At 42.3% G+C, this 144,179-nt stretch overlaps 2 protein-coding genes across 9 annotated transcripts in view; one reads left to right on the forward strand and one right to left on the reverse strand.

Moving 5' to 3' along the window:
- The first annotated feature begins 917 nt into the window (after positions 1-917).
- On the forward strand, positions 918-100,851 carry tsnare1 (T-SNARE Domain Containing 1). 6 transcript variants are annotated; one of them, XM_029839162.1, is made up of 12 exons: positions 918-1,054; positions 11,749-11,865; positions 23,725-23,802; positions 24,105-24,174; positions 28,445-28,535; positions 28,636-28,710; positions 28,839-28,895; positions 30,794-30,940; positions 40,209-40,281; positions 43,473-43,555; positions 52,103-52,213; positions 100,718-100,851. In XM_029839162.1, the coding sequence occupies exons 2-11, from the start codon at positions 11,784-11,786 to the stop codon at positions 52,196-52,198; spliced, it is 852 nt and encodes a 283-aa protein (XP_029695022.1). In that variant the 5' UTR covers positions 918-1,054; positions 11,749-11,783; the 3' UTR covers positions 52,199-52,213; positions 100,718-100,851. The 6 variants fall into 6 exon arrangements, with proteins under 6 accessions (XP_029695022.1, XP_011603479.1, XP_029695021.1 ...); XM_011605177.2 differs by lacking the exon at positions 100,718-100,851 and adding an exon at positions 75,899-77,056; XM_029839161.1 differs by lacking the exon at positions 100,718-100,851 and adding an exon at positions 62,529-68,332.
- A 37,269-nt stretch (positions 100,852-138,120) lies between these two features.
- The window catches only part of LOC115250484 (protein phosphatase methylesterase 1-like), a 6,544-nt gene continuing 485 nt past the window's right edge, over positions 138,121-144,179 (reverse strand). The window contains exons 2-14 of one of the 3 annotated variants that reach the window (XR_003889040.1): positions 143,823-144,012; positions 143,696-143,753; positions 141,854-141,905; positions 141,614-141,768; positions 141,452-141,542; positions 141,034-141,099; positions 140,769-140,892; positions 140,536-140,653; positions 140,418-140,462; positions 138,988-139,052; positions 138,521-138,602; positions 138,404-138,431; positions 138,121-138,291 (exon numbers count right to left, since the gene is read on the reverse strand). Coding sequence is in view for 2 of the 3 variants with exons in the window: in XM_029839159.1 (XP_029695019.1) it covers positions 138,413-138,431; positions 138,521-138,588; positions 138,988-139,052; positions 140,418-140,462; positions 140,536-140,653; positions 140,769-140,892; positions 141,034-141,099; positions 141,452-141,542; positions 141,614-141,768; positions 141,854-141,905; positions 143,696-143,753; positions 143,823-144,012 (1,051 nt within the window). In the remaining variant the exon portion in view is untranslated. The remainder of the gene's footprint in view (positions 138,292-138,403; positions 138,432-138,520; positions 138,603-138,987; positions 139,053-140,417; positions 140,463-140,535; positions 140,654-140,768; positions 140,893-141,033; positions 141,100-141,451; positions 141,543-141,613; positions 141,769-141,853; positions 141,906-143,695; positions 143,754-143,822; positions 144,013-144,179) is intronic. The other 2 variants (XM_029839160.1, XM_029839159.1) reach the window with 2 other exon arrangements.

The following is a 144,179-nucleotide window of genomic DNA, read 5'->3' on the forward strand; positions in this document are numbered from 1 at the left end:
CACTATGGCTGCTGCTCCCGGTGAGACTCAGACAGAGACACCTGTGTCCTGCTGTCCTGCTGTGAGTCTTATCCAGAACAACAAAACTGTTGTCCCTTTGAAGACCCTTTGAAAAGAGTGACAGGTAACATTCTTTGAAGGGTGTGACGACTGAGTAGGACCAACTACCAGACTGTCTCTGGAGCAGACAGCTGGTCACTTCCTCCCTCAGTTTTTCTCTCACCATATGCACCAGCGTGAACAGACAGCAGGATGGCGTGAAGGTCACAGTGGTGTCAGGAAGGCAGATGTCTCATTGGACACTGTGTCTCTGGAGGGGACCTGGTTGTGGGTAAATGATCACGGTGTATTTTCAGGGGAGGAGCTCAAGGGAATAAGACCAGCAGACCACATGAGCTCAGACCAATTCGAAAGATGCTAAATATCAATATCTTATCACAACAAATATTGAAGATTGATTCAATCATCTAGAATAAATGATAGAAAAGGAGAGAAAAAACAGAGTGGTGAGAAAAAAAACATTTCACGGTGTCTAGAGCAAATCTATGACTCCAGAAGGAAGTCATGAAGCATGTTAGCCTCATGCTAGTCTTGCATCATAGGTTCAGGTCTTCATCAGCGAAACAAATGTAGAGCACTAGAAAAAGCCACAGGGTTTATTATGGGCTAATATATTTCCACAAACTAGAGAAATACTTTCTTAGCTAAGATATAGTTCGATTTAAAGAAAAATGCTTTGCAAAAACAGCAGGGAGTTTCTAGAAACCTCTCGCTTCCCTGTCTGGAATGGCTGCGATTGTGTGTCAATCATTGTTTCGTTATGGCTAATCTTCCCTCGGTGCCGGGGTATCCAACCATCAAAAGGAAGCAGGTTTTTCATTTTATTCTCCCTCACTCATCACCTCAACTACAAATCCCAGAAATCCCTTCAGCGCTGTAATCCGGTCACATGACAGGCAGCAGGAGCAGGTGGTCACTGGTCATATGATGTTGTGATCCGAGGCTGAGGAGCAACAGCATCTGAGCTAAATCCCACCGTTTCCTTCCCTAAAAGGTAAAGCGGAACGGTTCTCCTTCATTTCTCTCTTTTTCTCTTCAGTGGTGAAAGCAGCAGCATCCTCAGGCTGTAGCAGTGGGGGAGGGAATGGAAGGGGAGGCAGGGAAGGTGATTGGGGGATGGGAGGCCAGCAGAGGGATTCTTCCTCCTTCCTCCGGACGTAGCATTGATACAACGTGACGTCCTGTGGTTGTTTGCTAGTATGAATGTTTAACTGTTCATTGATTTAAAGCTGGTTTTCTGATCAAACAAGAAGGTTTGTGTATCTCTAGCTATTTAATGATAATATCTGCAGTTTATAGAAGATGATTATTAGTAAGGTCCCTGTTGGAGTTTCAGTGTCAGCTAGCATCAACCTGATTTCTTTCACATAAGCAGGTGCATATTTCAGTTTCTAAAGTTGAGCCACTGCTTATATTGGACTTTATTTTGTTATTCTGATGATGGCTTCCTTTCTAGGGCAGACACGAACACATTCATACAAAAAAAGTACTTTACACCATTTTTAGCAGTAACTAAGGTTAGTTGAGATGTTGGTTAACAAGGCTAACCTGAGAACCACTGCACCCTCCCCTAGAATCTACTAGCAGTGAAGCACACTGCAGCATTCCACTCTTTGATTTTGTGCTTTTTCCACCGTTATTAAAATCTATTAAAGGTGTGATTGTAAAACACATGTGAACAAATGTGAACATATAGACCATGTCTAACATATATATTCTGTCTGACAAATCAAACATAGCTGTGAAACCATTCGTGTGATGTTTGCAGATGCGAACTGAACACCCAAATGCAGATACAGGCAAGAGGATCCAGTTGATCTATTTTACTGAAGGTTAACAGTGTGAGCAATTCTCAGTGCGGATAAGTCCACAGCAACTGGGCAAGACAGGCAAGAAAGGGTGTCAGTGCTGCACACTACAGACAAAAGACGAAGACAAATACAAAAGTGAGCAAAAAGAACCAAAATGCGAGTTAGAAAGAGCTCTGTAAGCCGGGCTGGTACTGCTGAGGGTTACCCAAGCACCTGGAGAAGATGAAAGAATGAGCCGATCTTCTCAGCGGGAGGCAGGTGTGGATGATGGAATGTAGATGAGTTACATGTGTGTAGAGAACCGTGGGGGGACCCAGGTAACGGCCCCGCCCAGCCTGGAAATGGACTGAAAACAGGGGGAAAGACTGACTAGGAGGGAAGAAGAGAGGGAAACATGAGCAGAACTCGTGACAATTTACATTTTTACATTACATTTTACACTTGTCTCGGTGTGTTTATTTCAAATGATGGTTCAAATTGAGCTATTGTATTTTGAATAAAACGGTGCTTTATTTTCTAGTGGATTATTTCATTGGCATCTTAGCTGTTCTCATCCTGTCGAAGGTGAGCAAATAGACAGATGCTTTTGCCTGTCATCCTCCTGGATTCATGGATGGTGCAGCTTCTGCACGACCTCTCTCACGTTCTTGGTTAACAAGGAGGCTTTGTTCTTTCATAACAAGTGTTATGAACATAGTTCAGAGTGGAGCCGGAAGCAGACGAACAATAATGGGCAAAGCTTAAACAAGACAATAATAGAACAATGAAATCATGGTGAGGAGCCAGAGAGGAACGTGAGAAATGGAAAAAAATATTATCAAGTAAAAGTCAGGAAGGAAGTCAACCGAACACCGTTTACCACCAAGCAGATGAAACGATAAGATGCTAGTGAACAGGAGGTGCAGCTGAAAAGGACCGTTCATTGGTAACCAGCTGCAGGTGCAACAGTCAGCAGCAAAGGTGGCGCAAGTGAATCCACCAGAGCTCCTAGAGAGAGATAAGCAAGACAGCTAAACAAAACTCAACAGAAAGCACACAGGGCCGTGGCCAAAAGGCTCCGCTGGTGAAGAATCTCAAGGCGTTTTTGGAATAATGAGAGCCATGAGGACACAGTGAAGCCAGCCACAGGTTGATGCTGCTGCTTGGCCGGCTGTTCTGGTGGTCATTCATGGTCACCTGTTGTCTGTCTGACTCTTCTTGCTCTTTGCTTTTGTTGTACTTTTGTGTTTTAATCTCTCTGCTTAACTTGACAAGTTGATACTGCCACAGAACCTTCAGGATCTTCATGGGCTTTAGTCTGATCTTGACGCCTCCTGGATAGAAAACCTCATTGATCATATCCGATTGGTTAGGTAATTGATTGTTACTGGTTATTAACCTTGCAGAACTTTGGGCCTTGTAGCCAGCCTGTGAGAACAGCCGGTGATCAGTCATGAATGGCAGCCGCTAATGAAATTAGTTCCTCATTCTGCCTCACAACGCTATTTGTTCCACAAAGTATTGGCTGTGGAGATGACTCTCTTCCCTGAGAATGGAGAGATGGAACTGTGCGTTAATATCTGTGCATCCACCAAAATGTAAAGGTGCTAAATCTCCAGACATCAACAGAGTCACTGATAAAAGCAGAGCTTTGCTACAAGAAGCACTGATCCCAGACTGGATCTCCTCTTTGAAGACACTGATGCACTAAAAGACAGAGGCTGAAACTTAAAAGTAATAATATGAGAAGAATGTGCATCTCATTTGCAGACTGTGATTTTTTACATTGCTATCTGAATATTCAAATTGCTTGCTTTTAAACTTTTTCACACATTCCTGCCTTGAACAAGCGGCTGACCCCCAGGAAAGAGGGGATGTGATAACCCTAGACCTGTCCCTAACCCTAACCCTAACGCTAACCCTACACCCTACCCATAAACATTAACCCTTAAACCTTAACCCTAACCTAATCTTAACCCTTGTGACAGCCAAATGGTCTCCTTTAGCTCAATGCTGGTGAGGGATTCCTACCATCACTCATGTTATTGGACTCAAGGGAGAGAATTGAATCATTTAAACGTTTCAATGTGAGCACTGACATCAAGACATCTCCTGGGTATGAAAACATTAATTAGTATGGGATGATGACCCTCCCAGCACGTCAAGAGATTTGCATGATTTGGGACGTTCATCTTGTCTCTCATGGGGGGGACAACATTTAAGACATTCCTGACTGGCCCTCCACACCAGAAGTGCCCTGGAAATGGACTTAACCTGTTTGCTTTTGATTGTGAAGGAAACCGGAGTCACACATACACAGAGAGAGCGGTCTTGTTGTGACTGGGGGTCAAGCCTGGGAAGCACTAGAGCAAAGGGCCATGCCGCCGTGCCACCCTTTGATGATACAAGGACTAACCTTCTTCAAATAATGTTCAGAATAAGCATCTGACACCACTTCTCTGTGCGCTGGAATGTTTGTCCTTTGCTCAGAACGTTTGGTGGCTTGTCCGAACAGTTCAACCACGCAGTGGGAAAACAGAAAATGGGGTGATGGGATGAAAGACAGCAGCTCCCCTCTGTTTTGCCTTTCAGGCTGGATTAGAGGGCATCGCATGCTAACGTGTGCACGTGTAGGTGTAAGCACAAATGTTGTGGTAGTGGAACCATGGTGATGGCTGTGAAAGCCTGTCTCCACAAAGTGAATAGCCACAGGGCGAAACATATGTGGCCTGAACATGGCACCAGAGCGCTCATGGATCCAGAAGGCCATCTGTTGGTACCCTGCACCTGCTACCAATCCTGTTCAGAGAGCATGCATCACAATAATAATGATTTCAAGATGCAGTCTAAGACAAGGACCATCATAGCACAGCATGGCATAGTGTGCTCCTGCTCTCCTGCTGTACTAAGTGCACATGCTGAAAGAGAATTAAGCTGCCACTGGATGCAGATGTTGCGGTAGATTATCTTGGTTGTTGCTGGTACCACGGATTTATTTCCTTGCTGACTCAGATAAGTAAGGAAAAGCTAACTTTATTCAGCACAGCAAACAGGATGAGAAGGTCCGATTCAGATCTGACAGGTAATCAGAACATCTCAAATGTTTACGTGACACTCTAATAAACTCATTATTGCCTCGAAAATGTTTCCATCTGACTGCAGAATTCATTATCTGGGTTTGAAACTCACTGAAACACCTTAGTCAGATTTTTTTAGACTCTCTTTTCCGAGGTTGACTTTCCTTGATCTTGGTCCACAGCAGTGTTCTTCAGTTATTGTCCTGCTGCTCTTATTCTTCTTTCGATCAGTACCACACCCTGTTGACCCCAAAACAACCTCCTTAATTGGGCTGAGTTGCGTGCTTATGCTTCAGCCTGAACTTACTTCATTTTAAATCTTTGAAGAGCTGAGATTGTTCCCTGGTCTGTCTGGAGGCCCACTGACGATGTTGTGCAAGTACAGATAAAAGATCATTTTCTTTCAAAGGCCACATTTAAAGAAGGCCAGATGAAGTCAACGTTGTGCTCTTTTGTACTATAGGAAAAGGCCAGAGTTGGAAGCCGGACCAGACGTCCTCCTTGACCCAAACATGTCCTCTTTTTGAGACCTGAAAATGTGTGCCGGGTGGAATTTCAAAATTGTCCCGGATTTTAGTCTGACAGGGTCTCAGTTATCCCCACCCCTCCCACTGAAGGGTTCACCCTACAGTTAGTTGACTAAAATTATTTGTTAGATGAAATGTTAAAAAAGAATGGCTTTTGTTGCAGCCCTATTGTGGAACAGTTGCCCTCCTCTACCAGCACGATGTGGAAGCCCATCAAATAATGACCCTTTCAAAGAGATGAAAGCAGCGTTGGCTTTTCACCTTCTGGCTCAAGGTCACCTTAAAGCAGGTGGGACGTGTCAACTCCAAATCTATAAAGTGCTGCAGAAAACGACCAACAATATCAGCCGGCATTGTGCACGGCGTGCATGGATGTAGAGGTGAACAAGCTGAGAAGACAAACAGACTGGCTATTACAAAGTAAACGTTTTAATAGTTCTTCTTTGACTGTGAGTGCATTTGAAGATGAAGTTCAGACTGTTTTTATTAGGGGTGTGTTAAATCTACCTGTTTTTCTTGTGTTTTGATTAACATTTGGGAAATATTCAGTTTTATAGACTAGTTTTTGACATTTCAAAGTAATTTAAATTGAAACATTATGTGTGAGGAGGAGTTACAAGACACCATGTGGCGGTTTGAGCAGGAGCTCAGGAGACACCAAACAGTTTTCAGACAAAGCTGGATCGACTGGATCAAGGCAAATGTGTGTGTGATGTCAGAACACACATCTTGGTAGCATTCTACACACAGGTGACAATCAAAAGAGAAGAGCATTGTGGCTACTCTCCCAATATCTCGAGGTTTTAGTTTCATATTGTTCAGATGAAACTGGGCAGCATTGTTGAACACACACATTTAACACACCTTGTGCATTGATGGAAGGTCCAAAGCAGAAAGTTTTCACTGATGTATTTGTGCGTGTGTGTGCGTGTGTGTGTGTGTGAGGTCGATAAGGAAAATACATGTTGAGTTGTTACCTGCAAACTGCCAATAACAGCCTAGAATTGATCCAGAAAAGTCACAATGGTGGAAGAAAAGTGCTGTAATTAAACTTGCTGTCGCGTGTTATTGAGCAGTAGCGGGAGGAGTCAGTGTGTGTGTGTGTGAGTCAGTGTGTGTGTGTGTGTGTGTGTATGTGTATGTGTGTGTGTGTGTGTGTGAGTGAGTGACTGAGTGAGAGAAGGTTTGGGAGAGAGCGAGAAAGCCGGATGGCTCAGCCTTTCAGCTCCCAGTTGAAGAGTATGTTCTGACCAGGAACCTTTGTCTCTGCACCTCCAGTCTCCCAACCAGTGTGAAGCTAATGGGTCTGAAGATCGATAGCATGATTCTGGGGGGATGGTGCAGCTTTGTGAAGCTATGTGTGCCGTCATGTCCTCGCAGGCTGCAGTTTACCTTTCGGAGGCCACGGAAACACCTGCAACCTTGTAATCTTTCCTTCGTACCACCCAAGCCAACAAACTACGGATACGCAGACGTTAATGTGCAATCGTAGATGCTCAGATCTCGTTTGTGTGTGGAAGATAAAGATAAAGATGCTGTCAAGCTGTTCTGCCTGACTGCTGCTGCCATCACCCATTTAGTTTGACTGGCAGATCTGGACGTTTGTAAAAACAAAAATCAACCCTGTGTGGTAATGCAAGCCTTCATCCATGCTTTTAATATGTTTTATTGATTATTTGTTGATTATTATTGATTCATGATTGATGTACGATTGATTAAATGATTGATTGCTCATGTATTGATCCATGTGCTTACTGATCTCAGCCGCTATGATGCCTGATAGGAGCTTCCATGTGGTGCTGAGGCAGGTTATGGGCCGGTAGTTGGACGGTATTGTGCCCTTCTGGGGGTCCTTCATTATGAGGACTGTCTGGCCCTGGGTTAGTCACTCTGGGTGGTTCCCCGATGTTAGCAGCAGGTTCATCTGTGGTACAGTCAGCTTCTTAAGCCAGTAGGTGTGAATCCCTGGTGCTGTCCAGCTCTTCATTTTGGACACTCTTGTTTGGATGTCTGCTAAGGTGATGACTACTGGGTCTTGTTCTGGGAGTTGGCTATGCCCTGCCTGTAGGTCTTGAAGCCATTGGGCAGTAGTGTTGTGCGTTGCCTCTTTCTCCCAGATACTCTTCCAGTATTGTTCCATCTCAGCCCTGGGGGGGTCTGTTGTCATCTTGTTGCCCTGCCATTGAGAGTAGACCTTAGCAGGATTGGCGGAGAACACCCTGTTTATTCTTCTTGCATCTACTTCTCTTGTGTACCTCTTTAGTCGGGTAGCCAGGGCTGTGAGCCTTTGCTTAGCAGTCTCCAGGGCCTCAGTTACGGACAATTTGTTATGTTTCTTGGGAAGTGCTGTCCTTAGATTCACACCTCTGCCCTGTTAGAAGGCTGACTTCTCTCTCTGCCGCCACAATTTTTGCCTCTAGCCTTCTCCTCCATGGGGCCATTTGCTCCTTCTGGCTGTTCATCTTGTAGCCAAGCATCTGTAGGATGACTGTTGCTGCTGCATACATCAGCTGACTGGTCTCAGTGATGGTAGTGGTAGGGATGGTTGACAGTGCCGTGTTCAAGTCCTCCAGTAGAGATTCGTCTGGTACTTTGTTTGTTAGCCTTAGCGGGGAGGAAGTTCAGTTCTCCCAGGACTTCATAATTCTCTCTCTCAGATCAGCTGCCCTTGTGTTGAGCCCGTGGTTGTTAGGGGAACAGTTCTACATAGGTTATCTCAAAGAACCTGGCATTATAATGGATCCAGAGTTCCCTTTATTCTAATGTTAGACTGAATGGTTTTCATCTGTTCCAGCATGCTAAGAGCTGGCTGCTGATAAGTAACTTAACTTCATTTTACAATTCTTTAAGTCCCCTAATAGCCTCCCCATTTCCTACTTCCCTGACCTTCCTCACCCCTACTGTCCTTCCAGTACATTCTGGTCAGCTGATATACTGTCCCTCACACAGCCAAAGACCAAGCTTAAGCTGTGAGGGTGCAGGACCTTCTCTGTAGTGGCTCCCAACTCTGGAAAGATCTGCCACCCCTGACTGATTTTAAATGAAAACACATCTTTCTTCTCTTTGGCCCCTGTTGCCTAATAGATTGGGTTTCTTGTTTTTTTTCCTTTGGATATTTCTTCTCTGTGTTATGTTGGGTTTTTTTTTTAATCTTGTTTGATTTTTGCGCCTCTAAAAAATGTAGACTGGATTTAAAGTCAACTGGGCTTGTATGAGTTGCTCTTTCTCTTCTCACCCAGGAGAATATTCCAGTTCCAGAATGGGAATCCTTGACTTTTATGTATTGTGCTGGTTTCCTGAATGCTGTCACGAGAGGTTCTTGGTAGTCAGGGACTGTTGCTTTTAGCTCCCTGGTCCAACTACAGAAACTAGCATCCTATTATAATGATACTGTCACCTGCATGGTGACGTTGTCTTTCACAACTAATGCCACTTTTCCACTAGCACCTACTAAGCACAACTACACATGGTATAGTTTGGAGGCTTTTCCAATCGGGTTATCAGGGCCGAGTAGGTACTATAAAGTTCTTGTAAGCATCTAAATGCTCTGATTGACCACGGAATTGATGTCTCTGATGACTATAGTTAGAGAGTAGCATTGCTGTCAGATGATGAGCTTGCTAGTTAGCCACCTGTGCTAGCTCCTTCCTCCGCTTTCTGATTGCTTATTACTGAGGGAAAAATTTTTTTTTGGACTGCCTCGTCCTGAACACCCCGACCACGTTGAAGATAGTTTACACTCCTGTGTGCAGCAGCATTTGGGTTTTAGTTACACTGAATGATGCTGACGGTCGGCAAGCAGAGGTCCAGTCCAGTTATGGAACCAAGTGGGGAGATTTATCTCAATAATGATTCCTTTTTAGGTGACAAGGCAATTTCACTGCTCCCAAATGTTTTTTTCCCTCCTGTCTTTGTGCACCAGGATGAAGGTTGTTTCCAAAGAGCTGATGTGTTGCTGGAACAGACTGGGACCGTGTGTGTGTGTGTGTGTCTGCAAGTGTGTTTGTGTGTATTTGTAGTTGTGGGTCTGTGTATGTTTTACATGTGTGCAGGTATGAATGTGTGCAGGTATTTGTGCGTGCAGGTGTGTGTTTATCCGAGTGTATGCTGCTGTGTGTTCCGGTGTGTGTTTGTACATGTGTGTGCAGGTGTGTGTTTGTGCGTGGGTTTGCAGATGTGTGTGCAGGTGCAGGTGTGTGTGCAGGTGTGCATGCTGGTGTGCGCGTGTGTGTGCAGTTGCAGGTATGTGTGCAGGTATGTGTGCAGGTGTGTGTGTGGTTGTGTGTTTGTGTATGTGCGTGCAGGTATGTTTGCAGGTGTGTGAGTGTGTGCAGGTGTGTGTGGGTTTGTGCATGTGCGTGCAGGTGTGTGAGTGTGTGCAGGTGTATGTGCAAGTGTGTGTGTGGTTGTGTGTTTGTGTATGTGCGTGCAGGTATGTTTGCAGGTGTGTGAGTGTGTGCAGGTGTGTGTGTGGGTTTGTGCATGTGCATGCAGGTATGTTTGCAGGTGTGTGTGTGCAGGTGTGTGCAGGTGTGTGTGAGTGACTCTTGATTCCAAAGAGAAGCGAAGAGGCAAAGCAACACAGCCCATCTCTGCGTCCTCCTCCGAGCTGCTACTCCTTCATTTCCATCCTTCTCTTTGATGCTGACACACAGCTGCACGTCTGCGTTTGCACATCAAACAGCTCCAATTACAAGCGGACGTATTGTTCAGCCGAGAGGCTGCAGTTCACAACATCCAAATCCAAATGATGCATCTGCTCAAGCAGCGTGGAGACGCACGTTCCTGCTGGAGACCTGCAACGTGTACTTTTCCATTTCAGCCTCACACGGGCAACATGAGTCCAGGCTGGACGTCTGCGGCCAGAAGGCAGCTGAGACGTCTGGTTTCATGTGACATCATGGATCAAACTGCAGCTTATTTATATCATATCAATACCATCTAATGTATCACTTATGAACTCAGTGACTTCATTCTGGAGAACAGATGAGTTATTTTTTCACTGTAGACATTGTTTCAAACAGGAGCTGATTAAAAACAGAAAGCAGGAGATTAAAATCATCATCAAATATTTTTAGACCTCAACAGCGTTGTCGATGAAATGCTTGAAAGAATCCATTGAATCCTGGTTCTGATTTACTTGTTACGTTGGCGAGTTATAACGGATTCATTATGGATTTGTGTTTGTGTGTGTGTGTGTGTGTGTGTGTGTGTGTGTGTGTGGTTCAGAGCAGTTTCCTTTAGTTTGTCAGGATCAGTTGTGAAGTGTTCTAACTGTCCACTTATCCACGTGTCCACATGTCGACAGCTCAGATGAGGACTAGTTTTTCTGACTGGACACTGTGAGACCAGCAGAGACTTCTGTCCATTTGACAGACTTTGGGGACTTCTATCGTATATCGTTACATCAAACAACTGTGAAGAGGCGCATGTGAACACTTGATCTGATACTTTGTCAACTACAGTGAAATGTTGAACATATTTATATTCGAATTATATTTAATTATATGTCAAATCTTTCATTTTTTTGCTGATTTTAAAGCTGCTTGTCAGCCCCCAGGTGTTAGCCTGAGGGATACTCGCCGGTGACATTCCCAGATGTTGTTCGCTCCAGATGTTATGAGCATTACAACTGACCAAACTTTCAACCTTTGTCACATGTGACATATTTGTAACGTGTTTTGTAGCTCCAGTCCTCCTCTAGTCTGTAAGAAGGGAAGCAGCTAAGGAACATGCTAGCATTATGAGCCAGACTTCTTATTGAGTGCATCCAACAACCTGGGGACCCCAGCAGTCTCCCCCCACGTGGGCAGAAGTGACTGCAGCTACCAGGACTCCGTCACCTCCCCTGGATCAGACTGAGCTTTTGTTCTCTGTGAAATACTGAATTAAACAGGTGCAGCTCAGCCTGCATACACCCACAGCTATGCTTACATTTTCTTATTAGCACTCTGACTAGAAGAGTGTGGGCATGCACAGACACGTGCACATACTGTCCATCACTATTTCATTGATATCATAAATTAATCTGTGTTTAAAGGTTTCGACTGGATTTTTATCTTCCAGCTCTCACTCAGGTGGGAATCTCCGGGTGGGAATCTCTTCATCCTTTCAAGTACCAGTTGAATCCGCTTTTGTCTCTGACGTGGATAAAGAATCTTTTAACAGTTGATAAATAACACTTCAGCTGTCGAACATCACTGCAACATCTGTCAAAAATCACTGCTGCTTCTGAATTCATGTGCAACAGAATTAAATCATTTTAATGTTGGGTTTTATTTCTTTTTTCTTTAGTCTTGTCTGTATCTGACCCACCTCCACCTGGCAGAATGTCGTACGGGTCCATTGATGGATCTTTTGGTGGTCGAAACCCCTTTGGAGGTCCCACAAGACAGGGTTACCAGCCAGTGGGTAAGGAATCAGTTCTTTTATCCTTTGATGTAAATACAGTGTGGTGCTACTCATGACTGTCACGGCCTGCACAGCAGCAGGGAAACCAATCACGAGCAATCACAGCGATGCGGCATCAGGGGTCATTAGGGGTCCAGCAGCTTGTTTGTGTTTTCCTGGTGTGCTCAACCAAATGAACCACCCAAGTCAACAGGCGGACTCATCTCAGCCTCGTGGCCCTTGTTCATGTCTATCAGCTTCATTATTGCCTCTTGGGATGGGGGTGGGGACTGTGGAGGTGTGTGTGTTGATGTGATAAACAAATCTGAAAATTAAAAGCTAACAGGCACACATTTCTAACACCAACTAAGCAAGTTAAAAAATTGCAATCTGAACAGTAAAGAGAATATGGAGAGATATGGAGAATCCTGAAGCTCAGACGTGTCGTAGTATCGTATGTGCAGTAGTTCTAGTATGGAAACAAGACAAGCATATTTCCTCCTGAGTGGGTGATCCATGGAGTTAGGAGTGCATTTCCCATAATTCTCTGGGAGGTTTTCTTCACTCAAGCCAGATCCCTTCTGCCTGCTGCAATGCAACTGGTGGAATGCCCGGGGCCCTGTAACAGCTGGTGTGACTTGTTACGGGGGGTGGGGGGAACAACCCCTCCAATGCTTTTTACATTCCCACCTCTGCTGAATGAATTTTATCCTTGGTGGGAGGGGCACAACTGCGTCAGTGATTAAAAACCAATGAAACAAAGGGCAGGCAGCGGCGTACGTATGGTCCACATAACGAGCTGCCACGAGCTGCCGTTTAGCAAAATCAAATTGTTAGGTTCAAACGACCTAAAACATGAGAGAAACAAATGAGGCAAAGACAACAGCTTGATATATATAGGGCGATGTGCTCAGTTACAGATCTCCAACACGTCCTGACGCACAACTTCCGCCATCCTTCTTTTATTGAAATTAGAAGGTTCCTAGTTACGCAGAATTCAAATGTACCTAAAGGGAGGGGGAAACACAAGATAGCAGGTCCCATACAAAGCAAAAGACTGTAAATCATAATGGTGAGATTATACGTAGGCCTTCACTGATTTGATTAGCTTAGCTCGCACTCAGCACATTCTTCCATATCAGACAGATTAAAAGAACACCTCCTGGGTCATTGTCAGGCCCTAACCCTAACCCAGCTTCTGGGTCATTGTCAGGCCCTAACCCACCTCCTGGGTCAGGCCCTAACCCTAACCCACCTCCTGGGTCATTGTCAGGCCCTAACCCTAACCCAGCTCCTGGGTCAGGCCCTAACCCTAACCCAGCTCCTGGGTCATTGTCAGGCCCTAACCCTAACCCAGCTCCTGGGTCATTGTCAGGCCCTAACCCTAACCCACCTCCTGGGTCAGGCCCTAACCCTAACCCAGCTCCTGGGTCATTGTCAGGCCCTAACCCTAACCCAGCTCCTGGGTCATTGTCAGGCCCTAACCCTAACCCACCTCCTGGGTCAGGCCCTAACCCTAACCCACCTCCTGGGTCAGGCCCTGCAGCTCTGTCTCCAGTCAATGTCACTTCTTCACAGCAGCTGCATTTCTGTCGCCCTTGACCAGAGAAGTTCGAGGTGACACATCAAGCATCATGAACATTAAGCATTAGCAAATAATAAGAAACATTAAGTAATGAGAAGCAATATAACAAGAATAAAGAATATAACAAGGTATAAGCAAATAAGAGATAACTTTAATATAATGGATCTAACATTTCCCTCCTGTTTATCACATATTTGCTTCAAATTCCCATAGTCATTTAACAATCTCTTCCAGTAGATTTTTGGTTGCAAAGTCATGTTTATGAACACAAACACATTTACACTCAGGGGAAAATTAGCTCAATTCACTCATATTCTTCAGAGTCTATAGTCAAATCCGGCTCTTGTCTGCTGATTAAGGGATACAATTCAGCCATACGGTTATTCATGGGAGCGATAGCTGTGGTGATAAGGCGGTTAATAAGAGAACGCAGGCAGGGAATACAACAACATCCACACAAGGTAAGGATTGCAGCAAAAACAACTACAGAAATCAGGATAGATGTAACCAATGTCTTATACTTCCCAAACACATTCATCCATTCGTCCCACATCGCAGTCTTTGCTCCTGAGTGCTCTTTCATCTTGCTGTTCAGGGTGGGAAGGCCTTCTATGGCCAGTGTGAGACTCCCATCTGACGCAGTGTTGTTAGGAATGAAGGTGCAACATTGATCTCCGAACACAGCACACACATCACCTTTCTCAGCTAACAACATATCCACTGCGATCCTTTTTACAAATACATTTACATACCTTAATTAAAATACACAGCTAACCCTAACCCTAATCATAACTCTAAACACTAACCCTATACCCAAACACCAACCCTGAACCCCTCACTCTAAACCCTAAATCTTACCCTTAACCCTAACCCTTAACACTAACCCAACCATAAACCCTAATCTTAATATTTCAAAATAATTTTGAAATTTAATAGGGCCCAGTTCAGCTGGGTTTTATCTTAAAAACTGAGGTGTGTTGGCTGCTTATTGTTTCAATAATAAAAACATAACCCCATCTGGGTTTTTTTGACAGATGACACCTTCTATGGTGCTCCTGTAAGGTGAGTGTAAGCTGAGTATTTTCAGCAACAAGATCTAAAATGGTGACATAATTCCTTATTGCTCAACCAGATGCTGCCCAATGGCGTCAATGATTATGTTGTCAATGTAGAAAAACAGGATATAGAGTCCAAAACCAGTCGTAGGATCTTAGTCACCAGTAGGATCACTGGGTCTCCACTGGGCATAATGGAATTAATGGTGGAGCTGAGCTCTATAAACAACAGCCTGACGTGTGTTTGGGTACTGGAAGCAGAGCTGTATGAACTGGTTGAGATTGCCAAGGGTTCCATGTGTGACAGAAACCCAATTTTGGTTTGCTCTCATTTCATCTGAACTTTGACCTGATTGGACATAGCAACCAAGAAAATGTTTGAAACATTTATTTTGTTTTTCAGAATTAATCTTTCTGCACGTCACATATCTGCGATTCCAGGAAGTATTTTTTGTAAAATCACATACCAAGACATTTAATTGTCACCCATACGTGGATAATCAGCAGCAGGTGCCTTTGAACACAATTACTCATCCAGAAATTCAGAAGTGAAGCAATTAGCACTGCGTGTGCATCAGTAATGATTTCATGAGGAAAAGTTTTCTGTTCAGATCTGATCCTACATACAGAGTTCACATAATGTCTTCTTTCTTTTATTTGTGTGTGTGTGTGTGTGTGTGTGCGTGTGTGTGTGTGTGTGTGTGTAAGGACACTTTAAAGAATACTCAACCAAGATGCTGGTACCCATATGAACAATGCAAAGCTTAGCGTCTCCCCAGACTTTGTGGTATTTTACTGGTATTTTCTGGAATGTTCACTCCACACCGGTGTCACCGTCAGGGCCAGCAAGGCCTTCTCTACTAGACTAAACACCCCCCAAAAAATTACATTTGATTTTTATTTTGGAACTATCTAACTAAACATCTTCTCCATAGTCTGTTATCTTCATGTCAGATGATATTCACTTGTTTCTGCTTCCAGGGTTGATATTATGGAGAAGTTTTTTCCAATCATATTTCAGCTAGCTCGTGTTGTTAGCTTCGATGAAGTGAGCCAATCAAATCTGTATTTTGCCACCATGTGGCCAGCTAGAGGGTCTTACACTGAACGTGACAACTACACGAGAGGAGAGGAGAGGAGAGGAGAGGAGAGGAGAGGAGAGGAGAGGAGAGGAGAGGAGAGGAGAGGAGAGGCGAGGCGAGGCGAGGCGAGGCGAGGCGAGGCGAGGCGAGGCGAGGCAGCCATGACCCAGCAGGGTTCCAGCAGCCTGGTGATCAGGTGATCATGTTTCTGGACCCCAGCAGCCTCGGCCTCTAGCAGCAGAACTATGATGTTAACATAATAATTTGACGACCATCTAAATATGATAATTATGTCTAGGATAATAACTGGAACTACAGAATTACTATCAGCTTTCTCAAAGAGGAAGGTTTGAAGTCTGATTTGATAGTAGAGATAGAGTCAGGGAGCTGGTTCCAAAGCAAGCTAACTAAATGCTCGCCCCCCCTTACAATCTTTCACCCCGTAGGTTAACTGCTGTGCACTTTGGTCTGTAGACTCGAACAAAGTGAGTGATGAGCAACACTTCCATCTACCTTGTTCCACTCTCCACCTTTGCTTGGCTTTGAAAATAAGCCCACTAGCTGTAGCCTTTTATGGGATGGAAAGGAGGGCCACGGACCCTGGGGACAGGGAGGAGTTGATGCTTTATATGATCAAAAATGAAGGGGCAGCCAGGCTGCCTTGTAAAGAAAAGGCCGGAGAGCAACAAACACACAGAGCGTGTGTGATATCCTGCTATACTGCAGATGAACTTACACCTTTAGGGCTTCACATAGCAATATTTAATTCTTTCTATCTAAACATTATGTATTACACTTACTACCCCTTTAAAAGTTCTGTGAACCATAACTAAACCAGCATTTAGAAAGTGGAGCATCTACTGGGATGATATGGTGCTATTAGCTCCTCCAGCTACAAGATACAGGGGAACTACAGAAGGTTAAATATTTAGGATTCTGTATCTTGGGGTGGACCCAATGTTTTACTGTGAATTAACAGGTCCAAATGTTTTTTTCATTTGTCAAAGAAACTTGACTAAAACCTTTATTGCCAGTTACAAATTCCATGTTCTTAACAAACAATCAATAATAAAAAAGTGATTTGGAGACAAAAAAAGAAATAGAAATATATTTTTACACACAAATATTCACATATGAATAGGTTTGCAGTGAACTTTTTAGGGTTCTGGCTTAACAGATGCTCTAAATCTTTGTGCTGACACATTAGTTTAAATTTAAGCCCAAGTCAATTAAACACAGACAAGAAAATTCAATGCAGCTCTCTTGATCCACTCTTGAGATATGATGCCTTAGGGTTTATTTTTGCTCCTTGGTTGGCCACTCGCTGGAAAATGAATATTCCCTTATCAGTCTGCTGCGTAGTGCAGCTCCGCTGCTGAGTATGGTCACAGCAATCATGTTTGACTCTTGAAGAGGAAGAGGAGGAAGAAGAAAACATCTTACTGCAACATCCGGTGCAGCAGACAACAGAAAGAGTCTCCTATTTGATGAAGAGTAAGTCATCTTCATTTCCTGTGTGTCGCGCCTGGTGATCTGACAGGAGCTCAGCAAATGATCAAAGCTCAACTCAAGTCTAATAGAGCTGTCTTCGAGGCTAATCTCTCTCCTGCTCTCTGAGAAATAGTGTGTCCCTTCCGTCACCATCACATGTCTTATTGAGGTCTATAGCTGAGCACAGTATAACGTCAACCTGTACTCATTCAGTGATTCTAAAGGAGACAAGGAGTAAAAAGAGCCCATAAATAGTTTGAATTGTCACGGTTCTGGTTACGGTGTGTTAGAAGTCCTCTGGGAAACCTGCCAAGCTGAGGTTGTAGTAGTCTGATTGATCGAGACAATAATCATAGCTGCCCTGGACTCCTGCCTGACACTCGGACCACAAACCTGTCTGGTTCCTTCAGGCATCACCATTTGTTTTACCGGAATATGTTATTTTGTTCATGAAAAGATTCAGATTTGAAAGTCCAAGATTGTTGACTTTACTTTCAAAGCCACAGATTGTTTAAGATGCTCATCGATTGGCTTTGGTTGTGCAGTGACACATTTGTCCAGTAGAGTTTCTATAACCTGGCCAGGCATCTCTATATAGTATGTGTGGATTTATTTGTGTCACCATGGCAGTGAGTCAACCTAGAGTCGCTCAATTAGCTCCGGTAAAGCAGGGTGCTGTGTTGTGCGCAATAAAGCTTTGATGAGCACTTGTCCTTCAGCTCCATGCTCAGCTCATGGCCATTAAGTGGTCAAAGTGGGCTTTCTGTGAGATGGCCACGCAAGGATTAACGGACCAACTGAGGTTCCATTGATTTTAGGCTCAGCCCTGTGACCCTGCATCATCACGAGCCTTTCAGGGCTTTCGTCGTTTTTCTATCAGCAGTAGGTAGCATGCTTAATGAAAGGTTTTTGGAAGCAATGTTCTATTTGTCTTCTGCCTAGTAAGGAAGGAAGAACTCCGCACACTTGTATGTCTTTATGATGGCAAACTCATGTACTATGATCACAACAGCTAGCATGGTATAGTCACTCAGCAAAGAATGGGACGGGCAACATGGAGTGGAGCCGTCAGCACAGGGAGACTGGTGGTCCAGTCAGGGTACTGTAGCATAGGTCCAGGCAAGGGGTTCATTCAGTAAAGGTACAGTCACCTTCTGATACAGGGAATGTTTTTGTGGGTTTCCCATTTTGTTTAACTAAAGAACCATCTGCAACCATCTGGTGTGTCTGGTTTTTATTGGGGATTATGTCAAAAATGTGTTTGTTTTTTTTCACCTCTCCTCTCTAGTGAGGCAGCACCAACGTGCAAAGGAACCTATGCAGAGGAAGGAGAAGCAGGTCTTGCTATGTGCCAGGTCAAAGCGAATCCACGCAGCTCGAGTCTGTTTATCACCAACAAGGTGGACAGAGTGGAGTAAGAAAATGATACTGACTGAACATCCTAATTAGATAGCTGCTAGTTCCATGTTCATGTGTCAGACTGGGGGAGGAGCTGCTGGCTAATGGAGCTTCACACAGACCACTCACAGCAGAAACTTTTCCAAACTTTCCCAAGTTTTATCATGTTACATCGCAAACTTTGATCTATTTTATTAGACTTTAAGGTGAGCGTACCACCTAATTGTGAGGTAGAAGAAAAATGATATTAGATGTGTTAAAAATAAAATGCCCTCTGCTTTAAATAAACCTGATGCTGCCGTCAGAAGTCACCAAAACAAGTCAATCTGAATTTATAAGGACAAAAAAATTACACACAGGTGTTCTGTCAAGGCTCCAGAGGTTTGTTAGAGAACACACAGAACCAGGACTGAGCAACACATCAAGTAGGTCTGACATCAAGAAAAATCCTTTATTTGTTCCCCAATGGGCAATTTAAAATCAAGAAAATTAAGAAGAGTGAAAAAAAAAGGTTAAATCATTTTGGGTTTAATGAAATTCAAATAAGTCCAATATAAACAGAGTAATGTTCTCCAGGACAGTGAGGACAACCTGTACCTTGGTGACACCAAACACTGCACAGACATATGGACCACACACCCAATTCAGATGTCCATCTATAAGATGAGGGACACTCATCTGAAGACAGCAAAGTTCCTATTGTGGCCGGAGAAGAAAGATGTTTTGAAAGAGTAAAAGAAGCATCTTTGTTAAACTGGAAAACCTTCAGGGAACAGAGGAGGAGGTTTCCACACCAGCACTGTGCTGGGATCCCTCCTCCTCACAATGGTTGATTCCCAACATCACGCAATGACCAGGATGATCTGCCCTTTAACAATGCAGATTACCACCAATGACGACCATTAACAGTGAACCAGTACAGTACTGGGATCCCACCAGTTAGTTTAGAACTGAAGAAGCTTCTTGGATCAGAGGTGAAATGTCTTTGAAAACTAAAGTTCCGTTGAATTTTCTTGTTGCAAGATTTGACCTGGTTGAGGGAAAACATTCATCAACAAGGTCAAGGAATGTTTAAAAAGTGTGCAAATTCTGTAGAAACTACACGGCTGTAGTTTGCACTTGTATTTGTAGTTTGTGCAATTGCACATCATGCAATTACAAGGGTCAAAGGAGATGTTTGGAAGATTAATCACAGTTTGGTAGAATATTTTCTTGTGCACGAGTTTGATGTTTCCACTCCATCAGATGTGCCTGACAGATGGGAGCAGGAAAGAGCAGCAGTCTATCTCCTTCATAGGTGGAGATACTTCCTCCAGGTAACAGCCCAGGACAGAGAGGTCAGGAGGTGGGTCTGCTGAAACCCGCGCCTCTGCTGAAACCCGCGCCACTCACCTGCATCCCATCCCCGATGAGGCTGAGAATGCAGTCATCAGCGAAAAAAAGACAATTAGGAAATCTTGATTGTGCTCTTGCAATAGTTGTCTGAATCAGGTCACAAGCAGTTTTGGCATATGCAGGTGATGGGAACAATAGTGGCAATGGCCAGAGTGAACTCTTGGGACAGATAGTGAGGTCTCAGACCAACCACAAGTTCAGCCACAGCAACTCTGCAATAAATCAAGAACCATTATTTCCAAAATTAGCAGAGCATGAGTTTAGCAATATATAAGCAGGCTCTGTGTCAATATATTCATTCAATGATAATAGTCTGCTTTAGGGAATGAATAGCAGACCCCAAACCCCACTCCCACCCCCCACAAGGATCGAAGAAACAGGGCCCACAGGAGGATGATGGGGAGGTGATGAGACTGAGCTCCAACGCACAGAGCAGCACGAGGCAGAGCAGCAGGAGTAGCAAGCATCAAGTGCAGTAGTAGCAGAGCAATTGAGGTGATCAGAAAAAATGGAGGGCATTCCATACAGTACCTGCCCTAGTCAGGAGAGGGGGGTCATGTGACGGATTGGCTGACCCAAAATCGCACTTCGAGTCTTCTGCCTGAACTAGGCTTTTAGCTGCTGACAGTGCTCCATCTTGTCGCATACAGAGCAGACATTCCCCACAGTAACAGATGGAAGAGCCGGTTGGTGAGTTTCCTTAAAGCTCTCTCTGCCTCCTCCTCCTCAGACCTCTCATTCAGTCTCACTCCGACAGCTGTAGGAAAAACAGTTAAATCCTGAAGTGGTTGTTGGGAGAAGACCAGAGCTGCTGGTTCTCACTGCCCCCTGTGGAGAGGTCCTGCTAGGATCGGGAATACCAAATCAAACAAAATTAACGATAGACTACTAGATTGGACAAAAAGACTTCACAGTACTGATTCAGGGGGCCTGAGTATATATGCATAGCCACAAGTCTCAGACTTTTATCTGTAAAACAGCTAGAACACACATAGAATTTTCCTACCACATCACAATTATGAGCTACTTTTTGTTGATCTGTCACCTAAAATCCCAATTAAATACATTGACGTTTGTGCTTGTAACATGATGACGTGTGGGAAAGTTCAGCCCACGTGAACACTCCTCGCTATGGAAGGGAGGTAGACCACTGGTGGCACAAACTTCCTCAATAAGCCAGGATGAACGTTGTTGGTTTGGTAGACCTCCACAATGAAAGACATCACAAGGTCACGGCACCAATTTGAAAGATTCCCAAACTTCAGAAGGACTTGAAGGAAGCAGGCTTGACGGTCAATTAGTGAACAAAAGCAATGGCACAAAACGGCCACAAACGTTGTAGAAAAAAAATACAACTGGAGACATTCACAAGACATTTTTTATACATAACAGCAGCATCAGCAATTTGATGGACTCCCGTGTATCTGTGTGCTCACAGTGAACCTGTTTTTATGTTACGCAGGTTTAACACAGACCTCCGTGGCACTACGGCGTGGATGATGACACTGTGTCCTGCCCATTATGAATAAAAGGGACAGATTCATTCACTGTAAAATGCAGGAGTGTGTCCTTTTATGTGGGCAACGCTAATCGCATGCTAATCACATCAGAAAACATCAGAAAAACTATAAAATGAGTCATTTAAACACATGAAAGTTGTGAATTTTCCCATTTTTAACAGGGGATTATGATGGTAGGGAATTTAGCTTTACAGCATAAATATGATTCATCAGCTTTAAACCAAATGATCCCTGCTTGTCAAACACGACACTTTTAATTTGTTTCCTGATAACATGCATCTGCATTTTAATTAAATCCTGAGAAAATTAAAAATTCTTTATCAACACGAGCAGTAAGTGAGAGTTCAGAAAATGAAAATCACATAATTGAGTCCTTTCTTGTTGAATGTCGATGATTTGGGGAGCTCGGGGATTGTTATCTTTGAAAATGTCCCCTCACAGTGTTTGCAAATCTCCCACTGAGCTCGCGAATGAGGCGAGATTCTTCTCCCTCATTAAAACTAAAACATTACCAGTGAGGGGTTGAGGCTTGGATACACAGACTTGAATGTTTGGTTTGGTTTTTACATCAAATCCCTGGTTTTAATAATGCTATCTAGATTAGAGCCACGGCTGGACAGCATGTGAGCACGTTCACTTGTCTGCTGCTTTGGCTCCTCTCCATACAGATATTTCCAGAGGCTGAGAGAGGAGGCACACACGTGACTCAACTCTGGCTGAAACACATTGCTCAGCAAGGTGGTTATAATTGAGATGCTAATCAATAAGCTGATCAGTGTCTCCTGGTCAGGTAGTCAACCATGTTACCATTCTTGATTGTTTTTGTTTTTAGCAACGCCCTCTGATTGGTTGTAACTATTTATTGCGGTATTGGGGGGATGGGGGGGTGGGGTTAAAGACAGTAGGGGGCCCCGATGAGCAAAGTTGTCCAACTTAAAGCTAAATTTAATCCTCTTGATGTGCATCATGTTTATTTTTATCTTCTACTGTCAAATAAAATTAGTGCGTCAATCAACTTAGTGATTCTCTCACCAATCCCAACAGTGTGTGCTTTTCCACGTGTGTTGACCAGGAACATTGATCACGGATTGGTCCGGCACTATCAAGAACTTCTCCACCTGTAGTTTTAATGCAAGAAAGTTGAGGAAAGTCCATGTAAAACCTATTTCACCCAACTAGCACCTGCTTAGCTGTATTTATATTGTTTTGTTACAGCAACTGAAGAATTCTCAACTTCAGACATTCAGATGGGCAGAGCTCCCTCTGATACTTGAATTTCCTCATCCAGCATAGTCCGAGTTTTTCCATTGATCCTGTGTACATCCCAGAGTTAGAGAATGAACGTTCCAATTTTTAAAAAAACGCTGGCGGCGACGGACTTGATCCCATGTTTCTAAAAGCATCGGATCTCCTACCGTCCACCGCAGGCACCCATTTGTTTTGGACTAGAATTGACCAAGCCTTCATCCATCTTTGGCTCATCTGTGACTGGAACAGCCTCCAAAATGCTCTTCTGAAGTGCAAACAGATCATTGCGGATTGTTGCTCCTGCTAATTCCATCTGTGTACACATACACCTAAAATATCTGTTTACATTTTGCCTCTTGGTGTGGTCACATTATCATCTTAATTCTGCAACACTTTACCAGGATAAATACAGAATAGATAAAGAATAAAAAGCTGGATGAGATGATTCAGGTACAGATGCTGATCTCAGAGTGATGGAGTGGCTCCACATCATTAACGCCCACAGCCATTTATAATAATGACACCTGCTTCAGCCAAGGAAAAGGGCTTCACTGCTGTTCAGATTCCTCTCATTGTCTCAGAATTCTGCCAATCCTAAACTCATTCCTACACATTCTATCTCATCATCATGACCAGTGCTTGTATGAAATTTTCAAAGTTAGAACAGTGGTGGTATTTTACACCACTGCAGATTTTGAGATAAAGTCTTATGAGATTAATTCTGTTTTTTTTAATTACACTCATTTTAAATCGCTTCAACTCCGAGCCACTCATTTCAGTCCTATTCTTCACTAGATTTTTGTACTGAGTAAAAGGAGAGCAGCTTTTCTTGTTCAGCAGCACCAGTAATGTGATATTAATAACGTTCGTTTTAATGCACAAAACACAATGACCTTCATAGCCAGTGCACTCTAGAAATCTGGCAACAACCAATCACCTTTCAGAGGGGTCTTTTTTGGGATAGCAGCTGGGTAAGGTATAACAGCATTTAGCTGTCTACAGACAGTCACAGGGTTTGAGGATGGAAAGAGACTGAAATTATATTGATTCGGAAAGATGTTTCTGCTCATGCATGTGCTGTTGTTCATAATGGGGATGTTTTTCAGCTACCCAGGCCAGTCCATCAGAAGTGCAAGATATTTTTCAGGAGACGTCCTCCAACATCTTCCAGATCAACAGTAACGGTAAAGAATTATCAGTAATTCAGTTATCAGAAAGATGTTTTACACACATGCAGAAAAACAATTGCCAACTAAAATGATTTCACAGATTCTGCACAAGATTTTGATTATTATAAAGGAGCTTTTTATGGAGATTGTGAATATTTTTGTAGGAAATGGGTTAAAAGAAATTAGCTGTTAGCCTTGTTCTGTTAGTCTTTGCTCTGTGCAGCGATAATTTGATTAATCTAGTTCAGTTGGTGTTGAATTTTGTTTCAATTAAAGACAAAAATAAATACATGAAAACTCTACATCTGCCCCTCTAGTTGTCACATTAGAGAAGAATCTTCAGTCTTTGGGAACGTCCAGAGATACAGCAGAGCTCCGTCAGAGTCTGTGAGTATTGCAAATACTAATAATTAAAATATGATTCCTCATTATGAAGATGCTGTTTGTTTGTGATGAAACTGTTGAGTGTGACAGTCATTCGTAAGGAAAAGAATGCAACAGCTTCGTTCTTTACAATGTGGTTACAAAAATTTTTTGTCCAGATGTGGTTTTCCACATCATAAACCAAACTTTCAGTGTGTTTTTGTTAGCATAGCATTGACTTTCAAATCCAGATACCAGTCAGGGTTGCCAGGAGTTAGCCCAAAGAGTTTCGATGAGATTTGGGTGGAGTTTTTAGAGTTTGTATTGTAACACAAAATCATTTCAGTTGTATCTTTATATGTTTATACAAGCAAAATACCATCATTTTTTTATTGGTGCTTAATTTAGCACACGTGTTTTTGGTGAACTCCAAATGATATTGGAGTTATGTCTGGTAAGTTATTCTACATCTTCACAAGCAGTGATAAGAGCTGGTTGAGTAGTCCTGTAAGTTCATACCAGTGACCATATCCCATCCTACAAATCCCAAAACAAATTAAAAACAATCTTTTCTCCAACTGAAAGAGAATCCTGGCTCAGATTATAACAGCCTAGCTAGCTCAGCAGGCACCAGCGTAGATGCAGACATGGACATTGGAGATGGACATTGTCATGAAGACTGATGAGGTGTTAAACAGGAAAAGGATGAAAAGGTTGTGGGGGGCACAGTTAACTCAGAAAGACAGAAATGATGTTCTGCCAAAACAAGTCACTCTACTCACCATCAAAATCACTTATTTTGAAAGTCGCACTCGTCAGCCCGACCTACAACTGGTAAATGTGCTGGAGAAGAGAAAGAACAGACACTAGCTTTCCTGGAGAAGCGACCGCCTGAAGCACTAAGACCTACAACCCTCCCAACACCGCTTCACATTCCAAGTGCACCCAGAATGACTGCACAGCCTCATTGGTCCACCAGATGAGACTCATCGCTGAAAAGTTTTTACACTTCAAAGATAAACTATGTGACACGAGCAGCTCAAGTAGGCTGATGTGTCGGTGAAGAAATCATGTTCTTCTCAGATCTATCAGCAGTGCACACACAATGGATTTTTATGATAGACTTTAGGTTTTATGTTCACTATTATGTACTCCACACATATCCACAGAGATAAAAATACACACAGATAATCATGCACACAGAACCCCCCGCACTAGTTGTCCCGCATGAGACATAAAGCATGGAAGAAGTCACACTAGGGGGGTCAACCACACAGGAACAGGTCACAATCCACAAGAGCACAGAGCGCCCCCACAGAGATCACCCTGACTCGGGTAGACAGGTGATTTGACACCAAGGTGCAGAGCTTCCTACGCACCCAAGCTGGAGCTTTTTTAATGAGACCGCATCCCCATCAGTTTACAGGAGACAACTCAGAATCTTCTTGTCTTGAGCCTCTTTTAAAAGAAATCAAGTGTCACAAAAATGAGGCACAAGGACTTGACCCAAAATACAGACGGGAGGCAGAAACCCCAAAGAGAAAAGTTTATTTACAATATTTACAACTGTGCAAAGTGCCAGAGTGAAACAAAACCCAACAAGAAGCAATGCTCTCAACAGTGGGACGGGGAGACCTCGGAAGGAGAGAAAAAACACAAAGGTTAGTAAAACAAGAGCAGAAAAGTTGCAGCATCTCTAAACACTCAGTTACCAACATCAAGGACAAAACAATCTGACACAAAGCTGGTGTTGGCTGCTTAAAAGGATTCCCAATCAAGCTGATTAGTCACAAGTGAGGCAGCAGCCAACACCTGGGAAACAGGTCAACCACTCCCCCTAATGTAAACAAATAACAATTACAACAGAGACAGGAAACAGAATCCTGACATCAAGAGTTCCTGCAGCCCTGAGGTTCTCCTGTAGACTGTTCCACAGGATGTCACCTCCATGTTTGTGTGAGTTTTAGAACAGACTTGTGATGCCGTTAAAAGTCCAGGGTCAGAGGAACTCTGGGTCCATGAGGGTTGGTAAGCTAAAGTAGATCAGATTTATGACTGCTGTAATGTCCTCCCATCATCTATTGTTAGCGTAGCTGTGAAAGCTGATGCCACATCTACTAATAGTATCCCCAAGAGAAATTATGTAAAGGTTAAAAAGAATTGGGCCTAAAATTGACCCTTGAGGAACTCCAAAGTTTGTCTCATTTATCTTGAGGAATCACAATCACCACATTAGTATGGCTGCTGTTATGGTTTTAACAGGACCCGAAAGCAGGCAAGAATGCAGTGATGAAAAGTCCAAAAATAGGTTTTATTTAACCAACACAAAAACGGCAGTCCTCCTGGACTGCAGGGAAGCACAAGTTTGGTGCGCATAGAGAGCTCCAGCGCAGAGCCAACACAGGAGTCGGGTTCTGCTCATTTCAGAAGTCCAGCCGGACGGCATGAAGACCTCAAACGGGCAGGGGAACACACCAAAGACAAAAGACCAAAATCCCCAAAATATTCCAAATCCAACAAAGTCACCAAAAACACCAAACACACCAAAATACTCCAACACTGGTAGGCAGGAGTTTAGTCCTCAAATAGGCTGCTAGATCGCTGAATGACTGCAGGTGCGTCAGCCTGTGGCAGGAGCATGGCTCCACCATGCCCCCTGCAGGAAAAACCAAACAACCCGGAGTTCTGGACCCCAACAGCTGCTGCACCAATCTGCCTGTCAATCTCACCAACCCGATTCCTTCTTTAGCTTGACAGTACCCCTTTTTAACAGTGTCTACCCATGAGTTTGGCGATTGCAGCCACAACAGCACCAAAGACCTTTTGGCCACAGCTCTGACGAGCCAGATTAACAATAGAAATGGAAAACATGGCCCACTCACGCTGACATGCTGCATTCTGGCCTTGTCCCTGGCTGCGGCTGCAATGTGCTGGAGGGCGCTTTGTACTGAATATAGAGGACAGCCTTTTGACAGGAGACCGGGAAAGATCTCGACGCAATGGACTCCAATAGCACTGTGTGTAAATCTCTACCAAGACGTGGCCGAAAGTGTTTGAGATGTCCTTATCCCCCTGGTGTCTTGCAGTCTAAGGACGTATTGTCCTGAGCTGAGGGAGGCCCTCCAGGATTTCTTCACAATTCTCCAGGCTGCAGTGCTCTGCTTCAAAGAGATTGCCATAGAAACCCCTGGTGTTTGCTCTCATTTCCTCTGGTCTTGTTATTACAATGCCATCCAAAAGTTGAAGGCAAATCATGTGTTTGGTTGAACAAAAAGGTCCTCGGAGCATCCTTTTCCTCCAGGTGGATCTGAACAGTGCTCCCTTCACTCTCTCCCTCAGGACAGTGCTCATTATGCTCTTCTCCTGGAGCCCCTCCTGGAGCTCTTCTCCTGGAACTCTTCTCCTGGGGGTCACTCTCCATGTGTATGCCTACCTCAATATCCTTGATGTTACCATTACTCGACCATTACTTTCAGCTTAGTTGTGGAGCTGGAGGTGTACTGCTGACAGATGACCTGGATCGGTACCTTCTGCACATCCCAGCAGAGCTTCAGGTCACCAAATTCATGTCATGTTGTTCTTAAGTCTCCACCTCTGCCAGAAGCTTAAAGATCTCACAGAATGTGTTCTCCTGGAGAAGCTTGTTGGTAAAACACCAGTGAGACCAAACACTAACACCCAGTGAAACTATTATTCTACAGTGACTAAATGATGATCTGTGGAATTAGCTGGAGATATTCTACACTGAAGAACAAACTCAGCAGTTGCAATGCAGACACAGATCACAAGGTCATGAGGGAGGCTGGACTGGGTCAGTCATGCCGTTGAGAGCTCTTCCACACTTGAAGGTTTTGGAACATGGAGTTGATCCATTCACCAAGCCGTTAACCTCCTCCAGTGTCCTGATGTTGTGGAAGGGCAAATGTTTGCATCAGATGTTAAAAGTAATAATCTCACTTTTCCTTGTATTTAGGATAAGATGAACCTTGGTGCAGTGATTCAATTGCACTCAAAAGTGTAGGCAGATGTCCCTTTGGATCCCACTGATGGGCAGATGGATAAAGGAGGAGAAGAAAGGGAAATTGGGGAGGGAAAAGGACAGATAGAGGAGAACAACAGAAGAACTGTTCTCAGGCAGGATATAGGAGGTTTTCTGGTATTCTTCATGATTTTTAGTATTCAGTTTTGGCTGGAATTTCTTCCAACCTGATTGTGAACAGCTCAACAGTCAGTTTAGTTGCTGTCTTTCAGTCAGTGCTGTCCAAAAGTCCATCTGTCCAACATTCCTTTGCAGGCACTTGCTGCAACAGTCAACCAACAAAATCATCACATGCTCGAGTCAGCTCATCAAACAGCTCTCGGATATGGTCAGCAGCTCTTCGCGGGTATGTTCTGCTTCCAAGCTCCTTTGACTTACCATCATCTGACACATTGAACTCTGTTGTTTCCACATTCAAACACTTCTGACTGAATCTTGTTTTGCAGCAAGATCGTCTTCGTCTGAGCAGACTGAAGACTGAACTGTCAGAGTCTGTGCAGCATTATGGTGACCTGCAGAAGGTAGCACAATGCAAATACTCAATTCCTTCTTTGTTAAGAGATGGGGCATCTGCTTCAAGCTCTTCATGAACACTGAAAAGACAACATAAAAAGCCTCAGGTTGACTCTTTCTGATTACTCTCTTCCAGAAAATCGCCGAGCGCTCCAGGGCCTTGTTACCTTCAGCACAGACAGACAACAGGAAGGTGAGCTAATAAAGCCACTTCCTTTTTTTTTTTTTTTTACAGCATTTAATGAGACAGATACATTTCAATTTGCCTCTATAGTAAAGAAAAAAGTGGGAGGTATACAGGTGCATCTCAAAAAAGAGAATATCATCAAAAACTGATTTATTTCATTAATTCAATTTCAAAAGTGAAATTTCTATATTTGATAGATTCTTCACATACAGACTGGCATATTTCAAGTGTTATTTCTGTAAATCCAAGATTTTAAAAAATCCAAGATTCAATGTCTCAGACAATAATCTGAAAAGCTTCAACATGCTGGTGTTAGCTTATGGCCCAAACAGCAGCAAAGATTTCCTCAGCCTTTAAAGCTGGAGGGGCTCAAAACACATTCAATTTAATACACAGGAGACTCACCAGGACTGGACCTCAGCTGTAGTCAGAGCTTCAAGAGACAAAGAAAGAGTTTAGAGCACTTAATGCTTCCTTCTGCCCACCAGCCTTTTGGCGATGCTGGTTTTCATTCTTCAGCAGGACTGAACACCTGCCCCCAGGACCAGTACTTGCTGTAAGGACCATTCTACCATCATACCATAAATGGTCTCACCAACCCTCCCCCTCTGATCCAGCAATTGGTAATGCAAGAGGTCTCGGGTTAAAATCCAGATGTACCCCCATTTGTGACAAACCTGGACGTTTGCAACAAAAGGAGAGAGGCTCACACTTCTAAAGTCTCCACCAATTCATCCAAAGATTCCTGCTCCATTGGGGAATAGAGAGCAAAGTTCCAGGTCAGCAGTCATTAAGAGTTTAACCACACCGCCTCTCAGGTGCAGCAATGTACGTTCTGACGATTTACTGACATCTGGTAGTTTGAGGAAATTAAACAACTGCCAAACACAAAATGTTGAGAGCAGAGACAGAGGAAAGAGGCCAACATAGCTGTCAGTCATAATCATCAAAATACAACGAAAACACACACTTGAGATGCAGCAGTCTGTGCGTCAGGATTCCAGAAGATGATTTTCACTTTTTTCATTCTTTTACTGAAATCAATCAATCAATTTTTGCTATTTAGAAATCTGTTGAGATGCATATTTAATAAGGAGAAAAGAAAAAGAGGTATACATTAGTTTCGGCGATAGACTGGGACACATGGATGACATCAGGCCAGCTAGCAGCAGAGCTTTAGCGTGTTCCCCCGATTGCCCATCAGCCCTATCGAAGCACAGCGTTGAGTAATGGGTGAAGATGGAGCAGAAGAGGTTGTAGGAGTAACAGGTCTGTTATTTCTGATCTAAAGGAAGTGGGAGACGTTTGGAATTTCATTTATTTGCATTTAAGTAGATCAATACCAGAAGGACTGCTGCCATCCTCCCACATTCACGTATCAAACTTCTCTGTGCTAACTTTTCCACAGAGGGTCGGAAATTTGGTGCTGCGCTGATGTACGTGGAGGAGTGACAGCACTGTTGTGAGGGTTGGCGAGCGGGAGTGAGTCACGCTGTGGCCGGCAGATAGAACGCTGTGACTCAGCCTGGTTCGCTCCTTGTGCTCTGACCCACGCCGACTCCTGTAACGTCGATTTTCTGTGCAGCGAGCCACACAAAGCAGGAATATATTAGCGATGTAAAAACAGGGTTGAAGGAGGCTTTTGTCTCTTTGGATCTGTGCTAACGTATGCACATGTACAGACTTTTTATGGATTTACTGCCTGCAAATCAACAACTCCTACACGTTTCCGCTCAAAGTCTGCATAAAAAATGTGAAACTAACTCGGCTACCGTCAACACTCCACCTTCCAAACTCAGAGGAAATAATCCTCCCTCAGATTCGTCTAATCTGAAACAAAAATATCTGAGGTACAAGTTGTGTGTGGACAAATTCACATTTGCAAATGTGTTCTGTGTCCATAGACTCCGCCCACTCAACCAATGGATGACAGTCCACTGTTTGGAGGCGCTGGGGGCCCAGAGGAGAGCGATCAGGCTTTCTTCTCTGAGATCAGTGAGCATGACATTGAGGTTCTTCATCAACGAGAGGAAGCGCTGGTACAGATCGAAGTAAGTACGCCAACGCTTCCCCTTCGTCAACTCAGAGCACAAATATCTGTCCGTTTGTCTGTCTGTCTAGTTATATCACTTAAATGTTTCACTAAATGTTTCCCAAGTTCTTATGGCAAAGTTTATGTCAAATCAATCATTCCAATCAAAAACAATCACATTTTTCCCCTCATCCATCAGCCCTCAGAAGTTCAGAACAAGCCAAACCAAGGATTTAAGATTTTTTTTTGCAATTTAAAGAAAAAGTAAAAGTTGAAATATCACATGAATATTCAGAGTCTTTGCTGATTCAGCCATTGTGTTGAGAGCTTACTTGAACTATCACTTTACAGGGACTTGTGTATGAGTGCCATTGTTGTTATTGTAGTGAGCGGTGGATGAATGGCTGTCAGGCAAAACTAAAATAACACATCCTAGAGAGATTAAATACTGTGTTCTGTGATAGCAAAATCACACTGGATTTAGAGTCAAGCTCAAAATAAACCCTAACACACTACAGCCACCTTTGATGTAATGTCCTTAAAACAAGGCACAATGAGGCTAGTGTGTGTGGCCTCCATGTGCCTGTATTAACCCCCTACAATGCCTGAGCTTGCTGCTGATGAGGTGGTGGATGGTCTCCTGAGGGATCTCCTCCTAAAGCTGGAGCATTTGCCAACTCCAGTACAGTCTGGTGCAACATGGTGTTTGTGGATGGAGCAAGACATGATGTTCCAGATGTGCTCAACTGGATTCAGGTCTGGGAAGGGGCCAGTCCATAGCGTTAATGCTTTCATCTTGCTGGAACTGGTGACACACTCCAGCCAAATGAGGTCTAACATTGTCTTGCATTAGGAGAAACCCCACAGCCAACCGCACCAGCATATGGTCTCACAAGGGCTCTGAGGATCTCATCTCGGTACCTAATGGCAGTCAGGCTACCTCTGGCGAGCACAAGGAGGGTTGCCCCCCAAAGAAATGCCACCCTACACCATTGCTGACCCACTGCCAACTTGTTCATGCTGGAGGATGTTGCAGGCAGCAGAACATTCTCCACGGCATCTCCAGACTCCTTCACGTCTGTCACATGTGCCCGGTGTGAACCTGCGTTCATCTGTGCCAGCAGGGAATTTGCAATTCCTGGTGTGCTCTGGCAAATGCCAAATATCCTACATGGTGTTGGGCTGTAAGCACAACCCCCACCTGTGGACATTGGACCCTCATACCACCCTCATAGAGTTTGTTTCTGAGCATTTGAGCAGACACATGAACATTTGTGGCCTGCTGGAGGTCATTTTGGAGGGCTCTGGCAGTGGTTCTCCTGTTCCTCCCCGCACTATAGCGGAGGTAGCACTCCTGCGGCTGGGTTGTTGCTCTCCTATGGCCTCCTCCACATCTCCTGATATACTGGCCTGTCTTCTGGTACTGCCTCCATGCTCTGGACACTACGCTGACAGACACAGCAAACCTTCTTGTCACAGCTCGCATTGATGTGCCATCCTGGATGAGCTGCACTACCTGAATGCAGCTATAGGTAGTGCAGCTATATATATATATATATATATATATATATATATATATATATGCTGTATCAGTATCAGCAGTATTTATTGAAAAAGTATTTCACAGAAGCATCACGTTCACACGTGTGCCGAATATGACATTTTAATGCAAATATGCTTTTCTGAATTTTAACAAGCCCTCACATCCCAATCCATAATCCTGGGATTAGAATATGTTGACAGATATTCTCTCAGGGCAACATTGACTAATGCGACTGCAGCTTTTTTCATTCAAGAAACCAAACTCTGTCCTTCTGTGTTCGGTATAAAGTGCCGATGCACTAGTAGGAGCTTTGGACTTTGACTTCCTAAAGGATTTAAACGCAGGTCAGAAAGTACCTGAAAGTCACACACCAAAAATCAGTTACAGTTCATTTAGGTTCCTCCCAGGAGGCCATTTTGTGCCAAGTTTGGAGAACGTGAGCCTGCTGCCATCTTCTCCCACCTACCAAAGCTCATTAGTATTTGTCCCAGTGCTGCTCCCACTGCTGACAGACAGGGAGTCTAACCCAGTTTGAGCGCCACTCGTACAAACCCACATAGAATTATAATATTGCCGTTGGTTCCAAATGTTTAAATACTCTCATGAATATATCTGACCAGAGTGAAGATATGACCCAATCAACATGTGAAGCGTCAACGCACAGTGATTTGGCTGTAAGCTAAAATGAGCAAAGTACCTTTATTGTTGCCACATATACATAAATATGGTTCCTAGGGACAAGTGGGCTGGGGTCCCCCAGGGTGGCTGTCCAAGGGCAATGTACAAGGGCACAGTCATCCCTGCCTGCCCGTCTGCTTGACCGTCTGCCCGTCTATTTGTCTGTCTGTCCGTCCATCCGTCACAACAGAGTGTTTTAGGGGTCCATCCTAGCAGAGTTTTAGCAGGACAATATTGGCCTAAATAGAGATGTCAAGAAAAAAATATTCAAAATTAATAAATAGAATAAAGTGGTTAAGTCAGTGATGCTGCTGATCAAAAACATATTGACTTTCCTCACATGCTGCAGATGGTGATGGATGCTGATATTCTTCTGAAACTTGGTTATCAGCTAAATTAATTATATCGATGCAAATGTTCCATTCATTGTTATTACAAAGACTGAAGAGGATAATAAAGAAAACATTGAGTTCAGGTATTTCTCCTGTACAGTTATGCTGTACCAGTGTTCCAATAATGAGCTCTGACATGTTTCCAAAATGTAATTGAAGTTGGGCTAAACTATATTATGTAGAAATGTTTAATAAAAGATAATTGAGTTAGAGTCAGTTTTTCTCCATTAGTGCAGTTATTACATGTGCAGCGAGAGAAACATGGAACTGATGGCATTTTAATTAAGATTGAATTAAAACACAATAAAGTGAGTGATGAGCTGAAGGGAAATGACTTTTCTGATACCATCCTGTCATTTCTGATGTCACACTTTTATGTAAATCTGCAACATCTGAAGTGAAATAACTTTTTCAAAACAAACAAAATCTATCTACCCACCCATCTATCGATCAATGGATGGATGGACGGACGGACAGACAGACAGATACGAAAATGTCTTGCTTTGTCCATTATGTTGGCTGCTTGTTTAAAGCTGCAACGCTGCTAATATGGACATGTCCAGTGGCTAGTGAGGAGTTGATAACGGCAGATTTGAGGTGGTGTGTGTGTATGTTTTGGGGGTGGGGGGGGTTAGGCAATATTTGAGCAGAGCTGTAGGAATGGGCTCAAACTGACAGGTGGACATTTATTTACCCATTCTTTGCTGTAATTCCTAATCGTGTCATGGTGATATTGGAGCTATAATTCACCAGTAAAGCCAGTCTGGACCCAAACTTTGACCATCTTTGTGCAGAGACCCGTAATGTTCGTGGACACAGTAACTCACTGACAGAAATATAGGAAACGGTTGAATTGTCTCAGGCTTCTTCAGACAGCAGCACAATTCCAGCACAACTGTCCAAAAATGGACAGTGTCATTTGGAGAGGACGGATCGTACATCGACACACGTTAACCTTGTTTCCAATATTTTCTGCTGCGTCCTTGCTGCCCTTCAGGGTTGTTCAGCCCCTGGACTGCTGCCAAAGACGAAACATGATTTCACATTTATAAACCCTTTATTCAGTAAGGGCAGAAAGAGACGTCTCATGGTGGGGAAATGTCATCTTTTTTCCCTCCCCCCTTTTCTCACCAGTAAGCGTGCAACTAAATCTGCTTAGCGGTTTTTCTGCTGTTGCAGTGACACTGTGTCCTGTTGCCCGATGCCTTTGGGCTGGACTAGATGTGGAAAGACTTTCATATCAGCATTAAGCACACTTATCAAAGACAGTGTGCCAATGGTGGGGGAGAAAGAGTGAGCATGACAGAACAGCAGATAAACTTGGTTTTGCTTCAGTAACTTTGATCCTTCGTATCTCCACATCACTGGCTTTTTTTTTGGTTTGTTTTGTTCTAATCTCAGCCAGGATTACCATATTTGAATCCAAAGCAGGCATTTGGTAAATATTCACTGGTTGTATTTAACGATGCACCATTTCTACAATCTGATTCTAATCTTTGATCAGAAATTCCAACTTTATTTTGTAAAGAGATCCAAGGACAGCCTACATTAGACTGTGCATCAAGTCCTTAAATCTGGATAAATTCACTGACATGCATGGAGAAGTTAGGCCAGTCAGCAGAAGAAACTTGGTCAGGCGACTTCTTGACTCGCCCCCCCTGCTCCCTGATGGTATGTTCCTCTGCTGTTGTGACAGGTGCAATTTGGACCCACAAGCAGCACTCTGGAAAACTGGACCGTGGTAATGACCTTTATTAGCACACGGGCAAACAGGAACTCAGGCAGACAAGGAAACACAGGAAATAGTCTGTTCTTCAGGCTCAGGGCCCACTCAAAGTCTGTGGGTTTCAGGCTCGGGGATTGGGTCGAACAGAGCCGGAATGCGGAACCAAGGGGGGAGGACGTTAATCCTCGGAACTGTACAGTCCCGTTTACAGCGGGCAGGAGTGACAGAAAGGGGCTTACAGGAGATGAGGCTGACGATGTAGCGGAGCAGGCTGGGGACGAGCAGCAGCAAAGTCAGGGCCAGGCGGAGAAGTCAGGACCAGGTGAGCAGACAGGAAACAGAAACACTGAGGCAGAAGTCGTAGTCAGGGGCAGAAAGCAGGAAGGTTGTCCAGGGGAGGCAGGCAGAACGAAGACAGGCAGGGCCAGTAACGGGTAATCCGGCAGGGAAATAACGCTGGAAAGTCTCGCATCAAAGCAGAAGAACAACCTGGCAAAGACTGAGAGTGCAGGGGAGGCTTATAAGCAGGGCCGGTTGGGAATAAGCTGCAGCTGTGCTTGCAGGTGAGTGGAGTTGAGCTGACGGGGTGGGAGTGGCTGGCAGGTAGAGTGGAGCAGAGGCAGGGAGAGTGGAAAATTACTGGGGCAGAGGGACAGGAGGGAACTGGGGGAATGGGGCTGTGACAGCTGTAGATGGACCTACATCATCTACCTTTGTTTCTGTGGTTGTCTTTCCTGAAGCTGCAGGCTCAGCAGTTTACAGTTCTTTTTCTAGGACTGAAGACCTCCAGATTAGAGGTCATATAACTGGAGGAAACACCAGAAAAGAGCTGGTGCTGCTATTTCATCACCATCATCAACACACGAGACAGCAAATCAGGCTTGACTTTGTGCTCAGATTTACAGATAACTGTAAACCTTTACTAAATACCTTCTGACAATCTTTCATTTTTGCCAGCAGGAAACATGCAATGATGCCATAGGACCTTTTGGAGTGAACATGGCTTCCACTTCCACCTTGCTGTAGAGATGATGTCACCACTGGCTGAATGTAAATTCCAGGGTGTTTAGGAGTGCGAGGCGACACCGAACCACTTGGCACAAATAAGAAATGGTTATTTGGCGTCGACAAAAGCAACTTGAAATGACAAATGCTGACAGCAAATGATGACTAATGCGCCTGCAGAGAGCAGATGCATCAGTGAGCACCATCGAATCACAACTGATGTGACACAGTCAGTCAGTGTGTTCCTGAAACCAGTCCACCTATGCGCGGTCACAATAGCTTCTCCTGCATGACAGTACTAAAGTGCTAACCACTGCTGTTGTCACAGACCCCAAACCTCATTTAGCAGGTTTGAATGGTCCTCTCATGGAAGCATGTCAGAACTTCCCAAAGTCTTTACATACAGTTAAAATATGAAAGGGGAGTCATTAAATCTGCAGCACTGACAACACAATCGCATCCAGTCCGCTCCCAGTATCCAGTAAATATCTACATCTTCACCACTGAATCGGTGGCAGGCAGGAAATGAGTCAGCCACTAGGGTGAACTTCAAAGATCCGCTCTAAATGCCAGCTGGTTCTGTTTAAAAAGAAATGAATGATTTAATCAATGTAATGAAAATCCTCCCCATTTCCCTTTTTAAATGTAGTAACAGAAAACAACAATAACAAAAAAAACTCAAGACTGTTTCTCAAACAAAGACTTTTTGCATCTTAACAATGATTATTCACACTTGGTGACAGGAGGGTTAAAACCAGCCATAGACAGGAAGTTAGTTGGACGAGTGGTAGAGACTGCATATAAAGATTAAGGCCACTAACCGCCAAATGGAAAAGAAGACCACCCTCTGCTGGCCGGCTGCAGGTCTTCAACTGGAAGCTCAGCTCAGACTAAGAGAAAACTACACATCAATGTTTTAATCTGCATTTGAACCTGTTTATATTCAATTGATTTGCTGGAAGTCCAAGCAGATTTTATCTTTAACACTTGATGCCATAGAAGTGGGTGACTGACAGCTGAACTCAGGTCACATTCTATCTTCATTTTAGCATGACGGGAGGATGAAGCAATGTGTCATCCATCTTTATTTATGTCAACATTTGGACGAGTTTCTCTGCATCTGCTCAGAAATGCACGCAAACTAAAGTGGGAACCACCTGCGAACAGTGCTGATGAAGAAAACAGTCTGTAGTCAACGCGTTGCTGGAAGCCAAACAGGCCACAGTTGTGCTTCTCAGCCAAATGCCAAAATCAATTGGCAGCGAGATCGTCCATGAGCAGAATCTAAAGCCCATGAAATATGGAAAAGGCCACAGATTTGGCCCAAAGCCTGACCACCCACCCAGGCCTGAGGCAGGAGTAACACCCTGTGTGTGTGTGTGTGTGTGTGTGTGTGTGTGTGTGTGTGTGTGTGTGTGTGTGTGTGTGTGTGTGTGTGTGTTCGCGCCTGGTCAGCTACGCACTCCTGTTGAATTGTTTAAACACCGTGATGATGAATTGAGCCTCGATGCTTCAACGTCATATTTTTAATAGATTAACGAATTTCAGATAAATCTGTCATTCTATTACGAAATGATACAAATAACTCTTTAGGCACACTGAGGTCTGCCAGAGGCCAATTTGGCTCGAGTCAGATGGTTCTGGCCCAGTGGCAAGAGGACTGCCAGTGTCCACAACAATCGCTGCCACCTATGACGGACGGTCCGGTTGGTTCAGCAGTGGTTCTAAAGTGGAGCAAAGGGACGACCTGTGAGCAACAGATAGACACAAGGTTCACAAGCACTGATCTTATTAAAATGCTGAGAGCATGTTCAAAGCCAGTGAGAATTACCTTCACTGGACCAGAACAGGCCCATTCTACATTATGGCCAGCAAGTTCACCAACTGAACCATCCACATTTTCAGTTCAGTAAAGCATGAAACAGGAAATAACATCCAAAAAAGACTCCCTAAGTGGATACAGAACACATTTCTGAAGGTTTTGGAAAAGAATTATCACAATTACCAACAATGACACTTAATTACTAGATTTTATTATGGTCTGAGCCACTTTTTACTCTGAGCAATACTGATCTGGGGCCAAGGCTCACATGGGAATGGGGGTCATGGGGGAAGGTTGGGTGAATAAGGGTTAGTAGGAGAGGAGAGGAGAGGAGAGGAGAGGAGAGGAGAGGAGAGGAGGAGAGGAGAGGAGAGGAGAGGAGAGGAGAGGAGAGGAGAGGAGAGGAGAGGAGAGGAGAGGAGAGGAGAGGAGAGGATTACAATAGTCCAGCCTGGAAGGAACAAATGATGGAAACCAGTAATGAGATGAAGGCAATACTAAGACTGCCTCTATCCATATCATTGTGAATATTGAAATCACTTATCTTTTTGAGAACTATATTTGACAGAAACTCTCAAAATTCAGATGAAAATTCAGCGTATCACTGCATCTTGAGGGACATGGACATTTGAGTGGACTTGACTTATTTATTATTCACTAATTTTGAGTGATTCCCTTTCTTGGTTTTAAGTGTTACGATGATTTCTGGGCAGACATTTTCTATGTTATATTGTCCTTGTGCCTGACAGAGCAAAATGTGTAGGACTTCCGTTCTGTTTCCCGTTCCCCAACTCAGTTTATCATGGATTAGGACTAATAGAATGTGCTATACTTCTAGACAAGACAGAAGCTCCATTCAGGATGACGTGGATTCCATCATTTCTGATGAAGCCATGTCTCACACAAAAAAATCTGCCAGTTAGCAATGCACACACTGTTTGCTGGACACCACCTTATTAACCACCGGTGAAATGAAGACATGCTACTATTCATTTCATCACTAGTCATATTAGGGAGTGGTCTAGAGAAAAGTACGGAGTCCAACATCATCCGGGCATAATTTCACATGGACTCTACATAATTCTAGTGACTTCTGATTCTAAATAATCCACACTCACTGCCAGGAAGCTTTATGACATCTGTATTAGCCTGGCATTAAAATGGATCATGAAAAGCAAATTGGCACACTGTGGTCATGTTAAATGCTCAGCCTTTAGCATGTTCAAAAGAGGGTCTCTGTATCTCCCAATTCTTCCCATTTAAATTTTGGAGAGAGTATTTAATTTTGTTGACCTCCGGTTAGGACAAAATAGTTGCCAACCCTTCTGTATGTGTAGGTGAAATGTGGTCTCTCCACCTCAGGAGGAATGCCCAACGAGCCAGAAGAGAGGCAAATGCTAGGGTGTATCTGTTCAGCAGAAATCTTTCTTCTCCTGTCACTCCAAAAAGAGCCAATTTGACTTTGAGTTGGATAAGACTGTGATGTGCACACAGAAATGTCTGGTTAACCAGTTTTAAGACAGAGGTCCTTCATAGAGGTGGCATCAGAGTCTGTTTTGAGATCGTTTTTAAAAAGAACTGTGTTAACAGTAGTTGCATATGGTATTACATGTGGTGACTCCAATACTAAAGGCATTTCGATGGTGATCTGAGGGTGTCCAATTTTTCTCACTTCTGCGAAGTTTGTCCAGGGTATAAGAGACGGTGAGAGCCAGTTCAGCAGCAGCCTTTATTTTGCTCTTATAATGAGCAAAATTGAGTGAAAATTGAGTACAAAAGGGGTTCAAACAAGTTGAAGCAAGTTTTCTATTCATCCCTCCATCCATCCATCCTTCCATCCATCCATTCCTCCATCCTTCCATCCCTAAATCCATCCATCCCTCCATCCATCCATCCTTCCATCCATCCATTCCTCCATCCTTCCATCCCTAAAGCCATCCATCCCTCCATCCTTCCATCCCTAAATCCATCCATCCTTCCATCCCTCCATCTATCCATCCTTCCATCCATCCATCCAGCCAGCCATCAACCACTATATTTCTATCTATAATCATCTTACTGGATCAAGAACAATTGAGGTGAGCATGTTCAGTGTTTGATCCACGAATCTTATTTCCACAGAGAGACATGCTAGACGTCAGTCAGATCATGAAGGAACTGACCACCATTGTCCACGAACAAGGAGACACCATAGGTAAGACCTGTGGGCAGTTGGTGTTTTGCACATGACTAAAGATAACCTTAATGATCAGGTTTTAATCAATGGGCCTTATTAATGAGACAAGTATGAAGAGTTGTGCATGCTAAATCCAACTGTTTAACCTCTGCCTCACTGCACTGATGCAAGGATTCTTTGATGCTCTGAGGTTTTACAAGCTGTAGCCTTTTGGAGAAAATCCATTTAGAAAGGCAGACCTCTGCAAATGAGTGGCTGCACCCTGCAGTGACTTATGCAGACTCAGCCGAGCACACAGATTATAGAGTCACTGTTGCATTCTGACTTTACTCTCAATAAATGATTGCAAAAAAGCCCAACACAAAAATACACAAATATTGAGGTTATCAGAAGATAAGATGTAAACATAGTTCATAAAAAGGAGACAGTTGTCAACTGACCTTACCAGACTTATTCAATTATTGTTTATTTGAATGTTTGTTCATATTAATTTGATTCAATTTAAAGATGTGGCCATTATTGATCTGACCTTAATTGAACATTTTATGGAGATTACATATTGGAAACTGCATGTGTCAGTTCTCTCTGGATCTTCTGGCTTCCTCCCACAGCTATTTAAGGGTAAATAACTAATTAACCTCAGGTGTGACTGATGAGTTGATCCTCAATGTTCACCCTGTAGTGCCTTTGGCCAGCTAACATGTTCTAAGCTGTGAAAGACCGTGTGTGCGTGTGTGTGTGTGTGTGTGTGTGTGAGAGAACGAGAGAGAGAGAGAAAGATGGGGCAGGGGACAGAGACAGACCCTTAGCAGAGCAGTAACTTTTGTTAATTGCTGCTCTTCCTTCTAGAGCTCTTTTTGTCTGTAGACTTGAGTCAGAATAACAGGGATGACCTTTAGATGACCATGGATGACCTTTAGATGACCATGGATGACCTTTAGGAAGGAAACCTGCATCCTTCCGTTTAATGTTCTGCTCTTAACAAAGATGACCAAGGCTTGAATCAAGTGCTCTTTTTTTAAATGAAAATGTTCAATTAATTCGATTGATTATTTTTTTCCGTTTTATTATTGTGATTTTGGAATTACACTCAAATTAATACTGCTGAAACAAAGCTACACTGTCACTGAGGACTGTACTCAAAATTAGAGCTGAAAAATATCAATTACAATCTGATCACTCTCTTGATCGCTTCCATGCACCTTTTTTACGCTCGATCTGTACATTCTCCTCATGAGGTGATCAACACCTGAATGGAGGCATCAGTCAACTCCTAGACAGTCTGTGGGGCAACAAGGCACAACAATAGAGGGGCAGATTCTCATCTGCGGAACAGTCAATAACATCCAAGGCCAGATCAGCCGATGGTCATTATGGGCACAGGCTCAGGGGGCCCAAACCCACAGGGGGCCCACACCCACAGGGGGCCCACACCCACCAGCCCGCCAGAAGTTAGCTGCACACGCTGTAGGTAGCTGCCATCCAAAACACCAGCAATTGTCGGCTAACCTGGCCAGAGTTGGACCAAAGTCCGAGAACGATGACGTTTGTAGCTCACCACAAGCCGTAGCCAGATGCATTCATAACAATACTGGAATTTGAGCGGAGTTGGACCGGAGTCAGATGGAGATGCTGGAAGCATCGTGTGGATGTACCAGGTGTTGGACCTATCCAGCCTGGCTCCATGATGGGGGCTTGGTTGGTAAAGTCTGCTCACCCTCACTAATGATCTGCGGGGGGTCCAAAAATGTATGTCCAGGGGCATGATCACCATCGTCCACCCTGTATTGTAGGAGTGCAAGCTTAGTTGTCATTGCCTGCAGTAGGTCACCAGCAGAAAAAGGGTAAATTGCACGCCTTGGATGGGAGAGGAGTTACTGCCCCAAGTGGAGGACGTTAAGTATGTCTGCATCTTGTTCAAGAGTGAGGAAAAATGATCAGGATTTACAGCCTGCAGTCCTGCTGATGCTGGTGGAAATTGCTGGGGACAGGAGTGTCTGGGCATCCCTTCAGATGCTACTAACCCCAACTGATCATATATGTTAATGAAAGTGTGAATGGGTGTCTGACTATATACACTCACTTGCTAGTAAAAGCTGGGACCCTCTTTTGCCTTCAGACCTTCCTTAAATCTTAATGAAATACTTTCAATAAAGTTTTGGAAGCATTCGTTGACGATTTGTGTCCGTATTGACCTGTTAGCATCGGAGTTGCTGCAGATTTCTGGCTTTTGGCTCCTGCCTCAAAGCAGTGTCTTCTCCATCAGCCCTTAGTGCCCTCGGTCTCTGTTGATTGGTCGAACGCACACACTCACACTCACAAGTCACAACCACTGTTGCACTGTTAAATGCCAGGAGCTTTAGTAGCAAAACATCTCCTGCCAACTTTTGGATTTTCTTGAAGAATGTGAGTAATCAAGATTAATCCTAAAGCACAGCCTTTCTGACTCCATTTAAACCCTGCAAGACACAACCAGAACATTCAGATGTCCTCCATTTTGTCTTTGTATGCAGTGCTAAAGTAACAAGGAATGGTTACTCCTTAACCAATCCTACCAGTTCCTATTGTCACTGGCCAGTGAGAACACAAATGGAAAAACAGTTTTACGTTAGCACAACTGTTTTAGAGGTGGACTGTTCCTAGAACTACATTCACAGATATGCAAAAGGGGCTATTTTGCCTGATCCTGCAGAAAGTATCCACCAGATGACGTCCACTGTGGTCCTACAGGGATGAAGATGTTATCAAGAATACTCAGGAAGTCTATGACCTTAACAATACACAACTGATTTCTGATAGGGCCCAAAGTGTGTCAACACCCCCCATTACACCAGCACCAGCCTGAACCTTTGATACCAGCCAGGATGGATCTATGCTGTCATGTTGTTTACACCAGATTCTGACCAAACATCTGAATGTTGTCGCTGAAATGACCAGACCAGACAACAGTGTTGTGGTACCACGTCATATTGTGTAATAACACAAAAGCTTTCTCTTCTGTGATGGTCTGATGTATTTAGGATCAACTCTAAGATTGTGCCGGCTTACTTTCTGGACTGCAGTGATTAAAAGCTGTGAACAAGAAGAAACAATAATCACAGTTAACATAGCTGATGGATTTAACTGAGTCATATCAACATATTTTTCATTTTTTAAATGTTGAGATAAATAGGAAAGACTCCAAAGTGAATTTGCTCTTCTTTCTTCAGATAGCATTGAAGACTACATCCAGAACGCATCATCCAACGTGGACTCTGCTAATCAGGAGCTTACAAAAGCCAACGAGTATCAGGTAGAAAGTTCAGCTCAATTATTGAATTTTCTTCTGACTTTTGTGTACCTTCGTCAGCCAGGATGCCTAATAAATCCATCGCAACCGACCGCTTGATTGCTTAGGTATTGTGTATAGTGAACGTTCTTAAAACAATTACATGTTAGCCCATTGTCCATCCTCAAGGAGGCAGTGGATGCTTGCTTGACGTCAGCCTGAGATCTCATCTTTTGTAAGACACAGTTTGCTGTGTATGTGTGGTCAAGCACATGAGCGCTGTAAACCAATGACCTTGTCCAATTTATTACCACTGCATAACACACCAACGAGCACTGGGTGCAAACATGCTGAAGAGAAGACATGAAACGGTTGAGGCAACATCTGGTGCAGGTCTGATCCAACAACACTGACATGAGATGGCTAAGTAGGGGGAAGTTCCTCCAGATTCTGTCCAGAGAAACCATCTTTAAGGGATCGGACCCGACGTGCTATCCAAAGCTGTAATGAAAAGAAAAAATGGTTAATACAATCAGCTGACTTAATGCTTTGAAACTGTAAAATGCAACATCAAAGCTGCAGCACTGTGATTTTGGAAACTATCACGCACCAAAGCTACAGGTACAACGGAAGGCGTGAGCCAAACCTGACAGTGGATGCTACTCAGAGCACATTCAGACCCTTTTCGACAGGACTTTGCTCGGCTGGAGCCAGTTGCTACATTCACGTGCTGCCTAATTTTCAAAGATATTAAAGTTGCTTTCCTTCCACATAGAATGCTGTTTCACACAAACACATCGAGGGTGCCGATGTTCAGCTCACAGCCAGGGTGCATGGACAGTTCTGGACCTTACTCCCAGGAAAAAAGTACCTAAACATGAGCACATGTGCCTCCTTTCAGACTGCTTTGATTCCACTTTATAGAATCTGCGGCGCTGCTAGCTCAGTGTGTTGGGGAGCTGGGCTGAGAAGCAGAGGGTTCTTGGTTTGAGCTCCTGTGCAGACAAAACACTGAAGGTGTTCTGGTCATGGGGGAAGATGCCAGAACACCTTCAGAGCACTGCCGAAGCGCCCTTGAGCAAGGTACCGAACCCACAAATGGTCATATAGGGCACTGCGATTACCTGCTGAATCATCTGGGGTAGACCTGCCTTCACCCAGTGTGTACACGACCCGTGACCCCAAAAGGATTAAAGCGGTTAAGCTCGTCCTTTTTCTCAACACAAAGAATATTAGATTCAAATATTCTTCCACAATGACTGATGATGGTTTGGAAGTCTGCTTGAGGCTGATTACCAGCAGCTAGTGTCTGCACTATGAACCCTGGCTGATTGCATTCAGTGCAAGTTATCATACAGCTTTTGTCAACACTGACAGCATCTCACAAGCCCAAAAAAATGTGGGCAGCCCTGGCAGAAGCAGGCACAAACCCAAGTCATTTCGCTAACACCTAGCAGCTTGCAAGTTTACGAGATTACGTACGTGACTTTATTAACCTCATTGAAATCTGCTGTAATGACATTTGAAATTTGCAGTTTAGCCTCTAAGCATCTTATTCACTACACAGAGGACAGAGCATTATGGGAAACAATTGCAGGCAGAAATCAAATAGAAATGGATGGAATGAGTCTCTGTGGCTGTGGGTTTTTTCAGATTCCTCTCAGCGTCACATATTGGAGAGACATGCGAGGAGACGCCCAAGGGTCGGCTTTAGCTTTTTCCGTTTGCTGTTCTGTTTGGGCCTATCTCTGCAGGGCAGAGCTGCTGGTGCTTCTGTCTCGTCTAAGCTCTTGGCCGTGGTGAATAATGTATGGAGTGCACTTAATAAAGGATGTACATGTTTTACATAGCAGCAGCTGCATCTTGGGACACTGACAATATGTTTTATCATTATTTTTTTAAACTTTGCACATTTTTTCTTTGAATCAAACCAGACAGCCTGAGCTGCTTTTCCATATTTGCAAGGATTTACAACATTATATAAGAAGCTATTCAGTAAGAAAATGATTGCTGGGCAGTTTCCAGCGTCTGTCCTGAATGCACGGCCTTTCTGTCCACCTCCCCCCAGAACCCACCCCCACCCCATCCCTCGTCTACCGAAGGAACAAATGAGCGACTGGCAACAGCTTTCCTATTAATTGTCATTTCATTATCTCAAGGAGAGCTGAGCCGTGACAGAGCTTGCTCCGAGCAATTTAGCTCTCCACCAATCCGGAGAGCTGCTGTCCTCAAAGCTGAATGGATGGAAAAAGACAGACAGACAGGCAGACAGGCAGACAGACAGACAGACAGGCAGGCAGGCAGGCAGGCAGGCAGGCAGGCAGGCAGGCAGGCAGGCAGACAGACAGACAGGCATGAGAGACGTTAGAGACGTGAGAGGAAAGTGCAGAATCTAGTAGCTAAAAGTAATTTTAGTTTTGACTTCAGAAACTCAGATAATGAACATCCAGTCCTGAAAATCTAGCTTAGGCATATTCCATCATCTCCTGGTGGCCGGCTACACTACAGTCCTCACTGAAACATAGAAATCATGTCAAAAAAGACAGTCAGCTTGACATATTTAATCCAATCAAATTTGGTCTGAATCCATTTTCCGTGACAAAATCTAAATAAAGTTGGCTTAAGCCCACAGTTTCCCAGATCACGTCTATAATGAGTGTCAGTTCATCTGTCAATATCAGTTCTCCTCTGATGTTATCAGTTCTCCTCTGATGTTATCATGTGCATAAACCAATCTGAAATCTCAATTTTTAATAAAAAAAACACTCTGATTTTAATTGCTCCTCTACAAGTTACATCTTGACCAATGACTTGAGAGATTTGCCTTCATTTGCTGTTAGTTTATAAGAATAATCAAAGTCCATTTGACCCAACTGTCTATACAATTACCGAGAGAGTCATTTTGTACACATTAGTGCCACCTACAGGAGTGTTAATCACATCTCCATTTCTGTTTCCATCTGGAGGAAAGCTGACTGGTCTGCAGTCAGGATCCTCTCACACTCTAGAGTCAAAGATATATATATGAGGTTGCTGTCATCGCTAACAAAAAGGAGTTAGCTTCTACAGCTAGCAACCACATGCTAAATCAGCATCTTCAGTGAAACAACTTGCCTTTCTGACCAGACCTTTCACATCATCTGTATGAGGCTCGTAGATAAGGCATCCAGAATCTGCGCCAAATATCCTGGAAATGCTAATGAGGTCGTTTTTATTTACTCAGCCTGACGTGGATGTAGCGTGACATTAATGGCATCACAAATATCACATAAAAATTCAAAGCTACGAGGTGGGCGTGAGAGCACACTGAAGCGGTCTTGCTGCTTCTCTACATGCTCCACTGCACATCTCTACCGATGGTCAATTAAGTGCGGATGGCATTTTCATCGGGCGCCCCGCCTCATCTGCTCACTTTACACTGAAAATAAATTGAATCTATAATCCATTATCTGGAAGTAGATTACTCCCTTGGGCTGCAAGTTTTTCTAGTTGCAGCGATGTTTTATCACCTCATCCGTGTTCAGTGGACCTCAATGAACTCTGATTGTTGACTGCTGCACAAGATGGTAGATAATTGCCAATAAAACACAGATGTTCCTGCAATCAAATGAACAAAAGATGCAACAAGAAGGAAAGAAAAACCGATGAAAGGCACTGTCAACTTCTTATTGATTACATGTGATTTCATTGTTAAAGCTGAAGTCCACGTGTCTCTGAAACTGAAAGTTTCATCGTTTGTGTCTGAACAAGCTTCCCCCACCCTTCATCTACCTCTACGTCATCAGCTGATGCGATCCTGCAGCAGTAACTAGGTTAATGTTTCATGTTACACAACAAAATTCTTGTTTTTCTGTGTCACAACTCTCAAATGGAGTAAAAATCAGTGTTGTCTGGAGACAGAATGAAATTATCATCATTACTTCTGACTGGTTTAGTCACCTCCAAATGTCGCCTTTGCTTCCTTTATTCAGATCTACATGTCTTTTACAGGTTACCATGATGACAAGTCCAGCTAAAACCTGGAAGCAGGAATTCTAATACTTTTTCAGTAAAATGGAAAATTTTGTCAAAATAAAATAATCAAAATGGGACTTAAACCCTACCACGGAGGGTGCCCTTTTTGCCGGTGATTCTTTTTCTATTGCTGTGCCTCCACGGCAGGGTGCTCTTGACGTCGAAATCTTCAGAAGTGTACTCAGACAGACCTTATTGGAGGGTTGTTTATGGAGTCTGTTTGCTGAAGCAGTTGGCTATGATTTGAAAGACTGTGTTAAATCATCCTGGCATAAAATCCACCAAATCTTAAAGATACAAAATGGCTGTAGGCTGTCCCGACCTTACTGCTAGGTCGTCTTCCATATATACAGCAATGACAGCTTTTGTCATTTTCAGTTCTTGAAATGACCAAATTTAATAATTATTTACACAAAACCACAAAGAAGATTAGATTCTCAATCATCCAGATCATAGTTATCAACCAGAAAACAACCAGATAAAAAATGCACACATTGGTTTCTGTTAGAAGCATTTAAGGTCGCCTCTGCACTTCAGCCTATGAGGGCACGTTCTACAATATGAAACACATTAAAAACGTTTGGAAAAGTTTGGAACATTATTGGAAAAGATGTGACCTGGAGAGTAATGGAAAGTCATTTATAGGGTCTAAATGACTCCTGCTATGAGAAATGACCCTTTGAACCTTGACCTCGGGGCCATATTTGAAGGCTTAGAATTCCCAAACAAAATAAAACAATGAATAAACCATCTTGAACTTCAAGAAGGTAATTAGGAGAATGGAGTTAGATCTGAAAGATCACAAAAGAAATCACTGGGCTGCATGACAAATGGAAGGAAGCAAATGTGTGGAAAATGTGGCCAGAAGAGCTGGATGAAGAATAAGAAAAGTGTTCAGAAGAAGTTGAAGAACAACTCATCACCTGATGATGATGATGATGACAATGACGACGATGATGATGACAATGACAATGACGACGATGACAATGATGCTGAGGAAAGACTCTCATGTTCCTCAGACTGAGCACCATTAATCAGATTATGATTGACATCACGTCACCGTGGCTACCCTGACGCCACTGCACACACCCCAAAGATGGGCTATGTTGTCAGCGTCAGTAGCGCTGTCAGTATCAGCTGGTGGCTCCCGCATCACAGCCGATGCCACGTTGCTGCTGAACAGAAGTGCAGTGACAGCTGCTGGAAGATTGACAGCACAGCAGTTTGTAAACTTGATTGGTTGCAGATTAAGCAGCTGAAGCACCAGAAGATAATAAGCAGAATGCTGACGATGCAACCAGGTTCATCCATTGCTCCCTTTTTGCTTCCAACAGGATCCGATAAGTCTGCTAACCCTCTTCATTTGTGTAAAAATCCCATTTTTTCCTGTGGTGCTGCTGATGCAGGTTCTGCTCCCACCTCACCATCTTCTTTGATTCAATCCATCTTTTTTCAAAAATGATGTTTACAGGAAATTCACAAATATGGATACCAGAGACATGCTAGTTGGTGCTTCTGGAGTTTCCCCCTGAACATCTGAATCAGGGTGTGTGGAGGACTTTTATGTAAATGTGATTAATCTGATTACAGCTCGGCTCTAAACTTTATTTATTTTATGGACGTTAAAAATATCATGAGCAGATATGATAAAGGGGAAATTATGGTGGAGTTGCATTATTGCTGTTTTATGAGGATGTTCCTCACGTTGTTTTTTCTTTCAGGGGCACATTTGTCATCTGTGTAATAAAGACAAAGATGACATCCTCTATTTTAGGATCAGTCCAGTCAGCTTTGATTGTTTGAATTGTCACAAGAAAATTCTTTGGTTGTTGAAGTAAAACCCGAGAATTATGGAAAAGTTCTTATATGAACAATCTCATCTTTGGCTTTCTTAAGAAAAGAAAAAGATAGAGGACTTCTTAACTTCGGAAGTCGTCTATCTTTCAATGACAGATTCCTTTCTTTTAGCCGAATGTTTCAGTTCACATTCAACCCACAGTGACAGTGGTGAATATGATTAAAGTTTGAGCGTGTGAATGAGGCGCACATTTCTCAATTGCACATGAGATGTTGTATTTAGAGAAATCCCTCAGGTCGCTGATTTTATGCTAATTCTTTTAGTAGAAGTATAAAAGAAATTCTTAAGTGCTGTTTAGGTTTCTTCCATTTAATGTTGAAATAGCTGATAATGTGCCTACTTTGTGGTGCACTCTGGTTTTCACTGATGGGTAACCCTAACCTGACTATAAAATTGCTCGGTCACTTGCAAACATAGAGCTTCAGCTTACTCACATTCCAGGATTCTGTGACCTCAGCAGAACTGCACGTTGCCCTCTCCTGTCGAGTAGCTATGATGGCGAGAGTATTGAATTCGGGTCAAAGGACAGTAGCATCCATTTTGACGAGTCAGATAGATTTGGCGATTTTTTTCTTCGTCAGCCTCTGACCTCCACTGTGCAATGACTTCGGTTGCAGCCAAGTGTGAAACGTGGTGATGAAGCTTAGCAAAAGTGAGTCTTGGGCCAGTACTCTGTCAGAAAAAGATGAATTGTTCTGTGCAGGGTTGAGAGCATCCCCTCGTAGTGGGTTTCAAATGTCTGGAAGCTTTGTTCATAGGAGAGGAAAATGGTCGTGTACATTTGACCTTTGTCTGTTATCATGAAGAGCCAGATTGAGCACAAATTCATTCATTGTCCTTCTCTTCCGGTGCTCATGAGCTCTGCATTTTGATGAGATCACGGCCTGAAACTGTCAAATCTCTCCTAACCTGCTCTGAACATGTGTCTGCACACCTGTCTGCTGTGAACATCTGTCGTCACACCTGCCTTCCTTGAAAAACATCAAAATCAACCACCCTTGTTCCTCACCTGCGGACAAATGTGAAATGCACTTTTTTATATTTCTGATCCACTGCTGTCTCTGTTGCTTTTAAAAGTGGTACCATAGAGATTAAGTGTATACAACACTTACCAAGCAGACGACGCGTCCTCGGTCCTTTGTTTAACGGAGGTGAAAATGGTACCGTGCCCGCACTGATATGGATCCCACCATGAGTGACATTAGCTTCCTAATCTCATTGATGCTAAAAAGAGCCTTTTTGCAACAAATAATTTTCTGAAACACGACTGAACAAACCCATATGATCCTGAAGATTGGATCCCACCAAATAAAAGCTGAGAATCCAATAAGACTCGAAAGCGCACACAGACATGCACATGGTTTTAATTCGATTGAAAATATTGATCTAAACATGTGAACACATCTTAGTTTTATAACTAATCAACCAGCATGACACAATATTTCCAAACAGCCGCACTCATGACAGCTGACGCAAGAGTATTGAGCACATGTTCATTTTGACCAGTCCCTTGACTGAATATTAAAAAAAGGGCTCGTTCTGTGTGAAGATCAAAGGCTCGACCCGCTCTGTCTGGGGGAAAAAAAGTCCTTTGTTACACTAAACCCTTTTTTGTTCCCTCGTCTCTCCCTTATTTATTCCCTTGTTTTCCTCAAATACAGCAGCAGGAAGCTGGATGAATAAAAAAAGCAGTAGGCGCTGGAAGAGAAAGGGAGTATGGAGAGAGGGAGAGAAGGAGGACGACAGAAAGTTTAGGAGGAAACGTGTGAGAGAGCTGGAGAATCTGTGGTGGCCAGCTGCAAGAGGGGAGATAGTGTAGAAAGGCTTTTAATTCTCAATCCCCACAGAGCCTTTGAAAATTACCAATCTTCTTATCACAGACGCAGGGCTGCTTATGCAAATTGTTGTGGAGTGGAACGTTTAAACGGAAAATTACTCGACAGCATTTTTCCCTCCTCCCTCCTCTTCCTCTCTCCCTCTCTCCACACAGAAAGCCTGTTTTGAGTCTCAGATAAGAAGATGAATTGCTCTCTTCCTGCTTTGAAGCACGTCAGGATTTAAGGACTCCAGCCTGGACTCTGCTCTAATGCTGCTGCTCCTGCTGCCTTTGTAGCAGAAAACAGGCAGAAAAGAAAAAAAGCATTTCAAAACAACATAGATTGTGTGCTTCAACATGCCGTCACCACCGGAGGAGCCGAGCAAACACAAACACAGCCCAAAGCCTTCACTCTTAAGACGTTTCTCTCATTCTCACACACACCAAAATAACTCACATTGAGGATGATGGATGGATGGATGGATGGATGGATGGATGGATGGATGGATGGATGGATGGATGGATGGATGGATGGATGGATGATGGGTGGTGGATGGATGGATGGATGAATGGATGGATGATTGATGATGGATAGATGGATAATGGGTGGATGATGGATGGATGGATGGATGGATGGATGGATGGATGGATGGATGGATGGATGGATGGATGGATGGATGGATGGATGATGGATTGATGATGGATGGATGAATGGAAGGATGGATTGATGATGGATGGATGGATAATGGGTGGATGATGGATGGATGGATGGATGGATGGGTGGATGATGGATGGATGGATGGATGGATGGATGGATGGATGGATGATGGAACGTGTGGTGTGCTGATTCATGCCTGATGGACTGACTCTTCTGTCCCCTCAGAGGCAGCTGAGGAAGAGGAAGTGCTACCTCCTGGTGGTTGGTGTCATCACCCTCACAATCCTCATCATCATTGTTGCTGTCTCAGCCAGAAAATGAGATGTGCTCACTGTGGTAAGATGAATCTACAGGTGCACCACTCTCCCCACCTCAACAATGTTAAACAGACTTCTATTCAAAACACACAGAGTAAATGATGAATACAGAGGATTCATCCATACAGAAAAGTTAAAATGCTGAAAACAAATATTGATGTATATTAATATTGATATCTGAAGCTGGCTATATTTCCAAGTTGACTTTTGTTCTTATATACAGAAAGGGTTAAGGGACTGTATAAACTGGAACAGAAAAGATAAATCGACTGGGTATAGTGGGACAGAGAGGGTAAATGACTAGTCAAGTTGAAGTCGTAGTCCTACTACTAATAGTAAGGAAGAGAGGAGAGGAGAGGAGAGGAGAGGAGAGGAGAGGAGAGGAGAGGAGAGGAGAGGAGAGGAGAGGAGAGGAGAGGAGAGGAGAGGCAGCGATAACCCAGCAGGGTTATAGCCTCGGCCTATAGGCTTCAAAATGTTGGTGGAGGAGATCTAATAGGTACTGGAGGAACAAAGGAGTGGGGGTTCTGTAGGTGAGGAGGAGCTCACAGGGGATGCGAAATTCACATGGAACCAGTGAAGATGGGGGTGATATGTTTCAAGGGCTTGGTGAGGATGAGAACCTTTGCAGCTGTGTTCTGGAATAAAAGAGTCTGTCAAGGGTTTGGCTCAGTACCCTGTACAGGACTCCACTGCAGATGGCTGGTGATGAAGGCGTATGTGAGAGTCTTAGTGATGGAATTTGAAAGTGACAGAGTCGGGAGTTTTTGAGGTGGAATTATGCAGATTTGGTGACGATCTGATATGTGACTGGGAGGAAAAGGTGGAGTCCAGGATGATGCTGAGATTGTGACCTTCCGGAAGTTGAAAGATGAAGCAGCCTTTGGCCTGGAGGAGAACATCCTCAACCTTTGGAAGCAGTGCCTTAGGAGCCAAAACTATGAGCTCTGTTTTTCCTACTGTTGAGGTTGAGTAGGATGGATAAAATCCATGATTTTATTTCCTGTAGAGGGTTGACTAGAGGCCCAGGATGAAGCTGAGTGCATGGTGCAGTGCTGAGATAAAGATGAATATTGTCGACATAACAGCGGAGATTTAGTCCATGATGAAATGGGAAGCTGATTAGTTCAGTTAATTTAAAGGAAAACTCATGTGCCTAGTTTGCTTGGAGACACTATCACCCATCAAAGATTCTACCTAAATTGCCACCACAACTCTTTGCACACATTAAATACGTGAATCTTAAGTAAGATCTCTGCCTCAACTGGACTTGTTAGGGTTTCTTGAAGACATTTGACCTTCTCCCCAGAAGTTAAATACAAGAAGCATGGTAAAGGTGCCAGGGCTGCTCTCATAGCTGACCTCAAATCAAAACTAGACAATCAACAGCATTTTTTTTGTAATGCAGCCATGAAACAGAATCACAGAAGGCATCGTATGCTGTTTCATTGGAGCTTGCCAAAGCAACCTGTCAGATGGTAAAATTATGAAGAGCTGTAAATGGCCAGAGCTTTTGTGCTCTTTATCTCAATGTACAAAAACTTGTGGATTTTTTTTACATTCCCGGTCATGTTGAGGGGAAGATGAAAACAAGCACTTGCCTTGGTGGCAAGTACAAATGTGATGCTCTCAGCCTGCTGCTGATTTTTATTCAAAGCTGTTTATAGTGTTGCGTATGGTGACTTGGACATGATATAGGCTGTTATTACGGATGGGGCACCCACAATGCAGAGAAGAGGCATCAGCTTCGCGTCAATGTTGCGTGAACAGCCCTATACTACACTGTATAAAACATAAGGTGGGCCTCAGAGTAGGACTATTATTTTTTCCTTTTTGAGTGACATGCAGAAATAACAGGCAACTTTTAACAGTTACTTTATTTCTTCCTACAGGAGTAGAAAGACTCTGAACTTTCACCCAGTTGTGTACTTGGTGACTAAAGTAACAAATCTTAGCAGAAGAGGTTACAGATACCTCATACCAGGAAAATGTACTGCTTTTTTGGACACCAAAGTCTAATGGATATTTTGGAAGAATTTTTTGGAGCATTTTTGTTCGTACTTCGCTCAGAAATTCCAAAGTCTTTGGAAAACAGAGTTGATGATATTACTGCTTACTGCAGAAGCAAAGAGATGGTGTTTCTATGTGACATAACATTCCTTACTGACATTAGTTTACGCCTAAATAACCTCAACGCAAAGTTGCAGGAAAAAAGTTGAGAGACCTAGGGCAGTGGTCAGTGGCCTCTAGTTGGTGAAGGGGAGGGGGGGGGTAGGCAGTTGATGGTGGTGAACACTGTAAAGGTGGGAAAATATTGTGGGATGGAGAAGGTATATGGACTGGCTATACTGGGACAGCCAGGGTGTGTGTGTGTGTGTGTGTGTGTGTGTGTGTGTGTATGTATGTATGTATGTCTGTATATGTGTGTGTGTGGTGCCTCCTTCCTTCAGACTCGGGTCCTCTACCAGAGGCCTGGGAGTCTGAGGGTTCTGCTGAGGGATCTTAGCTGTTCCTAGGACTGCGCTCTTCTGGACAGAGATCTCTGATAAGGGTTCCTGGTATCCGTGGGAGCCATCTACTCAGGTTGGGTGTTACTGCCCCTAGTGTCCCGATCACCACTAGGACCACTGTTGCCTTCATGCCCCACATTCTCTCTATCTCCTTTAGCCCTTGGTACTTCTCCAGCTTCTCGTGTTCCTTCTTCCAGATGTTGCTATCACTCGGGATTGCTACATCTATCACCACCACTGTCTTTTGGTGTTTATCCACCATCACTATGTCAGGCTGGTTGGCCACCACCATCTTGTCAGTCTGGATCTGGAAGTCCCACAGGATCTTGGCCTGCTTGTTCTCCACCACTTTCGGGGGTGTCTCCAACCTGGACCCTGGGACCTCCAGCCCATAGTCAGTGCAGATGTTCCTGTACACTATGCCAGCCACCTGGTTATGCCGCTCCACGTATGCCTTGCCTACTAGCATCTTGCCCCCTGCTGGGATGTGCTGGACTGTCTCAGGGGCATCTCCACACAGTCTGCACCTGGGGTCTTGTCTGGTATGGTAGACCCTGGCCTCTATTGCTCTGGTGCTCAGGGCCTTTTCTTGTGCAGCTATAATTAGTGCCTCTGTGCTGTCTTTCAGTCCGGCCTTTGTCAGCCACCGGTATGTTTTCTCGATATCAGCCACTTCCTCAATTTGTCGGTGATACATTCCATGCATGGGCTTGTCCTTCCATGATAGCCCCTCAGGTTCCTCCTCCTTGGTGGGCTTTTGTTGCCTGAGGTATTCACTCAGCAGTGGGTCAGTGGGGGCCATCTTCTTGATGTATTCTTGGAGGCTTGTTGTTTCCTCCTGGACAGTAGTTCGGACACTTACTAGTCCTCGGCCCCCTTCCTTTCGCTTTGTGTACAGCCTCAGGACACTGGACTTAGGGTGAAACCCTCCGTGCATGGTGAGGAGCTTCCTTGTCTTGATGTCAGTGGCTTGTATCTCTTCCAGTGGCCAGGGTATTATGCCAGCAGCGTATCTGATTACTGGCAGGGCGTAGGTGCTTATGGCCTGGATCTTGTGCTTACCATTCAGCTGACTTTTCAGGACCTGTCTTAATCTCTGCAGGTATTTGGCTGTGGCTGACCTCCTAGCTGCCTCCTCATGGTTACCATTTGCCTGCGGGATCCCCAGGTATTTGTAGCTGTCCTGCACATCTGTGATGTTCCCTTCAGGTAGTTCAACCCCGTCAGTTGCGATCACCTTTCCCCTTCTAGATATCATCCACCCACATTTGTCTAGCCCGAATGACATTCCGATGTCTTTGCTGTAGATCCTAGTGAGGTGAATCAGGGAGTCGATGTCACGCTCGTTCTTGGCATACAGCTTGATGTCATCCATGTAGAGGAGGTGGCTGATGGTTGTTCCACTTCGGAACTGTTACTCATAGCCACTCTTGGTGATGATCTGGCTGAGGGGGTTTAGGCCTATGCAGAACAGCAGGGGGGACAGAGCATCTCCTTGATATATGCCACATCTGATGCTCACCTGCACAATTGGCTTTGAGTTGGCCTCCAGAGTCGTGTTCCACAGCTCCATGGAGTTCTGGATGAACTCTCTTAGTGTCCTGTTGATGTTATACAGCTTTAGGCACTCTAGTATCCATGTGCGCGGCATTGAGTCATAGGCTTTGTTGTAATTAATCCAGGCAGTGCACAGGTTGGTGTGCCGCATCCTACAGTCCTGGGCGATTGCCCTGTCGACCAGTAGCTGGTGCTTGGCACCTCTGGTGTTGTTCCCTATGCCTTTCTGTGCTCTGCTCATGTATTGATCAATGTGCCTGCTGATCTTAGCCGCTATGATGCCTGATAGGAGCTTCCATGTGGTGCTGAGGCAGGTTATGGGCCAGTAGTTGGACGGTATTGTGCCCTTCTGGGGGTCCTTCATTATGAGGACTGTCCGGCCTTGGGTTAGTCACTCTGGGTGGTCCCCTGATGTTAGCAGCTGGTTCATCTGTGCTGCCAGTGTATATATAGATATAGATATATATAGAGTATATATCTATATCTATATATAGATATATAAAAAAACATATATATATAAGTCAAAACTTCATCAACACACACACACACACACAGTATATATATAGATATATAAATATCTATCTATCTATATATATAGATAGATAGATATCTATATCTATCTATATATATACTGTGTGTGTGTTGATGAAGTTTTGACTTATATATATATGGTTTTTATAAAAACTAAAAACCCTCACCTGTTTATTTTAAACCTTGTTCCACCTTGTTGCTAAGGAACTAAATATTCCAGAAATTCCTCATGTGGAAAATGTTTGCACCTCAGTGTTGCAGCAGCCAAGTCTGTAATTTGGTATTCCAAAGTGGGATGATTAATGTGTCCTCCCTGAGAAAATAAACAAAACTTTAATTAGACAAATATACTCTCCGCATTTATCATTGTGGAAAAAAGACTGATAGTGTGCTAATTAAAACTGTTCCAGTACGAAAATTTGAGAATCGTCTATTTGTTCTACTACAAAGAGTTCAAATATGTTCACTCCAATTCAATGGCCCAAATGATTTTTTTTATTTAATTACTAAATCATGTCTGTCAGATTGTATCATAACATCATATCAAATATCAAAATCCTAAATAAGGTGTGGTTAGATGGTCATGCTGTACTCGGGACCGGCTCTAGTGTGTTGACTACCTTTGTACTAAATGGGTTGGCTGCTGGTTTTGCAGAAAACAAGGTTGTTCTCCGAATTGTATCACTGGGGTCATCATGGTAACAGTAGCTTCTATACAGCTAGTTTTTGTCTGTTTATAGGGAAGTTTTAGAGCTAACTGGGTCCTCTCTTCGTCATAAAACCAATTAATCAACATAGTTGAGGCATTTTTACAACTATATAACCACAACAAACATCCAACAACAAGGACTAATGTGTGTAACCATACAGCTAACGAATCCGCACAGTGTCACACAGAAGTCTTACTGCCCGTAAACAAACACAGTTCATGTGTGCATACATTACAATAAATCAGTGATAGCCTTGGCTGGTCTCCAATGTCTCTTCTTTTCAAACTCTTTTTTTTAACTCATGTACATGCGGTCAAAAGCCATCAGTGCATCGATTTTGACATCAGGACTTTTCTGAGTGCACAGAGTAGGAGAAATTAAAATAGGCCTTAACATACAAGACCCAAACTGATATTTATGAGTATGCCATGTCTATGTCAGCCTATATAAACAAATGCATGACAGACATCAGTGTCATAAACTCAGCCTTTAAGTCTGGTGATAAGGTGGAACAGAGGAGAGCCAGAGCGAATATGAACCCAGCCATCTGCTCCACTCTTCAACTGAGCCTGCACATGTGGAGGATAAGAACATGCACTTGTTGAATCAGAATCAGAATCAGAGTACTTTATTGATCCCTTTAGGGGGTGTCCATCAGGGAAATTAGCATCTCCAAAAAAATGTACAGCACTGTACAAAAATTACCCACCACCATTACACACCATTTAACCTATTAAAGATAATAAAAATAGAGTAAAATAAGAAATAAAATAGAATAAATTAAAAATAGAATATAAATATAAAACTATAAAAATGTAAATAAATGAACTGAATGAATGGATGGATGAATGAATGGATGTCACAGTAGTATGTTATGTTATTCCAGTGTTATTATTCCAGTCCTTCTGTTGGCCCTCCTCGCCCCCAGTGAGGAGTTGAACAGTCTGATGGCTCGGGGGATGAATGAGTTTCCCAGTCTGTTTGTCCTGAACTTGGGGAGGCGCAGCCTCTGGCTGATCAGGCTTCTCTGGCTGTGGATGACAGTGTGCAGAGGGTGGCGGACATTGTCCATGATGCTCCGCAGCTTGTCAATAGTTCTCCTCTCTGCCACTGTCGCCAGAGGTTTCAGCTTCATCCCCACCACCGAGCTGGCCCGCCTGATCAGCTTCTCCAGCCTGGAGAGGTCCACTTTTGTCACACCCCCCAGCACACCACAGCGTAGGACAGGATGCTGGCGACCACAGACTGGTAGAACATCCAGAGGAGTTACCTGCAGTTGATGCTGTTTCTTGACTTTAGTTCAGCATTTAATACAATCAACTCATAGTATCCAGTATGCAAATTGGGACTCTTGGGCTTTAGCATACCCCTGTGCAACTGGTTGTTAGACTTTGTCACTGAGAGATCATAGTCCCTCAGCATCATTACTCTCAGTATGGGCTCTCCCCAGGGCTGTGTACTGAGCCCTCTGCTGCTCAGTCTGACACAACAGTGGTGGGTCTGACCAGAGATGACTACAACTTGGCCTACTGAGAGTTGCAGTGAAGTCAACAACCTGATGCTGAACACTGACAAGCCCAAAGAAATTATCACAGCCATCAGGAAGATCAGGCCCAGCCAAGCTGCTTTCCTCATCAACAACACGGCTGTGGAGATGGTCAGCAGCACCATGTTTTGTAGGGGGCACATCACTGACAACCTCACCTGGTCAGTGAACACTGTGGCTGTGGCTAAGAGGGGATAGCAGCACCTACACTTCCTGAGGTGGCTGAAGAGACCCCACCTGCTCGCAGCCATCCTCACTACATTCTACGGGAGTACTAGAGAGAGCTTCCTCAACAGCTGCATCTCTTATGAAGTATGAAGTATGCACTGTTGCTGACTGGAGTTATGTGAGGAGAGTGGTGAGGACAGCTGAAAAATTTAAAGGGAGCCCCATTCATTTTGTGAAGGACAGGTGTGTCCCGACACCAAAAACATCATCCAAGATGCCTCACACCTCTGCCATAGATTTTTTACTTCTGCCCTCCAGAAGAAAATTCATGAGCATCTGGTGAAGTGGCACCATGTTCCAGAATGTCCTTTTTCCTCAGGCCATCAGACTCTCAAATCCATAAACTGTATTACTGTACTCCACTAATAACGCTTTTGAAACTGCATCTCATTACATTTTGCAGTGTTTTTATCGCATTGTGCATTTTACATTGTTTTTGAGAGGTCACTGTTGGCCATTCTACCTTTTTGCATCAACACAAGCCTGAAGGACATCATTGCTGGCCTATGTTCCATCACTAATACCCAGTTACCTGTAAAGATAAAGACCTGGTGCCTTCAATTTGGGTTGCTATTCCAGGTGTCAGTGCTCCTTGCAGTGTATGAGGGCACCATCTCCAACAGTAGAGATTCTTGTGTTTGACCTTCCATAGTGCCTTCTCAACAGAGGCTTCTACAGAGATGTTGTCCTCTATATGTTCCTCACCAGTGTGAGGAGTGCACTAAAACACGATGCCACATGACACTAAATTAACCTCAAGACAACTGGGCAACTGGGCACCTTATCGTGGTGGAGCGGCTTGCGTGTCCCAATGATCCTAGGAGCTCTGATGTCTGGAGCTTTATGCCCCTGGTAGGGCCACCCATGGCAAACAGGTCCTCGGTGAGTGATCAGACAAAGCGTAGCCCAGGACCCTCTGAGCCGAGCTGTTACCATGGAGGGCTGACCAACAAATTGGTGAAAATGTAAGTGTAAACCAGTCTTTTAAAGGAGGCAGGTGAAGATGATTGTCCGGATGATTGTCCACTGGGTCACTGGTCTCCTCTCCTCTCCTCTTCTACGTTTTCTCTCCTCTACCTGTCCTTCCCCTTCTCCTCTCTCTCTACCCAGCCGGCGATCAGCAGGAGGGTCCCCCTCCATAAGCCTGGTCCTGCTCAAGGTTTCTTCCTGTTAAAGGGGAGTTTTTCCTTGCCACTGTTGCTTGTTTGGGGTCAGGCCCTGGGATTCTGTAAAGTGCCTAGAAACAATTTTGATTGTAAAAAACGCTATATAAATAAAGATTGATTGATTGATTGATTGATTGATTGAGTCCATCCTATTGATTGGTACATGTCATGCTCCAGTTGAGCTGCACGATTCCCAAAGACTTTTGCTACATGTTGTGCCATTGTGTTTTTTTTAATGCTATACTTGTTTAAATTTGCTTGTATTCATTGTCCTGTAATACATGGCAGCATTGTCACATCTTTGCACTTAATGGTATATTGGGTTTGTAAAGTACTACCTAAAAAAAATTTGAGTCACTGAAATTGTTGTTGCATACTCACCTCTAACCCCACTGACAATATTCATCTATCATCTTCAGTATAACAAATAAGTATGATGTATGTGTTTCATAGGGGCTTCTCTCTGCAATCAGTTCCAACTTCCTCTACCATGCTTGTAGCTACAGTGACGTTGTTATATTATTATTGATGGTAATATTACTTTTATTACAACGATGACTACTACTAAAAGTAATTAAAGCTGCAAATAGCGTTGAAGGCGTTCTCTTTCTCCTTTGCTCCAAACTCCCTGTTCATGAGGTTCATTGATTTAAATTAATTGTGTTGGATCAGTATCCATCGGAGTAAGAAATGGCCAATCCCTGAAACACTAGGGGGTGCTGTTACTAAGGTGAAATATTAAAACTTTGCTAAATTCATTGCTGAACATACAGAGAGAACATTTCAAGCCATTATGATAAGGTATGTGCTGATGAGGGCTGTTAAAAGTTGATTTAGATGCCTCTCTCTAATTTTCTCTTTGAATAGGATTTCTTTGTTCTCTCTGTTACATTCCTTTCAGTCTTTGCTGTTTCTTCCCTTCCTTACAGCACTAAATGTAGTTTTTTCCTCTCTGCAACATACTTCTGTTTTATTACGCTGTTTTTAATCTAATGCCTCCACCAGGAGGTTAGCTGGCTACAGTCAGTAAGTTTTTGTTAGCAAAATAACCAGAACATTCAGTACTTTGGGGCCACAGTGTTACTGAGCAATAGCCAAAAAGTCAGTGGATTTACTTGTCTTCCTTGGGAGAAATTTGGCAGAGTGAGAATGGTCTGATGCACACTCAGCATATTTCAGTCATGCATATTACTGTACAGTATATAGTCACAGATTACGAGAACCATGATTGCCACACAAAAAATTAGACCTGAGCCAGGTTACCGCACATAAAGAATTGACAATAAGTGGTTCTCCCAGACCCGGAAGGAGAACTGGGGGACCCCATCTGAAGAAAAAAAAGAATCAGCAGGCTTGCCATGTATCCAGAATATGTGAGACAGGAAGGTAGTCTCAAGTGTGATGCGGAATTTGGACAAAGCCAGAAAGTGGGCAGCCTTTAAAAAGTGGTCTACCGCAAGTACAATAATGATGTGTCCCTTTTACAATGCCTGTCACAAAATCCAGGGCAATGTGGGACCAAGATCTGCCTGGAACAGGTAGAGGTCGCAGGAGTCCCACTAAAAGCTGATGTTGGGTCTCGCACATGTAGACTGCAGGATGGCTAAAACTCCCTTGTGTCCTTGCCCAGTGATGACCACCATAAGTGTTGGCATAGGAGGGAGATTTTATGTTGGCACAGGAGTCCCATTTTATCCCTGGCCTGCAGGAGAATGGGGAGGAGTGGGCCCATTGCAGAGCATGTGAATGAACAGAATCAGGGATGAACAGGTGGGTATGAGGTCCTGAACCTGGATCAGGATGTTGTTGTTGGGCTTGTGTCACGGTTTCCTCAACCTCCCACTCTCACTTGCTCAGGAGACCGAATTGTCTTTAAGACAGGGGAACTGCGGTCGGAGACTAAATGGCAGGAAAGGGCTTTGGGATTGAGGTTGCATGGACCTGGAAGATAGGTGATCTTAAACAGAGATCAATTGAAGTAGAGTGGCCATCTCACCTGCTGAAAGTTCAACCTCTTCTCAGACTGAATATACACAAGGGTTTTATGATTCATCCAAATGATAAATTGTTGCTTTTCCCCTTCCAGCAGATGCCACCATTCCTCTGAAGCCAGTTTAGTGGCCAGCCCACATCGAAGTTCCGCTCTGCTGGAATGAACTCGTGGGAGAAAAATGCACAAGGAGCTTTCTCTGGGAAAGGCCCCTCCTCCACCATGTAGATCTTCTCCGGGTTCGCTTTGATGCTCTGAAGAAATAACCCCAAGAAATATAATGGAATAAGTGTGGAATGGCACTTCTCAGTGTTCTCAAATAACTTGATTTACCTTATCAGGACCTATCTTACATGTGTCACATGTTCCTTAGGAGACTTAACGAAAACTAGAATATCTTGATACACAAAGACTCTGATAGAGACACTGGATGAAGTAACAATGCAGCCCAATACTTTGCCCTGAATCCAGTCAATCTGAGGATTGTGGTGACACAACCACAGATAACCCAGAACCGATGGAGTTTTGGGAGTTGAAATAACATGGGTAAAGGCAGAGTCTACCCCTGGGCGAGTTGCCAGTTCACCACAGGGCCCTATGTGAGCATTTGTGGGGCAGTTTTTGATTGAATTATTGTACAGGTGATGTTGGACTTCCCCTGTCCAGTTATCGTTAAAGCCCTGTAGGAGTGTTTGGGCATGGTGAATTTCAACAATCATTTCTCCCCTTACGTGGCCTAACTCCTGCAGCCACATCCTGGTGCCCTTTGGCTACAGAAGGCCAACAACCAGGTCGCCTGGACTCCCGAACAGGTCCAGATGTTTATTGGAGTCTGCCCTGGCCAACGCGGCGCTCCTTGCACATCCTGCACCGTAGGCATCCATAGCTCTGATAACCAATGCATCAGATGTGGCAGAGCAGCACGTGGCCGGTGCATGGCAAGCCCTTGCTTTTTTAGCCATAAACTGCAGGCATAGAGTGAAAGTACAGCGTTTTCGGGTTATTGGCGTTGTACTGGCCAATTCCGTTTTCTGCTAGAGGGCTGCTCTTTTGCAACCATAAACCATTGACATTTGCTATGTTCAAGGTAACTGAGCCATGGTCTGCTCAACAGCAGCACCATTTTTTGGCCATCTCAGATTTTACAATGGACATTCAGTATGTGGTGGAGAAGGCCAACCCTGTGGTCGATTGTCTGTCATGGGTGTGTCTGATGTCCGGTCGATTTTTCAGCTATGGCTGCCGACCAGCCCAGGATCCCTAAATCCTGGTGCTTAAGACCATTGACATGGCCTAAAGCTCGAGAATGCTGTGGGACAGGAAGATAGTCTTACACTCCTATACGAAAGGTCAGCCCTGTCCTATCATGCCTGTGACCTGGTGCCGTAGGGTTTTCAACATGGTTCACTCTCTCTTACAATCAGGACTACAGGCAAAAGTGAAGCTGATTGGGTCCAAGTTTGTCTGGGCAGGCCTCTGTAAAGAGGTCAAGGAATGGGTGGCTGCTTGTGTGGCTTGTCAGCGTAATAAAGTGCACCAGCACACCAAGGTGCCCATTGAACTTCTTGTGAATGCCACCAGATGTTTTGACCATGTGCATGTGGACATGGTGGGCCCTTTGTCCCCGTCCCAGGGTTTTACACACCTGCTCACAGTGGTGGATCAAATCACCAGGTGGCCAGAGGTGGTCTGGACTCCTGAAGAGGTCCAGATGTTTATTGGAGTCAGCCACATCCACTGACTTTGTGGACGATGTCAGCGGATGTGGCTTGTGCATTTCTTTCAGCTTGGGGTGTGCATTTGGCTTTCTTTCTAGTATTACCTCTGACAGGGGACCCCAATTCATTTAAGAGATTTGGTCATCACTGGCAAAGTCCTTAGGCACACAGGTTCTCCACACTACTGTGTACAATCCTCAGGTTAATGGCTTGTGTGACCATTTTCACAGGTCGCCCCTGGCAGCATTGTGTGCTGTGCTTACAGATGGTAACTTGGTGGATCGTTTGCTTTGGGTGATGCTCAGATTACGTTCAGCCCCTAAGGAGGACCTCGACGCTTCACCTGCAGAGTTGTTTTTTGGGCACCCCCTCCATGTTCCAGGGAAATTTCTGCCAGAGTTTTCTATCCCCTCTTCCTTTCCTGTTAGGTGCCAATTTTTGTCAGAATCCCCTCCGAGTCCTCCTCCAGTCCACCACTGTGTCCAAAAGTCATTTCGTTTTGTTTTTGCACGGCATGAGGTGCACCGTTTGCCCCCCACCCCCATAATGGCCCATTTAGGGTGTTGGACATGGGGGGAATAATTTTGTGTTGGATATGGGGGGATGTAGGGAGCACGGAAATTTTGATCGGCTTAAAGCTTTACATTTGGTGACCGGCAAGGTTCCATTACTGGCTCAGGTCCCCCGTTGGGGCTGTCCTCCTTCTCAGGCTCCTACTGTGTCTTCTGGTGTTGTGTGTCCTGATTTGCATAGTACTGTTGATGTGTTTCTCCTGTTTTCCACCAGACTGCAGTTTTGGATGAGGAGGGGCTCAGTGGTTATGGCAGGCATCTCTTGCCTCCAGCAAGGGGCTGACTTTTCCCTCTGGGTGTTCAGGGCTGGGGGTCTGTGTGGTGGGTACCTCTCACCCAGGTGGATTATGGGTTAAGAGGGCATTCATCAGGCCCTAATGTTTTTGCTGCACTTTTAATATTATTTATTTCTGGTTTTGGCATTTATAAAGAAAATTAAGAAAAAATATGTCTGGAGTCTTTCTTCCTCCTGCCATAGTATTTGCATTCAAACTAATTATTGAGGTTTCTTCTTCTTTCCTGTCTGTGTTCTGCAGAACCACACACAGATGTTCAAACACAGTGCCCGTGTAATTTATCATCATTTCATCCACTCCCATTCATGAAACGCACCTGTGCCTGCAACTCATCATTAAACCATATGTAATAAATTATAATCATGATATTATTATTATTATTAGTGTTGTTGTTGCAGACATTGGAGGGCAAATATAGTTCAAACCCATAAATGTACCAGCCCTATACAATCCTTTACCCTTTTCTAATCAACACTAGGCCCAAAACATGTCTTCTACTGATGTAGCCTTGCTAGGTGGCATTTAACCTGGCCCCTAGTACCCCTGTAAGGAACATTGGTGTTTCATTTGATCTGGATCTGTCTTTAGATACCCATATTAAGCATACTTCAAGGTCAGAATTTTATCACCTGTGCAACTTCGGCAAGTTCATCAAAGTGATGGAGAAAGATTAGACATTTCCTCCAAGTTGGATTATTGCAATTCAGTTCTACACAATTCAATCAGCCACAGGGTAGGACCATATAAGTATTTACTTCTTCCTGACCCTTGTTGAACATGTATATTACATGGAAAAAATGCATATAGAACCATTTCTCTACTCTTCTTTTATCAAATATCACATTAATTTACTTTTCTTAATTTGCCCTACATGTTTAAAATAAAAAATAATTATGTCATATCACTGTTCACCACACATCATTGCCGTCAATTGTCAATGTTCTTGATAACCAGCATTATTCTAACACTAAGATCAAGAGCCAAACGCTACACAGTACAAAAAAATGCCCACAACTCTTGGCTAATAATCTGTAGTTGCATCTAACATCAATAGCGTATTAATCATCAACATGCCACATACCAATAGGATCCAGCTTGGGCTTTAGATGGACATGTCCTAGGCACCGTTACTCATCAAAACTCTCCAGTTCGGCTGCTGATCTCTGGCAATCACCATGAGACTATCCAGTTTCGCATCCCGTTTTTTTCGTCTGCTTTTGAACTGCTCCAGGAATCCACTATTTTCACAAAATTAGACCTCTGCAATGCCTACCATCTTGTCCACATTAGAGAGGGGATGAGTGGAGAACAGCCTTCAACACACACACAGGACACTACAAGTACCTCGTCATGCTGTTTGGCCTCACCAATGTTCCAGCTGTCTTACCAGCTCTAATTATTGACATTTGCTGGACATGCTCAATGCATTTGTGTTTGTCTATCTGGATGACACCTCCAGATAAACCCAGCAAAGGTGTCCGCTGTTACCATTTGAATGGTGCCGGAGAACTGTAAGCTGCAGCGCTTTCTCGACTTTGTCAATTTCAACCATTGTTTACTTCCAAACCACATCGGGACCGTTCTTCCTACTGCACTGACCTCCTCTAAAGTGCCTCTTCGATGGAATCCTATGGCAAAGGAGGCCTTTCAGGCTCTCAAGGCCCGATTCACATCCACACCCATCTTCTAGATGCTCGACCTAAGTTTTTGTGTAGGTGGACACCTCAGATGTTGGGGCGGGAGCTGTCTTGTCCCAGCGGACTCCAGCCATGTGCTTTTTTTCTCTCGGTGCCTGTTCCCTGCGAGTAGGAATTATGACATTGGTGATCAGGAGTTCCAGGCTGTTAAGTTAGTCCTTGAAGAGTGGCGGCACTAGTTGAAAGGGGCTCAGGAGCCCTTTTTCATCTGGACTGACCACAAGGATTCGAAAGGCATCAGGTCCGCCAAGAGACTGAACTCCCGTCAAGCCCACTGGTCTTTGTTTTTTTCCCCCTCGGTTCTTCACCCTCTCCTATCGCCCAGGATCTCGCAATACCAAACCTGATGTCTTGTCTCGGCAGTTCCAAAATGAGGAGACAAACACTGGGTCCGAGTCCATTCTTCCGGAGTCATGCTGCATCACCATGGTTACCTGGGAGATTGAAGAGAAGTGAAGAGAGCCACTGAGGGTCAACCATGTCCTAGTGCCTGTCCTCTGAACCGTCTGTTCATTCTGCCCCCCTTATGGTCAGAGTTATTACAGTGGTTTCATTCCTTTAAACTTACCTGCCATTCTGGAACCCTGCACACCAACCCTTCTGGATAGAAGGTGAAACGTCTTCAAAAAGAGGAATACAGTCCAGTTGACAAAGAAAACTACCTTGGATAAGAGGTGTGTAGTATCTGGTAGACTGGAAGGGATATACCCAGTGTAATAGTCTTGGGTCCTGGCTCAGTTCATCTTGTGCCCACAATTACAAGGACAAAGGACTTCCACCGCCTGCACCCGGACCAGCCCTCTCGGTCATCTGTCCTTGCCCAAGGAAGGCCCCCTGGAGGTGGCTTTGCTGCTTCACTGTTAAGCCACAGCAGTGCAGTTCTGCTTTGCCAGATTGTTATCGCTCCATGCCAGACTCTCCAGCACTTTCTTTGATTAGACTAACTGGTTTTGACCCTGCCTGCCTTGAACTTTTTTTCTACATCTCTGCCCTGGTAAATTTGACAACCTTATGTTCCCGATTAAGAGTTTTACCATATGTGCATTTGGACTATTGCCCACCTGTGGCTGTGCGGTGTTTTCCACATTCCAGGGAAGCCTGTGATTACTTCTGTGCTGTTACCCGCAAGTATTTAATAAAGCTGTTTATTAAAATTGTTCAGAAGTGAAGATCAGTCTTCATTTTGGATTCTCTCTCAGCTAAAACAAACATGATCGGTTTTGGGACAGATTTGTGATAGTTGTTGCACTGTAAGAGTAATTTTTGCAATAAACAAAAGCATTCTCTCTGAATGTCCCCCTGAAACAAGGATCTGGGCCCACCGAGGGAACTTCTGAGCTGCTGCAACAGTTAGTGGAGTTCTTTGGACATAGGATCGTTAATCCATGTCTATGACCAAGTGTGACAATAAGCTTTCTGTCTGAACAGCAATCCTCTTAGGTGAAGCTTTGTGGGTAAACGCGCCTGATGCAAATTCTAAACCCCATTAGCTTTGAGGGACTAGTCAGCTGCATTGAGATTAATGGCCAAATGAGCACTTGATTTAATAGGGTTATTTCACATCTACCGGGGGAAAATAAACAACAAAGTTAATGCGAGACATTTGTCACTGACATTCTCAATCTTTAGTTTTTAAGTGGGAGAAGTTTTGTGTACATTTCGATGTGTTACTCACTGAGGAGATGTCGAAATGACAGTGACACTGATTTTTATGTAGTAAATAAACTACAATTATTTTAACTTTTGTTGTTAGCAATTGCTTCAACTGTGGGAAAACTCAGTCAGAAATGAAGCTATTAGAGATAAATACAGCAAGGAGTCACTCTGCAACTTTGCATTTGAGGCTAAAAAAAGAGAAAATCCTTATTTATCTTTTTCCCTTCCGTCAGCTTACTTCAAAGTTTGCTGCAGGGGATTAGTGGCCGGGTGGGTAGAGCTCTGTCACTGCAGACTGCAAGACAACACGCTGTGACAACACTGATCTGAGAGCTGCTCACGAATGATTAGCTCCAAGTTGAGCAGGCACTCTCAAAAACCTCCTTGTGACCTTTAATCCCTAATAAATCTTCATGTCAGCCACTCTACAACACATGCTCACCTGTTCCCACCATGCACTGCTAACTACCGATCTTAAAGTGAGTGATCACCTCAACAGATGTCCTGGCCAGTGACAGGACATCTGTTGAGGTGAGGACATCGAGCCGATCCTGTCTGGCTCAGACTGACATCCAGGAGTGTTGGAAAGTCTTCACAAGTTTTAGTGTCTTACTTAGCTTCGTACCAAAGAAAAATACAAAAAAATATATTCAAGGATGTTAATTTCTGTGAGGGTGAAGGAAAAGAATATGAAATTGTTCTGCAAAGCAACAGTTTTACTTTCAGGTTTATCTGTAATCTTACTGCATCCTCCACTGTTTCAACCACCAAGCTGGTTGCAGTATGCTAGATAAACACCCTCCATTTGAGAACAGAGGTCAACTGCCGTGGATATAAATCTGTGCTGTGTCTCCTGAAGACTCTTGAAATCTCAGGCTCAAAGCTAAAGCCTCTCAAACATCTGGCAATGGAGGCAGAAAAGGGTGACTCCTGATTCTGGCTAAGATGGAAAGATTGGGCATGGAGCTATTATTTGATCATACAGCAGCGAGACATCCCTATTCACCGCTGCACTACCAAGAGATGATTGAGAATCCATGAGGGGGGCTTCTGGTTGAAGACCCTGCACTCTGTCATGGTCAGAGGTGCAACAAGCTGGAATGCAAGGACAGTGACCCATCTGTCTGTCTGTCTGTCTCTCTGGACAGAGATCACTGTTACATCCTGCAGAGATCTGCCATGTCCAGTTCTTTTCCTTCCGCTGGATCAGGATTGGAAGCTTGTAGACAGACTGACGTCACCTCAGGTCTTCATGGATGAGTTCTGCAGGGCCGGCATCTTCATGCTGCTGTCAAACTTCATAACCCTCTCATCACTCTTCCTTTCTCCACACTCTCACTTTCTCCCTCCAGCTTCTCACCTCCTTCTTTAATGCATCACTTCCAGTAATCCCCTCTCTCTGATGGAGGCTTTTCATTTTCTAAATTTCTCCAAAGCTCACTGTTGATGATTATAACACTGGTGCTTTTTAATATCACTACAAATGTGTATCTCCAAATTTCCAGGCTCTTCTCAGCTGATAGCATTCATCTGTCCTTTATTAATCATGACGCTCCTCAATTCCATCTGGAATGAAAAGGCACATTTACTTGCTGTCTTCACTTATTTCAGTTGACTTTAATCTTCTTTATTAGCATTGTCACAAAATTCAATGGAAAAAATAAATGAAGCCCAGTCAGATTTTCCAAGTGACTTTGGATATTTTGGTTTTGGCTGTTACTCTTTGTCGTCATTTAAAGTGAACTGTGTGGTTTGTGTATGTGGTTGTGTATGTGTGTGTTGTGTGTGAATATTTTAATAGCTGCAATAATTATGTTGAAGTAGAAAAAATGTCAACTTATGACAATATAGAATGCATGGTGGTGCAGTCATTAGCATGCTGGTTCAGTTGTTAGCATGGTAGTGCAGTTAGTACAGTGGTGGTGCAGACAGAACAGTGTCTAGTGTGGTGACACAGTGGTTAGCATGATGGGGCAGTCAGCTTGTTAATTAAATGGTTAGCAATGTGGCACAGCTGTTAACATGGTGGTGGAGCAGTTAGAATGGTGGTGCAGTGGTTGGACCTGGGAATGACATCTTAGCTGAATTATTAGTGTTTCAGTTGTCAGAAAACAAGATGTCGACCTCCACAAACGCGATTCTGCTGTTTGACATGACTTGTCCGAATATAAACAACCTCTAGACAAACATGTGGTCTGTCTGCAACTTTCAAACACAGACAAAGAGGAAACACAAAGTGGAGAATGTATCCTATTTTTCTCTCAGCGCATTTCATTGTTTACAAAAAGTATCGAAGGGTGAGTGCTCTGTTTACACTGGGGGAAGCCACCTTTCAAAAGCCAACTCGGGGAAGTGAGGAATCTCTGACATTCCAAGTAGTAAATGCTCGGGAGCATTCCAGGTGAAATTTCAATTTGGTCCTTGAAAATTCCAATTTACAAGTACAAATGGAATGCAGTATAAGAACGGTGGCACAGTGGTTAGCATGGTGGTGCAGTTAACATAATGGTACAGTCATTAGCATGGTGGAGCAGTGGTTAGCATTTTCACTTCAGAAGGTTTGAAAGTTCTCCTTGTGTCTGCGTAACTTCCACCCACAAACCAAAGACCTGGGGACTAGATAATCTCTTTTTTGACCTCAGGTGTGAATGTGAGTGTGACTGATTGTTCTTCAAGCGGATACACTCATAACGACATCAGAGCTGTCGTGGTCGGAATGTTCCCCCTTCTCAATCAAGAAGAGTAAACGCCCAATTATCTTATGTTTTATAAGATTCCTCTCTGGTCTGAGGAGTGTTAACAGTGGATTTGTCCCGATAATCGGCTCTGAAAACGGTCAGCGCCTACAGTCCGACAACCCTAACCCTAACTGCCAGGTCAGGACTGCATGAATTGTGACGTGGATGTTTAGCAAGCAGACTGAGCAACAAGGAAGCAGGCGAAAATAAAAACAAGCATGTTAGCACTGCCTCTAGTATTTCCTTTTTTTAAGGTAATTTTAGTCCAAAGGCCACCATTAATCTCTCTTCTTGCATGTCCTCTTCCAAGTTGTGTTTACTGGTTGTTGTCATGTTCTGTTTTGTTAGATCACATGAGATTTCCATAGTGGAGGATGAGATTCTAGATCAGTGGTTGGACAGAATGGGTGGCGTGTTGATTATCCCATCAGTACCATCAAAACTGCTCAGTGCCTGAATTTTTATCTTTGTGTTGGTTCTCTAACTGATAACAAATCTCAAGATTTAGAAAATCCTTAAGTGTGAGCCTCACTTTAATATTGGCCCTGCAATACATGTGAATAAGCCAACAACTTCTTTTGGCCACCTGTCTTTGGAGTTGTAATGTCAACAGTGTTTGTCTAGGTTAGCTCGTCCTCGGTGGACACAGCAAAGAACCAGAATGTTGGAGATCTCTTTTCAGGAGGGCCTAAATTTCTGCTTTTTTCATCCCGAAATCTAAGATGATCAACTTGGTTGTCATGATACCTAGTTGTGCAACACATTCTGGGGCAATTGCGTCAGATTGTCAATCTTCATATTTGCTTTTGAGAGTTTCTTTCTCTGCCTCTAATCAAAATGCTACACCGAGCTGCTGTAGAGTATCATTTTCTCTCAGAAGGCAGCAGAGGCACCCACATCCCTTTGCACTGGCGATCAGCCGATGAAAACAGAGGCCAAAGAGAGAAAATGCAGGGTGGACTCAGTGGGTAAAACGCATCGCTCTGTTCTCAGCTTTTCTCTTCTGATGATTTTCAGTGTTTGGATTGACCACAGCTAAGAATCAAACTCCACTGATATAATAACAATGATGTTAAAATGAACAAGATATTACTTTTATACTTGACGTCTGACAGCTGCATCTCTCCACAACAGACCCAAAGTATTCGGTTATGCAAACCAACTGTTGCAATAGCTGTTGAGGTGGCTGGTCTCAGAAGGTCTTGGAGGTGAAGATGCTGGATGTGGAAATTCTGGGCTGCTGTGGTAACATGTGGACTGTTGGATGTGTGGCCTTTGGAGAAGGGTTATGGTTGGGAAAGAAACAATGGATGGGCAACAGCTCCAGTTAACATTCCTGCAGTCAGAAGGTCACCTGGAGGTTCAAAACCTGCGAAATCTTTGGCTTTGCTGTATGATAAAACTGCACACTTCTTTGTAGCTGGTTTGTTAACTGTGTGCAGAAAGTGATCCAACAAGGCTTAAATCCCTTCAAAGTCAAGGTTCCTTTTGATATCTTCCCCTACTTGCAGTCTTGTTTTTTTTTTCCACCACCAAACAGGTAGTTTCTTCTTATAAACATATGGTGGTTTTATTTTTTGCTGAGTGACCCGGATGAGCCTGAGATGCTCTGGTGGGGATTTTGTGGTTGGTCTAGGTGGAAGAGTAAAGGTGATCGGACTTTCATGTTGAAGAATGACCTGGCTGGCTAGGTCATTGAATCTTCTTCATTGAAACTTCTAGTCCACCAGACAGACTTTTATATGATGTCATATATATTTCTTAAGCTTACCGTATCATCACTTTACGCTAATGGTAAAGTGACATCAGCCATGATTTCTTTTCTATAACGTGACAAACAGTGTCAACAAACCAAGAGCAGGATGGTATAAAAGTGTACAGATGTGCGCCTATCAAACACGACATGTCCATACGTATTATCATTTGGGATTTCTTTCTACTTTTGTTAAGCAAACAAACAAACAAACTAAAGTCATGGTGTCTTTTTTTTAGCACCGATACAGCAGAATCCCATTTATGAGACCGTCACTGGGGGCTGAGGGCAGATTTTCTTGGTTTTGGTTTTAGTCATGCTGTGGTCTGAATATGTATTTTGTTACTCTAGCAAGAACTTTTTTCTTTTTTTCTTATACTCAGTTTCCCAAGTCATCAGTTTTTCGTTTTTTATTTTCCTTTTATGGCTTGTTTTTGTAGTAGTTTGTCTTGTTTTGCTATGATTCTTTGTTAGTTTGAGGTTTTCCCATCAGCCTTTCAGTCCAACATTTATTTCTAAAATAAATTCTTAATATTCATCATGATACAGAATGGGCTCAACAAACCCGTCCTGGCAAAATAAAACCAACCACATTCAGATGTCCATGTGGCTGCTGTCTCACTGCTGGACAAGGGGGAAAGAAAAATATAAAAATTGAGCTGTTTGTATTGAAGGCAGACCTAGAGGTAGCAACTGCAGTGGTTGAATCTGAATGTAATGAAGGCGTGAATTTGTGTTTCACCAGAAGAAAAGGAGAGCATTGATGATGCACTGCCCATCCCCGGTAACCCTCCGATTCACCACCAATGTTTTCCAAAGTGTCTCTTGCTCCTCCCTCCATTGCAACCCTTCCTATACAGTGCGTTATTTCATCCGGACTCCACAACGGAAACAGTTGAAAAAAAAGATCAGTAAATTCACATGATCTCTGCTATATTAAATGTCCAATCCCCCTGCCTCCTCCTCCTCTGCTTCCTCCTCCTTAGCCACCTTTGATCTGCTCAACATTTGCTCATGTTAAGGTTTAGCTCGAACAGGACCTGGATCCAGACAGGAAACAGCCAACTCAGTCTTTAAAGGGTTTATTTTAAATAAAAGAAGTCTTGAACGCTGCGGGGGGGGGTCCTGCACGATTCTTCAAGAAAGGAGGGAGGTGTGGTGACCTTAAAAGTGAAGTAAAGTGAAGTAATCACAATCTAATCTCAGAGTCCACATCTACCACAACACTTACGAAATGATCAGAGGCTGGTGGACAGGAGCCCAGGGCCTAAATAGCCAGTTGACATAGCAGTAGGCATCCAACAAAGAACACCAAACAACACCTAGGACCCTAACAGCTCACCTACTTAGAAGGACCCACTCATCTGAGATCACAAGAGAACACAACCTGGAATTCTTATTTCTCACTGGAACATGGCAACAACCCCACAATTTTACATCCCTGAACTAACATCCACAACATGTCTTGCCACACCCTCTGGAAGCTTTATTTTGTCTCTGCCCCAGTCCACATCTCATTTAAATGCACTACAACTTTTCTGAACAGTCGATGCCCCCTCCCAAGCCAAAACGTGAGTTAATTCCTGAAACCAAATCTTTAACTTTAATGCAATATTACTCTGCTCAACACCTTTGCCCCACTAGAAACAGTCTCCTCAAACTGCCCCATGGTAGACCCCCTCCCTCCATTCCCTAAAAGCTAAAGGTCACTGGTATAAATGTCTTTTCAAGAAAACCTGTTCCTTCATCTGCAAAGAACTCTGCAACAGCCACATGCGCTACTACGAAGTCTCTTTATCCTCAATCAAATCTTGTTACAACACTGGACTCCTTACATCCATTACAGGTAATACAAGGTCAACTCATTGGCGTCATTCTTCAAAGACAAACATTCACCACTTTAATGTACTTTTGAATTTCAAAAACTTCTGACCCATCTCCAATCTCCTGTTCCTAGAAAATACAGTTGTATCCCAGCTCCATACCCACCTCTCCAGCAATAACCTCAATTACAATTACAATTACATCTGGTTTCTGCCACCGCCACAGCACAGAGACATCTTCATATAAATCTGAAACGACCTTCTTCTTGCTCCCAACTCTGGTTTTCTCTCATTTCTCATCCTCCTCGACCCAAGTGTGGCCTTTGACACCCTTCTCCTCTGGTTCAAGTCGTACACCAGCTCTCATTGCTATGCAATGGCAGCAATAAAAGATCCTTATAAGCACCAAATCCATAAACAAATCCCAAAAATTTTCATTAACAACTCTTCAATTTCACCCTCTCTTCACGGTTGTCATCCCCAAGTCCACCTCTGACTACAGCTGTTACGGCATATGAACACTGAAGTCACAATGTGGACCACAACGAGGAAGGTCTCTCAGAAGATTGTTTATTTAAGTAGGAAAAAATCAAAACTCAAATAAAGCAGTTCAGATGAGGGTTGGCAGGCAGACAAGACAAGGCTAAGAATGGCGAGTGAGGCTGGTGGCAAAAACAAAAGGATTCAAAAATTAATGTTGTCGTTGTTATTATTGCTGTTGTTGTTGATGATGATAATAATAATATTAGTAAACTTTGTATTAGAGACACAGTTTTATTAAAAAAAGAGACACAAGTGAAAGGAAGAACAAGACAGAAGAAGATAGGTGAATGGAAGAAAAAACGTTTCTCAGCAAATCAACACAATTAAGCGCAAACTCAACAGGAAGGAGGAAACCGAATTTGGAAGCCGATATTGAGTTTGTTGTGATGATGTGGACGAATGAGACAAAAATAAAATTCTCAGGAACATCAAGAACATCTCTTGATCTGTCATTGCCCAGAGGATGAGAAAAGGGTGTTTAATAAATGAAACACAATAGAGGAGAGGAGAGGAGAGGAGAGGAGAGGAGAGGAGAGGAGAGGAGAGGAGAGGAGAGGAGAGGAGAGGTGTAGCTCATGTTAAAGATTTGTCTACGCTGTTTATGGAGATGACTAAATTCCCACTCAGCTGTCTGACTGTTGTCTGTTATCTAATCTGCTTGTTTTTACAGGTAGCATTACAGTCATTACACTGATACTGAGTGGTACCCGCTCACACTGATCCCTGACCCAGTATCCGATTTCCAGGACCTTGGTTCCAGTATCAACGTCTCAACTGCATCATCACCACCATCAATCTGAGGACAGAGGCCTTCCTGACAGTACTAATTTGTCAAGGCTGAGCCCCAGACTGAGCCTCTCATGTAATCATGACTGTTTTGTTGAGTGATGTAGGGATAGATGCAGTGACACTGCATTCCCTTGTGTAATTCTACTGATACATTTAACCTAGTGCATGTGCAAAAAATAACAATTTTAGTTCTTTTTTTTTTTTATTGTGTATTATGTGGATGAGAGGGTGACAACCCATAATTTGTCTGAATGACAAGAAATTTCTGAATGGATTTGAGCTTTTGTTGTGTTGCATACCACTGGGAGAATCTGAAGCTCAGGAGGTTGTGAGTCTTGTCCTGCAGATGTTTTGTTAGAGGCTCTTAGCAAACACCTTCAGCTGCTGCTTGTTTGTGAATATGTCTCCTCTTTGCTCTCTGAAATGTTGCTGTGGAAGTTGAGATCAGGTGACCGACCAAACTGTTTCATCTCATTGTCCATCAATTCTGTCTGTTCGGAAGTGTTCGGGTAAATGTGAGCAGAATTGACTCGTATCATCAGTAAACAGCAAGCAGCTGTGCCACTGGAAGACCTACAGTTGTAATCATTCACCATCTTTCCTCATCATTAGTGAGGATCATTAGTCTGGATAAAATTTAATGACAAGAACAACAACCCATATGTTCGAGGATTTTGTTTAACTCCTGAAAAGTAAAAAGCAATGCAACTTCAACAAAAGACATCCACTTTAAAATGGTCTTCAGTGTCTGCAAATCCATCCATCCAATCCAACTTTCTCACCTTTACAACTAGCAAGGTAATATGTTACAATTTATGGAATAACAATCTGAAATCAGAAAATAAATCCAATTGGACAGTATTATGTCTGACTGTTGGTTAATGGGTGTGAAATGTGTGGGTGCAAGTTGCTTGTAAGAGATTCTGACATTGGGTACATTTTTATTTTTTTCATGTAATGTCTATTATTTAGTATTGTACTGTATCATTTGCCAATAATATGAAACTACATTGCAGTTTGCAAAATAAAATGAAAATCATTAAAACTTGTTTCCATTGGTTTTATGAAATTAAATATGTCTTTGTTGCGTTTGCAAAGTAAAAGCAATACCACTTAAATTACTGTTGACACACAATCGTGTGTGCCTTTTATTATATCGACAACAGGTAGAAAAAGAAACAAGTAAGAGCGGGAAAACCACACCCCTCTGCCATTAAACTCCCACGGTCCGTTAAAGGGACCGTGCCAAATTACCCGACTTAGTTGTCGGCAAATAGTGCAAGCGAGTGAGAAACTCATACATGGCAAAATGCTCAATAGGACTATGGCAATGGAACAGATATGAACAATTATGGTGAATTATGATATTTGAGTACATGAACAGCTGTAGAGAACCACGAGATACAAGTGACCGCTACATCTTTAAGTTATAAACTTCAGATGCTCAAATAAAGGACATCATGTTGAAAATGTATTTTGGCAAGAGGCAAACATTTTGATTTTCTTAGTTTATAATCAGTACACACACAAACACACACAGCCTTAATTCTTCATGGCATACTTTTAACAAGGGGTTGGAAACATTCCTCAGAGATTTGGGTCCAAATTGACACGAGAACATCACTCAGCTGCTGCACATCTGTGATGAGAATCTCCTCTTCCACCACATCCCAAAGTTGCTCTACTGGACTGAGATCTGGTGACTGTGGAGGCCACTGGAGGACAGCCCGCTCATTGTCATGGTCCAGGAACCAGTTCGAGATGATCTGAGCTTTGTGACGTGGTGCAGCATCCTGCTGGAGGTACAGTAGCTTCAGAAGATGGTCCAGTGTGGTCCTACAGTGGTGGAGATGGACAGCAAAGTACTCTGAAAGTTTACAGCATTTAAAGCTGGAGCCCAAAGTCTACCAAGAAGCCCCCCACCCCCCACCACCATTTCACCACCACCACCACCACAACCACCATCTTTACACCACCAGCTTGAACCTTTCATACAGGGCAGGACAGATGCTGTCATGATGTTTACACCAAATTTTGACCGATCATCTGAATGTTGCCCTTGGAATGGAGACTCTTTACACCAGGAAACATTGATTTGGTCATCTGTGGTCCAGTTTGGAGGAGTCTTTTTGAATTGTGGGGTCATTATGCTATTGTGAGCTTACAGGAGGGGCACTGTGTGGCCTCCTGCTGCTGTACCCATCTGCTTCAAGGTTCCACCTGCTGTTTGTTCACAGTTGGTGCTCTTTATTCTGTGGTTGGAACCAGTGGTGAGTTGAGTTCCTGTTGCCTCTCCATCCTCAGAACCAGTCTGTCCAGTTTCCTCTGACCTCTCACATCAACAAGACATCTTCATCCACCCAGCTGCTTCTCAGTGATATCTTTTCTTATGGAACCATTCTCTGTCAATCCTGGAGATGTTTGTGGGTGAAAATCCCAGTACATCAGCAGGTTCTGAATGATTCATACCAGCCTGTCCAGCATCAACAGTCATGTCTACAAGCCTAAATGAGCTGAGTTGTGGCTAGGTGATCGGCTGATTCGTTATTTGTGTTAAGAAGCAATTGAACAGCAAACCTAATAAAGCAGCTGGTGAATTGAGCTCTGTGTGCTCGTGATTCTCAGAATTGTAAGGTTGCACAGTTTTGTCAGATGTACAGTAGAAGTACAGCTTTCCCACAAAAAAGTCTCCAGAAGACAAATCGTGATGTACTGTATATGTTTTGGTTTTTATTTTTTGGGGAAAGTTGTTTCTTAATTACTTTTCTAAAGATTGATTTAGGGGGCCCAGCCCTAGAATATGCCCTTCAAAAGCACTGAAGCTTGTCATTGTGAAAAGGAAACAAAGACACAAAAAATCTGAAACGTGACAACCTTTTGTCTCAGCAATTTTTGTAATTGAAAGTGTTCCTTTTCTTTTGATTTGTTTCTGACAAAAGAAACACTCATGTTCCAATAAAACTTAACAATTCTGTGATATTGAAATAAATACCGTATTTTCACGACCATAAGGCGTACTGTATTAAAAGGTTCAGTCTGAGTTATGGGTGCTATTTTTGTATTTAAAACATACATAAGGCGCACCATATCATTAGGCGCACGCTGAAACACACAGTAAAAAATGACAACGGAAGTAAAACAGGGAATTTCGACAAATTTATTGAACAAAATATTCATTCTTCCACCATAAAACCATCAAAGTTTTCATCTTCTGTATCTGAATTAAACAGCTGCACTATTTCAATGTCCAACATCACAAATTCCTCTTCTTAATCATCTAAATCGGACTCACCGACCGGTTCCGCTTCAGCGTTGATGCTTTTGTGAAAGCTCTTACAATACATGAAGACGGTATCATAGCCCATGCGTCTACAATCCACCCGCATATGGTGGCATAACTTGCCCGCTGCTGCCTCATAGTCTTTGTGAAGGAGTGTTTGCCTTCCGTCATCCAGCGTTCTGTCCGTTTCCGTGGCAGCCGAGAACCACGGTGAACAACAACTTCTCGTGCCCCGTTGTGCGTATTGCCACCGTGCCGGTCCCTTTTTCTCCACTTTGTGGGTCAAAGGGATGTTAAAAGTCAGAGGGATCTCATCCATGTTGGTGATGTGGCTGGGCGCGGTTATCTTGTCGCGGCAGTAGGTGCGGAAGATGGCCACCCTCTCCTGGTTAGGGTTAGGGTTAGGGAAGATGGCCACCCTCTCCTGGTTAGGGTTAGGGAAGATGGCCACCCTCTCCTGGTTAGGGTTAGGGTTAGGGAAGATGGCCACCCTCTCCTGGTAATCCGCAGGCAGCCGTTGCGCAACAGTTGTCCTTGCGTGTATGGAGAGATGCCGCCTCCTCATTAAGGGAAAACACTAAGATTGCTCGATTGCCATTTTCAGCCGCATATTCAATGGCCTGCAGTTTAAAGTAAGCCTCATTCATACGCGTCTCGCTTGACCGGCGCCATTTTAGGGGATGCTTACGCGTAGGTGTCCCGTTAATCAATTTGCGGAGCGTTTACCGTAGTGCACCCACCAAAGGCGCACAGCAGATTTTGGAACTCAGTCCACACACAAGGCGCTCCATATTATAAGGCGCACCGTCGATTTTTGAGAAAATCTCAGTGTTTTAGGTGCGCCTTATAGTCGTGAAAATACGGTAGGCTGCATATATTGATGCTGCTAGCTGCACTCACTCCATCCTATAGGTTGACAAACACACACACAGAGCACTGATCTGAACCTCATTCTTGACTTGCTCCCCCTGTCAATTCTTTTGCCTCTTGAACCCCTCTTTAAAGTTTCCTGTGTTGACGTTAGTTGAAGTTATAAACCATGGCAAGTGCAATGGCACATTAGACCAATAAATCAAACAGTAGGAGTCTTATCTGGAAGTACAAATATCCCGGCTAAAGTTTACTGTTGTAGGTTGTAAGTTGGGAGGTCACCTGATGGGACATCACAGCTATAAGGAGCAGGCCATAAGTGAAGATAATGTCTCTTCTTGCCTCGTCTTCCACTTGATTCCTTTCGGGGTCATGGGGAGGGTCCACAATGGGAAAAGGCAGGGTATACCCCTGGATGAATTGCTAATTGGTCGCAGGGCCCTATGTGAGTACCATGCTCAAGGTTACCTGGCCAATGCTCTGAAGGTGTTCTGGCGCCTTCCCCTACTACCAGAACATCTTCCATGTTTTGTCTGCCCTGGGGCTCAAACCAAGAACCCTACACTTCTCAGCCTATTTCCCAACAGACTGAACTATCACCAGATAATAACCATCACAAGATAATGTTCATAAAAAAACATTGTCTAACTCTAAAACACAGTTGTCGTCTGCCTTTCACTTAATATAATTTGACAAGGAAATACCACAGTGCAGTGTGACGGACCCTGATTCTTGCTGTGTGCTGTCTGTGGTTCACAGGTTTCCAGCAGGGTAGAGCTAATCTAATTGGAGCTCCTGGCCAGTGATCTGCAGGTTATAAAGCTGCACCCGATCTAGCATTTTGGGGTCTTTTTCTCCTATTTCTGCATCTCCACCTCATGACCCCAGCTGATTTGCCTCTTGGAGAATTATTGTCTTTTGCACCTACAACATACCTCACCCCTTCACTCACTTCATCCAGGCACTTGCTCACACCACTGATTTTCACTCTCACCTGCTATATTCCTTTGTTTGGTGTTTTCTTTTTGGTTTAGAAAATAAATGGTTTAACTGGACAGTGTGTCTTCCTCTTTTGTTGTGGACTTCACAATTGGGCCATAACATGCTGTGAATACAGTGCTGCTGTCTTCAACATAGTTCGTCACCTCATTTCTGCTAATATAGGCCAAACATTAGTAAAGACTAATTCCTGATTCACCCAATTCAGGGTCTGTTTGTGTTTGCAGCTTATAGCAGACCTGGGGTCTCATGTGCAAATCCTTGTGTGGATTTCCTACTGAAACCTGGCATGTGCTCAAATCCAGAAAAGTACATGTGCAGAAATAAATTTAGATCTATGAAACTTTGAGTATGCCTGATTCCAAGCGCATTTACTTTGTATATCCCAATCAGTGTGGTATTGAGTGCAAATAATTTAGTACCAGTGTCCTCCCTAAACTCGCCCTTTATTTATTTGCAAATAAATTTACAAATTGTTACCCAGCTAAAATTTCTTATTTGTTAGGGTCCAGGGTTCTGGGTTGTTTTTTCCTGCAGGGGGGCGTGGTAGAGCCATGCTTCTGCCACAGACTGACGCACTTGCAGTCTATCTGTAATCTAGCCGCCTATATAAGGACTGGACTCCTGCCTACCAGTGTTGGAGTATTTTGGTGTTTTTGGTGACTTTGGTGTGTTGGTATTTTTGGAATTTTCTAGTGTATTTTGTATCTTGTGTATGGTACGTTTCCCTGCTCGTTCAAGTTGTCCAAGGTTTGAACTTGTCCAGGAGGACTGCCGTTTTTGTGTTTGTTGAATTAAACCTGGTTTTGGACTTTTCATAACTGCGTTCTTGCCTGCTTTCGGGTCCTGTTAAAACCCAGACCGTAACATTAAGACCAATGTTTATCTTAGGTTAAACCTGAATTGACCCCGTGTCTAGAAGCCCAGTACAGCACAGCAAAGTTCTGCACTAAGGTCATCTGGAGCTGTGATATGGTTGTCTAGAGCCAGACTTCCTTCCTTTTGTCCACTGTCTAGCTGTTTTGGCGGAATCCCAAGACACTTCCTGGTTACCTAGGAGACAGATGAGGCTTATGTGACTCATCACAGTACGTTTGGAAATTTTTCATCTGAAGGTACCTATTTAGCTTGGGTTCTAAGCAAGCCGAGTCTTTACCATTATGTCAATGAAGGTATTTTAAGGCTCTTATTGGCCTGGGGACCAAGGTTATTTCAGAAAACTCAATCCCACTATTTTAAAAAGTCAACAACTGTGATGGTGTATTTGTTTTATAAAAGAAATTAAGGCTACAAGAGGGGGACCTGAAATGAGCATCATCACAAGGTCACCGAGCTGTTGGCCACTAGAGGGCGGCAGAAAACATAAAAGCAGTGTTGAGAAAAGCTAGAAACATCAAAGACGATTATGGACCATCAAGGAACAAAGTAGGACAGACAACTGAACCCTATTTTTGGTAATGAGAGGAAAGGTGATCTAATTCATCACTACCAGAAGGTTTTGAGCCAAAATGAACCAGGCAAGCAAATGGCACACATTTCTTATGTTCTCTTCCACATTGTTCAAATAGTGGCTTAAATAGTTGGGCTGGAACGTCATTAACTTCTCTCCAGGCTCTACGCTGTGCTGAACTGCAGGAGAGCAAAATAAATCAACATTTTATAGCTCCTCTGGGTTCCACGGATCAGACTGGGACACTGCAGTGAGAAATGAAAGGCCTCCTAAAGGGCAGCACAGCTGAAACATATTACTGTTTCTAAGAAGACAAGAGTAGCCTTTGATATCCTCCAAAGAACAAGAAGAGGCCACAAACCAACATGAAACTACAAGACAAATGTAAATGTGAAGGCATCAAAATTCTGCACAGTAAATAATGTACAAGGAAATTGCATATATATGCAAAGGCAATTGTGATTAAAGATTGTGAAGAAAAGTAATATTTAAGATTTTTTTAATCAGCGGTCCTTCAACCACACACTTTCCCCAATGGCTTTCTCTCACCAACTGCTCCTAGTGCATGTAAATAGTGGTTAACAAGGCTGTCTAATAATATCAAACTTTAAATGAACTCATATACACTGCAATCATATAGCACCTCTCCACACACTCTGCAGGCAGGAGAACATTACTGTAAGTAAGACAGTATATAGAGAGATACATCACTGTATATTACAGTAAGCTACTAAGAACAAGAGCAGGCATGTTTAATATATACCTGACAACTCCCACAGCAGATACCAGATGTTGTGTTTTCTATTAATAAATCTGACTTTTGTAGTCTAAACTTTGGGTCATTTCTATTATATTAAATAACACAGAGAGAAGTGGGCAGTGGTAACAGTAGTGGTCAGTAGTCTGTTGGGAATTGTGCTGAGAGGGTTCCTAGTTTGAGCCCCAGTGTAGACAAAACATGGAAGGTGTTCTGGTAGTAGGGGAGGTGCCAGAAACACCTTCAGAGCACTGCCGAGGTACCCTTGAGCAAAATATTGAACCCTCAAATGCTCATATAGGGCCTGGGATGAACTGGTAACTCATCCAAGGGTAGACCTTTGCCCATCATGTACCTTCCCCATGACCATGAATGGGATAAAAACGTTAAGGAGATGAGAAGATGAGACACAAACACACACACACACAAACAAACACACACACAGAGGTTAGTGTTATGATCCTGTGTCTGGTCTGTGCTTTTTTTTTGGGGGGGGGGGGGGGCTCTCTTTGTCCGCTAGGGGGCGTGGGTGACTTATCTGTTGTGCTGGCTGCCTCCACACCTGCAGCTAATCTGGTCATTTGGCAGGCCTCTTATACAGCTGGCACCAGCTACCCAGCATCAGATTAGTTTATTTTTTTTGTCTGTACTCAGGTAAACTGAGTGTCACCACTGTTCTGATGAGCACTTCCTTGGGTTTGGCTTGGCACTTTGTTCACTGTTGTCACTATTTAAAGCACATCCATTGTGTAAATATTTTGTAAATAACCTGTAGATCACCGAAGTGGTCTTTTTTGTCTGTCTTCTTGGGTCCCACTTCGAGTTTTTGTCAAAACCTAACAGTGAGGCTGCAACTGGTGATCTTCACTCCTGGTTCTAGCTCTGACAGATAGAGGCAATCAATCACAGCAGAAGTGAAGTACTACATAGCAGTCTTACACTGCCAAAGAGTGAGTGCTTGATTTAGGATGAGAGGATTTTAGTCCTGTTTGGATTTACCCATGTACAGTATGTGAACAAACACTCTCAATGATGAAGCTCAACATATCCAGATATGGATCCTCTATCACTGATGATCCCCTTTCCGCATTTCAGTGTTTGTGAAAAAGTTAAAGATAAAATGGAATACTGAAATGATTTTTTTTGTTTTTACTGGTTATTACTGTGTATTTTACTATTTGTACTAAACCACAATTTCATATATTTATAGAAATATTTGCAAAATATGCCTCTTCCTCTGATTCATGTTGGCAGCTATACAAAATATATAATTTACTGCTTTGTATAATAAAGCTAAATAGTATTTAGCAAAATTAAGTTGAAGCTTTGATTTTGTAAGAAACTCCACAGGTTAGGGTTCTATTGATGCTCTGTAAAAATGAATTGCCTGTTCTAGGCCCAACTGGCTCCCTGATCAGTCTTGATAGTTTATATCGGTGAGTTCCTATCCTCCAGACGACACTTTCTCGAAAAAGTCAAAAAGATAAAACCATTTTTTTTAAAAAAGGATGAGGAAAAAATCCCTTCCTTCTCATAGCCTTACTGCATTCTTTAAAATTCAGTTTAATCCCAATATATTTGTAAGATTGTTAGATTTGTATATGTGTATGATAACCGCTTGCTATTTATAACTTGAAGACAATGGTTTGTTTGTTTTGGGATTACATAGGTGGTACGATGCCTGAATTTTTGTCATTTTTTGGAAGTTGGACCAGGTTTTGGTGTCAATAAAATGTCTTTCGTAGAGAATTTTATTCAACCTGGAACTTTGTTACTGGAACTTTGTACAACAACAATTATTAATGTTTGCATAACTTTTAAATTTTGAAGTAACTGACCAACAAATTTGAAGATACAAAGATTTTTTTTAAAAAGTAAAATAATGGAAGTATTGTCTGCTGCCAGGATGTCATCTACCATTGAGAGCACTTTGGTGCTGGACAGTTTGTCAGGATTTTTTAAAGGCTGACCCATAGTCATTATCCATCGCTTCTCCAAAATTCCACCACACTTGATAGACTGCTGAGTGGCCACCGTGTCCTGTGGGCAGAGACCTAGCCATCAGGTGCAATTCTCCAAGCCTCAACCCCAGGCCTCGCTCCAGAGTGGGGGCAGTGTAAGAATCCCTGTTGCATTCATTGTTATGGTGGGTACATGAATCCTCAAACTCTTGATTGATGAGTCCTGCTGGATTGGATTGATCATGCTTGAACAGTGCTTGAACCATCTGCTGGTGTTGGCTTAGGAGTGTGCCCTGATTGGAAAGACTGCAGTGAGTTTGCAGTGAGATGTCTACTGGATCCAAGTTGAGTCGTTCTGTTAAACTGGGCTATTGACTGGACCCTTAATTCAGACATGGAAACACAGGAACCCATTCAAGAACAGTTCTGAGTTGTGTAGTTACTGGGAATTAAAGGTGGGAGGAGATGACTGACAAGACAAAAGACCCAAAGCTAACCCTTATTTTATGTTGGAAAAAAATTACATTGATGATGTTTCAGGTCATTTTGACCCGTACTGTGTAAAAGCCTCAAAAGAGCCAAGAAAACAGGTTAAACCAAGAACTACTTTATTCTAGATTATAGAAACAGTCAGAAAAGTGATATTCAATACATTTTTAATTTCAAAACTATATTTAGGGACTATTTAGCTAAACTCTTCCATCATCCTCCTGAGTCAAAATGATATTTTTCCTTCTACTCATCTTTTGATTCTCTCTTCATCCTACTCACTTATTATCTTCCTTCTTGACTCGAAGAAAGCACAGGGGTGAGTTTCTTCCTCTTCACGAACACATTTCCTCTTAACTTTAACATTCAATGTTCAACATTTTCACTGTTCTCCACATGATGGACAGAATGTTACTGTGTGCTTTCTACAGATGTAATTCTTGCATTTCACACAAGAGATACTTGTTTTGCTGTCCTCTCTGGAGGGACAGACCTGGCACCTTTTCCGTTTCTTTTCACCTGTGTCCACTGGAGGTTGGTTGGGTGACCTGAGTTTGACTTTTTTAATCATGGGTGCAGCCGCTGGGGATTGACCTGGCCTGGCTCGTGTCTGGATCTTGGGAGTGACAAGGGCTTTTCCTTCTAGGAAAAGCTGACGTCGGTACAATTTTTTGGCATTCCATTGCTGGTTGATTTCAGTCCACAGAACATAGGTATTACAAGCAAACATGTCCAAAATGTGGCTGAAAATCACCAAAGGCCAATGGGCAGTCTTGTGCTGGCAGCTGTATGTTGCTGTTACTTTGTCTAGATTGTCCACCCCTCCTTTGAAATTGAAATCCGGGATCATGTGTGGCTTCTTGTCTACTCTTGTGCTCAAAGATGTATCAAATAAGTGTACATGAAAGTAAAAAGAGACATCTTTATTTTGAATCTGAACAGCTACACACCCCCATTAACGTGTCCAGGTCAAATTGACCCGCAACATTATCAATGTATCCAAATATTGCACAGACATTCCAGGATGCACCAACATGTCCAGATTGTGCCCAACTGTTTATGACCCTAAATGAGGAAAAGTCACCAAATTTCATTAAGAGAGAAAAAAAAAAGGATAGCCAATGACTCCTTTAATGGCTTAGATCTGGACCTGCTGGCTGGCAACACAAGCTCCCCAAATGACGAGATGGACAGAAATGGCTTAACTTGGGGCTTGTTGGAGGAAAAACCTGTGGATGTGAGTTCCATGAAGGTATTCCCATGTGACATCAGAAAAATAAAACAGCTATCTAGCAGTGTGACAAGAGTGTGGTAGGAACCAATCACAGCACAGCAGTTCCAGACAGTTAAAAAGAGCTTTGATGATTTGCAGACAATAGAAGTAATCATGGAACTCCATGAAAGGGTTAGGGTTAGACACACGAAGGCAAAGCTCTTAGTCGCGGAAAAGGAGGTTGTCAGGTTGTTGGAGACAAAGAAGGAAAGTCCAGGGCAGGCAGGGTCGACTAACCAGAATACCTGACTGAAAACAATGCTGGAAAGTGAGGCATGAAGCAATAACAATCTGGCAAAGCATGAACAAACTACAGTGGCTTGAATACGGACTGAAAACAAGCAACAGGTGAAAATGGTCAAAGAAAATCAGGTAGGTGTGGAAGAGGGGCACAGCAGAGTGAGCTGAATTTTCCACCTCAGCACAAGAGCAGAAGTGTAGGCAGTTACACAGTGAGCTATTTCAGGCCACAATTTACAGACACTGAATATCGTCTCACTAAAGGAACTGAAACAAACAATTTGTGGCTTAAAAATTGATAACTGATAGATAAGTCTCGTCCCATGGAACAAGAAATTTTACAGCTTCATCAGGGATTTATTTTCCTTTTGTAGACTGTTGAGGGATCAGCAGTGTAGCTCAATGAGTGATATGGTAATTATCAGTGGTCTACCTGACATCTTGGATAAAGATGTGGGTTTTTAAAAAAATGTAACTTCAACTTAAGAAGTAGGACCCTAAAGACATATCTTTCTCTTCTGTACTGTATATCATCTGAGGTGGGGGGGCTCTTTCAGGAAACTAGCCACACCCAAAATGAGTTCCTGGAAACTGATCATTTTTAATAAATTTGGCCAATACAAGCAGATAAAGTGTTGCAGTAGTTTCATCAAAAGTTATACGCTACTAAACTGACCAGGGATTCCTCTCTGATGGTATTTTGGTCTAAATTGTTTCCTATCAATACTTTTTCATTATTAATAGCCTGTTACTATCCTCATCCTTATGTCAGAGCTGTTGATATTAAGTTTTCATCTCAATGGTTTTGCAGAAAAAAGAAGAAATGTTTTTATGTGGCTTGCAGATAAAAAAAGATGATACATTGCATCTAAGAGGGACCCATTCTACACTATCTGATTAGATTAAGTTTAATCGAGAATGTGGATGTGATATTTACTTTTCACATTGGAGTTATTGGTGTGAGAATGTATAAAAGAAATGAAAGATTATATTTAAAGAAAAATTGTTCCACCATACTCAGAAGGGATTGTCATTATACAACATACATAACAAGAGCCTGGCAAGGCATGGCAACTTTTATTCTAGTTTAGATGTAGATTAAAATAGAAAAGGTGTTCGAAATAAGAATATATGCTATTATGGTATGCGATATTTTAATTTTATGTTATTTAAGGCATTTTGCTTTTGTTGGGCTTGGCAGATACATGGAGGTGTTTTCAAGTGCACTCCAGTACATATAGCACATAAGTGCATATAGTAAAAATAAATACATTATACAGGTAGTGCCAATTTGGAGTAGAAAATAAAGGAATTGCAATTAATGCAATTAATTGAGTGATAAAATCAGATGGATTGAAAAAGGAGAGAGAGATTAACAAAGTAATTTTTAAGCATAAAAAATGTATTGAAACTCATTAAAGGAAGCAGTAAAAAGATTGGGGTAGCAAAACAAATGTTGGGACAAAAATACTTCATAAACTCTATTAATTTCAATCCCCCAATGATATAATACTCCAGCGTATTAGGCCCACTGAAATAATGTTAATTCAAATTCAATAGAGAAGGAATATGGTGAATGTCTCGATACACAACAGGAGTTACAAGAAGTCTATTTGGAAAAAGGTGAAAGCGCAGGTGCTGAAGGTTTTACCAAGAGTTTTACCAAATCCAAGAAAAGATATAGAAATATCAATAGAAAAACATTGCTTAATACCTGGTCAAATAATGCTAAATATTTCCTGGCTTAATCTCATTATTGGAAAAGCAAGATTAAAATGGATCACACATTGCTGCAAAACTGCAGACCAATCCCTTTGCAACGTAATGATGCAAAAATATTAAACAGAATTTCTTGCAAAAAGACTAAAAACAATAGTAAGAAATACTATACACCCAGACCAATGTGGTTTGGTGATCCTATTGATATCCTTGGTGTGTATATATATATATATATATATATATACACACACACACACACACACGATTGACTGCTCCCCTGCTCTGTATTTAGTGAACTTTTAATCATGGAACAGATACTACGTCTGTAGTGTTAAATATGGTTTTGTTGGTGGATGAGGGTTCTCCGGAAACAGCAGAGAGGTGTGTAAGACCACAACTCTGCATCCTGGTCTGGACCCTGGATTGTCAGGTCACTTTGGGTCTAACAAATTTGGCCAAGTTACTAGAAATGAGAGAGGCACCATCCCGTGTGGGATGGACACTGTCTCTCCTCATCAGACCAGGTTTTTCCCCTGCCTTGTATTTTTTGTCTCATTTCCCTCATCTGTGAAGGCTGGGTTTGGCAGGCAGATTTCTCCAACCGCTTCTCTGGAGTTTCTTACCTGCTGCTCATCAGCTCATCAGGAGAAGCTGTCTTTATCTCTGACTCGTCCTCTCATGCGCCGCCAGTTTATTGTGTAAATGCCAAGTGCCATACCTGCCACGCCCAGATGTGTTTCCTGGGTCAAGCCTGCTCTTGTTGGGGCAAAGCCTGCATTTTTTGCTTGGTGCTCTTTTTGTTTTTTGGAAAATGACTTTTCTGATCATTGTCTGCATTGTGGGTTTAGTGTCCTGTTGGGTTTCTGCCATAACATCTTCAGGGAAGGTGTTTCCAGTTTTACAAAGATGCTTCTTTTACAATTCCTCCTAATTCTTTTCAAGCCATCTTTCTTCTAATAAACGTGTCCCTTGTATCTTGAAATGGGATAAATGTCCGATCTTGCATAACATGTCCAGTATGAGTAATTCCTTTAGATTTCCCTGTGGAGAATTTTATCATTTTATTACTCTGCAGGCTATACGCATTGTTCCATATGGGTGAGAGTTTGCATGGTATCTATCTATCGCACATAGACACAAACGAAATCAATAATTCAAAATGACCTAAAATGACAAGTTCTGACAGCCTAATTTTAGACAAAACCATTCTTCATGCTAAGACAAACACTTGTGAAACCTGGAATTCTAAACATTCTGTCATGATCCAAGGCAGGAAACTCCAAAGCAGAACAAAGGGTCAAAACTGAAACTGAATTCGGTCCAATTGGCAAAAATCCTAATTACTAGGCAGGATCCAACACGAAAATTCAAAAGTCAAAAATCAAGCACAGTAGCAATGGAGCAATTGGGGCAACACGGTAAAAGTGGTGGATTAAATACTTGCCCTAATCGGGAGAGAGTCATGTGACTGATCAGCTGATTTGAAATCATGGGTATTGAGTTGTCTACCTAACTATCTTCACAGGTGTCACATCAAATGTTAATTATAAAGCCTGGTTTCTAATCTTCAGGATTTAGCTTTTTTTGAAGAGAGTAGCACTGTGCTGTAATGAAAGGAAGGTAGAAAGCAGAATGATGGATAAAGCTACAATAAAACCTGTCTGCATGTGTCTGTACTGTTTTTCTTTTTTTGTTTGCTTGTTTTTGTTTACTTATAAAGGGAAAATGTACATTCTGGACTTTTCAGTGTGGAATAAAAATGTAAATGCTAGTTTTCATCTGTAGTACCTTAGTAGGTCAGGGCAAGAGAAAACAAAAGAACAGTGAGTGTGTGTATTGTAGTGTGTAGATGAGACAGCAGAGTTGTTATGGTGGAAGCTCATGTAGCATTTTAGAAATGAGGCAAGCATTTAAAAAATGTAAGAAACTGTCAGATTATATATTTTGTTAGTATATAACAGTGGTGATAGCAGTTGTAGTGCTTTTAAATTCTGCTTACAGAGCGACTCTTTTGGCACCAGAGTTATTGTTTTTGTTTGGGGCCAGCTTGTGAAACAATGCAAGATGTGAGAATAGATCATGGTTTCTATAAAGAATGTGGCTGCCTCTGTTTTCCAATGTGGCCTCACGTGTTTAAAGTGAGCCAAATTAAATTGAATGGTCTAAACCATCTTTGTGACACGTTATGATCCTGTGTTTGCTGTGTTGTTGTTGCTCTGTGTTTCCCCTAGGAGGCGTGCTTGACCCATTTTCTGTCTTGTGCTGCTGATTGCACACCTGCAGTTTATCAATGTGATTGGGACACCTTTTAAGCTGCCAACCCCATCTGAGCAGCATCAGAGGGGGGCGTTGGTGTGGAGAGAGGGTGTGACTGCCTTTTTCTGTGTGCTTAGATGATGGCTGGATTTTTGAAGTGACAAAAACAAAGCATTTGGAACATGAGTTACCATCCATGTTGGCGACAGGGGAGTAGCCGGGGGGATATCAGCCGATGACCTGTAAGGCCTGGCGGACGATACGCGTAAACTCCAATTGAAAAAGGCAGTGGCCAGCAGAATGAAAGGGGGAGGGGGGTGGAGAAAACTGTAGATTTGAGTGAGGAGAATGGACCGAGAGGGAGCAAATGAGAAAATGCTGAGAGAAGGAAGAGAGGGAGTAGAAGGATGATAAAGTGATTGGTAGCTAAGCTGGAACAGAGAGCAAGGGGGGTAGAGGAGATGAGCCAGTTCCAAAGATTGTAGCACTGAACATGGTTGTCTGGTTTGAAGGAGAGGGAGGAGTGAGGAAAGTTGATCCATTGAAATTAACAAAAACTATGAGGACAAGTCAGGGAAGTAAAGTGTGCCAGGATTTTAGGAGATGGAAATCTGCTTGTTGGGTGCAACACAGTACAACAGGTAGAGGAAGCAAAGAAAATGACTAGTTTGGAGAGATTTAAAAAATCCAAAGCTGTGAGAGTTGGGGAGCGAAGAGGTGGGAGTTGGGGGGTGGGTAATTACTGAGATGTGATGGGGAGCATGAGTATGGGAAATGTGGGGAAGAGCCAAAGTGTGGAGCCAAAATTCTGTAATTGTGGAAGGAACCACAGTGTAGCCGATTGGGGGTGTGAAATTATTTAAAAACAGAAGATGAGGCTCAAAAAATCAGGATGAGAGAGCTGAAGCAGTTACACTGACTGGACTGGGATAACAGAGGAGAGGGTGTACAGCAGAGAGCAGCTGGCTCTTGACATCTGACCCAACTGACCCACTCAACCCCTAGACCAGCACTTTGTTATAATTAATGTATTTCCCTGATCTCTGTCTGTTCTCTCCTCTACCTCCCCCCCTTCTCCTTTCCCCTTCTCCTCCCTCTCTACCTAGCCAACTACCAGCAGGATGGTTTCCCTTCATTAGCCTGGTCCTGCTCAAGGTTTCTTCCTGTTAAAGGGGAGTTTTTCCTGCCACTGTTGCTTGTTGGGGGTCAGACCCTGGGATTCTGTAAAGCACCTAGAGACCATTTTGATTGTAACATGCTACATAAATAAAGATTGATTTTATTTGAAAAAGAGCAAGAAGAGTAAAGGAAAATACGGACAGAATAAAAAAAATGGTGACCTTCATTGCTGGAGTGATGAATGCAACATTTGAAACTAAGTCATAAACTGAAAGGATTCAGATTATCTTAAACACTGCTGAACATCATCTGGATGTGGTCGGCCTAAAATGAGGAGTAAGGGATGACCTCAGTTCAGTCAAGTCAGGAAGCAGTATGTATGGGGTGATCATACTAATCATGCTTATTCTCCAATGGAATGCTAGAAGTTTGCTTGCAAATGGACAGGATTTCAAGAACTTTGTAAATAATAGAAGTGAGAAGCCAGATATTGTATGTGTGCAAGAATCAGGGATAAAATCGTCATTTAGCCTTGTATGGGAGAGAGCACAGGGATGGGTGGTGGCTGCATGACATTTGTGAAGGAAGGAGTTCCAAATGCAGTGGTTGGTAAAGGTAGGGAAGAAGAGTATGTTGTGTGTGGAGAAAGTTTGGGCTGTAAGGAAGGAACTGCTCATAGTAAATTATAATCCTGGCAGAAGATTAAATAGATAGAGAGAGAAACTTGAAGGGATAGGAGAGAGTGAGGGTGCAAATATATGGTGTGCTAATTTTAACAGGCACTGCATGGTATGGGGAAGTGATCGGATCCTAATGGGCAGATCATTTTAATGTGAAAACAGGTGAAGAGTCAGTGCTGGATTTGACATTGGTGTCGAGCAGCATTGCAGCTTGGTGTGATTGGAGAGGAACAGAGAGGAACGATAGGGAGTAATCATTATCCAGTATGGTGCAAGATAAATATTGCCTTTCTGCAAACAGGACAGAGAAGTGGAAGCACGTGGATCATTAATAAAGCAGGGAGACATTTATGGAAGAAAGTGATAGGCAGTTAAGTCAAATCAATGAGGAACTGAGTATAGAGATACTTGATTATAAAGTAAAACAAAGTATCTTAGCATCTGCATTAAAATCTATTCCAAAGACCATAGGTAATGGGAGGAAGAAGGTGATGCCATGGTGGAATGGGAAGTGTAAGGAGGCAGTAGGGAACACAAATAAGGCAAACCATAGAACCAGTAGTCTCTTTAGAAGATGAAGTCAGGAAGGCTCAAGTCAATAATGAGATTGTAGGTGGAGCTATACATGTGTATGATATGTTGTGGCTGGAGGGGCTGCTGATAAAAGTGAAGTTAATGGGGATCACAAGGAAAGTATTTAACTGGGTTAGGGATTTTTTAAGTGATGGTCCATCCAGGTGAGGACAGGAGCAGAATTATCAAGACTACATCATCGAAAATGGTACACCACAGGGGAGTGTGGTCAGTCCAACACTTTTTTTCAATTATGATAAATGATGTATTCTCAAATATTCCAGAAGGTTAGGGGAGGACACTATTTGCAAATGATGGAGCACTTTGGAAAAGAGGAAGGAACCAGTATATTGCAATGCAGGAGGGAATAAATAAAGTTGAAAGATGGGGAATTAAATGGGGCTTTAAGTTCTCATCTGAAAAAAACAAAGGTGATGTTTTTTTGTGAGAGGTTAGGAGAGACTCATTTAAAGATGTATGGGAGTGTATTAGAAAGGGTTGAGTTTTTGCTTCCTTGGCATTTATTTTGATTAGTAGCTGAGCTGGAAGGAACAGATCAATTAGGTAGTAAATAAATGTAAAAAAAGTGTTCATATAATATCATGAGATGTCTTGTGGGAGCTGATTTCACATCAATGAAATATGTTTATGTGGTTTTGATCAGATCTTGAATAGATTATGGGGGCGCAGTGTATGGATCAGCAGCAAAGTCGGCACTAACTGTGGTGGATATGATCCAGGCACACGCACTTCGACTGTGTCTGGAGGCAATCAAAACCTCACCTGTCTGCCCGCTCCAGGTAGGGGCAGGTCAAAAAGTCACTGTGGCTGAGGAGGAAACAGTTGGTTCCTAATTATTGTATCAATTAAAGAGGTCAGAGGTACAATCACCCCACAAAAGGGGTTCTATTAGTGAGTTGGGAGGAGGAGAGGGCACAGAAGGAGAGTTTTAGGTGGAAGGGCGAGGAAGTGGCAACGAATATGGGGGTGGGTGATAAGGTGATAACTTCTCAAAGTCAAGCGCCGCAAGAGAGCTCTGATATTAAAAGCGAGTTCTACTCTATTCTGGACAGCAGATATGAGGACTGGATCCAGATATATACCGATGGGTCAAAGGACACACACGCATGCAACTGGCGTTGCATTTATAGTACCTTCTGGAAACTTTGAATATAGTAAAAGAGCATCAAATTACATCAGTTTATTTGCTACTGGGTTGTTGCACTACACATGACAGTTCAGTGGGGGTTCCAGAACATCAAGAAGGCCCTAATTTGTAGTGACTCAGCAAGACTCACCATAACAAGCCTTAGAACAGGAGCATCACAAAATCATCAAGATTTAGTAATAAATATAACAACAGTGTAGGGAAATGTTCAGGGCTTTGTGTTGCATTTCTGTGGACCCAAGCTCACATGGGGATCTTGGGGAATGAGAGGGCAGATAAAGTGGCAAAAGAAGCAGTGAAGAGGAGCATTTTTGAAAGAGGAATTAAAGTGTCAGTCAGAAGGCAACAGTATGGAGAAAGAAAGAAAAAAAAAAAGCAAATGAGAAGTGACAACAGAATTGGGAAGCTTAAGGCAAGGGTAGGCATCTTGTTTTCAGTACAAAGGAGGGTCAACTCACTGAGGAGAAGGGGAAATAACAGGAAAGAGCAGGTTATAATAACAAGGTTGAGAATCGGGCACTGTAACTTAAACCGGTGTTTTTCAACCTTTTTTGAGCCAAGGCACACTTTTTTCATTCAAGAAATCTCTAGGCACACCACCAGCAGAAAATGTAAAAATGAATCTCTGTAGCGTATATTAATGATATAAAGTCGTTCTCAATCAAATAAACACATTTTATAATATTTTTACTCACTCGATGTGACACCTGGTCCTGTTTGGATGAACATAAAGCTGATATACTGGCAGGAATCGAAAGACTACACAAATCCTACTCTTCCTCAACAGCTCTGTCTCTGTTTTTGCTTTTTATAGTAGTCAGGCTTGAAAAGCTCACCTCACAGAGATATGTTGTGGAAAATGGGAGCAATGTCAAAACAGCTTTTCCAGAATAGGGCACTCATTGGCAGCACCAACTGATGCTGAGCTGTATGGGTCCCTCACCCAGTCAAGGGATTTGATGGATGCTGAAGAAACATAAAATGACATCTTCTCCTCAGGTGTTAAGGGTTTTTTTCAGTGTCCACATGTTGTTTCAAGAGTTGCACCTTTAAATGGAATCCATTTATTTTATCTTTGCTTGGAAGCAGGTTTTCATTTTGGCCTTGCATACGTTGCTCAGTTCATTCAGATGATGAAAAATATCTGCCATCGGTTGCCATCAATTTTGCGTAATCGGACCTCTCATTTGTCAAAAAGACGGGCCAGTGCCTTGCCACGGGACAACCACCGGACCTTGTGGCTAAGAGAGCCCCACGGTGTAAGAAACAGTGCGTAACAATCACATTGGGGTTTCTTTCTATCACTCTGCTTACAAAGCCTTTGGGTCATCCGAATATGGCTGCTGCCCCATCAGTGCAGACACTCATGCAGTTTTCCCATTTAAGTCCTCCTTGTTAAAAATATTCAGATGTGACCTGAAAAATTTCCTCTCCTGTTGTTTTTTTTTTTTTTTAGGCAATGACTTGCAAAAGAGGAAGTTTTCTCTTATTGCATCTCTATTTATAAACAGCAAATTGTACAAGAGCTGGGCATGTCCACTAACATCAGTAGACAAGTTGCAATGCTAACTTATTACTAATACGGATCTTTTCAAAAACTACACTTTTGATGTCTGCAGACATGTCACCAATAGATCTAGAAAAGGCGTTATCTGGGAGAGGGACTTTGGATTTATTTATTTATTTTGCTGCTTCAGGTCTGAACATATCATTTACAATGGCTGAAGTCTTGGTGTCCCTGCCACAGTGTGCGACTTTTTAAATTTGGCTACAAGTTCATCAACTTGATAGCTACCTTTAAGGGCAGTTTCATTTACCTTTTGTGGTTTTTCTCATCAGTGTTGCATGCTTCTCTGTGTGTGCACAATGACGAACAAAATAGTCTGCATTCTTGTTCTGAAGTGAAGGGTGTTTCATTTGGAGATGCCACTTAAACTTTCTTGGAACCACAGACCTGTTGCATAGCTTTTCCACAAACAACAATCACAACTGAGTCGGGATTGTTGCATCCCCAATGAAAGTAAATCCAAATGAAAGATAGCTTTCGCTATATTGGCTTATGCTAGAGACTTTCCACGAATAAACCATCTTTGGTTTCTTTTGACTTCCACTCATACTTGGGTCTTCATCTGGGTCAGAATTTTGTCCAGGGTCCAGTTCTGGGTTAGAATCATTTTTTCTTTTCAAAGAAATCTCCATTACCTGTCCTCCATCACTGTCTAGCTTCGCAAGGCACATGCCACTGTCACCGCCACCTGACACATCACTATTCAAAGTAACTGGCTACCTGTTGCCACCTACTGATATGGAAGTGTATTACACAATTAGTCTGCTGATTATTGGACAGCACAGATACTTGGCAACAGCACATTATTTGCAGATTCTTTTTTTAAGTTTTTTTTACAATTATGTGAAATTGGATGATTTCCCACAGCACCCCTGACACTACGCCGCGGCACAGTATGAAAACAGTACATTATACATTGTGGGGAAACATCCGAGTGGGTTATGTGAGTAGCGTCATGAACCAGAAACAACATAACACACGTTATTAATATGCGGGCAGTATAGAGAGGAGAGAAAGCTGATGATGGATGGACTTGGGAAAATGTGAAGGTAATATAAAAGCTCTACTCAGCCAATTAGCAACAAACACAAGGTTTGCAGGCTAGTGACCATCCAGGCAGTTGGCTAACAAATTAAGTTGTGACCAGTGTACCAGCTTGGCTCCTCCACCAGGATCACCAGCTAAGAGCAAAACACAAGAGTGAGCATCTACCTCCAGGAATGATAACACCAAATCAGTCTAGACTAACTCAGCTAAGCAAATAATAATGATAAGTGTGGTGCTCAGGTTATGGTTCATTTGGCTCTGGTACATTAAGTTAATATTAATTAGGTTTGAATCCATATAATCACTATGGGATGCTTATCTCATTAGCTGTTAAGGTCACATGTGACACATGCTTGTGACTTCAACCAGCATGGTCTAAGGAAGTTCATGAGGTGCACGGTTAGGGGAAGGTTGGTTAGTATAGCATGCAAACCATCTTTGTCAACCTTCTTTCTTTTGTTGCTCTTCTTTATTCCAGGCTGCAAGGCCTCAGCAGGCATTTACACCCCCTCTCCACACACACACATGAACACACCTTTATAGTAGCAGTGTACTTTCTAACATACCTACTGGCTGTTAAATGTTGCACAAGAGTGAATTTTGCCAACCTCGACACTCTCATGAACTCCAATTTCTTTCAACCTTCACTAGTTGTTGATGAGGTTATTTTGGTTCTAGTTGCATAGTTATAAGAGTGCTAAATACACAACCTAGTGTATTTTCAGACCGACTGAACAGGTTGGCTGTCCTTTCCCTTCTCAAAAGGGTGCTAAGAAAATAATCGAACATACTTGAATCCAATTATTTATTGGCCTTCCCAGATGTTCATGTTTTCCTGTTCTGAAGACAATTCAGTTATCACAGGATGCTGCTAAATATGCTTTGAACTATGCAAAATTGTAGTTGGATCTTCTCTACTCTTAATTTCATCACTTTGGTTTTTGTCTTTGACACATTAAGATTAGTGGTATGGAGTCCAATAAAGAGAGAACAGGAGAGGAGCCAGATGTGCAGTAAATGTTCTAATACCCTAATTAAAACCATGGGGTGTCATCAGCATCTCTCCACCCTCTTTATTCAATGAGATAACTTATTCAGTATAAGCCTGTGGATGGAGCCTTGCTATGACTGCCTACACACACATAATATACTTTCTCTTATATTTTAATGTTTGATACATTGCTCTGACCAGTTACATGTTGTTCTGCATACTGAAATATCAGTGCAGAACCTCTCATCACATTGTTCATCTCAGCCTCACTGCCTCCCCCACTGTTAACCCCTGTGCATAAAGCATCATCCCAGTCCCTAATGATGTGGAAGATTCATCTCAACACTCAAAATAACCCTTTATTTAATGAGCAGTCGGCATATTTTGGACCTATAATACTCTGTCATGTTGTCACCTTGTCGAGTGGGACTCTTAGTTCCATGACGCAAAGTCCTGCTGTGCACTGCCTCTGTGGATGCTCGGAGTACTGGTGGAAATCTGATACTGTTAGGAAACAGCAGGAGGAGAATGTGAAAAATTAGAGGACATTGGACTTGATTAGGTTTGAATTACCCTCACAGAGACTCACGGCAGGCATATGAGATCGGCTCCATGTAGAAGAAAACAAAACTATATACTTAGCAAGACTTTTGTGGTCACTTATTGTGTGCCAAATTAATACCATGGCATAAAAGTTGTTTTGTTATTTAAATAGTCTATGTACATACTATGGTGCACAAAGGAATACTGAAACCTTCAGCTGTGCAATCTTTGTAACATTTTCTTTCTGAGGATTTGGAACAAAACTAGCTCAGGAATTAAATGTAATATGATTGCTTTTATATCATTTATATTTAAACAGACAGCTCTTAATGTTAAATGTGAGGAGCCTATTGTAATATTGTTAGTTATTATTAGCTCAGAAATTGATCATTTGAAGTATGAATATTAACAAAGAAAATTGGCTGAGTAGCACCCCTTACTTTTAGTTTGAATGAATACAGTGACCATTGCATGTGCAGACCAAAAAATGATACATGTAGCGTAGGTCCACCACATGTCTTTTAGATCCCATCCAAACAAACTCATTATGATCTTAGAGCTACAGATCATGGACTGGTTTCTTTGCTGGTTCTGCTGGACCTAAGTGCTGTTTTTGATACAGTTGATCACAGCATCCTGTTACAGAGACTGGAACATGTGATTTGGATTAAAGGGACAGCACTAGACTGGTTTAGATCATATTTATCTGATAGATACCAGTTTACTCATGTCCATGGTGTTCCCTCTTCATACAGTAGGGTTAGCCATGGAGTTCCTCAAGGTTCTGTACTTGGACCAATCCTCTTCACCTTGTACATGCTTCCCTTAGGGAACATTATTCGGCAGCATGGGATACATTTTCATTGTTATGCTGATGACACTCAGCTTTATTTATCAATGAAACCAGAGGAGACAGAGCAGTTAGTGAAGCTTCAGACCTGTCTTAAAGACATAAAGTCTTGGATGTCTTCAAATTCCCTTCTCCTTAATTCAGGCAATATTGAAATTAGTCTTGGTGGTATGTCCTTAGCCTCTAGTCTCTCTGTGAGGAATCTTGGAGTAACTTTGCAACAAGTGATGTTCTTTAACTCACACATTAAAACAGTCTCTAGAAGGACCTTATTTCACTTGAGAAACATCACAAAGATCTGGAAATTATTGACCCAGCATGATGTGTTCCCTCTTCCAGACTGGACTATTGCTGGACTTTATTATCAGGATGTCCATACAACTCTTTAAGAAGCCTCCAGCTGATCCAAAATGCGTTCTGACAGAGTTTGACCACAGAGATCACATGGCTCCTGTACTGGGGTCTCTTCATTGGCTGCTATTAAATTTAGAATAATTTTTAAAATTCCTCTTCTGACCTACCAGGCCCTCAGAGGCCTAGCTCTATCCTACCTGGAGGAGCAAGTGACACCTTATCATCCAAATAGACCGCTCCGCTCTCAGAATGCTAGTCTATTTGTGGTCCCCAGAGTCTCTAAATGTAGAATGGGGGGCCGAGCATTTAGCTACCAGGCCCCCTGCTGTGGAACCATCTCCCTGTCCAGATACGGGAGGCTGACTCCATCTCTACTTTTAAGATTAGACTTAAAACCTTCCTCTTTGGGAAACCTCATAGTCAGCAATTCTGTAGTTTATTATTCTAGACAGGCTAATGATCATATTTAGAGGCTTGTCTAATTCCGCTCTGCCTCCTCCCCCTCCATCTACAGGTATTGTCGCCTTCATAGCTGTATGCTGACCTCCGACCCTGCTGACCCATTCAAGTCCTACACCAGCCCTTTATTATAATTAATGTATTTCCCTGATCTCTGTCTGTTCTCTCCTCTACCTCCCCCCCTTCTCCTTTCCCCTTCTCCTCTCTCTCTACCTAGCCAACTACCAGCAGGATGGTTTCCCTTCATTAGCCTGGGTCAGGCCCTGGGATTCTGGAAAGCACATAGTGACAATGATTGCAAAATATTCTGTATAAAGACAGATTGGTTGATTGCACAAGGCCTCAGACATGTTTTTCATCACTGCAAAAATCAAGTTATATGTCTTGTCCTCTCTCTCTAGAATTTGTGTAACACAGTTGCTCTCTCTGTTTCCTCAGAGTCCCTCTCATGCCTCTTTGGTTATAAAATTTTCTATATATTATATATATAATATTTTTTTAGATATATATTTTATTGTGCAATGTGGAGGTACACCCACCAAATGCTTGCTCAACATTTTAGGATGAGGTGATGAAAATGATTTCGTGATTGATTCTTTCTTTTTCGCTGTTTTGTGGATTTTGCTCATTTGCAATGTTCTGCTAGCACTTAGGCTAACATTTCATCCAGCCTGTGACAAACCACCTCCCCTCTTTGTTAACTCTGTTTGCTCATGCAAAATGAAACGGGAGTAATATAGGTTAAAAAAACAAAAAGTCCAGAGAAACCTTGTAATTATCTGATTAAAATTTGGTGAAGGCCCAGGCCAGAGTCTTATCTTTACCTGTCTGTTTTTATGTGCAAGTTACTTCCTCTGTGATATTCTGCCAAATATCCCACATGACACCATCGAAAGACAGCCATTGGCTAAAATCATGTCCAACCAACCAAACATGATGCAAGAGATACATAAAATCCATTTGGAACTCTGGAAGATGACAAAAAAACTGATGTGAATACAGAAAAAGAGACTGTTCTGGAATTGAAACTGGCATTGAGCAGCACTGCCACATGCTGGGAATGGTCAGTGTTAGAGCGAAACAATAGGAATTCATAGTTATCCAATCTGATGCAAGATAAATAATGCTTCTTTACAAACAGGGTAGACATGAGATTCAATTAGTCAAGGGAAATTCCTGCAAATTAAGGAGTTTTTCTGTGTAGATAAACATGCAGAATACAACCAACTAAATGATGAACAGTGGCTGTGAGACTTGGCATTTTTAATTGGTTTTACCTACATGTTGAATGAGCTTAATCTACAACTGCAAGGAAAAGACAAACCATGATCAATATGATCCTCTCAGTCAATGCTTTCAAACGATAAATGCCACATTTGCTCTCAAAGCTTCAGCGCCATGATTTAGCAAACTTCCAGAACCTGGCGTCAGAGCTTGAGATGCAAGGAGAGTTGTGTGTGCACCTTGAAAGTGCAGGCTACACAAAGCAGAGTTTGACAAATGCTTTCAAAACTTTGCTTTACTTGAGCCACTCGCTATGTTCATGTGAGACCCTTTTCAGAAAGATGCTGAGATTGCTTCACTCACATCAAAGATTGCAACACTGATTCACCTGTACTCTTCTGGAGTGTAGAATGAGACATTGACATTGCAAGCCAACAGTCAACTGAAGTCTAGAGCTCATGGGCAGTTCTGAAGCTTAGTCACAGAGGAACAGTACCACAACATGGGGAAATCTGCTACCTCCTTGACCACATTATATGGCTCCACTTATTTATGTGAGCAGCCTTTTCCCACATGATCATTAAGTCCAAGTACCATTCCACCACAACTGATCATTTAGAAGTGTGCTTGAGGCTGGCTATCAGCAGCTACTGCCCAGACTATGCATCCCTGACTGATTCCATTCAGTGCCTTGTCATCAGAGTGAGGTAGTGACAGAAATGTACACAGTTGTATTGTGCAAAATGGATTCATGCAGTTATGCAAGGTACACCAACAAATATTGTATATATAAATAATTGTTTATATTTATAAACAAATATGTATAACATATATATGCATTTTTATAGTAGGTAGATCATTTTCACTTGGTCATTTTATAAGTAGCTCACATGATGAAAAGGTGGATGCACCCCATTCTATGTACCATTATGTACTTGACTTACTATGTTATACTTGCTTCTCAAGCCTTATTAAAATTTGTTCTGCATTTTTTGATATGACTTGAATTTGTAAAGCAAAACACAGATTAGGAACTAAAGACAAAGCACAGGAAGACAACTACAGACATTAAAAGTGAATTCTGCTTCATTCCAGACAGCAGATCCAAGAACTGCATTCAGATCCACACTGATGGATCGATTGCATGCAGCTGCTTCTACAATCACAATAATTTCCAGGAAAGAACTAGTGACAAAAATAATAACATCTTAGCTATGCTGTTACAGGCCGAGGCTGCCGGGGTCCGGAAACATGATCACCTGACAGGCCTCTGTCACCCCACTGGGTCATGGTTTCCTCTCCTCTCCTCTCCTCTCCTCTCCTCTCCTCTCCTCTCCTCTCCTCTCCTCTCCTCTCCTCTCCTCTCCTCTCCTTTCCTCCTCCTCATCAAGCAGACTAGTCCTCTCCTCTCCTCTCCTCTCTATTTATTTACAGGTATCGCCGCCTTCGGAGCTGCATGATGACCTCCGGCCCCACTGACCCGTACAGTGTATTTTTGTGTGTGTTTTTGTGCTCTGTGCCTCCCCTCTCCTCTCCTCTCCTCTCCTCTCCTCTCCTCTCCTCTCCTCTCCTCTCCTCTCCTCTCCTCTCCTCTCCCCTCGCCCTCCTTCTCCTTCTCCTTCTCCCTCTCCTCTCCTCTCCTCTACCCCTCTCCTCTCCTCTCCTACCTCTCCTCTCCTCTCCTCTCCTCTCCTCTCCTCTCCTCTCCTCTCCTCTCCTCTCCTTTCCTCTCCTCTCCTCTCCTCTCCTCTCCTCTCTCTTTACCCAGCCGGCCATCAGCAGGAGGGTCCCACTACATGATCCTGGTCCTGCTCAAGCTTTCTTCCTGTTAAAGGGGAGTTTTTTCTTGCCACTGTTGCTTGTCTGGAGTTAGGCCCTACGATTCTGGAAAGCACCTTGAAACAATTTTGATTGTATAAGACGCTATATGAATAAGGATTGATTTGATTTGATTTGATAACAGCATATGGAAAATGTGTAGGAAAAGGGTTTTGTGTTTTTGTGTACCTCCGCACATCTTGGGATTCGAGGGAATAAGAGGGCAGAAAACATTGCACAGGAAGCAGTAGTACAAGTACCAGTGGTGTCAAACTTCAAACCAGTAGGGAGCAGCCTGGTGACTGGTAAAAAGAAAATAAAAGTAGGCAAGAGAAGTGGGAAGCAGAGGTCAAGAAGAGGCATCTATTTGTAGGTCAGGAAAGGGACAAAAAGCAGCTATGATAAGGTTAAGAATTGGTCCTCAGGACCTTAAACAGAATATTACTCATTGTAGGTAAGATTTAACAAGATTATGGAGGATTGTCAGGAACCAGAAACAACAGAGCATGCACTTTTAGTGTGCAGGCAATACACCGGGAAAAGGAGAGTGATAATGAATGGACTGGGGAAACTGGGAATTGGTGAAGGGGTTGAGAAGAGCATCTCAGAATATGTAGACAGGAAACAGGTCTGTAAATTTCTGATCTGGCAATAATGCGACATGATAGATACCTGCTGCCATTAAACACTTACTGTTACTCTAACTGTTGGCCAGTTAAGGTTCTAACCATGCAAGAAACAAACTCTTCTTGGTTTTATTTGCTGGTGGTGAATTGATGGAAGAACTGTATGAGTGCCAATGATGAGTACCAATGGTCCAATGGAGACAACAGAAAAAAATTACAATATCTTCTCCAAAGGTAAAATTAAAGAGAAATGTAGCTTTCCCATCATCGTGCAGATTATATGTTAAATGCAGATGATTCAAATAATATTTAATCAATTTTCAAATTAACTTAATCATAAAAAGTTAAATCGATCAATCATTAAACTCAATATTAACTTAATACATAAATATGATCCTTATCAATAAATGAAAATGATAACTGAAATAAGTGCAAAAGCAGCATGACACTTATCAAAAACACACACTTCCAACTACAAAGAGAGAAAGTCTGGCATATCCCGGTCTGTGTTTCTTGTAAGGCAATGGTTGAAAGATAGATTGTCTACACTTTATCAACCTCATAGAATGGAATGAAAATGCTTTGTGGTTTTTTCAAAATAACTGTAGTTTCTAACAGTACAGTTTTTTTGTGAAAATGGGAACATAGGACTTGGATTTGTTCTCATATCTTTTCTTTCCTTGCAGTCTTTATGGTTTATTTTGTTACACTAAGAAATGTACACTGTCGCTGTTTTAAAAATAGAGGCGTTGCATTTTCTGAAATTCCATTGATCTTGTGACTTTAATCACCTGGCCAGTCAGAGCATGAAGATGCAATCATTAGCACTTGGAACTGCAACTCAGCCCTGGTACCACTAGTGGAAAAGCCAACACTGTTGTCTACAGTTGCGCTGAGTAGATACTAGTGGAAAAGCCCTGTTAGTTTAGAAGTGAGACACCTGGATGAGACACATTCTTTGTGTCTTTAACTGCTGTTAATACAATACAGAGGTTGGCCTACCACAACTGTGGGTCTGTTTTAGCCAGATTTATTTATAAACCATCTCTTTTCTGATGCTGGTTTCAAAGTCAAATGAAATCAAATGTTATCTTTGAATATATGTTTTTAGATGTATATTGTAGACACAGAATGGTTTAAGATTTAAACTTTATTATAATGTTTTCCATTAAACTCTAAAGTGCAGTTCAACAACTTCAAGTGAAATATCTGGTAAAATAATAACACAGGTATAATCAAAGGGGCTTGCATAATTTATGGTACAATTCATTTCTCTCAGCAACCAAAACAATGCAGAACAAAGACAAACAGCCTGCCTAAACAAAGTAGGAAATTCATTATTTTGTGTGATTCAATTACAAAAGCAGACGTCTCCACATTTTCAGTCTAACAAATTACCTCCCATATTGTAATCAATGCAGGACATAAATCATTTGTCATATTTCATTACAGCACAGAGCAGGAGTGAATATGCTCTGATTTAAATGCACCGCACTGATTACTGTTCTACATTTAGTGTTCCCACTGCTTCAGCAGTGCTGATGTTGGATGCTTTTTAACAATCAATCAGTTACAAAAGTAAATGAGTAACTGTTGTGGCCAGAAGAGATACATTCCTTACCTAAGAGAATGGCCTTTTTAGTCTTGGTGGATTCAAAGTACAGGGTATTATGACACTACAACTACATTTGTTAAGGGTATGAATAGTGTCCAGCAGAGCACTGCAATACAGGGGATGCAGTAACTGCATCCCAAAATATTTTAATGACACACAGAAAACATTGTATCACATAGGTGTTTGTGCATGTGTTTATGCTTTTTTTTTAAAATAAAAACTGTCTACTGTCCTTCCCATCACAGACAGGAAGAAGCCAGCACCTGGGAGAAGGGCAGTGGGAAACCCAGAGTACCTGACCACCCCGGAGTGGCAGCGGACTTTTAGGGAGGAAAATAATATCTGGGCTGGGTGCCCATACATCCTGTGAGGGTGTAGAGCAGATTGGCTGTGGTTGTGTGTGTGTGTGTGTGTGTGTGTGCGTGTATGTGCGTGTGTGTGTGTGTGCGTGGTCTTGTGGTTGAGGGGAATCTTGCCCAGATATGCTGGTCCTGAGGGTGCCTGGCTTTTTGGTCTGTCTGTCATGGCTGTTCTTGGCCTGCTGCACACAGACCCACATTCTTACTAACATGAACACACATCATATCTATATCTACAGATACATACACACATGAAAACTTAAGGACGTGTTTTGGCTGTAGTATTACATTCGTGAAAGATGACTGTGTGGGTTAAATGCATATTTTGATTGTTGCTTTTGAATTTCTTTATTTTTGTTTAAGTCATACCAGGCTTACGCATGGGCACCACTTTTTGTGTTTGCCTGCTCAGCCTATTACATTTAGATTTCATAAATTAATAATCATCAAAGATTAATATTTATTACTATATAATCAGCAGGATTACAAAGTCTCACTCTGTGTCCGAAACCATCCCCTATACCCTAATAGTGCACTCAATTGTGTGTACACCATTTTGAAATAGTGTCCAAATTCTTAGTGAGCATCGTTGTACCCTATGTAGTGCACTCAATGTATCCCACAATACACTGCGAAAAGCAGTGTACAACCGATGCACCCTAACTCGGAAATGTATCCCATCAGTCTTTATGGTATCACGTGATACCGATGAAGGCTATGTTTTACTGCTAACCTGACAAAACAATGAGATTAGTTAGGTTAAATTTAGGTTAAATAAATTTCGAGGTCTTGACTGGGTCAAAGTTGGTCAAATTCGCTATTGTGCAACATTAAACAGACAGCAGGTACAGTATGTTTAAAAGACATTCATGAACATGAATAAAGCTAACATACAATCTGTCTACAGTGTACTTCTATACAGCTGTGGATGTGTGTGCATGTGCTGAAGAGTGTGTGTGTGTGCATGCACGCATGCGTGTGTGTCATTAGGTGCTAAGTTAGAGGAAAGGTGGTTAGTTTAGCATGCAAGAGACCCTGAGTCTCTGTATGGCAACTAACATAAACTTTATAATGTGCCAGAGCTAACTGAACCATAACCTTAGTAGCAAACCGATTACAACAAGTCACTACAAATCAAATTCTCAGGTTGAAGTTATTTGCTTAGTTCAGGTAGACTAGACCCAGTTGGTGTTACTAGTCCTACCACTAGGAACTACTACTAGTGTTACTAGAGAGGGTCTGTGGTGAGTTACTCCTTTAGCTGGTGATCCTGGTTGGCAGCCAAGCTGGGAAACGTTTCAGTTCTAGTTTGAAAGCAGCCTTTGCTGTGCGTTGCTAGTGCTAATGTTGAAGGAATACTGATGGCTTGTTAGTAGCTTGGTGCTTGCTAGCTAGCTAGATGGCTCCCGTTGCTGAGAAGATTAACCTGCAAACCTTGTGTTTGGTGGGTAGTTGAACTCTAGTGATGTCCGATTGAGGCTTCTTGGGGCTTTTAACCGTTTTGGACCATTGTGTTGAAAATTGCTTTATTGCTCGAAGCTTCAATGACTAAGAACGTGGGGGTCATCTGCTGGAGCACTGGTTGTACTGCAGCCATGCAAAAGGTCAATGACCCTTGCAAGAGTGCACTTTGAATTTTGCTTTATTTGTGCATAACAATAATTACTATTATTATTATTATTATTGTTAGTATTATTAATATCATTGGTAACCTTTACTCTCTGTTTTATGCCTCTGTGTTTTCATATGTCCTTGTATGTATGTTGGCTACTAAACACACAAATTTTACCCTCTGGGGAATTAATAAAGTAGCTATCTATTTCTAAATAAAACTGAAGCTAACTTCATTTCATGGGTTGTTTTTCATTTTTTCTCTATCTTACTGATATATCAAGGTTCACTTTATTGTCATTCAACATGTTAAAAACATGAACAATGAAATTTGCTCCTCAGGGCAGCATTAAATAAACTATGACTAATGAATACATAAATAAATCATCACCAAAATAATTGCTACAGTGTCATTTATTATTTATTTTTCTATATATATACTTAATTATTCTGACAATTACCGTATTTTCACGACCATAAGGCGCACCGTATTATTAGGCGCATGCTAAAACATACAGTAAAAAATGATAATGGAAGTAAAATAGTGAGTTTCGACACATTTATTGAACAAAACAATTCATTCTTCTGCCACAAAACCATCAAAGTTTTCATCTTCTGTATCTGAATTAAACAGCTACACTATTTCAATGTCCAACATCCCAAATTCCTCTTCATCATCTGAGTCAGACTCACCGACCGGTTCCGCGTCAGCGTTGATGCCGGCTTTTGTGAAAGTTCTTACAATACATGAAGACGGTATCATAGCCCATGCATCTACAATCCACCCGCATATGGTGGCATAACTTGCCCGCCACTGCCTCATAGTCTTTGTGAAGGAGTGTTTGCCTTCCATCATCCAGCGCTCTGTCCGTGACTTCTCATGCCCCGTTGTGCGTATTGCCACCGTGCCGGTCCCTTTTTCTCCACTTTGTGGGTCAAAGGGATGTCAAAAGTCAGAGGGATCTCATCCATGTTGGTGATGTGGCTGGGCGCGGTTATCTTGTCGTGGCAGTAGGTGCGGAAGATGGCCGCCCTCTACTGGTAATCCACGGGCAGCCGCTGCGCAACAGTTGTCCTTGCGCGTATGGAGAGATGTCGCCTCCTCATAAAGCGAAAACACCAAGACGGACCTCCTTGGAAGTGCTCAATGTCCATTTCTGCAGCAATCGCTTTGGCCTTTTGTCGAATGGTGACAGTAGAGACGCCCCTTCCAGTTGTTCGCTGTTCCACAACCCACTGTTCCACTCGGTCTTCCAGCTCGGGCCACCTTGCTTTGTTCCCGCGGAAACTCAGCTTCGTCTTCCTCACTTGGCGCAGTTCACTTTCTTGTTTTCTCCACTTTCTGACCATGGACTCATTTACATTAAAATGATTTGCTGCTGCTCGATTGCCATTTCCAGTCGCATATTCGATGGCCTGCAGTTTAAAGTAAGCCTCATACGCGTCTCGCTTGACCGATCCCCTATCTGTCCGGGGTCTCTGACAAGTTTAGGAGGATGATCCAGAAACATGACATACCGGTTTAGTTCAAACCCAGCAACACTAATTCAGAAATCCAAGACCACCACGTGTCTTTTAGATCCCATCCCAACACACCTGTTGAAGGATGTTTTACCAGTGATAGGCAGCTCTATCCTGGACCAGATCAATGGTTCTTTAGTGTCAGGTTATGTACCCCGGTCCTACAAGGTGGCAGTGATTAAGCCGTTGCTTAAAAAACCATCACTGGATCCTGATGTCTTAGCAAACTATAGGCCGATATCCAACCTTCCTTTTATCTCTAAAGTTCTAGAGAAGGTGGTGGTGACTCAGTTACTGGAGCACCTGCAGAGAAACAGCCTGTTTGAGATGTTTCAGTCAGGCTTTAGAGCTCACCACAGCACAGAAACGGCACTTCTTAAAGTTACTAATGATCTTCTCATAGCTTCAGATCATGGACTGGTCTCTATGCTGGTTCTGCTGGACCTCAGTGCTGCTTTTGATCACAGCATCCTGTTACAGAGACTGGAACATGTGATTGGGATTAAAGGGACAGCACTAGACTGGTTTAGATCATATTTATCTGATAGATACCAGTTTGCTTATGTCCATGGTGGTCCCTCCTCATACAGTAGGGTTAGCCATGGAGTTCCTCAAGGTTCTGTACTTGGACCAATCCTCTTCACCTTGTACATGCTTCCCTTAGGGAAAATTATTTGGCAGCATGGGATAAATTCTCATTGTTATGCTGATGACACTCGGCTTTATCTATCCATGAAACCAGAGGAGACAGAGAAGTTAGTGAAGCTTCAGACCTGTCTTAAAGACAGAAAAACTGAGGTCATGGTGTTTGGTCCTGAGCCTCTCAGGGATAGATTAGATCACATGATCACTCTAGATGGTATCTCATTAACATCTAGTCTTCTGCCCTCACCCAATATGTGTGTACACCAGCTGTGGCTGACTCCGCCACAGCTCTGTCATTCTGGAGCCCTCTGCAAAAATATGGAAGATTTTTGCCACAGGTCCCCCCTATAGTTCCACCTTCATTAAAATGTTCACTAAAGCTAGTTTCATCCATTGCCAACACCACACCATAACTTAATTTAGCTGACTTCAGAACTATTCTAATGCACATTCTCCTTATGGGACATAATTGCTAATATCGACAGCCTCACCTTCAATTTCTAGCATCAGATTCATCACTGTGATACTTTTTCCACACCCAGAAGATTTCTGACAAATCCCTTTGCCCTTCATGACATTACCTTCTGGATTTATACAGGTTTCGGACTGGCCTAAAGACACTATGTTGTTGTCAACACTCACCTTGACTGACTATAAGTACTGTACTTCCGTGTATCCTTGCTGTTGACTGATCTGTGCCCTCCTTGGCTCTATTCCTGTTCTATCTCAATTTGCTATACTTCTGCTGTCTTTGTATATTTGCTGTAGAGTGTATCTATCTGTTGTATCCTCTTTTTTGCTTTTCCCCCCTCCATCCTTTATCCTATAGGTGGGGATGAAGGTTCAAATAAACCATTAACTCAAAGGAATCAATTTTTCATTGGATTCAAGGAGCACATTAGACTCCGTTTTATGTGTGCTATGTTACAGTTTCAGGCTGGTGAAGTCCTTGGGTTTAAAAGAAAGTTTTATGGTGCTGTAAACAGTACCCAATTCTCTTTTCCATTTCACCCACATAAACTTGTGACACATCAGTAAATCTACATGGGAAAATGGGAGCCCTTTGTCCTCTGCTGGGCTCTTTCCACAGTCTCCTCTATTATCAGTATTTCAATCTAGGATCCAGTCTTTCATTTATTTCCAACCTGTATTAGACTTTCATAGTAGAAAGTACATTATAAACCACACAGTGTGTCTACAGGACAAATACTGTTCATTAGCAGTCATCCTGTATGCTTGCATAATTATTATGATATAATGTTGTTTTTTTGTTTGTTTTTTCTTTCTTCCCAATACTATTTGCATATCTACCACATTTGTCATTACAGTAATGTAAGACAACATATTCAGTCACACATTGTGTGCTTCACATTATGACATAATGAAGCTACTGTGTTTTCACGTACACACATACATTAATAGATAGATAGATAGATAGATAGATAGATAGATAGATAGATAGATAGATAGATAGATAGATAGATAGATAGATAGATAGATAGATAGATAGATAGATAGATAGAGATGAAGTCAGCCTGCCATACCTGAACAGGGAGGTGGTTCCACTGCAGGGGGGACTCCTAGCTAAATGCTCGGCCCCCCATTCTACCTTTAGAGACTCTGGGGACCATAAGTAAACAAGCATTCTGAGAACAGAGCAAACTATTGGAATTATAAAGTGTCATGGGCTCCTCCAGGTGGGATGGAGCTAGGCTTCTGATGACATTGTAGGTGAGAAGAAGGATTTTTAAAATATTCTGGATTTAATGGCCAGCCAATGAAGAGAAGCCAGTACAGGAGTCATCTCTTTTGTCAGTACCTGTCAGAACTCTAGCTGCAGCATTTTGGATTAGCTGTATACTTAATTAAGATGCCTAGTATACTTAATAATTGGACATCCTGATAATAATGAATTACAATTTTTACGATAATAATGAATTACATTACAATCTTTGCAATGTTTCTCAAATCGAATAGTTCTTTCTAGAGACAGTTTTAATGTGTGAGATAAAGGATAGATCTTGGTCAAAAGTTATTCCAAGATTCCTCACAGAGACTAGAGGCTAAGGAGATACAATCTAGAGTGATCATGTGATCTAATCTATCCCTTAGAGGTTAAGGATGAAACACTCTCTTTCTTTTCTTTTTGTCTGGTCCCAGGTTAATGCTTCCACTTTTCAGCAGTTGAACAACCTGTTCACCACCACACCAATTTATTAGGTTTTGGGTTTGTCCAAATCAGCTCTTCCCTGCAGGAAAAACCAAACACACAACCCGAAACCCTGGATCCCAACAAATTTTCCAAAAAATATATCCAAAAGCTCTCTGGAGGGTTGAAAATTACACCATTTGCTTTTTTCTCTTGCTGTCTCTCCCCAGCCGAGAAAAATTATGATATTGGCAATTGTGAATTTTTGGCTGTGGTTCTTGCTGACAAGGAGTGGAGACATTGACTGGAAGGAGCAGTTCACCCATTTGAGGCCTGGACCAATCACAAGAACTTGTCCCACTTGAGATCTGCTCCTCACCTTAATTCCCATCAGGCTCATTGGACTTTGTTCCTGGGCCATTTTTGGTTCATAACCTCCTACCAACCCGGATCCCTGGACCTTAAACGGGATGCGCTCCTGCCAGTTTGCCAATCAGCCAACTCCTGCAGGATGCTCATCTAATCAGAGGTTTTTCCTACATTCCATCCATTCACAAGCTCTCCATTGGGGACATAATTCCAGAGTTGCGTGCCATTCTGGGGTGCAGCAGACCTTCTTTTTTTTTTTTTTGGCTTCAGCTGCGTTTCTGGTGGTGCCATGGACACCAGGGAATACTTCTCTGTCTGCTCCATGTGTGCCAGAAATAAGTCCTCTCTTTGACCTCCTGTAGGCTTGCTGCACCTTCTTTCAATTCCTCATTGTCACTGGTCACATGTAGCTGTGGACTTTGTTACTGGACTTCCACCCTCAGAAGGTAACACAGTCATTCAAAACGTGTTTCAAAGGCTGTTCATTTTGTCCCCCAGCCAAAAGTTCCTTCTGTCCTCAAGACTCCAAACCTTATGATACAGCAAGTTTTTAAACTCCATGTATTCTTCTGGGTATTGTTGCCAACCAAGGCCCACAGTTGATTTCTCAGGTTTGGGGTTTTTTTGTCAGACAACCGGGGCATCGGCTCACCAGTATTCAGGATACCATCCTCTGTATGCTTTTAGTAACAGAGGTTAAAGCTGTTTGTACCTGGACGTCTACTATTGAGTGAAAAGACAACCTGCTTAATCTCTGATTCCACGACTGGTTTATCACACTTTTGACAAGTGTTACAAGACAAACACTCTATTTTGCTTTTTCTAGTCTGTATTCTCTGTTCTTTGTTTCTGATTTATTGAAACATGATTATTGGAGACTGTGTGGCCTCTTAATCAAAGCAAAAAAAAAAAAAAATGTAAACACATTCTTTCATTTGACTTACTCAATCACAAAGTTGCATATTTTTACAAGGTTGGTTTAAGACTGTTTTTCGTTTTGTTTTTTCTCCCCTATGATGTTATTTATATTCCTTTAAGATATTCTGTTGCTAGCTATTTATGCAAGCAGCTGGAAGTGACAGATGTGTCGGGGACTCATCGACCAAGAGCTGACTGCTGTTTGGCTTCATAAGCAAGCAGATCGGCTGCAGCTTGGATTCATAAACTGCCTGATTGACTACTGTTGGCACAATAGCTGCCAGTGACGCGAATGTTGGCTGACAAACGACAGAGTAGGGTCGGCAGTAAGGGAAATTACCTTGACTCTTTCTGAAACCACACGGTAATCATCCCTGCATCTCTCCCAGTGCCTTTTTACTGCCGCACTCAATCACTGTCTAACAGATAATACAGACAAAACCCCAGCAAGCCCATTTGGACTGCATGGAAAAGGTTCCTTGGTGCATAGATGTCACACATTCAAGATACCATGGTGGTTATGAATATCTGCAAGTTATTCATCAGGTGCACTATTAAATACAGCAAAAATAATTTGACCGGATGGAGGAAAATGACCAGGAATTACCATTTGTTCTCTCTCAAATGTAATTGTCTAAAGAAGCTAATTGGTTTGTGCTGACTGCTTGCAGCCAGTTTGCATTCAGTCTAAATTGCATGCATGCTAGCAAGATGACAGCTATTATGAAGAGAGGAAAAAGAAGACCTTGCAACATGTGCATTAAACTTAGTAACTTGAAAGATCCTTGGTGATGGACCACACAGCCAAGTCTCTTGGACATTATTTTCCATGCCAGCTACGAAAAATGTGATAATCTGTGCCACTTACTTTAGGATAAGCATGCCAAGACAAGACCAAGGTGTTGTGCCTTTGGTTCACACTGTTGCATTGACGTTGGTCCTGATGAGGCTGAGACTCAGTTCTGCGTAATTGCTAACTGTGAACTGAAGGTTCAAATTACTTTGTTCTAGAGCAGGAAGTACAACATAAGCTCATTAGTTTCTTTTTTTTTTTTTGTTGTAGTGTATTGAGAATATCTTGATTAGAATGCACTATTCTCTTGTTGACTTGCATAGTTATCTTTTTCAATGTTGTGCTTAATATTGTAGTAGTCAGCCTTCAGGCAGACCCTTTTCCATCAGAATTATTGATCCCACTTCAATATATTGCAATTGGCAGGTGTTAAAACTCCTGTCTGTATTATTTGACCAATACTAGTGTTTATTGCTTGATAAATAACAGTAATCTGATCGATATGGTGATGTGAGCACAGTTTTATATAGCCTAATATACATGTAATGCTCAATCTCTGTCCTCTGGACATAAATTCTAGCCCTGGTCTAGCTTCTCTCTAACAATTACTCCTTACCACAATTGGCATTGAGGTTAGTTGTTTTCCCATTTTTCAAATGGACCGAATTACCATCACTGTAGTTATGTGTTTTTTTAGATGTGGACGTAAAATTTTCTCACAAAAAACATTCCAGAATCCAATAACTGCAAGTATGAATATAATTTCTTTTTAGAAAAGGTTGTTCCTGAATTGTCTTTATAAAAATTTATTAAAAGAGGTTTCCAACCTAGAATATGCTCTTTAACTGCACATGGTGAGGAGTGGGGTTGATTGGAAACAGGTGAGATACATAGAGTTGATTACCTTTGTGAAAGGTAGTGCCTGAGGGCAAAAAAAACATCCAGACATCTGGTTGATTCTTAGGTTTTAACACCTTATTCAAAATGTTTTGTCAAAGCCTCACATGTGTACATATAAATATTATATCATTCATTTTACCCCCCTTGTCCAGAGTATATAATTGCTGTCTTTGAGTTAATAAATGCAGTTCATTTTTGTAAAACTGTGCGGTAATGAGTTAGGGGGACTATGAGTGTTAATAAAGCAAATTCCTGTCTTGTCACAAAATCTTTTCTTTGAGGCAAATACCATCATTGTCACTCTGGGAATTACACCAACAGAATTAATCGAAAAGCTAAGGCACACAGGTAGATTTACTTAGGCATAAGATTTGGTTCAGAATATGATTTAATTGCCAATAAGGAAAAAAATATATATTAAAATCTCTTTTGGTCACACGGAATGAAGATAAAAGAAAACCAGATATATGCAGGGTTTGAGTTGGTAACGCACACTGATGCCGTGGGGCACCCATCAGACTCAACAAACACCACGTGCGTGTGACAAACGTGAAGAAAGCCCACATACAAGGACACCACTGGCCTCCAGCAACTGAAAAAAACAACAACAACAAGTGTGCTAACAGAAAGCAATACAGATATACAATTAAAACTAAATCATTTACAGTATCTGCCTTAAATGCAACCAAGGAAGAAAAATTCAAATTATAGATTCCGAGAGAAATGAATCAAATAGACTAACAAAATTACTCAGAATTACACAAACACCAGGCACAAACATACCATAACTATAAAGTAACCAAAATAAACAACACTTAATAAACTTAATAAATCACACCCAATAAGAAGTAATATCCCTGCTCCAAGACATATACTGCAAAGGTAGTTTGCAGCGTGACACTGCAGTAGCGATGTGGCACATGGCAGTGAAGATGAAGCTGCAGCACCTACAACTGCAAACTCCAAAGTGTTGATTGAAGTTATTCCTAATAAGAGGATCATGATAACACACCCAAAATGATGCCATTCCTCACTAGGAGCGTAGACTTATTGAAGAGAACAAATGTGCAAAAACCCACAAGAGTGGAGAGAAAAACACTACCACAAACAGCGACTGGCCTTTAGGTGTGACCACAGGAACATATAAATGGTCTCTAAAAGGGCCTTTTTTTCATTTGTGAAACATTGCAAAGATCAGGAAATTATTGAGCCAACATGTTGTTGAAAAATTAGTCCAGCATTTGTTACTTCCAGGCTGGACTATTGTAATTCTTCATTATCAGAGTGTCCAAACAACTCTTTAAGAAGCCTCCAGCTGATCCAAAATGCTGCAGCTAGAGTTCTGACAAGTGTTGACCACAGAGGTCACATGACTCCTGGACTGGCCTCTCTTCATTGGTTGCCCATGAAATCTAAAATAATTTTTAAAAATTCTTCTTGTGACCTACAAGGTCCTCAGAGGCCTAGCTCCATCCTACCTGGAGGAGCTAGTGATGTCTTATAATCCCAATAGACCGCTCTGTTCTCAGAATGCTTGTTTACTTGTGGTCCCCAGAGTCTCTAAAGGTAGAATGGGGGGCCGAGCATTTAGCTAGGAGTCCCCCCTGCAGTGAAACCACCTCCCTGTTCAGGTATGGCAGGCTGACTCCATCTCTACTATCAGATCAGGTTTCAAACCCTTGAAAAAGCTGATAGTCAGTAATTCTGTCCTTCCAGTTGTTATTATTCTAGTCAGACAAATGATCATATTTAGAGGGCCATCTAAGTAATAGGTTAAGATCATATTTCTGCTGCTAGAGGCTGAGGCTGCCGGGGTCAAAAAAAACATGATCACCTGACCCTGCTGACCCACTTAAATCTTATACTAACAGCTTGTTACAATTAATGGATTTGCATGATCTCTGCCTATACTCTCTTTCCCTTGTCCTCTCCCTTCTTCTCCTACCTCTCTATCCAGCTGCCCATCAGCAGGAGGGTCCCCCTACATGAGCCTCGTCCTGTTCAAGGCTTCTTGTTAAAGGGGAGTTTTTCCTTGCTACTGTTGCTTGTTGGGGGTTCAGACTCTGGGATTTGTCAATTCCTGGTCAATGCACCAGAGTCAATGAGGAAAGACAGAGAGATGAAGTCGTGAAGCCAGAGGATTGTACCGAGAAGCATGTGACGAGAGGACATGAAGCAGGAAGAAGGTCAACTTACCAGCACTCCAGCATGTACTGACAAAATTTGTTTTTTGTCGTGACAGGACATACACCTAGCCACCTCACCAGAGTAATGCTCGGTAATGGGGATGGGAGGTTTGTGCTGTGCGGCAGAAGAAGATTGGACCAAGCACTGAGGAATGAAGGCCCCAGAGAATGCATAAGTGATGAAAGACTGGCTGTGGAACTGGATTATCTTGTCTGAGGAGACCTGGAAAAGAGGTTCCAGAAGGAATTCCATATATCCAAGAGGGGCTTTTCATTTAGACCGAGGAGCATGCCCTGAGGCACTAAGGCTTGCTGAACTTTGTGACTGTCTGCCAGGGCCATATTAGATTGTTATCTAAGCTTCGGATTGGACTAGAGCAGGATAGGTAAACACAAAAAAGAAGACTAAACACACAGGGCCATGACAGAAGATACCTTGATTTAATTAGCATTAAATAGCCAATACCAGATCAAAATGCAAGACATTGAACATAATACTTTATTATTCTCACAAAGGGGAAATTACTACTTTTACATTCTGCGTTGTTACATACAAGATACATGAAACACAACATGAACATGAGCAGAGTAGCCACAGTTGCTAAGCTCCAGTTGACAGTTGCTTTGAGCATTTTGAGGTTCAGTTCTTAAGTGTAATTTGGCAGCATTCTGAAAAAGAAAACCGATAGTTGTACTGTAAGTGTAATATTGGACAGCTGGCCCTAACATGCAGTTATTAGTGACTGACAATAATTACTGGACTTCATTTCACTCAACATAATTTACTTCATCTCATTCAACATAAGATACCAAAACTATCCTAATCTTAAATTAATTCCAGAAAAATATACATTGTATCATCTTTTACTGTTCAGCTTTTAGGTAATAAATAGCCGTCAACATAAAACTAAAATCATATGTCCTTTTTTATCCTGCTAATGATTCATTTAGAGATGAGTGTCATCCGTTCTCAATAGTAGTACCATAATGTTGGATCTCAGGACATTGCACTCATTAGTGTGATGAAGATGTGATGGAATTATAAAGGATTGTCTATTATGTAAGCATTTATCCTGACAAGGTTTGATTAATGGCTTCATTTGGATGGTAAAACACAGTGAGCCTTTGGGACAGTAGATGTTCTTGCAGACTTGTTAACTTATTATCCTTTCACAGGTTTAATGAGGTTCCCTTGAGGCATCTTTTTTAAAAGAGTTGTTAATGGTTTTGATGTTGTATATGCATTCATATACAACATTCCTATTCAGTGTGGGTGGTTTTCCATGCGTTTGTAAATTAATACCTTTCAGTCCTGTGTTTTTGGACTTCTTAAGCATTGTCTCAGTCAAATGGTTTCTGTTTTAGATTAGTCGGGATTTTTCCTTTTTGATGAGAAAAAAAACCCTGATCCTTTTCCTAACCCTATGTCTCTGCATTGAACGAATCCAATTCTTTGAATTTAACATGATTTTTGTAATCGCATGAAAACACTAAATGCATAGTGGTGAAAGTAAGGGGTGTGATATGCATGGTAGCTCAAAGCAATGATTTAACACCTCTGACCAGTTATTGCCAGGCTCCTTGTGTTGACATAGGTATTGGAGTGCTAACCCATTTTACAGGTACATTACCTTCAACCTTGTTGTCACATTAAATGACATAGTTTATACTTGAAACACATTGGCTTATATGAGAATGTTTTTATTTATTCCACACTAAAATTGAGACTCATAAATACATAAAAAAATAGTATGAATTTTTTTTTTTGCACTGGGGTTAATTTTGAAAGTCTTGTTTTCCCAGCACAAATTTAAAAACAAATGAAATGTAAACCGATCAATGAACAAATCTGGGACTATGAATCTTACACTTGATACCATCTATTCATTTAAAAAAGATTATTTCACCATTTATCATTTTGGGGGCAAAATTAATAAAAGAATAGAAGTAGTTTTGCTTAGATGCTGTTACATGTCTGCATTACAACATCTCCATCTGCTGGTGGAATGATTGTTTTGGAATAAAAATGATGCGCCCACGTCAAATAAAACATAATTGTATTCTGCCCAGTGATGATAAAGTGCATGCCAATTGGCCAAAGATGATGAAATCCCCCTGGAGGAGCAGAGTCAGTGGAGACATCATGATGCAGTGTGCTAACATATGCTTTTAAAATGGAGAATATGTGATCAAGTGCCCTCAGGGGTCCTTATGGTGTGCATATATAAGGTGTATGAGGTGGTATCCATAAATGTTGAAATGTGTGTGTGCGCGCGGGCCTGTTTCTGTGTCTGTGTGTGCTGTGCGTGTACTCAATCAGCTATTACCGTATTTTCACGACCATAAGGAGCACTGTATTAAAAGGTGCAGTCTCAGTTATGGGTGCTATTTCTGTATTTAAAACATACATAAGGCGCACTGTATTATTAGGCGCATGCTGAAACATACAGTAAAAATAATAACGGAAGTAAAACAGTGAGTTTCGACACATTTATGAAACAAAATATTCATTCCTCCGCCACAAAACCATCAAAGTTTTCATCTTCTGTATATGATTTAAACAGCTGCGCTATTTCAATGTCCAACATCACGAATTCCTCTTCTTAATCATCTTAATCGGACTCACCGACCGGTTCCGGTTCAGCGTTGATTTTGTGAAAGCTCTTACAATACATGAAGACGGTATCATAGCCCATGCGTCTACAATCCACCCGCATATGGTGGCATAACTTGCCCGCCGCTGCCTCATAGTCTGTGAAGGAGTGTTCGCATTCCGTCATCCAGCGCTCTGTCCGTTTCCGTGGCAGCCAAGAACCACGGTGAACGACGACTTCTCGTGCCCTGTTGTGCGTATCGCCACCGTGCCGGTCCCTTTTTCTCCACTTTGTGGGTCAAAGGGATGTCAAAAGTCAGAGGGATCTCATCCATGTTGGTGATGTGGCTGGGCGCGGTTATCTTGTGGCGGCAGTAGGTGCGGAAGATGGCCACCCTCTCCTGGTTAGGGTTAGGGAAGATGGCCACCCTCTCCTGGTTAGGGTTAGGGAAGATGGCCGCCCTCTCCTGGTTAGGGTTAGGGAAGATGGCCACCCTCTCCTGGTTAGGGTTAGGGAAGATGGCCACCCTCTCCTGGTTAGGGTTAGGGAAGATGGCCACCCTCTCCTGGTTAGGGTTAGGGTTAGGGAAGATGGCCACCCTCTCCTGGTTAGGGTTAGGGAAGATGGCCACCCTCTCCTGGTTAGGGTTAGGGTTAGGGAAGATGGCCACCCTCTCCTGGTTAGGGTTAGGGTTAGGGAAGATGGCCACCCTCTCCTGGTTAGGGTTAGGGAAGATGGCCACCCTCTCCTGGTTAGGGTTAGGGTTAGGGAAGATGGCCACCCTCTCCTGGTTAGGGTTAGGGAAGATGGCCACCCTCTCCTGGTTAGGGTTAGGGTTAGGGAAGATGGCCACCCTCTCCTGGTTAGGGTTAGGGTTAGGGAAGATGGCCGCCCTCTCCTGGTTAGGGTTAGGGTTAGGGAAGATGGCCGCCCTCTCCTGGTTAGGGAAGATGGCCACCCTCTCCTGGTAATCCGCGGGCAGCCACTGTTGTCCTTGCGCATATGGAGAGATGCCACCTCCTCATAAAGTGAAAACACTAAGATTGCTCGATTGCCATTTTCAGCCGCATATTAGATGGCCTGCAGTTTAAAGTAAGCCTCATTCACACGCGTCTCGCTTGACCGGCACCATTTTAGGGGTTCCTTACACGTAGATGTGCCGCTAATCGATTGGCAGAGCGTTTACCGTAGGGCATCCACCAAAGGCGCACAGCAGATTTTGGAACTCAGTCCACACACAAGGCGCACCATATTATAAGGCGCACCGTCGATTTTTGAGAAAATCTCAGTGTTTTAGGTGCGCCTTATAGTCGTGAAAATATGGTAGATGGAAAAAAATGTCTTTGTGAACAGAAACAATGGTAATACACACAAACTAATTAAAAGTCCATATAAAAGTAGAAAAACAAAGCATGTACAAAGACTCTTCAACAGTCATTTATTGCAAAAGCATGTTGGGTGTCTAAAAGAAATTAAATCTTACATTCAGATGAATTTTTGTGGATTTGGGCTCCAAAATTTTTTAATATGATTACAGGAAAACACTCCAGTTATGAGCTGTACTATTCTCTTTAAAGCATATTTGCTTTCCTACAGCAATAAGCCCACATGCAAACATACACAGTCAGTTTTTCTGACTTGTCTGAGATCTTCCACTTGCATCTCCTCTGAGCAATTAATTCTGATCTCAAGGATGTTAAAAAAATATACAAATAAAAATCAGTGTAAGTATCTATCTATCTATCTATCTATCTATCTATCTATCTATCTATCTATCTATCTATCTATAAATCTCTTTATTGCCCTCCTGGGTGGTGCCTCCTTCAGACTTGGGTCCTCTACTGTATGTCTTTGCTGTAGATCCTAGTGAGGTGAATCAGGGAGTCGATGTCACGCTCGTTCTTGGCATACAGCTTGATGTCATCCATGTAGTGGAGGTGGCTGATGGTTGTTCCACTTCGGAACTGTTACTCATAGCCATTCTTTGTGATAATCTGGCTGAGGGGGTTTAGGCCTATGCAGAACAGCAGGGGGGACAGAGCATCTCCTTGATATATGCCACATCTGATGCTCACCTGCACAATTGGCTTTGAGTTGGCCTCCAGAGTCGCGCTCCACAGCTTCATGGAGTTCTGGATGAACTCTATTAGTGTCCTGTTGATGTTATACAGCTTTAAGCACTCCAGTATCCATGTGTGTGGCATTGAGTCATAGACTTTCTTGCAATCAATCCAGGCAGTGCACAGGTTGGTGGGCCACGTCCTACAGTCCTGGGCGATTCCGTTGTTGACCGGTAGCTGGTGCTTGGCACCCCTGCTGGTTTTGCCAATGCCTTTCTGTGCTCTGCTCATGTATTAAATCATGTAAAAAGTTATTGTGTTTAGCCACTTTTTCTGTTTGGTAAGACACCATGGGGAGCAACACTATTTGTTGCAATCTGAGGAAAAGACCTTTTTTTCCCTCAAATCTCGCACATTCGGGTGGGTGCACACAGAGCAGTGACCTGTACAGGTGTGCCAATTGGGTATCGCAACCACTGTATCAGAAATGACAGATGTATGGCTTTCCCAAAAATCCTTTCGGGTTTTTGATTCCATAGTAATGTTCCCCAGATAAATACAAAAAAGATGATTGTTTATTTGGGAGAAATCATCTCAAACCATGAGAGGGGAAGATTACCCTTGTCGCTGTCAAACACTACAATTTTTCAAGGGGTGTCTGTTCATTTAACCCTGCTAAATGTATCTATTTTGCCAAATGTACAACCTGATTGCTAAGGAGACCGGTATCAATCAGACTAGTGAGGCTGATGGCAAAACAGAGCTGGTTGTCGCTGTTGTGAGGCATATCCAGAAAGTGGGAGCGGCCCTCCAGGGAACACAGAGAAGGAGCGGCCCTCCAGGGAACACGGAGCAGGAGCGGCCCTCCAGGAACCACAGAACACCAACACACAACAAGGGAGACGAACAGACACGCTCACAAGATGGTCACTCAGACAACCCAAACAAACACCCTGACACTGACAGGTAGGCACAACCTGCTTGAATAGGCAGCAAGATGTAACTTGCCTACAGGTGCGCCTGCCTGCAGTGCCAGCTGCCGCCAATTGTGCTCCACACCACCCCCTGCAGGACAACGACCAACACAACCCAGAAACCCCAACATATATCAGCTGATGAGAAGGTTTTGACCCACCAAGAGTCTCAGGAGGGCGGCACAGTGGTGTGGTGGTTAGCACTGTTCCCTCACAGCAAGAAGGCCCTGGGTTCGATCCCCGGTTGGGGACTTTCTGTGTGGAGTTTGCATGTTCTCCCTGTGCCTGTGTGGGTTCTCTCCGGGTACTCCGGCTTCCTCCCACAGTCCAAAGACATGCATGATTGGGGATTAGGCTAATTGGAAACTGGTTGTTTGTCTATATGTGTTAGCCCTGCGATTAACTGGCGTCAAGTCCAGGGTGTACCCTGCCTCCGCCCATTGTGCTGGGATAGGCTCCAGTCCCCCCGCGACCCTCAGTGGAGGAACAAGCGGTAGAAAATGAGTGAGTGAGTCTCAGGACTGAAGGAACACATTCAAATGAGAATCAAAAAAAGATCACCTCAGCTCACTCATAAAACCTTACATAAAACTAAGACATCCCAAAAGCAAATAAAATTAAATCAATAAATATAATGTCATATAAGAAATGCCTTTTTTCTGTAAAAAGGACAGAAGACAAACAAAATCAGGTGAAGCAGGTGTACTACTAAATTTGTTTTTGTGACTTTGTCTTACTGTATGTAGAAGACCTAGCCTGCATCACCAATTGACCAACAGAGTCACTGCCTACTAAACCCCACATAATGTTATAAAAATACTGTCTGTGGGGAAAGAATGATATTAGCTGACTCAATTAGCAAAGCGGTGTTGCCCTTCCTCTGAAAGGCTCCAGGGATGCAGAGTAATCTCTACCTTACTACATTTTAAAATGTATAATGTACAGGTTTTTTCTTTCTAATTTAACCTTTACTTAACCCTTTGATGCACAACATATGCACACCCCTTCTAATGCACAACATGGGTCAAACATTCAATTTCAAGATTATTTTGTGTTGAGATTCCATTTCTCTACCTTTTTAAATAAATGTATTTTATGATTGAATCCTTTAAATATCTTGTTTACCACAGATATTTTTTTCCTACTTTATGAAAAAAAAGTTTTATATTACCAGGAATGAGTCATCCAAATGTGATAATTAAATCTGTTAATGAGATCATTACATTGTGATTAAAATCTGGCCAAGATAGATAGCAGACACACAGTCATGGAGTTAGACAGCAAGAAAATAAACAAAGACCAAAGATTAAAACTAACAACAGATCATGAAAAACAGGAACATTTTGTGACCTCTGGTAGTGTCAGCTTGGACTTAAATGCATCCAGTCAAGTCTACTAATTTTCAGTCATTCTGCAACATGTTCCATGATCCATCAGTGCAGCTTGGATTTAAATACTTTTGCCCAGTTCACTGCAGACAAGGAAGAGACAGCAGCAGTCATTCTTGAGACAGGAAAGAGAAAAGGTCTTTACTTCTCTGAGCAATTTAGGTATAGCTGTATGAGGGCAGTAGTCCAAAAATTGCCTTGGAAGTAAACACATCAAAGACAGACCTTTAGTACAGCTAGAAGGAAAAAGTCTACAGCTGAGCTCACTTCACGACTGTGATTCTGTCAGTGGTCAGTGTTCATGTGTGTGATCCAGTGTTTCAGCAGAACAAGGCTGGCAGCCTAGTTATCAATGGCCACATCCAAAGCAGATAAAGCACAGATCTATCAGTCTGGAGTGAGGGAAGATTAGCAGGCCTCTAATGGCTTTTGCTGCATCTGCCATTCGGCTGTTTGTTTACCAGAGCGTCTCTTGTTCTGGACGCCCTCCATAGAGGATACAAATTGCATTATTCACGGCAGGCAGTCGGGTAATGGCATGGATGAGTGATGGAACCGATTTCTGTGGTGACACAAAAGGTCAAGAGAGTGCATCGTACAATTATACTCAGCTCTGTGTTCCATTTGTAGATAGAGGTGTAGTTGATTCAACACACACTGGAATTCTCAGTCTGATGATCTGATTTGATTTTACTCTTTTGGTCAACTTTATCATTAAAAAAATACAAAAAGCTTTATAATCTTGAATAAATGGAATAATTTCTACTACTTTTCTTTATTATTGACTGCATATCATACATGGAGATTCTTTGAAGCTCAGATGTTAAAAATTGTAAAATGTCATTTTCATTGTCGGTTGAAGACACAGAATTTTCAGAGAACAGCAGTGTGACAGCATATCATTACTTTTGACAGCCAAGCTGGGCATAACTGGTCTACAAGATAGATATTTGTAATAATTAGGTTAATTCAGTTGTTTGATGGTTATTATTTTCTTTTATTGTTACATTTGTTTTCCCCTCTTTTTATATAGCTGAATCATGATTATTTAAAATATTCCTGAAACAGCAGTTGCTCTCAACCACATTTATTCCGTAGAGGAATAAGATATTAGATATTAAGAAGTCTGATGAAGATCAAGAGTGTTTGTGAAAGAAGCAGAGGAATGATTCAGAGAACTCTGATGAAAAGGTTCTGTTCACTGTCACAGCTGCGGGCGACCCCGCCCTTGAGTCCCCTTTCACCCCGCGCACCTGTGGCCACGAGCCCCTTTTAGTTCCCTGCTCTACGTTGCCTCCCTGCCTGATTGTCCTTTGTGGTTCACATGACTCTCCAGCGTTTTCCTACCTGCCTGTCTGCTTGGTCTTGACCCTGCCTGTCCCCGACGATTCTATCCTGCCTGCTCCCCGGTAAACCCGACTGCCTTTTGTTCCTGACAAGAAAGCGGTGTTCAACCGAACTCTGGTGTCGCTCTTGGGTTCTCGTCTGGTCCCTGACAATTCACTGCTCAATGCCCAGTGCGTCAGTATGTACTGGGCAAACCAAACCCAAATGGATCAAAGGTATCTTGTCCACATCGACTGTTCTGCTCTTAGATTTTGGGGATTACCAAGGCAAGACAACCTTCAGAGTTACCGAAGGAAAGGGCATTGGACTACAAACCATTTGCAATTCTGTTGGAATTTTTTTTTTTTAAATGTAAACTGTAAAAACATTTGTTTGAGAGAAGATAACAGGCTTTGCCAGAAAGCTGAAGAATAACTAATAAAGCTTGAATAACTATGGAATGGCCTCGATTTGCCGCGGCATTTCATCTGAACTGCGTCGTCCCACCTGCAACATGAAAACTGTCCCACATTATCCTGCTAAATTACTGAATGATGTTGATGCACCTGCCTATCATGTTCTGATTTTATCACTGGACATCCTGTCAGCAGGTACTGGTCTGTGAAGGAGACTTTTGCCTCATTTTTTTCAGTCAAACATATAAAATGTGTAGCAACACAATCTTCAATAGAAGCACTACGTAAAGTACATCATGCGTGGGAAATCCCACCGATTGGGGAATGTTTAAACACACTTTGTGTAGGGATATGTCAAAGCTTTTTATTAATCATGGCAATGATCTGCTCTTGTCCACTCATACCAGAATTTCTGTGGTGTAGTAGTTGTAGTCGTGGTCTGTAGATGTTGAAATGAAATACTGAAATCTTAATACTGAAAAATGTTTATCTAATCTTCATTTTCATTATTTATTAAATTTATTTATCCAGTGTAGTCTCTCGTTTGTGTATGTCTGTGTGTGTGTGTGTGGCTCTGTTTGGATACTGGCAACTATAACACATACAAAAAATAATAATTGTGGCGTCGATGGCAGTGTTTTTATTTTGAAAATTCCTTATTTGGTTGCTGAATGCAGAAATGTGAACTAGTAAATTGTGCAATGCAGTGGTGTTTTATTTCATGTATTTTGATAGAGCTATTTATGATCAATGACATCTCCAGGTATATTTTTTAGGAATTTATGCTGTATGAATAGCTCTGTAATGTGTAGCTCACTATGTAACGGGAACTTCCCCTCATGAATAAAATTTCCCTTCCCTCCCATTGTCGGGAATAAACTAAGCAGTGATCTTGGAGAATATCCACTGACAAAAGGTTAGCTCCTCAACTAAGAGAACATGTTTTCATTCAATTCTAAAAGTCACATAAATACCACAATCTTTAACAAATATTCTGTATAGTCCTTTGTCTTTGTAATGTGTGGCAGAAGGGTAAAATAGGACAGAGCTGCTCTGAAGCTGTGATAATTTCATCTAAAACCTCACTGAGTTAATGAAGATATTTGGTGTTCGAGTAATCAATGATGGCAGCTGAGTTAAGGTGCTGCAGCTGCTGTGGAAGGGATGACCTCCTGCTGGGTGTCAGCTATGAGGTATAAATGTGTTTTTCTACATGGTGAAAGCATGCTGTCTTCAGGGTCATGTAGCATCTCCCCATAAATAAGTTGTGAATTTGCATCCATGCACAAAGTGTTTTTTCTTGTTATCACAGGGGAACCAGGATTAAATTTTTATGACTTTTATATTATTTATTTCAACATCCGGTGACAAAAACTGCATCTGAAAGATGACTTCTGTTGTAAAATAAGTTTGTTGCCAGGAGACAAATTACTGTCATCAAAAAGCACAGGGATACAAACAGTAATGGATCACAGAGCACTATACAGCTCTTTCTCATCAGCTCTAAAGTGTAGCCATTCATCTTTACAAGGATACACTTTTAGAAACCCTTTTTTCTCATGATCAACCACCAGATTATATTTTTAAGTTAAATGTTTCCAGTTTTAAAGTGGCCAAAGTTTATGTCCAGTACAGATGGCAGAGGTAAATATTGAAAGCACTTAAGACAATGCAAAACATGTTATAAAAGATAAATCAATCCATATTCTCTGTAACTGAGTCGACTATATCCATTATGTTTCAGGCAGAAAAAGAGCTATTACAATAATTAACAATGATATGAACATATCATCCTAACAATTCCTACAATTTTGTGCCATATAGGGATAGGGAAGATATGTGCTTGTTATATACACACACACACACACAAAAAAAAATACTCTTCCTTGCCCTCCTGGGCGGACCTTCCTTCAGACTCAGGTCCTCTACCAGAGGCCTGGGGGTCTGAGGGTTCTACGCAGGATCTTAGCTGTTCCTAGGACTGTGAACTTCTGGACAGAGATCTCTGATGTGGTTCCTGGTATCTGTTGAAGCCATCTACTCAGCTTGGGGTTACTGCCCATAGTGCCCATTGCCTGAGACATTCACTCAGCAGTCAGTCAGTGGGGGTTATTTTCTTGATGTATTCTTGGAGGCTTGTTGTTTCCTCCTGCACAGTAGTTCGGACACTTACTAGTCCTCGGCCCCATTCCTTTTGCTTTGTGTACAGCCTTAGGACACTGGACTTAGGGTGAAACCCTCCGTGCATGGTGAGGAAATTCCTTGTCTTGATGTCAGTGGCTTGTATCTCTTCCAGTGGCCAGGGTATTCTGCCAGCAGGGTATCTCATTACTGGCAGGGTATAAGTGCTAATGGCCTGGATCTTATTCTTACCATTCAGCTGGCTTTTCAGGACCTGCCTTAACCTCTGTAGGTATTTGTAGGGGTAGAATGGGGGGCCAAGCATTTAGCTACCAGGCCCCCCTGCTATGGAACCAGCTCACTGTACTGGTACGGTAGGCTGACTCCATCTCTACTTTCAAGATTAGGCTTAAAACCTTCCTCTTTGAAAAAGCTTATTGTCACTAAGTTGTCTGTAGTTGTCTGTAGTTCCAGTTACTACCATAGACAGACAAATTATCATACTTAGGGGGTTGTCTAATCATTATGTTAACATCTTAGTTATGCTGCTATAGGCCAAGGCTGCCAGGGTCCAGAAACATGACCACCTGACAGGCCTCTGTTACCCCACTGGGAAATGGTCTCCTCTCCTCTCCTCTCCTCTCCTCTCCTCTCCTCTCCTCTCCTCTCCTCCTCATCACATAGACTAGTGATGTTATTTCTTGTGTTGTTTTTCTGCACCCCCCCTTCTGTATTCATCTACAGGTATCGCCGCCTTCAGAGCTGCATACTGACCTCTGACCCTGCTGGCCCACTCAACCTGACCCTACCGGCAGCCTACTTTACTAAATACAATGTATTTCTGTATGTACTCTGGATTATGTGTGCCTATTCTCTCCTCTACCTCTGCTCTGCTCTGCTCTCGTCTACTCTACTCTACTATACTCTACTCTCTCTCTACCCAGCCCCCCATCAGCAGGAGGGTCCCCCTACATGAGCCTGGTCCTGCTCAAGGTTTCTTCCTGTTAAAGGGGAGTTTTACTTGCCACTGTTGCTTGTTTGGGGTTAGGCCCTGGGATTCTGGAAAGCGCCTAGAAACAATTTTGATTGTAAAATACGCTATATAAATAAAGATTGATTGATTGATTGATTGATTGATTGATTGATTGATTGATTGATTGATTGATTGATTGGTTGATTGATTGATTGATTGATTGATTGATTGATTGATTGATTGATTGATTTGGCTCTGGCTGACTTCCTAGTTGCCTCCTCATGGTTACCATTTGTCTGCAGGATCACCAGGTATTTGTAACTGCCCTGCACATGTGTGATGTTCCCTTCAGGTAGTTCAACCCCATCACCTTTCCCCTTCTAGATATCATCCACCCACATTTGTCTAGCCCGAATGACATTCCGATGTCTTTGCTGTAGATCCTAGTGAGGTGAATCAGGGAGTCGATGTCACGCTCGTTCTTGGCATACAGTTTGATGTCATCCATGTAGAGGAGGTGGCTGATGGTTGTTCCTCTTCAGAACTGGTATCCAACGCCACTCTCTGTGATGATCTGGCTGAGGGGTTTTAGGCCTATGCAGAACAGCAGGGGAGACAGGGCATCTCCTTGATATATGCCGCATCTGATGCTCAGCTGCACACTTGGCTTTGAGTTGGCCTCCAGAGTCGTGTTCCACAGCTTAACAGAGTTCTGGATGAACTCTTTTAGTGTCCTGCTGATGTTATACAGCTTTAGGTACTCCAGTATCTGGGGGTGGAATCACCCCCAAGCTGACCGGGCATCCTGGCACCCCCTTGTCGCGGCATCTTTGTACCTTGGATCAGGTACAACACTGTGCCTCATCAATCTCTAGCTGTGATCGCAATTTCTTATTATGGATATTTGAACACTGAGCTAAGAGATGCTTCTTTGTCAGTGAGGATGTGAGGTTTCGAAGCAACCAGTTCTCCTCTATCCTCTGCATGTGCTCTCTCTTACTGGGGTTACTCCTGTCGTAGCCCTCAATCAGTATGAGGTTCTCTGCTCTGTTCAATAAATGCCTTGTTCCAGTAGAATCATGGAAAAGGCCAGACTGAAAGACAGCACAGAGGCACTACTCATGGCTGCACAAGAACAGGCCCTGAACTTTATTGATATTTTCAATAAAGCTGTATATTTCAGCTGTATATGAATAAGTGTCTTTTTCATTTCAGATTTAGCTCGCTCGCTTTTATTTTAATGACATTACGATTTATATATGTAAGATGAACAAATCTATCAATCAGACTACTTCTCCTTGTTTTTATTAGTTAGTACCCACCAAGAGTGAGTACATAACACAAATATTAATGATGTGAAGAATCAGACAAAGAGTAGGAACTGGCGTAGTTAGGAGGAATGTAAGAATACAATCAGAACTTTGGTCATGTATTAAATCGCAGATTACAGATGCTTTTTTTCCTGATAGTTTTCATTACACTCTGGTTCCAAGATGTTTGTTTTTTTCATTCCTGCAATTCAGTTTCAGTCTGCACTGTATCATTTCTGGCATGTTGTCTCAATGATGATAAAATTAAACTTTAATCTTGTTCAAACTGCAGTCATAATCCATGGACATTTAATAACTTGGCAGGATATAAATCTAAGGAGGATTCCACATGTGAACATACAACAAAAGGCTCATGAACATGCTCGTAAGGAGCGGAAGAAATTATCGTGCTAAAGAGTGAGGCCAAGAGGTAGGACACAGGGTATTATTACAAGATAAAGAGGATGGGGAGCTTGTTTCATGAGGGCTGTCTCTCCAGACTCCTCCACTTTGTAATCCAGTGTTTTGGTAAAATTAAGCATCTTCTTCACCTTCATCTTTATTTCAGTACTATAAGCACTGGAGCACTTCATGTACATTATTTAGAATGTTTTTCAGTCTGTTTCATTTTAGATGGACTGGTATCAGCGAGGGGCATTTTTCCTGCTTCACCATTTACAGCTTTATGATGAGGGCCAGAAGTTTAGAGTTTCTGTTATATAATTTGTCTTCACCTTCATCTAACACCAATAAAAATCTGAATTGATCCATCATCTTGGGTCTTGGTGGTCAAAGTTTTCAATCGTGGAATCAAAAGTGAATGAACGAAGGCCAACAAAATCAAGAGGCTAGCAGTAACATAAATATCTCCTTATTGTGGCTACCATCTGGGGTTTTTTTTATGTATTTTTAGAAATGAACCACAAGAAACTCCTATTTATAGTTTCAGTTCTATTTGTTGTCAATGTAGTTTTCAATGCACACTGGGACAATTTCAATTTCTTGCAAGATCTACATGTCTAGGTACTCATTTTAGAGTCACAAGTTTTACAAAAAGTTTGGCAAGGCTGTTCTGTTTGTTTGCTGAGCATTAATCTTGCGTGTGTTTATTGTGTGTTCATTCTATAATGAGCAATAGAAATCTGCTTGCTCATATTGGGTAAGATTTCAACAGGATATTCAATTTCCCCACAGGGATGAATAAAGTGCATCTTAATCTTAATCTTAACTACTCCATATTTTTAATTTACTTGTTTTCATATTGATCGTAGCTGCTTAAACATGTTCGCCAAACACAACTGTCATTTATCAAATATAATTAGTATACAGTGGGACCTCTACTTACGAAATTAATTGGTTCCGGAAGTTGTTTCGTATCCTGAAAATTACGTAAGTAGAGATGTGTTTTCCATGTAAATGCCCTAATCCGTTCCAAGCCCCCAAAAATTCGGACATAATTTTTTTATAAATCATAAAAATGCATCAAAACATGTAACAGATACATGTTACAATTAGATTACCGCACAATAAATGTAGGAATTCAGTGCAAGGCTTCTCCAAGAACAAAATGAACTTTATTACAGGCTAATCTTACATTAGCCGTCATTACTAGCAACGAACGTTAACACTTGTGGTAACACCGCCATCTAATGGACAAACATACGAACACCCACAATAAAATCCCGAAGAAGACGCTGGGATACACACAAATTTGTACATATTAACGTCCCTCCTAGCCAATGGGATTACAGGAAGATGCTAGGCGATAGCCAGTGACAGAGCAGCTACAAGCATGTTTGCGTTCGCTAAACTCCACAAGCTGCGAGTAACAGCAGTAGCGTATTTTTGTGATATTTCCAAAGTTAAGGTCAAATAATTTCTTCATATTCAGTAGTACAGATTATCAAATCATCCTAATCCCAACCAAATGCACTAATACCAGGGGTTTATTGTTTAGTGAATTAACCTAAAGGCAGGCACTTTGACAGGTGAAAGAACAACTGAAATTACACAATGCAATCACATTCAAAATTCCAGAGATGGAACACAGGGTTGAACCTGTTTCAAATCTCATGACACTGCCTCAATAGCATTCATGAAGAGTGGAGCAGAGAGATATCGCATCATGTTGTAATGCGTTTAAAGAAAACTTCCAACTCCTTTGTGAGTGAGAACAATGCATTTAAATCTTGCAAATAAAGTAAAATATTTTTTCTCATGCTGTTAGTACATTGAAAAATATGACACAGATTGTAAAATATTGTCTTCAAGCATGTCGCAACAAAACCAAACATCTAAGATTTAGACATTTATTACTTTACAATCGCAAACATTCACACCATCCAAATCTGTGGGCTTCAGGGAAAGTACAGTTTCATTACTTCACTTGCTGGAGTCACCAAAACCTCCAGGACAATGTAGATGGTACTGGACTATAAGAGGTGGTGCTCAGGGTTCAGAGGCTGAATAGAACTATGGTAAAATGCAAACTTCAGTGAAATCTAACTTTTCCAAAAACTACCTGCTGCCACAGTGAGATTTACCAGCTATACTGTATGGTGATCAAGAGGAAGAAGCCACTCTTTCAAGCTACTGAATGAATCAGCCAAGATTAGCTTTAGGTAAGGAAGTAGATGCTTCAGGTGAAACTAGGTCAGCCTCACCCACCTAGGAACAGGGGAAGCAAAGACAAAATAAACTACATTTACCACTGTCTGCTGTTGTGGTTGTTTGTTGTCTCATTATAGTGTACAATGTGGATCTTTATGGCTATTTTAAATAATACATGGAAGCGATGCTGTAACATGTGCTTTTTAATGGTTGCTCCTGTCACTGCTTGCTCTTCTGCGCTCTTGCTGAGGTGGAAAATTCCACTCGCTCTGCTACGCCCTTCTTCCCCACCCACCTGATTTACTTTGACCATTCTCACTCGTTGCTCTTTTTCAGCCTGTATTTAAGCCACTGCCGTTCATTCATGCTTTGCCAGATTGTTATTGACAATGTTTATCATGCCTGACATTTCAGCACTTTCCTCATTCTCATTTACTGGTGTTGACCCTGCCCACCTTGGACTTTCCTTCTTCGTCTCAGCCCTGCTAAACTCGACAACCTTCCGTCCCCGACTAAGAGCTTTTGACTTGTGGCTGTTCAGTGTTTTCTGCCTTCCACCTGGCGTGGTTTCCGTGATTATTTGTGCTGTTGTCCACAAGTCACCAATAAAGCTCTTTAATAGTCCAGATTGCTGTGATGCTATTGGATCCTACCACGCCCGTGTCAGCTTCACTCTTAAACTCCCTTTGAAGAATCCATAACCCCAAAGGATTTCTGTGGTTGAGCACCAAGTGCTCAATCAGATGCACCACATCTGTAGCACATTTCTCTTTGCATTTTAATATATCTAAAAACTCCGTCAGTACAAACTGTCATCTTTCTCTGGTCTCCATACCATTCCCAGCAACTTCAACATGTTCTCAGTTTTGGCTGTCTTTTAGATGTTCCATTTTACCTTCTGTCCACTCTGAATTTTGGTGAGATTGTCACCCATTTGCACATTTGTCCTTGCATGCGACAGAATTTCTTTTGCTGTTGTAGTAACTGCAAAGGCCTCATTGACATGGTCTACTGTAATTTGGTATTAGTCATCACCATAAGAGACACTCATCGTACCTGCACCGTGATGATGCAACAAATACCACTCTCAGTTTAGTGGTTACCTTTTTTTGATGTGATATGTAGTTCATCAGTCTCTGAATTGTTCTGTCACTTTTTGCTTGGTAGTCCATCCTAACAGATGCCTTGTTCAAGATAAAGTTGCATGTATTGGCCTCAAGGCCTTCAAACTGTTTCTTTGCAATCATGAAGTTGTCTGAAAGAGCTGGTCTGTCGTGCAGCCATGGTAATTCATCTTGATAGCTGTCATCATTAAATGTTGTCTGTTAAAAGTTTAGAAGTTCCTCGGCTTCAGTTAGTCTCTGTTTGCTTGTTGACAATTCCCAGGGACTCCTCCTCTCCAAAGGCTGTCAGCTGTTTTCAGATCTAAGATTCTTCGTTCAGACTAATGTGGAGGCAGGTGGTGTCTTTTACACTGGTTGAGGAGATTGGTCCTTGTAAAAGCTGCTCTCCATGGCTACCAGGGTTTTTTGTCTGTTTTGGTTTTTTTTATAATCTATACCCATCCTGAGGTTAGTTTTGTGGGGATTTTGTCAGGATTGTGCCTTGATCTCCCACTGGAGAATTTGTATTAGATCACTGCAAACTTGAGGGGTTTCTACTGCTTCAATCACAACCTCCTATCTAAATACTGGCAATCTTAATGCCTTAACCACAGCTTCCTAAATGAAGCTCCTCTGGCTGCCTAGCAAACAGCACACAATTTTTTAATTTTTTATTCTGTTGGTCCCTCATCCCTACTTTGATTGTCTGGACAAGTACTGTGTTCTCTACTGTAATGCCAATGTCCTTTAACATTACTGCTACTACTTTCTGTGTCGGTTCACTTTGATCACAGATTGACTGATGATGCCTGTGATTATACAAGTCACATGTTGCTTATCTCTGCAGAATCTATCCCAGTGTCTTCAACAAAGGCAAATGTAGCATTTTTCTAATTTCCTCACTTTCTCTTTGCAAGGAGCCAATAAGTTTCCTGGAAAATCTTCTGGTTTATGGCTAGCACTATCCCAACAAATCCAGGTGAGAGGGATGGATGCTGGCTTGGAGAATGAATTGTTGTTGGGATGTCCTTCTGAGCTGTATCTGGTATGGTAAGTACATGTGTCTTTCTCTAATTTGTACCTTAATTTACAGGAACGTGATTAACTAATTACAATCTACTACTTCCAAAGTGGTTTTGAAGCATCTCTTTTGGAGCATCCTAATTACTGTTCCCAGTAAATCCAACTACAGCTCTAGCTGCTGCTCCAGTCAAATACAATTTCATGTAGGTAATATTTGTTATTGCAAAGTGTTGTTGTAATGGATAGAAGACTGGAAATTTTGCCACTAGCTTATTTCTCCAGTGTATTTCTTTATCAATAGCTTGGGTAGTTTACCAGTTGGCTGATTGGAGGAACTGTCTGAGTTTGAACTTGCACCACTCTCCCATTGTTGGGAGAGTGATTCAATGGCAGTCATGGTATAGGTTCTCCAGTTTTTTGTTTTAGCTGCAGAGCTCATCCTCCCTTCCTTCTCATCCTTGCCATGTGCTTCAATATTTTTATCTTCACCCATAGGCATCTTATTCGATTCCAACTTCAATGTTCTACAGATCTAGTGTGTCTCAGTTTAACCACCAAAAATTGGTATTTTGACTAGCAGGAGCATCTTAATCAGAACAATTTTACTTTTAAATTGAATATTTAATTTCTGGAACTGTGCTGTAACTTGCAGGGAAAAAGAAGAAAAATGGCAAACATGCTCTTAAGTTAGTTCCATTACTTCTGCCCTCTACTTCAAAATAAATTCATCTATGTAAAACAATTATTTTTCAGAATAAAATCTTTGAGACTGAATTATTACCATCAATTATATCATGTTTCTATTTAACTTTTTTATTTATTTACAATGCTTACACTTTAATAATCCCTCAATCATTTGAGCATTTATAGTTCATTCCTTTGCAAACTCTGCTTGGCCATTTCCAGAGGTGTATGTGGCTCAGTCCTTCCAGATCAGGACAGTTACAACTTCATCTTGTGCCCACATCCTCTCTCAAGTCCCGAGACCAATGACCTTCTGCCGCATATGACCGATATTTATTTCAGCAAAAACAAAATGCATGGTGCCACTCTTGCCCTTTCATAGAATGCAATCTGGTGGTATGCTGGGGAGGATCTGCTTTTAATTATCTTCTCAGGTTTAATATAATCTTTGCTCAGTTTATGGTGGGTGGCTCCACCATTCTCATAGTTGGTAAGCATCAGGCTCGTCAATTAAGTTTCTTTGGGGGTTCTTGCAGGTTTGTGGGTCTGCAATTTTTTCTTTGTAATGGTCAGGCAGACTACTTTTAGACTGACTATATTGAGACAGAGCCTGATGCCAAACCTGCTTCAATGCTCGGCTTGTTTTGTCATTAACTTCTTGCAATAAACTTCTTGATTTCATCCAAAATGGTCTGGCTGAAATGTTTTCCAAAGGATCTTAGTTGTTGTTGTTTTTTTACATAAACCATCATCAGAATCTTTTTGTTGGTCCTTTGTTTTATCTAATGTGAAGCATTGCTGTTGTACTCTCTCTGGAAACTTCTGGACACTCCGTCAGTCTACATATTATCAGTCACAATCATAAATACCAGATTTCCTCAGGATTTAAACCCCAACCTTGAAAACACTCCCTGCTTGACTGCCTAAGAGTCATGCTCAATTCCCTGCCAAACTTGCTTTTTGGATTGACTTCCTGGAAATGACCCTTCCAGTCTTTGACTGGCCTGTGCACTATGGAAAATGACCTTGATTTCTGCCCAATTTTGGCTTTGCCTGTTTTTTGACTGCTCGATAAGGCTCTTGGATTTATCGACTCCATGGGTTATTACCATTTGGATTACTTACCCGAGGGATTTATTCCGTTGATTTTTCCCTGTCAGGGTTTACCTTCTGTTTGAGTCTCGATCACTTTGCAAACCTTTAAGTTTTCTGCTCTGGATTAAAATAATTTTGTGTTAATTTGTAGTAAGGTTGAAATTCTGAGGTTTCTCTTGATCTTAATCATTTTCAGAATAACAGATGGCATTTTTATATTATGGTTGTTTTGGTGAGTGTCAAAAATTGGGTGTGACGGGATGTAAAACTAATCCCTGTTTTAGATTGAAGACACAAGGCAACATGACATTAATCAAGTTTTACTTTGAACAAAGGCACAGATCTATTGACATGGCTGATGCTAATGACTAGCAGTTTATAAATGTAATGGGATGGTTAAGGTCACCTATTGTGTGTTAGAACATGGATAAATCAGTTTTATCTACATCTAATCATCAAAAAAAAACTAGTGAAAAGGTGAATGAAACAGCTGTCTAAATGTAACATTCAGCCTTTTTTTTTCTTAACGTTGGTTTGATTAAATCTTATGTTCGGTAATTAAAATGAATATGGATGTTTGACAGCTTTCTGTCCCACATCACATGAATTTTGGGGTTAGGGTTCAAACTTTGTAATTGAACCTGTAATCTTCCTTTTGTGTAAACACACCAACAGAATGTTGCTGATGGCACTGGAATGTTGCATGCAGCAGTCCACTTGTGGAATTCAGCCATAAGCTGAACACTAGATCCCGTTCAGTTCCACCAGTCAGACTGAGCTAGCAGTGGCCGGGTTGTCATTCCACAGGTGGAAATGGGTATTTACCAATACATGTGAATGGAACTGCAGGTAAAGCAAATGCCTGACAGGTTAAGGTTTTTCAGTTTGGTTTATACCTGATTCTAAAAAGATCAATTTAAAGCTGTGAACCTTCTGGGTTTTTTGTGGGGTTTTTTTTTATTATTTAATCTTTACTAATCCTTTTGACTTTATTGTGTAATTATAGAGTTTTTTCAAATTACATTTCAATATTACCCCCCCCCCCCCTTTTTTTTTTTTTAAATGTTCCATTATATATATGGCCATTATATTGCAGACCTGTACGTTTTTGAATGTGTATTATGTCAAAACTGACTTCCATTTCAGGTCAGAGATCAAAGGTTGGACATAAAGGTCAGGTGTGGTCTTCAACTGGTTCTGATTCTGGATTTTCTGGGTCTGAATGATAAAAGGGTTTATAAGTGGCATGCATTACAATCTGAAAATGTGTTTCACCATTTAAAGGGTTCCTTTAGAATTAGACATGAGGTGAGTGAAATTTGGATTTTACCTGCAGGCCTCAGTGACTGGAGTTGGAGCTGCAGAGAGACCAGTGTTTATTTCAATTGGCTTTTTTACAATTCCACTACTCATTTGTCCCGTACCACACTTAAACTGGAATGTTTACCTCTGGCTTTCTCTTCTGGATTCAGCAAACTTGTGTCTCGACAGGAAGGCAGCCACTGCTTCAGCTACCTGCTCAAACATGGCTGATTTTCATCATCAGTGAGGTTTTTCTTAGATGTCTAAACACTGGCACCAAATGTAAAATATCTGGTTCCTTAAAATGTCATTCAGATATTACTGGTAACAGAGGATGAAGCATGTCCTTAAATTAAGCTTATTTGTGTTGCAATTTTTAGCAATTCATCATACGTTGGCAGATGAATCAGACTTTCAGAGACCCCTTGGGATCAATAGGGCTGAGATATCTTTCCATAAGCCTTGGCTGTGCCATGTTCACTATTGGCTCATTAGCTTGCTGATTTCAGTTCTGTATTTCACATAAGTCAGATCACTTAAATTGGTATTTGTCTGTTTTCAATGAATTAAAGTACAGTACATACACTCTAATGTAATAACCTGCTTTCTTACTTTATCTGGTTTGTCTTCTTGCACTGCATGACCACAGGGAGGCAGCACCTGCATCATGAATTTACCTGAAAGTGGACAGACAAGTATGCATTTCCTTATTATCAATGCTGTTCTTGCCCTTCTAAATATGATGTGTTTTCACACCTTAATGTATGTCTAATGTGTGATCATTGTTTTATCAGATTTTTATCTGATTATAGCACCATCCCCCATACAGCCTGTTTTGCTTTTTTCCAATTACTACTCTGATTTTGTTTTAATCATAAATGCATTAGGGATTTCCTTCCAAGTCCTTTAAGCTTACGTTTTCCTGTAAGCTGCCATTTGTTAGCTACAGCTCCTTTATTTTTGACTTTGTTCAATGAATTTCAAGACTCTTTCATCCCTTTTTTTTTAAATATATTCCTCTTTGTCCCTACAGCGTTTCTTATGCTACCCTTCAGGGTTTCCCATTGTTTTAAATTACTGGTGTTTATTGCTGTAGGGAAAAAAAACCTGTTGGCATGTATTCTGTGTTTAAGATCAGAATTCGGTTCCATTTTATGGAAACTACAATTATTTGGCACACGGTCACTATATGTATCTGCGCCAGGATAAATTCTTCACATTCTTATAGCATTCTTTTATGATCTCTCTGACTTCAACTCCAGGACTTTGTTATCAATTATATAATTTGTAAGCAGTTTGCCAATCTTTAACTTCTCTGAATTCTATTTCCTAGGGTATTATTGGTTTGTTCCTTTACATTGCTCTAATACCGTTTCCAGTTGGTTATGGAAGTGTTATTTTTGTTACTGCTTTGTACCACTGGTTCATATACCAGAATATCAATTGTGTAGTTTCAGTGGTGACATTCTCTCAATATCTGTACATTCCATACGGAAATGCCCCACTGCTTTTCCTGTTTTATGTCTCCTGAATAAATGGTGTTAAGACTTTGCAGTTTTTCTTTGTGTTTTCAATGTGCAGTCTGTCTACAGTTGCTGACCTATGATCAGGGCTCACCTGTGCTACAAGAGGTTCCCTACCAGGTGAGGCTCATTCAATGGCGCATCTATTCACATCATTGAGCTCGAACCAACATTGGCTGGACTTCATGATTATACTAAAAATAAACTCTGGAGTGTTTAGCTTCAGTGTACAAACTGGACCTATGGAGTCCTCTGTGCAGTGTTGGGATTATACACCTACATATTTATTTTAGCTTGTGGGGAAACCATGACTGGAGATGGATGATTACAAAAAATGATTCCTCTAAACACATGCCACACGCTATCTGACAGGAGTGCCTTTCATTTCCTTTTGGTGTATTGGAGCACACCAACATGGCTGCACATCATTAAATTGATAATGAATCAGAAATCTTCACTTCTGTTCATTTTACTAAGAATCAAATTTCAGCTTGTTCATGTGCCAAGCCAGCAACTCACCTTGCATCTGGCCAATGGTCAGGTCTCTGTCCAGTCGGTCGATTCCTGGATGCAGATGTGGACAAAATCGAGCTGGTGATGATTCATAGTATAAAATGGACATCAATTTAATACTTACCAGCCAATAGCAGGAGTTTGGGCAGGTTACATGCCAGGAAGAGGTTGGAGGTTCCTCTAAACCAGCCATCCCAGTACTTTTCTGACTTGGATAAGTCTATACGCCACTTATAGACACACTGTCACAAACGAGTCAGTCAAATGGCAGATGCAGGAGAATCAATCCTTTGTTTAGCCAATATGTCAGTGTAATGATTGTAGACAATTTAACATTGGTTCTGTGATCGAGCAAACCTCTGCAGCAGTTTTTTCTGTCTCATTGACATAACTCTGGTCATAGAAGTCTTCGTTGCTCTCAACGACCACGTCGGTCACTGGGCTGGGTTGTTCCAGAGTGTCACCCTGATTCATCTCACATCTAGCAGACAGAAAATGAGGTAAGTACAGTTCGCTACAGTCATGGCTGATGGCAGGTAGTTATTTGCTCCCCTCTTTCATAACTTGGTTACATTCTGGTTTGAACAGCTGAACAGGTTTCTTCAGTCAGTTTAACCCTTACCTTTTAATCTGACCAACCACTGAAACTCGGGCAGATTCCAGGTTCCTGATCTGACCGCTCTTGACGCTGAAAGAAGTGTTTGTTACTTATTAGCTTCAGCTGAGTTTTTCCGTGAATAGAGGATCAATATTTAAAGATGCAAGTTGAGCTAAGTTTTGAAATACAATATCAACATTCGTACAATTCTCGCATATCAAAACAATTGGATTTTGTGGTGCTGTTTAGCTATGATGAATTCACTTTAACAGATGCTCAGTCTAAGGTGACAAATATAAGTTTACATGATTTTGATATTGTAAAACTGAAATTTTATTGTATGATTCCAGGTGTATGCATGAACAGGAACATTGTTTGGAGAGAAGTGACAGGAATGTCAAGCTAATTGCTAATTAAAGTGAACTTGGTGGTTGAATCTCACCTCCACTCGATGGCATGATCCATGGACTTAAAGGACTTGGGTCGTCCCTTCAGGAAGTTCTGTATACTGTGAAGTGCCTCCATTGCACTGCCTACACAAGGAGGAGGAAACTCCAAGTACACATCAACATGAAAATTCTCTATTTGGAAGATGCCTTCTTACCCTCGACGACATCTATGGCCACCAAGCCCACTGTGGTTGGCAGAAGCATGTTGCTCGCTGTATGCACTGCAATTGCTCCACCAACACCATGACCAATCAAGATGATTGGGGGATGAGACTCACCATAGCAAGCTTGAATCACATTGGCTACATCACTAAAATAAGTGAAAAGTTGATTACAATCTTTGCTGCATTGTGGATAATTGGAAGAAAAGACATTTTTATGTCGCGTGCTGTTACCTCGACATAGTTTGAGTTGAAAAATCATCAGATTGGCGGACCAAAGTGGCACCTAAATAGGGAGGGAAAGATGACCATAGATGGATGCTGGTTTTAATTCAAAAATATGACACAACACCATGGAGCAAAAACCCTGGAACCTGATGAAGCCTCTTGGATGAGAGGTGAAATGTCTTCATGATTCAACAACCAGAATTACCATGACCTGGATGACTGAGAATCTTCAGACATATTGCAACGCGCTTTGGAACAAAGCCCCTTCGACTGGTGTGAGAGTATGAAAGAACTTCCAGAAAACCTGAGGACTATAGGAACCACTTACGCTTTAACATGAGATGCAGATAACACAGCATAACCCCTAACAGCTTGCGCATAGTCTACCATGAAAGGCAACAACACTGAAAGAATCCTCCAGACAGCCCAGAACCAGCTGCTCAACAACAGATGAGACAAGTTAATTTCACCATTGAGACCATCAAAGTGAAAATCAACAGGTAAGAGCTGTCTATCACATTTAATTAGTAAAAATCCTGGAAGAAGTCATGAAATTCATACACAAAGAGCAGTTAAGTCAACACTTTGAGGGCAAAGAAAGACAAACACACAAGTTCCTAACACTTAAGTTCAAGTACAACAATTCCAATCATGCATAGGAATTGACCTGGAGAAGGAAAGAGGACCACATATCACAACCAAATATACACGAGAAGTGTCAAGGAGAGAGCTATCCCAACCTGTCAAGGAGAGAGCTATCCCAACCTGTCAAGGAGAGAGCTATCCCAACCCAAAAAAGATGTTTTAGATTTAAATTTTGGAGGACTTCCCAGCAGTGGACCTCATAATGGCCATGGAATCTGCCATCAGGAACAACAAGCTGATGGAGACAGAGGCAGAACAACTAATGCCAAAAATATCAGCTGTGCTCACCAGAGCGAAAGCCCCACCTTCCAACCTCACCATTCAGGAAAGGAAAGCACTGGCATGGCTCCAAATAGACATCACGATCCTGCCGGCTAACAAAGGAAGATGCACAGTGGTACTGAACAGGGCAGATTGCCAAGATGACCAGCCTCCTCAGCAAAATGGCCACGTAAGAGACACTGGGACATCACATATGCATTTGGTAACCCTAATACACCACCATTTTGGGACATGTAGGCTGAATTTTATTCAATAAATTAAAGACAAGTCTGTGCTCATTTGTGATATTTGCTGGTTGCTATAGTCAGTGCTTGAATTCCATCCTTTCCCTTAAATTCACAAGTGTAAGATAGTGTCCAATAACATTTCGATGTGAAGTTCTTTGAGATTGACTAGACTGTTTTAGTCCCCGATTTCAGGATGGTGCCCCGAGTGTATTAATTATTACTGATCATGTTCTTGATCATGATATGTTCCCCCACTTATTCACAACATAATAACTAATGCTGCTCCTATTGTGTCACCAACGTGAGCTTCAATAGCTGCTGTCACATTCACTTCCATTAACTTCATTGATGTTCAGTTGAGCACGCGGGTCACTGTTCAGTAAAATTGGAATGGAGCATTAAACAATTTTGATTTTGTGGTTTTCTGACAGCTTTAGGGTTTTTTCTTTTTCAGTTCTGGAGAGACTCAGTAGTGCAAAATAATTATTTTTCCATCTAAAAAGGCCCAAGTTCCTGAATGGTTTTGCTTTCAAATCAATATTTTTCACAATGACCATCAAACATACAGAAATTTAGATTTTATAACAGTGGTTCTTTTCTGCGCACTTTTGGTCCTTTGAATGCAGTTGTCATCTACAACTGCATTTAGAAACATTTCTGTGAAATATTATGAACCTGGTTCATGTCCGCTCACCATGACCCCTGAGATCCATGGCCAGTACTCTGCAAGTCACCCGACTGGAAATCGCTGTCTGAAACAGAAAATATGAAGATGAGTTGATCACCTTCATTTATTGATTTCTTTCAGTTTTTATACTGACGGTGAAGACAGCCCAGGATAAGGCCGAGTGTCCTCCTCCATGTAGCAGAACCAGCAGTGGACCGTCACTTCCTGCTTTGTAAATCCTAAAGATATCCGTGCTGTCAGCAAGCCCTACATTTACATCCTCCATCTGGTCAAAGTACTCCCGCCAGGAAACTGGCGAGTAATCTAGTTTTCCACCAACATCACTGGACAACATGTGGGCACACAGAAATACACACTTTATAATTTCAAGATTAAGCAAAACAACAGAATGCTAGTAGTTTTGCTGTCTGTTCAAGTGTAGAAATCGTGTGATTGGAAAGCGTGTGATTATATGAATCAAATACAATCTGCTAACTCTCTACCATTGAAG

The sequence above is a fragment of the Takifugu rubripes genome, chromosome 7, assembly GCF_901000725.2.
Source record: "Takifugu rubripes chromosome 7, fTakRub1.2, whole genome shotgun sequence".
NCBI lineage: Eukaryota > Metazoa > Chordata > Actinopteri > Tetraodontiformes > Tetraodontidae > Takifugu > Takifugu rubripes.

What these genes read in the sequence shown, in the direction of transcription:
- tsnare1 (XM_029839162.1), top strand. Translation starts at nt 11,784, where the DNA reads ATGTCGTACGGGTCCATTGATGGATCTTTTGGTGGTCGAAACCCCTTT. An exon ending in ATTATGGTGACCTGCAGAAG is followed by an intron (nt 28,711 to 28,838) that starts GTAGCACAATGC and finishes ACTCTCTTCCAG; the next exon opens with AAAATCGCCGAGCGCTCCAG. An exon ending in CGAACAAGGAGACACCATAG is followed by an intron (nt 40,282 to 43,472) that starts GTAAGACCTGTG and finishes TTCTTTCTTCAG; the next exon opens with ATAGCATTGAAGACTACATC.